The sequence below is a fragment of the Clinocottus analis genome, unplaced genomic scaffold (genome assembly GCF_023055335.1).
Source record: "Clinocottus analis isolate CAN_PGR_092001 unplaced genomic scaffold, fCliAna1.0.p SCAF_18, whole genome shotgun sequence".
Classification (NCBI taxonomy): domain Eukaryota; kingdom Metazoa; phylum Chordata; class Actinopteri; order Perciformes; family Cottidae; genus Clinocottus; species Clinocottus analis.
In genome coordinates, this window is record NW_027175909.1 from 9,601,347 (window position 1) to 9,742,500 (window position 141,154).

Genomic DNA, 141,154 nt, shown 5'->3' on the forward strand with positions numbered 1-141,154 from the left:
CATGATTGTTTTTTCCAGTTTGACCTGTGTGAATCCACACGGATAATCACAGGCACCAGGATGAAGGATTTAGACCTCAGAGGGTTCCAGCAGTCCTAAAGCTCACAGTCGTCTCAAGACATTGCGGTTGAGCTCACCTCAGCTTAGCTCGTCGCAGCTGGGGCTTCGTAGAGATAGAAAACAAAGACGACAGAGAGCAAGTGATATAAAAGATGCTACACTTGTTAGTCTCCTGGAGGAAGGGAACACCATCTATCTATCTGTTCTCATGTCCAATGCAGCTCTGACCGCTCAGCCTCTCACGTACAAATAATTGCTCTTGTTCTTGTTCTTCAACATTTGGCCCACAAGAGAGATGTTCCAAAGAGTTACGTTCAGAAAAAAACAGTCTAAACCATAAATCAGAGCAGCAACCCAGAGGACTAGTCCAAACACCACTTCTCAGACACTCTCCATTTGTCAGAGTAGGACCGTGCTTAGGAGGCAAGAATCAAAGTTTGAGGGCAAACGATTAAACTTTTTAGCAAACAGCTTGTCATGTGGAAAAATAATGTAATTCAGGGAATATATTTTTCAAAATAAAGACAACACATGCATACAAAATAGAAAAGGAAACAATAAAGAAGGAAATACATGATTGGGGTAAGACAAACATTAAAAAATCCATCAAAATAATATTTACTTTACGACATATTTTTGTTTTATTTAACGATCTTTAACATAAGGTTGACAATATATGTGTTTCCTCTTCTTTTGTATTTACCTTGTCACCCCCCAGGCCTCCATACACGTGTGTCAATGTGTTAAGGGGACTTATAAACATTTCATGACTTTGTGCAAAGCAAAAATAGTAACAAGCCTCGAAAAAATGCTGATTTACATTAAATGCAACATTTGTTAAATCTGCACAGAGGAAATTACAACACTGACTCAGCCCTCAAATTCTCTTGTTATCTATGTGTTGACCTACAGTGAACACAATTAAGCAGATTCCCAACATGAATTTTGACGTCTCAAGGTGTGATAAACTACTGCACCACATTAAAATCACAAACATTCAATACTCAGTATTATGGGGAATAGTCGGCAGGATAATAATTTCACCCCTGTTCTATTGTTATTAATGTTAATATTCAGAATGTTTAGTTTTCCTGAGGAGAAATATAAGCATATACATAATTTCCTTTCAAGGAAGGAAATGTGTCTCTCTGGCATAAATCCCAATCTCATTGAAGCCTGAAAACCATGCCTTTGAGCTCTTAATTATATGCTTAGAAAGAATCTAATCCCCAGTATGACTAAAGAGATTTACTATGCAAACATATTTATGCAGAAATTTGCTTCGTCGGTTCAGAATGATTACAATGTGTGATAAGCTCGTCACTGTCAGGCAGGAAAAAAAAGACTGAAACGAGCATAAGCTTCATAAAAAGTGTTGTCACATCGTGCTCATGGCCGGGGAAGCAATCCAAACGGACCGAACATGTGAACAGTCAAACATGCTGACCATCTTTTCAGCAGGGGACAAATAGAGTGCCAAAAGCAGCTATGGGCCCTCTGCACGGTCCCCAAGGACACGGCCACTCTTAAGAGGTAACCTCATGTATAAGTAATGGAGCACCAACGCACTGCCACATGTTGCCAGGACCACACACGCCCACACCAACACCACTTAGGGCCTTATGAACTTCTGATTGACAGCTCTACGGGTAGAGCACTCTGCGCATTGCTGTTCTCAGCCACTTTTATATGCAGTCACACGTTAAACTGTCCGTTTCACACTTTGAAAACTAATAAGAGGCTTTTTTTATTCATTTAAATAACTCTCACGGGTGATGGGCATTACACATGTTTCTCTCTTTTGCCTGAGGAGGTTCCGTTGTCTATACATCTAGTGTCTATTAGTAGTTGTATCAAATGCATGGGTGAGATTGTGGGGAAGCATGTGCAAACTTCCATATTTTATGCAGTATGTTCTCTGCAAAATGTCATAAATGTATAATTTTTTCTCAGCACTAGCGACTCGTCAGCAGTTGCGGTTCGACAGGTGCAGTGGAACATTCGGACACGGGCGCCACACGGGCGCCACTGCAAAATACACAAGTTCTCCGTCTCCACGCCAGAATGTAGTCAAATCATATTATCATTACATAGCCACTACATACATTAACAGGAAGAAGTCAGTCCCTGAAACAAATTAAGTCAAAACACACACATGCTCATCACTTAATCTTGTTCACCCTCTCTTTCAGCTCCTCACATTTACAAAATAAACACGGCCATATATTTCTGGTTCCATACTGTTTATTTATCTGACACAACCGGATCCGTGCAATTCATCAAGCTCAGATTATACTCGCTTTGTGACACGCGCTCCGCTCCTACCATGTATAGCAGATATTGCTGAGTCAATAAAACATCTCAAAGATAACCTGTGAGAACAATAACCAGGCAAATATTGGGTCTGAGCTTCGCCAATTTACGTGGTGACATTTATTGTGATGGACAAGCAAAGATCTTCATTAAAATAAAAAACATTAAATGTTTGCGTATATGATTAGTTAATTAAGTATACTGCAGCTGCTTTGAACCAGACCTGCTTCAGAAGTAGCAGATTTTTTGTTTGTAGCAAACAAACAAAAATCGTGTTTTTTTTTAACCTTAAAAAAACAAGATATAAAACGCAGTTACATGGCAGCTAGAATATGAATTTGTGTAGTTAAAGACCAGTCAACAATCTCAGATGATACGTATTCCCTTGATGATAATGCTGGTCGAAATACAAGTCTAATCCTTAGTTAATGATATACCTTATCTGGTAATCCTACTTGATAAAGATTCCCTAAGGAATATTCTTCAATCACCACCATCAACAAGAAGGTCCTAATGGTCGTCTTTATTCTATCTTGCCACTTGTTTTAAGTGAAAAAGCAGCAGAACGGCTCTCCTCACGGGCGACGAACACAACAGTTTGATAAATAGTTTGATACATGGTAGATGTTCTGTGCAGCTGGGTGGTCAAGTCTCTGCTATTTGTTTAAAATGTCCCAGAGCCTTTCTAATACAAACATGAAGTTCGGCCCCGTAAACCTGAAATGTGGCAGAGGCGGACTTGGACACGACCACTTGCTCTGGTTGCTTGAGTGGAAAGAAAAAGTCAAGAAAAGACCCTTTTCCCTCATGATTGCAAATCAAATAGCCTTTTCCGGATACTTATTGTCCTCTCATATTACCCAACATGAGCTTGCCTTCTTCTCCCTGAAAACATCAGGAGAGTCATTTGCTCACAAGGGGCAGCGTCAGAGAGCTCGCTCACCACACTATTTAAAGCTTCATTGCCGTGGTGAGGAGAACATCCTGATTGTCCAGCTCATCACACAAATACAGTAAGTACATCATGTCTTCCACATTGTCTTTACTGTTTGGACTTCACTGCTCATTTTTCAGAAACTATGAGTGGGAATGCAAATATTGGGGATATATTGGATGCTGAAACACATTTCTATTGTTGGATTTTTTTTAAATTATTTTGAAGTTTGAAGCGTTAGCAGGTGTTTCACTTACGATGCCAATCGTACTGTGTATTTCATGTATTTGGAGTAGAATCAGTTATTATACAGTGTGAGTTATTTTGCTGCAAAAATCTATTCTAATTAAGAATTCCTCTTTCATTAATATGATGTGAGTTTATGCTAATTAATATTATTTTATTAATTATAAGATAATTAAATCTTTTTATTTACTTATTTAATTTTTTCTTGTTTTATTTAATGAGCAAACATTTACCCAACATGTGTAAAAATAGTATTATATAATGTTAAATGTTTACATTATGAGATTAAACAGTGGAACCAAATATCTCGCATGCAGGGATGTCGTCGTTATAAGTATTTCTATTACTTGCTTTTCAGCGGTTAGGGAAATGTCCTCGGTGGTGGCCATTAGTGCACTTCCTGTATACTCGGCGTCTGCAAACAAATGATTGGCAAGCTCGGTTATACAAAAAAAAAAGAATGTATTGCTGTTTCTCGAAAACAATAACAATGATGCCATAGACAGCTGGTCGTAACCCAATCAGAAGAAATGTAGCCTGCGTTGGGGAGCTTTACTACATTATGAAGTTCTATCTGGACTACAGAGGAGCTGAAGTGAGCTCCAGACTAATGGTGCAGAGGCTTTTATTGTGAGTCAGCTTTTACTTTTCATTATGGTTAAGCCTACAGAAAGATGATCAGAGCAGCACTAAAATATTAATGGATCATAATGGTATCTCGTTACATATGTGGGTGAACTACATTGTATTTCATGGGTCTTCGGCTGAAATGCAACATCTGTCACATGTGTAACATCTGTATCACTAGTCTACGCAGTATGGGAACCTATGCAGTGGGAGTTCCCTAAGCAAAGGCCACATGTTCGAGAAAGAGCTTCACTTCTATTTTGTATATTTTTTCCTTATTTGCTGGTCAGAGGAATCTATAATCTGCAGAGCTGCCTGATGAGAAGTGAATTAAATTGATCGCCATGCTGACCGCAGCTCATTGAGTTGAGAGTTAGTTATTGATCCCTCATCTGGAGAGTCATTCTGCTCACCTGAAAAGAACCTTTCCTGTAGAGCCTCGGTCCAGGTGAACTGACCCGTGCAACATCATTTCAATGTTTGTTGTCAATAACAGAGATTTTAATACAAGTACTTTGAATCAAGAGGGCAATGAAAACAAAATATCATTTCCACAAAATGACTTCCATCCATGTGGGGTAAAGCTGCTGTTTTGACCTGAGAAACAACTACGATCAGTCACACCGCACACCAAATGAATGCTGCTGCATAAGGTCGAGGTGATTTCCAATGAGAATTCTCCATAGTAATTTCCCCACCAAAAATGTCATTTGTTGTTTGGCCTTTATGTTGACTGAGGGCCTCGTACGGTACAATTACGAGGTCTCTCTCAATCCCGCTTGCCCATGATCACCCAAGGACACCTGGGACTGACTCAAACAAGCTGCCCCCCAGCTGTGAAGAACATAATTGCTTTTTTCAACAGAAGGGCTTTAACCCCCAAACACTCGATGGATCTGAATGTCCTTCCGGGTAACGTCAAAGTCATCTGTGTCCCTATCCCTCATGGCGAGAAGAGCCAATGACTTAAGGCGTTATCTGCCCCCTCGGTCACATAACACTCTGTGTGGCTTGTATGGCAGGTTTTATGTACTCAGTTCTCTGAACTGTGGTGTCTTTTATTTCTTATGTTGGTGCTTTGCCTTTACATGCCAACATATATTTGCATCCTTGTGTGTGTGTGTGTGTGTGTGTGTGTGTGTGTGTGTGTGTGTGTGTCGTTATGTCTAGATACGTGTCATCGCTGTCACCCTTCATGTCTCCACTGAGTGTCATATGAGTGATGAACTTCGGCAGGGACGTGATCCGGCAGACCAGTTGTTATACATATGTGATCGAGGATGAGGATCCAACACTGCCAAGACTAAATGTATTCGAGGTGAGGCTGTCACCAAATTGTGTACATTTCTTCATTTTGCCACAAGAAAGTAATCTTAGATGTAGGTTATCTCCTCTTCAAGCATTTTATAATAGGAGGAGTGTTTATGTAAGACTGCATTAGTAATCCCAACCCTGTGTAACCTGAAAGAAAGGCATTGTGAAGAGCTGAATAGAGGCTGAATGGCAACTCAAATGTCGTGTAACAATGTACACACAACAGTACACAAACTGCCCTTAAGATTGAACAAATGGACATGTCATATTTGAATTACTGCGGCGGAAACAAGACACCGATAGCTGTTAATGCCTATTAGCATTAATGACATGAGTTATCTCTATCACGTAATCTCTGATGAAATCAGACACAGACTAATGGGAAAGTTCACATGGATTACAGGCTCTTTTCATATCTTCACACTCCCTTTATATTGCATCCTACATTACTGTGTAGCTGGCAGAGAAGGGTGACCTGGCTCTCCTGGCGAACATGGTCAGGAAGAGCCCGGAGGTCTTGAGCGAGAAAGATGAATGTGGGGCCACTCCCCTTCATCACGCCGCCGCAGGAGACCACGTCAACCTCATCCAATTCATCACCAATGTCATAGACTCACAGGGTAAGCATGCCTCCATCATCTATCATAAGTTGCTCTCCAGCAAAGGTGAAGTATGTTTATTGTGAATCACAATTTACTGAAATGTACATTCCAGAGTATTGTTTTTAAGTTGACTGTATTTACATGCAGCCTTATGTCTTTACATGTGTGTGTGTATGTGGGGGTGTGGTTGGGGTATATTTACATGTGCTCTCGCAGACCTGAACAGCTGTGATGAGCAAGGCAATGTGCCGCTACACTGGGCAGTGGAGAAAAACATGGCAGGGAGCTGCCAGGCTCTTCTGGACCTGGGGGTCAACCCCAACATCCTCAACAAGGCCCTCATGTCCCCTCTGCACCTGGCCGTCTGCCTCGGACACAACAACCTGGTGGAGGTGAGAAGGCCGAACGTGCTGAAGATATTTGACTTGGTGACTTGGTGTGTAACAATAAACCCAGTGCAAAAGTATGAAGACATTCTGTAAGATCAAAAAACACAACATAATAGAAAAGAAAATACATATTAGAATATGTAAAAAAAAAAAAAAAAAGTTTGGAAAGTGTACAGGCATATGCAGCCGTATGTCAAATGTAAAAGGTCGCTAATAGGTTGTGTGGAGGAAATCTTTTTCATTTTTCTCTCAATGGAATGATGAAAAAGTTATAAATAAATACTTTTTTTATTAAATAAGATAAGATGCACCACCCCTTCACGCCCAAATAATTGACCTACATTCCCTAAAGGAGAGGACAGAATTACTCTTTTAAACTAAGCTTTGGTTGCTTGGATAAACCCAGTATGCCAACAGGAAGTACATTTGTTTCATCATGGAGAACACCAACAGCACGTTCACCTGGCCGCCGTCTGGCAAGCGATACAGGAATTTTCTCTGCTGTACTGAGCAGCTTCTTTCCTTCAGGCTGCAAATCTCCTCAACTCCACCAAATCCTCTCCAACTAAAAAATGTCCATGTTTTTGTTTTGTCCTTCTGAAGGGACTACAACTGCATTTCGTTCATCCCGACGTGATACATCCCAATTTCATACAAGGACATGAAGACATTTTGATAATATAAATATGCTCGGCTTAAAAAAGGGATAGTAGACAATCATATCATCCCACTATGTCTTTCAAATCTCAAGGATGTTTTAGTTAAAGCAGAGCTGCAATCTGAAGTCAACTGTTTATATATCCGACAAAACCTGACAAAACCGTCAACCTCGGTCATCCCCAACTGGCTGCAGTACACAAGCTGACACAGTATGGTGGAGGATAAACAACTCAGGAGTACTCAAGGATATACCTGAAGACATAAACAGGATGGTGCTCACGGGTATGTTTTTACCTCTGCCCCCCCTGCAGCTGCTGCTGTCCAACAATGCTACAGATGCTAATCTTCAGGGAGACCTTGGGAACACCCCGTTGATACTTGCCTGCTCCCTCAATAACTTTGAGGCTCTCAAAATATTGGTATGTACGAGAGCGATGCATTCAGACTAATGTCTTCCAGTAAAGAATAACTTTCCATCTGCACAGAAGAGATAAAAAGCTTTTCTTTATGCTGACTGCCAGCCCTCTGCAGCTTTGTCTCTGACAAAGAATTGTCCCTTGTTTGTCTTCTTCTCCGTCCATTCTCCTATCCGTCAAAGATAAAGCAAGGCAAAGCGCGGCTCTGCCAACAGAACAAGCTCGGCCATTTCCCCGTGCACGCAGCTGCCTTCGCAGGTGCAAAGAAAGCCATAGAAGTGATCCTGAAGTCCGGTATGACAAAAAGATTGATCTCTCATCAAAAATTGAAACTGCTGACAGTAAGGAAAAGGGTTTTTACAAGGCCAAACCGCACATTAAACTGAGAGATAAGAAGAGAGTTTACCTCAGCCCCTGGAGACATTTAGCAGAATGAGCTGCTTTGTACACAAGCCAGATGCCACGGTGTGTTTATTCACAGTGGGAGGTCTGCTTGGCATATATTGTGTTGTTGAAGAAAGATTTAGTCAGAGCAAAAAAATGCCCAGCATGGAAATTAATGGGTTTTGTCATTCTTGTGCTGTTTAGGAATGTACACTCAGAGCACAACATGAATAAAAACTACTTACAACTTCCTCCCACTAAAAAACGTTGATTCTGGCAGGAGTGAAGTCTGGCCACCAAGTTGAAAGCCACATCAACTATTTAGACAAGTCCAACAGCAGTCCCCTCCATCTGGCTGTGCGTGGCGGGAATATTGATACCATTCGTTTCTGCATCGCTTCTGGAGCCAAAATTGACCAGCAACAGGTAAAACAAACAAAAAAACATGTAAATCTCTCTACGTTGCATAAATCTGCGGTTGTTCAGAGCCCTTTCTGTTCCATTAATTGCTTGCCGCCACTGTCTTTTCACACAACTCTGCATCACATGGTCATATAGATGCAAAAACTTGCAGATTACAAATATTGCGTTCCATCTGTCAACTGCAAGCGTTGTCCGATTTCCATTGTGTTGTAATCCAGATCTCATTTGGCTACACCTGTGAAGCATTTCTGGCAGAGCCTCGCTGCACTGTCAGAGCATGTCAGTCGCAACGTGCCCATCTGGGAGTGATCGGTCTGTCTCGCTCCGGGGTAGTAGCCAGAGCACCACCGGAATAGGGAGTACAGTAATAGCTCCGGGTGGATAAATTGATATAAATTACCTCCAGTCTGAGTGGAGTGATCACTGGCCTCCTCTTGCCAGTCCTGGTTATCTCATTAAAGGCTTGTGTTACAGCCGCTAGTGTCCAGCCAGTGAGTCTGAGAGATTCTTTCCAAATGTAACACTGAGGATGTGTACAATGTGTATGTGTGCAAGTGTCCAGATCATTTCTGTGTGTGTGTTTTCATGTTCTGCTTTGTCTAACTCAGTATGCCATGGTGTCTCTCTGTGGAGCAGACATCATTCCCTTGGCTGAGCGTATGAATATATTAATTATATTTATTCATATTTCATCGCTCATAATAAAATTATGTTTAACACTCTGCAGAATGACAAGTCCACGCCGCTTCATTTGGCCTGCACGCAGGGAGCGACTGAGGTAGTCAAACTGATGTTGTCCTCCTTCGACCAAGTGGAAGATGTCATCAACCTAACTGATGGGGCGTTTCAGACCCCTCTGCACAGGTGGGCCTACATTTGGACGTGTTTGCACCATTTTACTTTATAATAATCTTGTTTGTGGATTTCTTCCGCTGGTCTTTATTGTTGAGATTTGAGCTTTTCATTAGGACTCAAAGGAATAGTTTGACAGGTAACTCTGCTTATGTGTTCTGGTGGCGATACAAGAAGGTGGTATGTGTGGGACAATTTTTTGTACAGAGACTTGTCATTATTGTAGTATTGCTGGGCACTCAATATAAATGACATTGGGTTAATTTTGCACATAATTCCCCGTAAAAAACACAAATTGACACTTATGCTTTTTATTTAGGTAAAGATTAAACATGCAATATATAACGGGTTAATTAGTGAGCTTTAAGGCGATGGTAGCTGGGGTTTGTTACTTTTGGACAGAGCCAGGCTCATCTTTTCCCCTTATTTCCACTTTTTCAGCTAAACTAAACTAATCTGATGCTAGCTGTGCTATGTTCATAAATACTGTACTTAAATACTATACTTGTTCATTTATAAATATACATTGTTTCAATTAAACTATTCATAGTTTGTGCACTTCTGTGTTTATGCAGATGTTTAATATCTCTGGTTACTAGCCCAACGGCTTGGTCGCGCTGTCTACCGATTATTAACTGGGCTGCATATTGTCAACACGATAACACAGATGAAAAAGAGAAACAGCGATAGGAAACTATTGGGTGTGGCTGAGAGACTAATGAGCTTTAATTCGGAGCATTAACAATGATTTGTGTACATAATAAAGATATGCTTCCTACATTGATTTGATTTAAAAAGCTATGTGTGTTGACAGACTGCAGCGTAGCTGATTAAGACCCGATAAAAAGACAAAGGGGGCATATTGAGTATACTGTAAAATATCACTCGAAATCCAGGAATTATTTATTAAAGTTCTTCATCTAAGTGAGCCATTAATATCCAAATATGGTTGTTATATTATGCTTGATCTAGATTGTCCTTAATTCACTTCTGACAGGATTGTTGAAACCTTGACTCACAAAGCCACGTGATGTGATTCACAACAACTGTGTTTACTTTTCCAGGGCTACAATATTTGACCACGCAGAGCTGGCAGAGTACCTAATTTCTTTGGTAAATAAGGCACGCACAAACACACACGAGAACACACCCGACAGCTGTTACCCACAGGACACTCCCGAAATCAATATCAGGGACTGTGTTATCAATCTTTTAGCATAAAGACAGAAACATTGCACTTTGTTTCCAGCTGCTGAGAGCTGTCTTCGCTGCTTCTTTGATTCCACTTAGCGATTAGGACATTCTGCCGTGATACTAAATTTGCAATGTTAAACACACCTCTTGACTTCATGAACGTTACAGGTGCTACCCGTTGCTTTCAGACCATCTGTCACCATCTGCTGCTCTTCAGAGACAGTTTTAATAGAAACGTGTCGCTAGGAAAAAGGGGTCAAAGTTTATTTCCTGTCAACTTGTTGTGTAAGCAAACACTGGCTGCAACAGGTGATAACATCCACACGCAGCAGGTGCACTTATTAAATCTTGAAATGGTCTGCAGAGATTGGCATCACTTGGCACCGAACACCAGCTAATTGCTTCGATTCTTGGCTTGTTTAGTTTTAATTTGTTGGAAAGTGTAACAAATCAGGTCCTGACAGCGATGACTCTTCTTTCTTTTCTTTTTGTGTATTTAAAAAGTCATCTCATATTTAAATTTATTTTGAAAATACAATGTTGTTTCTTTTCTCTTGTGTATGAGCTGAGATTAAAATTGTATAATTTATTTGCCTCAACAGGATGTATTTATATCCGTAATTTAGAGCTCGTGCCCTGGAGGCTGTTTCTATGACGACCAAGCTTTAATTAGCACTAGATAGCGGACTAATAAAGCTAATATTAGCTGCTTGAGTCGCCTGAATACACTTTTTAGTTTCCAACAAACTTTAACTCATTCTGACATGAGAATTCTGGGATTTCTCAATGAAGTCAACTTCAGCGATAAGAATAGCTGGTGGTGCACTCCTCTGCTTCGGTGGTGGCACTATGGGGGCAACATGGCAAGTCTTACTTATGAGCAGACAAACACAATGTTTAATCAATTCTTAACCATGCCTATTTTGTATTTTCCTTATGCCTGGCTATGGCTGCTGAGTTTAAAACTCTTCTAAATCAATATCGAAAATGTATCTAATGTCCATTCCATGTAATTATCCATAAACCTGTGCATGTGTCATACTACACCTTTCATGTTACATTTGATGTGACATTATGAGAAAATTAGGGAGATTTAAAAAAAAAAAAGAAAGCACCTTCCTCCTGGTTTGCGCAGTAAAACAACGCACAAGCATACAAACTCTCCTCTGGTTGAACAAACATGCAATGTATACTTTAATATAGAAGCTACTTTTTTCCTGTTGTCTCATTTGTTACCAGAGTTAGATCTCATTTGTAATTGTGGCAACATGTGTTAAATGTAATATTCTAATTAATGTGGTAATTATAAGGTTTTAGTACATTTTCTTCTTAGGGTGCAGACCTTGACAGGATTGATTGTAAAGAAAAATCTCCCTTGCTGCTGGCTACGAGCTGTGGATCATGGAGAACTGTGGCTTTGCTCCTGTCAAAAGGTGAGCTACTGCACTGCACTTTAACCCCCAGCAGTAATCATATCATTTGTGAAATGCCTGATGATGCAGGTGCACTCACATGCACATGTTTATGTCTTTTAGGGGCAAATGTAAACGTGAAAGACAGATGTGGTTGCAATTTCCTTCACCTGGCTATTCTCCAGCCCAAGGGTCTGAAAAACCTCCCAGAAGAAGTACTGCAGGTCAGATAATGAAGCCTGTTTGTGACTCATCAAATGCACGGCATGCTGCTCGGACAACGATATCATTAAGACTGGAATTTGATTATTATAATGCCCTTAATCAATTTGCCTTGAGCATGCATTCAAGGCCGCTGATGAAGTTCATTATGCTCTAACTAAGCCAGATGATCCTTTAAAACATTGTAAGCTTTACTTAAGGCTATAATGATGCTCTCAAAATGAGCCACAGAGGAAGGCTTATTCACACTTTATAGTAGTTCACAGAAGATGTATGAATGGGGTCCCTCTGCATCTGTGTTTAAATATTATCACACTGGACTATTTTTATACTCACACTCATATGATTTCAGTACATGTGTGATCCGTCATGACGGCCGCAGCTTACTAAGTATTCTGCGTTATTGCTTTGCTTAATACACGTATTGTTACACCTTATAATGCGTGACAGTATCAATGTGTTTATAATGTGTCTAACTTTAGCTCGGCAGTGTCAAGGCGCTGCTGAGCAGTGAGGATCACGAAGGCTGCACCCCGCTCCACTACGCTTGCAGACTGGGTAGCCACGACTCAGTGAAGAACATGGTGGGCCTCTCGGGGCAGGTCGGCCTCGCTTGCAAGTCGAAGGACAAGAAGTCTGTCCTGCACTTTGCTGCTCAGTGAGTTCGATTGAGCCCCGAGGGCATGACTTCCCATTCCATTGAACTAAACAAAACGCATTTGACATGATTTTCACTCAAAGTCGCTCCAAGTTTGCAAATTTGATCAAAGAAGTGCCAGAAATTTCATTGCAGCTGACCTTGGCAAGTGTGAGATGCGGTGCACAATATTATTATTTTTATATTGTGTGTATCAAGTTAATGTAAAGTTACAGCATTCAATTCCTGGAAAACTGTGCACTCTGGAGCAATTATTTTCTACACAACAGAGAGCGTTATTATTAGGAAGGAAAGGTCGCTACACATCTTTGTTGTCTGACAGTCATTCCAGTAGTTCCTCTGTACCAAGTGGTATGTATTGATCAATGATACCACAACAGTGTAAAAAATTCATCAAACATGGATCTTAAGAGGACTGTGACTTAGGATCTTCCTCAGGCCAAGACTTTTATCTCTGTAATTGAACAACAGTAGTCAGATGAAAAATGAACACGGTGTCTCCCCACTGCTTAGTTGTTTTAATCGTGTTAGCAGTTTATGCGCTCAAAAGCCTTCCAATTATTAATTACATACTTAATACTCAGTGACCATAAAGTGACTGTCACAAGAATAGATTTCAATTAGAGAAGCATGCCGGAAAAAAATGTCACCAATAGTGGGAAATGAGTGGACATTCAACATTATTGTTATAGATTTTTCTATCATGTACATCTATTTCATTAGAGCCGGAGGACAAATAAAGGCCATGCTATGATATCATACTTTACCTCTTATAGACACCTCATTCGCTTTCCCCAGCGGTCCTCCTGCACCGACACTGCTGACCTTCTTAAAAGGATCGGATACAAGGAAAGATCATTGCAATATGTCACTTCTGTTTATGTCCCGTTGGCTATTTGCAGCACCCTTAGTCATGAACACTCCCCGACTCTCTCTCACTTATATTTTATCTACAGGTTCATGTCCTGTAACAGCCATCTTAAGTGTCTTTGAGCAAGATAGTCACACTTGCCAACATGAACTATGCTGTAACTGCCCTGGACCCTTTGGCTCTACTGTGCTTCGGGCCTTGCACCAAAAGCATTTCAATTTAAGAGATCAATGGAAAAAGAGATGCTTCTGCTCATCCCTCTCTTCTTCTCAGGTATGGGCGCATCAATACATGTCAGCGATTATTGGAGACGATCACAGACTCTCGTCTGCTAAATGAAGGTGACGAGCGAGGCCTGACACCGCTGCATTTGGCTTCGAAGGAGGGGCACGCCAAGGTGGTGCAGCTCCTGCTGCGCAAAGGAGCTCTCTTTCACTGGTAAACATACACAAACTTACATAAACTGCACATGCAAAAGTCCAGCAACACTTGGAGTATAAAGAGTAAGTCTGTTGTCATTAATTGTGTTGAATCTACTCCAGAGATGTATCTACCCCACAGTCCGCAGAAATAGGTGAAGCAGTGTCAGAAATCCCTCCTCTGCTTCTTGCTTACAGTGATTACAAGGGCTGGAGTTGTCTGCACCACGCTGCGTCTGAAGGATACACACACACTATGGAGATTCTCCTGTCGACCAATCCCAAGTTACTGGATAAAATAGATGAGGATGGGGTATGAATCACTATAAATCCAAAAGGTTTATCATTATCCAAATCTGTAATATGTTTGCCTTTTTATTTGTGATGACATTTTTGAGGCTGGAAGGCTTTTTTTTTCAATTTGTAAATAGTTTGATATTTGATAGTACTATATACGTCCAAGATCAGAGATCAATGATAAATGCAGAGTCCTGTCTCCTGTTATGTCCTGATGTACCAGAACTCTGCACTCCACATCGCAGCAAGACAGGGACATGTGGCCGCTGTCTCGCTCCTGCTGTCTCGCGGAGCAGCGCTCACCTTGAACAAGAATGACACTTCCTTCCTCCACGAAGCGCTACAAAATGGGAAAAAAGATGTGGTTAATGCTGTAATTGACAATGAGAGGTATGTTATGAATACAAATAGCTGTTAAATTACATTAGGCTCAAACAACAATACTGCAGGTGCTTTGTCATTCAATTCTGGGTGTATATAGTGTGGGTGTACTACCACTTGGTGAAGCCAAAGAGCACAATTATTCTAAACAGGTTGTAGTGACCTTGAAGCTGCAGTTAGTAAGTTTTCTAAAAAATAACTTCTTGTTATAATATTTGCTCTGTGACGTGTCAATCACTGCTCGTGAATTAGGTCACTCAATAGCCTTTTTGTCGCCTCAAATGCTTTCAGAAACATATTTTAGTGTAGGCAACTGTTTAGCTGAAAAATGTAAAAGTTTGCTCCGGTCGGTGGGCAGTACCTGGTTTTCAGCAAAGACAAAGAGGCCGAGTCACAAACGTTCTCCTTTTACAGCTAAACAGTTTACACAAAAGAAACGTTGAGATTAATTTGTGTTTCTCTTCCTCCAGATTTCCTCAGGCTTTGAGACTGTTCAAACCTGGCTCTTCCCATAAAAGTCCCATCCTTGAAATGATAGAAATTTTGCCCGAGACCTTCAAGGTTTGCTGTTGAGAAAGACAAGAAAATTCTCATAACTTGTTTCTTTCTGCAGTTTCTATCGGTTCAAGTTTTTTGTAAGAACGTGTAAAACCCTGAGCTACTCACTGTGTTTTTCTACTTTCTTCAATAGCACCTATTGGACCGCTGTGTGATAGAATCTGATGATGATCACAACAGTCCAGACTATCATGTAATACACCTACGAAACACAGAATATAAACACCACTGCAGTCTATATTGTATGAAGCATAAACTAGGCACAACAAATTAATCAATTAATTCTATGTTTTAGATTGAATACAATTTCTTATGGCTCCAAGCTCCCCTGGCAGAAAGGATGATGCTTAAGAACTTTGTGAACGTTAAGCCACTAGCTGCACTCAACGTAAGCAACTTTTATTTTTTACTCATGAATAATTTTGGTGCAGCAGAATGCAAATACTCTACTCCCCCATGATTAATAAGAAATAAAGCTCACTTGTAACATATCAATGAGGCTCTGTATTCACAGCTTCACATTTTGCACATTAGGCTCCTAACAGGGTCAGCTAGCTCTTCCATATGACTCTATGGTCTTCATCAAACTTTTGTAAGGTTTCCTCAGATTTTCATTGCTTTTGCTAAAGAGCATACCGCTGCCGTCATGGTCACCGGGGGGAGAGGCATAAGGGTGGCAGGCAAGCAGGACAACAACAAATCTGGTTTGGATGCTAAAAGTCAACTTAAAGAAAGGCGAGGTCAGTCATTCTGCTCGACGCCACCGAGGGTTCAGGTGGGAAAAAACTGTAAGGTCAGGTTGCCGTTCTCCTGTTGACAACCGTGAGTTAGATATACGCGTGTTGAGACATCTTATCACGCATTGTTGTCATGGACTGTATTTGCAATTGACAGTTAGCAGTGGAAGTATCAGGTCACAGCTTATGGATGAGGCCAAGTCCACTCATCATTTACTAATTGCCATGTGCAGCTGGTGATTTTGAGTTCTGATAAGACAAAGTTGTGAGCAATGGACCTACCACAGACTTCATAGTGCTCATCGGGATGTTACTTCATACTTGGATATTGTGATGGCTTTCGCAGATGAACCTAAATGCAGACTCAGGAGTAGAAGAATGTTGAAGAACTTTATTGAAGCAAAAGCTGAGGGAAGCAAACATTGACTCGGGAGGCTGGAGCGAGGCGGATAAGTGGAATGGAGGGAAAGGTGTGAATTGCTGGAGATGGCTGTTGGAAGCTGGGTGAAAGCAGGCGGGTTAGCAGGCAGGTTGAAGAAGATGGTCCTGGATCACAAGAGAACAAAGTTAGACCGGGATTTAATCCGAGGAACACAAAATTATCAAGAGGCGTTTACCACCACTGTACCTGACTGAATGACCACGATCTGAGAGGCGGAAGAACCAGGTTAGTTAAACTGCAGTGATTAACTTGATTGGAGGCAGCTGTTTGCAATCAGCAGGTAACTGAGGGAGCAGGTGAAGGAGGGCACACAGACACAGAGCGCAGCTGCCCTCACAAACTACTTTCTGTCGCATGCAGCATTCAATTTGACATTTTGTTCATGTACCGCTGTAAAGAGGAGTGTGGGTCAGAATAGCCGGAAAAGCATGTTGGCTTGTTGACTGCAAAATACAACCACTTATCGTACATAATGCAATTTTTGTTCGGTCGTGATCACACAACAACCACCACTTGTCATTTTAGAACACACTTGCATTGTTTGTATTATTGTAGGATTTATTACTTCACCACTTATGGTCTCATATACCACCGAATGTTGGAAACACTTTATATCAGCTGACACCATCCTCCATGATGCCTGTGATTCCATAAGATGCACATACTTTAAAATGGTTTATGCTGTAGCCATCAGGCTGTTCTTGTAGAAAATGTGCCATTAACAGCAAGCTGTTACTCTTTCTGCAGGCGATGGTGCAGTACAACCGCATTGAACTCCTCAACCACCCTGTCTGCAAGAAGTACCTTGCAATGAAGTGGTGCGTATACGTATGAGAGACATTTCTCGGTCCATGTTGCAACTTTACAGACCACATAAAAAAGAATCCTTCTGAATGCAACGAATACAAATGCGTGCTTTACTTTGAATGTTCTTCTTTTAGCGTTAAAACCGTCTTTGTTTTAATTCTACAGGTCAGCGTATGGGATCATGGCTCATGTGCTGAACATGTTCATGTACCTGTTGGGCCTGCTGCCCCTCACATACCTGATTGTCAATCTGAGGCCCTCTCTGAACACCAGCAACATCACGAGCGAGCACATTATCACCATGGTGCCAGTATCTTTCTTTAAGGTACTATTGACACTTATAATCAGTATTACAGAAGATGAAGCTCTCTTTTAGCATATGTGTAGTAATGTTCCAACCCCGCCAAGCTTTGTTATGATGATGCAATCTTTCTCAGGAAAATATATATCAATTTCCTTCATTTTTACAGCAAAATGCCACCTTGTCCTCCTGCATGGTAATCATCTTGGTTATGAACATCTACTATGTAGCAAAGGAACTGGTGCAGATATCACAACAGGTAATGCTAAGCAAGTGTCATTACCTCACATGAAGCGTGCGCTCATAAATCTGCTCAGCGCCAGGTCTGTGCTGACACATTAGCAATCAGGTGTGATGGATGAGCAGGGTCACTGAATCACCACTGTCAGGGTGTCACCTCCACACTTTACTACCGTCATTCTGATCATAACTAGCAGAAACACTTCCACATCACATCAGGTGTTTAGGAATGTAAAATGTTGTTTGCAGGATTGTTTGAAGAGACCAACACATTGTTGTCCTTTTTAGGGGACAGGAAAGGTGGACTTTAGGGGGAGATAGAACATCAACAATACATGTCACATAGAAGTGGCATGCACCATCTGAAAGCTGGGAAGCAGAAGATTCATTGTGTTTTTCTTTTCTCATCACTAAAAGCGCTGGAAATACTTCCAGGACTATTCCAACCAGAGTGACTGGACGTGCGCAATCCTCTCTCTTCTATTCATCATTCCCACCATCCTCAATGTAGATAGTTCTTTACAGTGGCAAGCAGGGGCTCTGGCAGTTTTAAACTCCTGGATTGGATTTCTTTTCTATCTCCAGAGGTACTGTTCGCTCTAACGTCATAGCGCCGCTTCAACATAATGTCTTTTTTAACGAGATATGGAGGCCACTAACTGTTTTGATCTCCTGTTTCACCAGGTTTGAGGGAATTGGCATCTATGTTGTGATGTTTTGGGAGATCATGAGGACCCTGGTCCGCATTGTGATACTGTTCGTGTACCTGTTGTTAGCATTCGGTTTGGCGTTTCATGCTCTGATGCTAAACCAGGTAGGAGGAGAAATCTATAACCAAAATGTTTTTAACATTTATTTTTCTGTTACTTTACCTCAGCTCTGCTTCATGCTTTAAACCTGAGTGCAAGCCATTGGTTGACGCTCAAACAAGGAACACCAAAGGCGTCATCCTTTTGAAGTGAACTATGCAAAGCTAAGCTAACTATTCACCGTACAGACAAGAGAATGGTATCAATTTAGCAAATACACATATTTTCCAAAATGTTACGATTCCTGTAAACCAATGTTGACGTTAGAATACATGGCAACACAATCATCCTTTGTTGATAATAAACATCCAAAGTAAATACAAACGGTAATTAGGATGACAAAGAATCTTGGTCTGGACCAATGAGTTTGAGAGACTGACCAAAGGACTAAATAAATAACTGATAACACCATCTGCAGGCCTCGCTGTAACGGGTTAAACACATTTGTTGGACATGTTTGGTCGACAGCACATCACTTTGTAATTTACTGCGTGTTTGTGACATACTCTTGAAGTAATGTGCTGCATTTGAGTCTGCTCTGAGTATGATTGCTTGCAATCCTTCCCACTGACATTGAACAGAAGGAAGACCTTTTATAAAAAAAATAAATGCGGCTTTGGAGCATTTGGACATCTGCCCCAGCTAATGCATGTTTTATAATAGATTATTCAACACCTCTTTTGAAAAGATGCTACAGTATTAAACTGTATTTAACTAAAAAGCTGGTATTATTTGCTTACCTTTAGAAAGAGTTCGACAGCATGCCGCTCTCTGTGATGCAAACCTTTGTGATGATGGTTGGGGAGCTGAACTACCAAACTAACTTCCTGGACGCATATCTGAAACATGAACTTCCTTTTGGCCTCCTAACTTACTTTGTTTTTGTGGCATTTGTTATGCTCATGCCCATACTGCTGGTCAACCTGATGGTAAGTAGGCTCTGGTGGCCTGTTTGGTCCATTTTCATTTACTCCTTACAGACATCTATCTCTCACAAAAAAATGAAATTGAATTGCAGAACAAATGATCTGCTTCTTATTAGTCTTTGGTTGTGTTGTAGATTGGTCTAGCTGTTGGAGACATTGCTGAAGTACAAAGGAATGCAGCCCTAAAAAGAATTGGCATGCAGGTAAGAATTGAGCACATTTGTTCCTCAAAGTTTTTTTTGTTTTTTTTTATGTATGTTGCCTTTATAAAACATCAGAGTTCATTTGAATCCTGTGTGTCTATTCAATTCAGTTCATTAACTATACCCCCAAATCACAAATTACAAATTGTGTTTGTGCTTGCTCAGTCTGCCATGACTTGATGGACAATTAACTACACACAAGCACAGTATATGATGCTGGATTGAGTTCAGATATCTACTTATATTTCAAAACCATCTAGTGAAACTTTATTTTTAAAAGTTACCAATGTGGCAGAATGTACGTAAGAATATAAGTAATGATATTTGTTTAGCCTAAGTGTGTAAACTTTAGGTCGAACAGAGCTAGTCAATGAGAGGTTCTTTTCTTAAAATTGCACATCCGACTGAGAATCTGAATTTCTGACCCCAGATTGAGCTGCACACCTCTCTGGAAGACAAGCTGCCCTATTGGTTCATGAAACGAGTCGACAAGCTCTCTCTTGTCGTGTACCCTAATCGCTGCGGCTCCAGGGTATGTGCAATCTGTCTGAATCTGATACTGTCCAACACAGTGATTGGTCATTGTAACCAACGTCAAATCTCTTTCTTAAACTTTTCCACTTGTTAGCAGAACTTTTTTAGGCAGTTCTTATTAGGTGAGGATGAACAAAATGATGCCTGGAATCGACTGCAGGTCCAACCAAAGAGCTGCACTGCGGTAGAGAATGAGCTCAAAAAGCAGAAGGCCAGGTAAAGCGCTAAAGGTTACCAAAGGGTAACCTTGATGCCACCAAAAGGAATGCAACAATTATGATATATCAACAATATTTGATGCATGAGCAGCCCCTAGTGGTTACATAAAAAATAAAGCCTGTCACCAGATCATATGTAATTCACTGTCTAAATTTGTATAATACTCACCAGGAGCCGCTCGGCAGTATTGCCTGATTATTAATCCATTCAAGTTTAAATGAAAACTATCTCTGAGCCACACTGATGCTTTTGTCCTTAGGATGAAAGAGATGTCATGCTCTCTGGAGAAGCAGCACAACCTCCTGAAGCTGATCATCCAGAAGATGGAGATCACCTCAGAGGCCGACGAGTATGATGGCCCGGTTAACGTCAGAGGCAATGCGTGGCCTAACTTAATCCAGGCGAGGCCCAGAGGACATGGCACGTCTCGGTGGGTCCCACTGATGAAGGCCCTCGAGTCCAAAAGCAAGTAAAGAGGATGGGACCATCAAAATGTCTTATTATAATCAACAACTATAAGATTTTACGTAGTTACTTATCACGACATTATAAAAGTATAGGATAAAATGATATATTGTGTGACTATTGTAACAGTTAATTTAATTAAGGGCTTTAAAGTTGAGTTGCCTTAACTATTATGGGATTTGATACTTAATAGTTTTTCTAAGGAATTGTTGTAGATGTTTTTATTGAAGTCTGAAAGTTTTACTCGTGACCCACTGATGAACAAATGTATGAAGTAATTCTGTGGTATGTATTCAGTGTTGTCATATTTCTATTATGCACAAAGTGTAGCTGCTTTTGAAATGTTGTATTGTGTCTTCATGTGCAAGGAATGCTAAACGTAGTTCAGTAAAAGTTCTCACTTTAAAAGTTAAATTGAGGTCACTTCTCATGTGTGGATAAATTTCTGTTGTACGTTAATCTCAATAAAGATGTCTACTTGTTTCCTTATTGCAGGAAAGTATCCCTACTGGTATGTTTGATTAATGCACAACACATTTATGGGAGAAAAAAAACATAACAGTGGTTAATGGATTATTGCCTCTGATTTGTGCACTGCCTTCTGCACTAGTGCCAGACACACACACACACACACACACGCACACACACACAAACACACAGCCCAGCTTTAGGCCTCAGTGGCGATTACGGGGATCATAGCAGGTTGGGAGAGAAACAGAGAGAGACCTCTGACATCATGAGCTTGCACCTGTCCCTCTGCTTCTCCAGCTCAGGGGCCTGATAGAGGTCACGACCCCTGAGAGTCTTTGCTGATGGACAAATGTTAGTTCCCCCTTCAAGTCAAGTTTGAAGTAATATTTATTGCTGTTAGCCCTGAATACAATTATTCCCAGGGCAAATACAATAACCACGGAACCATCAATTACACTGATGTTTTCTGCTTTTACTTGAGCAACGACATCTACAGAATGACTAATGAGCCCAATTGTTTTATCTCAACCTGCTCCGCGCTGATAGTGAATGACGCAGCGGCTTGAGACAAATGTCACATTGGCCAATACCTTATTGTGTTATGTATACACAAAAAAAAGATGACAGCTTATGAGTGAGCAGTAAATCCAACAGCAGATTCCCTTAGTTTGCACTTTCAAGTTTGTCATTCGGGCCGTTCACCTCGCTGACGGACAAAGTGACAGGATGAGATGGCAGCTCGCCTGAAGCTCTGACGGACTCAGCAGCACATAAGGAAGTTAATATCTCAGCCTCTTGACACAAACAAGGATAGGCCCAGCTGATGTCAGGTCTTCTTGTGAAAACTTCTTTTAGAAATTCGGGATTGTGTTAAGCATGGGAATGTGTCCTTGGATTAGGGGGCATTCCTGATCTGTGAAATAGGGAAATTGGATCAGTGGAACACCGCAGAACACTTTAAAATCACATTGACTTTTCATTTTGACACTTAAAAAATGAATTAGAACATCATTACGAACAAGTATGAAACGTTTTAAAAAGACTTAATGTATTAGTGGTTTAATGAAGTGAGATTGGAGCCAGCATGTTGGAAATATTTCTCCACATCACTTAGGGAACAGTACAGCATTCTGCCCAGAGCAGAGTGCAGTAGTTTCTTTCCCCTCCTGATCCTGGCATGGCTAAATGTCAAAATCAAGCATGCATCTCAGCTGCAGTTAGGTTATTCTTGGCAGAGTCTTGCTATTGTCAGAAAAAAAAAAATCTAAATTTCACACATATAATGTTGAGTAAGAGTTTACAGAGATCTGGGATTTTCTGGGAATATTAGTGAGAGTAAAGGGGGCTTCCTGTAAGTACGGTATGGATACAGCACTTTCAATTTAATCAAAGAAATCCTGCTCCCACTTTTCCAAACACCTTCCACTTTACTCCAAAGCATGACTTGCATTTTTTGAACATAGTGAATAATGTTCTTGCTGCTTTAGAAGTTTGCAAATCCAAAGACTGCAACAGATAAAGTGCCTGAAGGGTTGAGTTGAGTACAAAATAAACACTTCTTACTCAGAATCCTTTTTGCAGTCTTGTCGCTTCAGAGGCCCAAAGCCATCTCAGTCTTTTCCTTTTCAACAGTGTTAGCGCTGATCTTAAAAGATGGATGCGCTCGCTCTCAGAAAGGTTTGGAGGACATAAAACAAAGGCAGAAAAGGCCAAGAATAACACGTTTGGGATACTCTGGGAATGAAGATGGTGGCTCCTCGCCTCTGCCACACCCTCGTCATGCCAACGCTCCAGATGTCATGGGAACCGATAACAGCTGGTGCTGGTGCACGCAGGCTGCGTGTGAAAGGTTGCCCCAGCTGCAGAAACCTAATCCCTCTGTGAAACCAGCAAAGGATTAGACACTTTTGATAAGGTCCTCAAGACATTTCTATTACCGAAACACATCTGTGGAACCGACCGAGTTGGGGAACGTTTACTTTATATGTGCATTTCCAAATGTTGCAAAGAGTTGTGTGTATTATTATCAGGAATGTTGTGTTTTTCCTGTATTAAAAACATATTAGATGTATGTCTGTGTGGTGAAATCAATCCTTAGACACCCCCAGAGTCCCTTTGCCATGTCATTCCATCTCTCAGTAGATTTACCAATAATTAGCAATTAATTGAGAGGGTTTGATGTTATTGTCAGGCTGCAGATGAGCTACTTGTGTTTTTGACAATATTCATGTGGATACACAGTTGTGGTCTAACTGAGGTCATATTGTCTTGGAGGAAAAGGGGAGGAGAAATATTCAAAAAAAACTGTAGAGATGCCAAGTCCAAGACACTTAAATTAGAGGGCTACCAAAGCAAGGAGGCATGTTTCAGTTTGAGAGAGATCTGAAAGTTTCAGACTTGACCTCCAGCATGTTGCATTGTGACCGAATGGGAATTTAAGTGGTGATTCATTTTTTTCTTCTATTTTTTTTTTGACTTCCAACCTCGTGTCGTTTACAAAAAATCTGAGAATTTACATTTTCAGTAACTGCTGTCCCTGAAGTGCACTCGTGTGACAGGTGGAGCGGCCATGTCCACTGGCTCTGCTGCAAGTGATGCTGAGGACTATGAGACATGCCACAGAAGGACAGAGAGGAGCGCACGGAAGCTTTCCTGCTACAACCCCGACCGGTACTCGGATGAGGAGTTGGAGGATGACGGCATGGTGGAGGGAAGGACCAAGCACGAGCCCAAACTCTCCAGGGCGCAGCAGAAGGAAGCGCGGCAGTCGCAGAGAAACGCGGCCAACGCCAGGGAGAGGTCGCGGATGAGAGTGCTGAGCAAAGCGTTCTCAAGACTGAAAACCAGCCTGCCCTGGGTCCCAGCGGACACCAAACTATCCAAATTGGACACGCTTCGACTCGCCTCGAACTACATCTCCCACCTGAGACAGATCCTGCAGGACGACCGATTCGAGAACAGCTTTGTGCACCCAGTGAACCTGGTACGAAGCTGTTGGGATGTTTTCATTGAAGTGAACTGTCTCAGTGTGTGTGACCTACTTTAAAAAAAAAAAAAAGATTAAAACTTCTGTATTAGCGTTAACATTTTGATAGAGAACACCAATATGATGGATGTGTGTCTTTGGTGCTAAACCTGTTGTCTTTTGCTTTAACAGACCTGGCCATTTATGATGACGGGCCGATCTGAGGACAGCCAAGACATCTCACCCACTGTGAGGCTGTGTGGAGCAACAGCATAGGACTCCATCCTTCAAACACCAGCTCTGCTTCTTCTGACCATGTAAAACCATCCGGTCCATCTTTGGGAGGCTGTCAGTGGCCCAGTCTCCCCCTGGATGTCCTAAGCAATGACTTTGAACTCAAATCCAACTCAAGCTTTAATACACTGTTAAGTAGTTTCTTGTTTGCATGCTAGTTGATGTTTTTGAGTGAAAGTCACCTCTTAACTCAAAATGCTGTCCTTTACTTTGACCTGACCACATTGCAATCAGGGAGCTAACTTGTACAGCAGGATTGGTTTACATTATGTCTACGGTATTTATTGCATTTGTGATATGATTGGCCTTTTTATATATTTTCATTTCAGATTTAGAAAAACGTATAATTGCTGTCTTCTGTCCTTGTGTTACATTAAATCAAACACCAGTCTTAGTCCCTCATAAATTTCATTTTTTTTCTCTCTATTGAAACAGAGCTCAATATGTCATGTGACTAAAAAATGCACAGTAAGCAAATCCAAGAATCTTGTTTAAATAAAAAGTCTGTAGCAGATGAATCTAGTGGTGGCTGCAGAACACTCATAAATTGTAAGTATAGATAAAACATTATGTTTTTTATGATGATGTTTGTCATTTATGCATTTTGGAAGGAAGACCATTTTTATATTCAATCAGGAAACTGTGTGGTTTGGTTTTAACCCATAAAACACTTACATCAACTAGAATTATCCCAAAACAGTCAATATAGGTGATACTGAATCTCATTTTTACAAATCTTATATGCATTTTTCTTTCTTAAAAAATGCGTAGAATTATGAGTGTTGAATATGCAAATCTCTGATATAAAAAGTATGACTCCAACAAAATTGTGTTTTTGTTTATTTAGATCAGATTTAACAAATCTACATTTGGATCACATCTCTTATCTGAGAGATCTTGTCATCAGACGCAACGCCATCATTCATATTTCAGTCTAAACAAAAAACTTCACAAGGCATTGGTCAAAAGTTCAGGAAGAAGCATAAGTTTAACAGTGATCTCTTGAGTCCCTTTATTCAGTTAAACCCCAAAATGAGGTGAGTACAGATGGATAGAGATCCAGGCCCCGGGTGGATGGGTGAAGGGGAGGGGGTGATGGCACAGACTGAGAAAGTGCTTGAGATGAAGAAAGAGACGCAGAGAGTAGAAAGAGGAAGAGTTTTCATCAGGTCTGGGTAAAGACGCAGCTGTTGTCGTGTTGGTGAGTTTCCCAGAACTCTGAACTGCTCTCCTGGGAGAAAGCGGCACTCTGCTGGACCCGAGCAGCTAATGAGCTGCCTTCTCACACTCAGCCGGCCTCAAGTCTTGCCACGTCATCTTCAAACGAGGCACAGAGGGAAAGCAACTTGTGCATTTTGACTGCACTGAAAATGAGGTGCCATTCATCAAAACATGTCAACAAAATGATGTTTGGGCTGTCTTGTGCCTCATCCACGGCTCTCACTTCTCTAAGAGTGAAGCTCCTGTATTTCACAAATAAAACAAACAGAAAGTGTGTGCTAGAATACTCCAACGCTGGCTGGCTGGAGCAGCAAAGACGCTACTGTTAAGATGAAAATGGGTTGCTGTGATAGGTCTCGTTGAAGCTCATCCAGGTTGTAATGTTACATGAGTTATATGAGCTAAGATGAAAATGGGTTGCTGCAGTAGGTCTCGTTGAAGCTCATCCAGGTTGTAATGTTACATGAGTGACATCTAGTGGGGAGGATTGTGAACAGCAAACCCTTAGTACTAACGTACAGCTAAGCACAAAAGGCAACAACACTGTGGTCAGTTAACTTCTACTAATGTTGAAATCAGTTTCCTGATTGGACATCAAATACAGCCCTTAAAAGGAGAGTTTAAGTGAACTATCTATCTATATATATCTATATATATATATATATATATATAGATCTATATAGATATATATATATATCTATATATATATATATATCTCTATATATATAGAGATATATATATCTCTATATAGATATATTTATATATCTATATAGATATATATATATATTTATATATCTATATATATATCTATATATATATCTATATATATATAGATAGATATATTTATATATCTATATAGATATATATCTATATATATATTTATATATCTATATATATATATATATATATAGATATATTTATATCTATATATATATATATCTATATAGATATATATCTATATATATAGATATATATAGATATATATCTATATATATAGATATATATAGATATAGATATATGACAGTTGCTTTGTGATTTATAGGCTTAACAGATTGTAATACTTTCATTGTCCTTTTTTGCCATACAAAGTTTGCAAATTAATTCAATTGACTCTGTTTCCGATTTCTCTTTGAGTTTTCTTGATGCTATGCAGCAATCTGATCGTTCCGAATTATGTAAAGATACTAACACTTATTACGAGAAGCTTTCCAAATCAAGGAGAGCTACATTATCAACGTATGGAATAACCTCACATCATTAGCAGAATTTGTAATTATTACAAGAAAAAAAAAAGTTTTCTGGGTCAACTAGAAAACAAGGTGGTACGTAGTATGAGATGCTAATCAAGGGTCATTTTTGACAGGTCGCAGTTGGAAACCCACAGGTGTAAGTGATAACGTTAACGACAGCTGAATGGAGCAGCTCCAGCATGCTGGCTCTGCAGTGCATCGTTAGTGTGATACGTAACACCTGTGCTTTTGCTACTCTGACAAGTCAAAGTGTCTCCTGTGGAATAAGTCCATGGATTTTGACAGATTTAGTTTTAAAATTACGTTTGAGTACAAAACTGTTCATGTTTACAGGACACGGACAATAGTATGATTTTGTTTGTAGATATAGCAGATTATAGACACATAAAATTAAGTGCATGAATTGATGATTTCGAACTGTTGAAGTGTTGAACTAATACACTGAAGCTCATCTCTTTGGTTTAAAAGGTCTCCCGGAGGTCAGGATTAGATTGGGGCGTCAAACATACACGGCTATATTTTTTCTTGTCCAGCAGAGGTCAGCATCTCTTCACAATGGTCGACATGTTCTGGCATTGCATGTTGGGGTTTGGGAGGCCTCAGCAGTAGATCTTTTTCCAGTTTTTTCCCTCCATACATGATCACCAAACATCAATAGTTTAGTTACTTTTTGTATGCATGTAAATGAAAAGACAACAGCACATTTATATTTTTGCTCCTTCGGTACTCTGTTGTTTTGTTTAATTGATCAGCATTATTATTTTCTCATCTCTTTTTTTTAAGACATTAAATTAATTCAGGTGAAAAGCTTTGAAAAGAAAAAAAAATGCATTGTCAGCCATCAAGCTCAGCATAATCCAACTTTTTTTCTTCTTTTTTTTATATAACTGAAACATGTTTCGTTTGTAGAAGAATTTCCATGAACAGGAAGGAACTGTAGGTCCAAAGCCAACATCAGGGGGTTCACTGAGGCTGTCTGCAAGCACTAACTTTAGGCCTTGCAGCCTCCCGCCTGGACGCTTTGAGCTTTCTAATTCCACTTTCAGCGTGTTTGTTATTCAATATCCAGTCACTCAATACCACTAATGAGAAAAGGGATATGTAAATCCTAAACTATTTAAATCACGCTTGCCTAATGTATACACTTTCTTATGGTCAGTTTAGTTCTTCTGCTACTTCCAGGCTTTGTTTAGAAAATACATTCTTTCCAGGTATGAACATTTTGTCCCCTAAACCGGAACTGTCATCCTGAATCACAAATTTAAGGAAACAGCTGGACGGTTGATTTTCTACAACTTAGATTTATTACAGGAGGATTATCGTGCACATGGGTGCTTTGTTCTGATAACCAGCTCTATCCACACTCACTTAGTGTTGCAGAACATCTCCAGGAATCTGCCCATGAATTGAGGAACCACATATTTAAGACAACTTGGTCTGTAGGACGTGCTGGGAGAGTGTTTGTCTCGCTGAAGGTCACTTACATATGTCTGTGCAGTTGCATCTGTGTTAGCATTATGTTATCGTTTCATTTTTTCAAACACATTCTTCAAATGTTATGACTACTGAAACAAGAAAGAGGAAGACAGCAAGCAACTGTTTTCCCAAATTAATACAATTAATATTCTCACTGATAAAACATACAAAATTGCGTGATTTAAAGCCAACACATCGCATGAAAAGACCAAAATCAATCGGGTCATAATCCATCAACACTTTCTGTTCCCTCAAGTACTAAAGATTTAAATCTTATTTCAACACTATAATTTGACTATTTTTTCTCAAACAGCTGTGCATTGTGATTGTTTGGCAAAGGAAACAGAGTTCATTTGTAAACTATCTTCAGCCACAGATTTGTTGCACGAGTGCATTTTGGGGTGCAGCACTAAAAAAAACTACAGTGCTCATGTTCATCTAATGCAGGAATATATCACTGTGTGCAACAATGCAGCTAACAACAATGGAGGTCCATGTCACGGATGACACAGACACTTCCTGTTAGTTTTGGTCTTTTTATTGGATTTCATGACAATAAGAACAATATAGAATATCAGCCTTATCTTTAGAGAACACAATTATGTTGATGTGAACCCCAAGTCAAGTATAAAGATACCTCAAAATCAAATGTCATGCTGTTTTGTCCAGGATATTGGTAATTTGCTGTTCATAGAGGCATTGTGTATGCCCTCTGGTGAGCTAGTGTGACTGAGAGAGAGAGAGAGAGAGAGAGAGAGAGAGAGAGAGAGAGAGAGAGAGAGAGAGAGAGAGAGAGGTAGGGAGACGGACGGAGATCTGACTTCCTGTTACTCTGTGGAGATGACACACTCTTCTGTTAGATAGGTGATTGGGTTACAGTGCGGGACTGGCAGCCTCCTCTCAGGAGAGAATGGAGGCTCTTTGTGGCTGGATGCGCTGGACACTCTGAAAGGGAAGGTCAAGCCAAACGTTAGGAGGAGCGGGGGGGGGGGGGAGAGAAAATAGACGTGAGGGACGATGCATAAATTGGTGAGAAATGGTAAGGCGGGCGTTAGGAGGGGAAGGTTGGCACAACAACATGCACATTGGAGCCCTGCGGCCCTCTCTCGGCCTCGTCCTCCACTGTCTCCATGCTGACTGTGAGAGGTGGCCTGGTTCCAGAGCTGCTGCCGATGATGGCCCAGAAGACACAGATATTTGTGTTGGTTCTCAGGGCTTGTGAAGCTATTGCAGTTTTGTTTACAAGGGCCTGGGCGTTGTCCCCCTGACCTATTATCTTGTCCTCGCCTTTTCTTTCTCTCTCTCACAAAGAGATTAACACCACCAGGTTCTTCCAATGGGCTTGTTTTACAACCTGCATTGTGGCGCTGTACAAAGAAACGTAAAATCATTTGTGAAAGATTTTTTTATTGATGTTCAAATGTGATTTTACCGAGGGGGAAATTATCAAAAAATATCAAAAAATGTCAAATAAAGACGTGAAAATATTGAGAAATACACATTTTTTACATACAAGTCCTTTGGAACTCTTATATTGTTCAATGTGACAATAAAGAGGTCAACATCATTTGTTTTGAGACAGGGTTTTCCTCCAAAAAACCTTCTGAGCTGGCAAAATATTGTTCACACACTCAGAGTTGGCGCTACCGTGCGGCTCTATAGTCCCCCTCCGGTGGTATATTCTCCCCGAGTTCATCTTCTGACATTACAAAGACGGCCACAACCTGACAATGGAGATAATATTTTCCCCTCACAATGGCTCCCAGTCTCTGCTCTGGGCGAAGGCTCAGTGGCTGTAAGTAGTCTGGGTTTTCCCATCCCTGTCAGAGAGCGGCCCAGCCCGGTGGAGAAATGAGTCCCCAGGTTGCTTAAAGGCCCAACCTGTCAGCGGCCCAGAGGGATTAGCCATTCACAGCCTCCATATTGTTCTCCAGGCCACAATAGGCTGCATGGGGCCCGGCCCTTTGTCATCAACTCTGTTGTGAATTTCTGGTGGGGCAACAAAAGTGTAACACACCTGCAACTATGGATTAGAACTTCTTTCAACCCTCTTTTTCCCCCCTCTCTTGTCCTTTTCTTTTTCTTTTCTGACACATTGCCCATGGCACTCTTGGCCACATCAAACGTGATCTTTCAGACAAAAAAAAAAAAAACGGTCTTTCCTGGTCAACACCCAGAGGACAAGAAATGCAAAGCATAAATTTACTTAAACATTTTTTCCTCCCAGATAATATTGTTGACATGTTGTGTTGAGACAAATATCAGTGTTTAAAAAGAAAAATGTTTTAAGTTTGCGAGTTCTGTATTTTTATATTGAAAAAATTGTTTTACAGGAGTTTTCACTCCATCAAGCTGTCCCAAATGTTTTTACAAGTCCAAATAAATGTCAGGAAGGACATCAATGCAGGCATCAGTCTTAATTAGACATCCCTGCATCACCTTTAACCTTGTGGAGAAAATGTTCTGTCGAGGTTCTCTGATGGCCACAATCTGCAACTAAATCCTAAATCCAACCTTTTTTTTAAGAGGCTTGAACTTTTCGTGACCACATCGGGAAATCAAAGTGATTTCACGGTCATCGTGTAGAACGTGATGTCCTAAAGAATCTTGGTGAAAGAGAGAAATTTATTGAGTTATGGTCTTTTCTTGTTTCTCTGAGGAATGTGCAGCCTGCACAGGTGCAACAAAATACTGTGGTACTTTTACATTTTCAGTGTTCAAATCGTTTTGTGTTGTGCAATGTTTGCAGTGATATTTGTCTGCTGCTTTATAAAGACTTCCCCGTCATTACAACATTTCCCATTTTCACACATCAATCTTCTTGAATAGAAATGATCAACAATTGTTATGTTTTTTAATGACTGTGTCTAATTTACACTGCAGCAGTACTAACTTAACTCTGCCAGTCAAATGTTGCAAATTAGGGAGAACACACACACACACACACGCACACACACACACACACACACACTTCAAACAACTCAAATCAATTGGAATTCATTACATTTGTCAAATTAATGTATTTTTGCTCACAAAGCGGATTGAATCATGTAAAAAATTGTTCATTAAATTGACAAAATGTAAGCTTTTATTGTTCCCATTTTCAATAATAATATAATGATACTACTACTACGACTACTACTTATACTACTACTAAGAATAATCAGAACAACAACAATAAACTCAGCAAAAAAAAAAAGAAGTTGTTTCTCTAACGTTAAGCCATGCAGTGGCTTCTTGATCCCAAACACATTTCGCTGAGTTAGGCCAGGCATAACACACCTTCAAAACGACATAAAACAATATTTCCATCCACCAGTCAGTAGATTTCCCCAACACCAGACTATCCCTTCAGGGCAACAGTTAGAGACCTTCAATCAAGAATCATATCTTCAGGATTAGCTTCATGGTGCATCCAATTGCAAATTGCTGAAGAGGGGATTGTCATTACGGCGCATGATGGTCTCTTTGGGCTAACCTCAGGGTCACCATCATACAACGAGACACAGCTGACAGCGACACTCTGGCCAGTTAACACCGTTTGATGGATCACCTGTGCGTGTAAGCGTGCAAGTGTGCATGCAGATTTCTGTGTGTGTGTGTGTGTGAGATGTGTGTGTCCCCCTGGAGAGCCTCAATGGCCGGATGGTGTATCAGATGGCACGTTAATTACTCAGCCTTCAAAAGGGGGCTGTCCTGGGCAGAAGTGAGTGGTGGGCTGATGGCTGTGTGGTGGTCAGGGAGGCTGCCCGTGGGGAAAAGGCGTGGAGATGAGTGGCACATGTGGAGCTCGACATGCATTCAGTGATCACACAGACATGCAAGCACTCACACAGGTGAGCAATTAGATTAGACTCATACAGAGATACAGGGCTGTATCTTTTCCTGTATGTTGTATCTCTTAAATGTGATGCATCAGTGGCACTGTCAGAAAAAGTTTACTTATGGGACTTATGAAACAAATTAGAATAAACCAAGCAGATGTGTATTTACCCACTCACAGACTTAGCAATGTTCGCTTTCATTCACTTTTTTTTCAGCCATGTTTCTGATCTTAACTCAGTACAGAGGGAAATATGCTTAAGGCTCCACTATGATCATTGGCCAGTCGCTAACTTTGTATGTCTGTTGTTTGGTGCTGGGCAGGTAGAACAAAGTTTAAAGCTTTTACAACTGAAAACTGCTGCTGTGCTGCCTGAAAGCAATACTTTGAGGGCAATAAATGAATCAAAACAAGGAAGTTGTGGGCATGTAAACCAAAATAATAAGCTGGAAGATGCTATTAAGTGTAATAACAATTCACAAGGTTTGGCACCATTTCAATTGCATATAGTCATTTGATCCTTTGGTATTGTAAAAATCTTGATAAAAAGCAGCTTTAAAACTCCATATGTTTTTATATATCTGTTTGCGTGTGTGTTTGCCTTTTTCAAATATGTGGTAGCCGTTCTTCTGTAACAGGCCAGTCTAGATGGGCACCGGCCTTTGACCCCATCTGACCCTGACCATCCCCCTGTTTTTACCCCCCCCCCCAAAACACACACACACACACACACACACACACACACACACACAGCGCTGAGAGTTCCCAAAGCCCTCTCAGACCCCCTTCTTCTGTCCGTCAGATCAAAGCTCGCCGGGGGTTGAGAGGGACCTGACCCGTGGGAGAGGCGGAGGACCCTGCTGTTTGGCTAGTCGGCGGTGTGGAAAGAGACAAACAGGCAGCTCCAAGGACAGCCAGGGAGCCCTCCCCCAGGCTGATGAAGTCCCAAATCCACAGAGGTTTCTCAAGGCCATGCATGACTGAGGAGGCTGTTTGTTCTGTCATCACAGAAAGTCATACTCACACACACTTGAAAAGACACACGCACTGTGTTTCTCCTACTGTCTCTTCCATCCCCTTCGCATCAGTGGGACGCGCACACACTCTCTCCTCTGTCACTACATCGCAGACACGCTCAGTCTCTTTCACTGCCTTTCTCTCTTCCTTTTTATGCCTCATATGGTTACAATGCAGACACTTTTCATCCATCTTTCTCCTGCTGTCTGACACTAATTCATTTGAGCCTCACAATGGAGACACAACTAAAGTGTTCTGCAGTCCTTCATACATTGTGATGCAGCTGAAAAACATAATGCACAATGAATACGTGAAATTCATCAAACTTAAAAAAAAAAACATTGATGCAGTTCAATATACATTCATTTATTAAACATTGGCCCGTCTAATCTTCCTATATTGACTTTTTCATAATAATCAGGCATTGGGAACCATACCAGATGTAATAAAATACAGTCCATTGGCTCCTTGGAGCATTATAGATGTGAGCTGTGTGTGTGTGTCTCTCCCAGATTGAGTGACCTGCCGTATTTCATTTCATCACACTGAATAAAAGCTCATCAGCCAAACACTCGTAATTACTTCACCTGCTTCCAGAGAGACCATCCAAGCAGATTTTGTGGCAAACGATATTAATACAATATTAAAAAATGTAAACATTTATAAGATTACACAATGTTTTAGTTCACCTCATCCTGCATCTTTCTTCCACTGTGAACATTCTCCCGGCCGGCTTGCTGAGCCTGTGGCGTTGATGAATCTGTGTGATAATGAAGACACGCCACAAACCCTGGTGGGTGTGTAATCACCATAATCATTTAATAATTATGTTGTATTCATAAGGAGCGGCTGTTTCATGATCTGTTTACTCGCTTTACCTCCACTTGATTAGATCTAATCACTTCTCGGTAGTAGATTTTTTTAATAATAATTACTAGTAGCTCTTGTTAATTTTCTATTTGCCCTTTCCTTCATCGCGTATCTTTATGACGATGACTCATTTGTGCCTTTATTGCTTAAAAAGAAAACTAAATAATATCTAATGTCAACAATCATTGACTTGTATTTCACCATATCTCTTAGCTGAGAACCATAAAATGCAGTTTTACGGCATGAAATTTCCTTTGAAATCCCAGAGACACCTGATGCTTGTTTGAGCTACTTCATGCGTCTCATACTAGCCTCCTCCATGGTTTTATTAAGCACCGTGCAATTTCAGACCCCATGTTCCCCTCTCGGCTCCCTCCGCCTCTGGTGTGCCACAAAAAGACACACTGTAGTACCGCTCATTGACTTCCCCGCACTTCCTTGTCTCTCCTCTTTCGTTTACAAGGTGACAAAGCTCGCCGTGGTGTCTCAGTGCAGCTGGCATCCCCAGTAAACGGAGGGCTCCCATGTGATCCATCTGCATGGCGCTCATGTTATCTCCAGTGAGGGCATTTAAAGCTCTATGTCTTTTCCACATGGCCCAGACTAGTTTAATTACCCCTGCCTCAGCTGTGAACGCCCACCACTCTGGTTTCCTATGTGGGAACCAGGATGGAGGAGGACAGGGGCCCCGCTGCATGTGCACTAATACTAATATGAACTTAATACACATTAATACAATATGTTGAAAGAACAAAAACATTTGGAGAGAATATCAAACTGTATTGTGTTATTTGAATACACATATGTGTATCTTCATTTGGTTCAAAGACACATATATCTCTTTGTATGCTCTTTCATGTATTTTCAATTTTTCTATTAAATTAATTTCACTACAAACATACAGTATCTAATCCTCTAGAAAAAAAAAAGCAAAATGCAAATTGATGTATACATCTTTTTGCATACATTTCATTTATCTGCAATGGCACTGGCTCACAACCATTTGGGCTTGTGACTCTTTAATTCAACAGAAAGAAAAGTCATAATTTTTTTTCAAGAGTTGAATATGTCAAGTAAGCAAAGACAAATTTGTTTGAGTTCATTTTATATAGCTTTTGGAGGCCAGAGGTCAAACTATCCAATATTTTACGAGACAAAAAAAGACAAACACCCTTAGAAATAACTTAACTATATGAGCAAATTAAACTTGTGTTCTTCCAACTTGGTAGACATCTCACGACTCACATGTATCTTTATATAGTTTAAACTTTAGAGAACTGTTTTATTTATTTACGATAGGTCAGAATTCTTGCCTGGAACACAAAAACAGCCATGTGTACACTTTATGTACGAAAGCGAGAGAATACATTTCAGAAAAAAAGAACGTTGTTTGCCCGAACAAGAACCATCCAGTGTTGTGTTCATACGATACTGCAGGCTTGGCCTGTGTCAGGTCTTCTCTGGCTCTCAGCAGTATGAGAAGGTGAGACACTCTAATAGGATCAGCCAGGATGACCTTTTCACTCCTCGCCTCTCTCTCCTCCACTGCCCTCCCCTCACCCCTGTCGCCCTCCCCCTCCATTCCCTCCTGGCACCGTTGGCGCTGGGTGGCACCCAAGAGCCACTCGGCCGGCGGGTTGGGTTACATCAGCCGAGGCCTCGGCTCACATGTTTTAACAATTTCCTCCGTCCTCTGTGAAATTATGCAAATATTTTAGTCCAGTTTCCTTGAGTCTGGAACACCAATTAAGATTGTCTGTTTGGTTTTCATGACAGCTGTGAAGGAGGCTTGCAGACGGCCAGGCCTTGCGCTTGAGGTGAAGGGCTCCCACCAAGCAGGCGGTAGCGATGAGGTGAGATTTGCGCATTAAAAAGGAGGGAAATGTTGGGATGAAGAGGTTTAAAAATGAAGTCTGTGAGATTGAAAGGTGATGCTGACAATTTAAGGAGAAAATGAGACACACTGATGACAACAAGGACTGAAAGAGTATATCTTTTTCAAAGCTAACTTCGGTTGGAGAGGAATAGTAGACCCTTGACTGTTTTTTTTTTTCAAGGGAACCTCCTGTGGGTGGCTTTCAACTCAACGACAGAATGGAGGCTTATCAATCTGCCTTGATGATGTTCCAACACCGCTCCTCAAGCAGCAGGTAAGGCCATATCTGCTGTTACAGCCGTGTAAAAGCACAGAGGTCAAAAACCTTTACCAGGCCTGCTGCTGGGAGAACGGGCTTCTTCTGCGTTTCTAATCATTCCCCCACCAATGCTCTGTCTGACTTATTTTTATTCCATCACTGTAAAGCCTAACCACTGGTCATGTCCTTCACAGGAGAGCGTGATCTAAGGTCTAAAAGGCTATCAAGTCGACTTCCTCGCTGGAAGTCCATCTTTGCTTTTAAAGACTTGCTGGCTCCAGAGATTCTCCTCCATGCTGAAGAATTTGATCCAGGGGATTGAGCTGTCTGGATAAATGTTCACTGAGCTCTACAAGGGGAATGGTTCGAGGTCACGGCACTAAAGCATCTCCCTCAGTTCAAAGGTGGGCATGAGCGCGAGTCCTGAAGACAGATTCATCTTGGTCAGTGGAAAACCTCTTGAAAGCAGGGCATGTAATCGCAATGTGGAGCGTGACAGACCCTATCGTTATTAAACGGTATTGTTAAGGAAATCGGAGAGAGGTCAAATTTGATGGAAGCCGCCTTATTGTGACATTTGAGACAAGCCCTTCACTGATGGTGGTGATAGAAGAAGGGTCAGCTTTGATGACTGATCCATCACAATAAATAAAATGTCATTTGGAGATAAAAGGGAATTTTATAGTTTTCTTGCCGACATGACTTTTTAAAATGTCCTCTCCGAAATGTTAAAACTTAAACTTTTCCAAGATTTGTTGAAACTTTGGCGTTGCAACCAACATTTTTCAAAGCAAAATGCAAGGCAAGGTACCAAACCTGCAATATTTTATGTAATGCAAAGCTGAACAGATGTTTTGTGTTTTGATCCATGTCACAACCAAAGTGTAAAAATGACAGACTCCAAAAGGACACTGCCCAAGAAATAGTCTAGTCCAGAAGCACAAATCCTTGTTTTTACACTCAAAGGACATTCAGAGCTGCTAGTGGACATATTTAGATCCTTTTGGACAGAGCAAATCTAGCTTTTTGTGCTAAATTAAGCTAACTGGATGCTGGCTGTAACTTCATATTTACCACACAAGCGCAAGAGTGATATTGATCTTCTCCTAGAAACTCTAATTAAGCAAGTGAATGCATTGACCCATATGTGTCGCTATTTCTTTACAGTTTTAACATTTTTTTTATGTGTTAACTGAGAATAGTATAGAATAGATTACTTTCTTAAAGTTCTTCTAAGATGACGCATAACTTCCTGCAACCCTTTCTTTTCGTTTCCTGTCCTTCAGTACCTTAATTCCTACCCTTTGTTTTTATTTTTCTTCATCCAACTCTTTACTCCGTCCATCCCTTCACCGCCTTCATAACGTCCTCCCTCTCTTCCCCCATTTACAAACTCTCCTCTCTTTGGTGTCTCCCAGAGATCTTAGTGTGGCCCCGTTTTTCTGCTCCAGGTGGTCTGCAGCCAGCCACCTGTGTTGTCTTTGTGACGCTGTCATCTGTCTCCGGGCAGGCTTTGTGGGGTTGCCAGTGTGAGGACAGGCCTGGTGAGCACCGATGATGGAGATAGTGCTCTCTGCTGCTGCTTCTCCCAGACTCTCACAGGACTCCGGTGTTGCCGGACACAAGGAGCAATGTTTACACCCCCATCCAGTCACAGATACATTCTGGGAAAAAATGTTTGTTGAATCTTGTCTGCAGTGTATGGTGGAACATGTTAACAGAGGTAGCTAGCAGAGAAGATACTTTGACCAATGAATGTGCACCCATGCGCAAAGCATGTGAAGATAGAGACAATTTGAGGATCACAAATATGATCCCGTTAATGTATATTCATGTATACTACATATGTTTTTACCCCCAACACAAAATAACAACAAAATCCATAAAAGTCTTATTCTTATTCAGAAGTATGATATACAATCGATTGCAAATATAGTTAGGGACCAATGTGTCGCATAGGGAACTGTTGTCAGCTCCAAACTAATGCATTTTTCTTAATCTCCACTTGAGGGAAACATTATACAGCCTTTAACTCACAGTTTGGAGCAAAGGCACATCTGATGAGAATAAGCTATTGCAGGGTTAATAAAGATGTCAAGATACATTTTTAATGCATTATTGATTCATCTGCTGATCAATTTCTTAAACCCATAGCTTTTATTGAGAAGATTTAACTAAATATTTGATATTCTTGCTGCACAAAATTATTTAAATGTTCATTATCTTAATAGTTACAAATTCATCTTCTACCAACTGCTTATAATTAACAGGTAATTAATGATTATTTTAGCTCTGCACATGTTTATACAGAAGGAGTTCCTATTGATATTGAGAAGAAAGGTTATATATATACTATAACGTATATATACTATATACTATACTATATATATATATATATATATATATATATATATATATATATATATATATATATATATATATATACTATACTATAACGTATATAAACTATAACGTCTAAATAAAACTAGCGTGTGCAAAGTATTATCACATCAAACGAGGGTGAGATATTCTAAAGGCAGGATTTCAAGAAAACATTCAATAAATAAACAAATTAAATGAATGACTACTCAGAGGTCACAGTTTCAGCACTTCTTTATTTACCATTACACCAGTGGATATGCTCAACATCCCAGGACACCGTTCCATATTCAGAGTTGTATTTACTCCTCATCCGGACGGGAGAGTGTTGATAAATGACGGCGCTGCGCCCTGGGACTCTCCTGTTTAAGGAGCGCAGGGGCGATTTATGAGCGCGCGCTCACAGGCTTCACTGTGATTAATCGACGCCGTCCTCCACGGCCACAGGCGGGGCGGGGGCAGCCGGCCCTCCACTGTTTGGATAGGCAGATAACATCAAAGCAGCCTGCTGCTTGTGTTAAGAAAATACTGCATTCTGGGTCAGCGCAAATGAATCCAGGAGGAGCTGGAAACTGTTTTTAATGGCCTTCCCATCGATATATTATCACTCTGCTGGGCTCGAGCGTGGAGGTCACGAATGACATTTGCAAATGTCTTTGTTCTATAACCCCAGAGCTTCCTCGAGGCCGAGGTTGACGTTGATGATTTGTTTATGTTGGGCTCCACTTATGAATGGGGGGGATCACAGGGTGAGTGCGTTGTCAGTGAGAGTTAACATTCATAACGGATATTAATTACTTTTAATTACCGAGACATGAATGAGTGTTTTCCAGACTTCCTAGCTGAAAGTTTAGTCTTAACCTAGAAAAACCTCCACACAAGTTCGTACCAATTTGTTCCCAGTGGTAGTTGAATGCGTTAGCCTCTGAGATATTTACCTTCTCCACACCTGCACCATTGATCACAGGTCACCCTGATGAGCGGGTTGCTTCAGGGCTGACACTGCTGCTCTTTTGATCTCTCTTCATGAGTGACCTGCTCAGCACCAGGCCCCAAGATCCCTCTCGTCTCATGTCAGACTGAAAAACAAAGGTTGTCCTCAGGGATATGACACTCATGTTGAGATGTGTGTGTGTGTGTGTGTGTGTGTGCGCGCGTGTGTGTGTGTGTCCACTAAATTTGTGTCCATACTGCAGTTCACCCGATGCAAATTCACACATCATTTTATCTTACCGAAGGCACGATAGGTCTCTTCTATTAAAGCGTGCAACAAAGTAAAGCAGTCATGGCCAAAGCGCCTTTTTTCTTATCTCATTTACACATCAAAATAGTTGCTCTGCTTTCCCATTGTGAGAGCACCATACTCCCTAAGCCAACTGGGAATCACCGAGCAAATTTCCGCTCTTTATTTCCTAGCTCCGACTGCTTCCCGTGGCTCCTAAAAGGATACCAATTTAGCTGAATTCAGGCTGAGTTGAAAGGCACACTGTTACCTGTCCGCTGGGGTAGAACCTCTGCGGTGGTTGCCCTTTCCCATGCTTCCACTACGGGACCTGGACCACAGGCAGACAGAGGGGACACCTGTTCCCTTAGAGAGGTTGGCCAGCATCTGAAATCTTAGCGTCGGCCCTGCCTATTGAGAGCGGGCAGCACTGTGAGGCCCCCGCGCCGTGATGGAGCGCAGGAAACCTGAGGAGAGAGCAGGAAAGAGGATGCCAATAGCCTGATGAATCTGGTGCAATTTGCCAAAACACAGTGCCTCCCTCCACGAGACGATTACCCACACTTGCAATAGAAAAGCCATTGTCTGGTATGAGTCTCCACTTATCTGTGTATTCTTTATCGTAATGCAGAGAGACAATGGTCTGCCTGTGCTGCTCCAAGGGACAAAGTCTCGTGCTTAAGGAAAAAGGTGAAATCAAATGTTTTTGCAGCCATTGGTGTAAATCAGCACAATTATAGTCGAGTAGGAAAAACTTTGGCTTCTTCTGAAATACCGTAGACTCCAAATCATAAATTATTGGTGCAAAAACCCTGACAACTTTCACACTATTTGGGTGTTTTTGGCTCCGCTCTGCCACCATTCATCTCCTAAAGAAACAAAAAGAGCAGAGAAGTTGATTTGAGACTCAAGAAGGGGTTCACGCCCCATTGAACATGTGGACTGAAAGACTAATGTGATCCTTGGCCGACGTTTTCTACCCCTCATGCGTCAACCCAAGGCCAATCCCGCTACCTTTTTACAGAGAATGGCTTTTGAGCATCTTCTCTGAAGAAAAAGCTAAACCAAATGCAGTAAGGATCGCGGGTCACCGGGGGCAAACACAGTGCAGGGAGATTTGTCCAAGAGGTTTCCGAATGAGTCCCTCAATGAGCCTCATATCTCACACCAGACATCAGCCTTCCCCGCTGAGGGTGAGTCACCTTCCCCATACCACCTTTGATGTCCTGAAAAACCTGAAGCACAATTTGTGACCACTGTGGCGCGGCCTCATTGAGGCCTGTAGTTGACCGTGATTTATAAGATTGTTTTAATTCTCCCAACTTTTTATGGTTTTCTCCTCACGTCCGTTATTGTAACATCTCACAAAGTGGACCCTTGCTGTTATGCTGGAGCTGCATAAGTTATGGCGTAAAGATGTCAAGCGCCTCAGTCCTCAACTATGCAGAAGATGGACATTGTGAGACAGGATGGCCACCGAGGGGCCGTTTACTGACGCCCGGGTCAACGTCTTTCTGCTGCCTTCAGAAGCAGGGGGAAATAACCGGCAGCTCTGGTGGAGGGAGGGAGCCGTCGGAGAGGAGCCCAGATGCAATCTTCAAAGTTCCCTCCTTTCGACTTTCACTATCAAACATATGTGCAATAAGAATGCTTTATATGATGGTGAAAGAAGTGAAGGAGGAAAACCTGGAGGCCGAGTGATTTACACAACAGCAGGGTTATATTTTAAACTACTGGATGCCATTTCTTGAATGTGCATCTCTTGGATAATACTGTTGGCCTACCAGTGGTTGTTTCCTGTGGTGCAGGCTTTCCAGTCAGAAATGTTCGAATGCTGTTGTTGTCATTTTGTCTGAAAGTAAGACATGAACCCCACCTCCTGAAAAACACTCGTAAAGATCGAGTGCTTCCATTATTTTTTTTGGTCTCGACAGCTTTTTATTTATGTATACGGCGTCAAGTTGGACGAGTTACTCAGTGTGGTCTCTGAAAAGCCCAATCACATGTGGAAAGCGGGTCTGTGTTGTTCAAAGTCCTGGGTGACAGCTTAATGTGGCTTCCTAATTTATTCCCCCACTCATCCATTGACTCAGAGCCAAGGGGAAAAAAATCTCTTTAGAAGCAATAGAGGAGGGCATGTTATTGGGGACAGTCCGTTAAGCTGTCCTCACCTTTCCACCTGACCTGCGCTTGCTTGAGATGTTTTCTAGCTGAGGCATCCTTCCTGCCGGGGAAGCAGAGCGGTGATTAATGACCCAACATGTCAAGAGGGAAATTATTGATCCTGGGAATCAGCAGTGAGGGAGAAGTATAGTGGAGAGGCAGTGGAGGAGTGCAGAGAGAAGGTAAGGGAGAGGCAGAGACAGAGAGCGCCAGTCAGACAGAAGACTGATGCAGAAAGGGAGGAGATGGCTGTAATCAGGACCGGGAATCTAACGTCAGCCTTTTCCAGCTGACGGAAAACTGTACACGGTTCTTTGTTTTCAATATCATTTCCATGCAGACGCATCTCCTGCCATCATGATTAAGTGTTGATGCCCTTCATCAGAGTTTTAAAGCAAAAAAGCAACTATGCCATGGTGGAGGCAGTATTTAGATCTTGTAATATTTTGCTATTGTAGATTATATACTGTTTTATTACTGTTTTACTGTTTATTTATATTACTCGTTTTTTTGTTTGTTATTTACTTTGTGTCTCTTGATGCTGTAGTCCAGCAATTTCCTCACTGCGGGACTAAAGGATTATTTTATCTTATATGAAAAACACCCCATTACAAGGAAAGAAAGTATTATCAGAAAATGTATATAAATATATATATATATATATATATATATATATATATATATATATATATATATATATATATATATATATATATATGTTTCTATGTACTGTTATGTATTTGCATTTCATGTCAAATCTTTTTGGTGTAGCTGAAAGGAGTACTAGTGGAGTGTAGAATTAAATGCAGTAAATTCAAATTACCTCAAGTTTCTAGTTAAGTACAGTAGCCGAGAATAAATGTATTAACATTCCACCTCTGAAACTCAGGAAGGGAAGTAGTGATACGACTTTCCTCCTTTTACCGAGGGGCCAATCAGCTGGTCTGGGATTCTCCCAGCGCTCCCAATGGACGTTGTGCTGTGTGCGGCCGAGGCCATTTAGTCTCTGCCTTTTGTATACAGACCAGGCAATGAGGGTTGCTCTCTAGCAGAAAGAGGGGGAGTAAAACAGAGGAGGGGCCCTAATAGGATAACTCCCCCATTAACCCAGGGGAGCTGCCTCTCAGAGATGCTATCAGTCCGAGCACACGTCTCCATCATGCCCACCACAATGTCGGCAGGCAACTGTAATGCACAGACTCCAGGAGAGGCAGAACTTATCTATATTGTTCTATCGGACAACATGTATGTAAAAATCTGCTGTTTGTAGAGGACTGAGTATAATGGAATAGAATTAGCTTTATTGTTAATCTTGATCATTATAAATAAAGAGGCAAAGTAGTATCGGTGGTAATAGACTGCAGGCCTTCTGAGTTTACATCGTTCTAATATTCACTGTTTACACTACAAACATCTGCACGGAGCTGCCGAGCACTTAAGGAATTGTGCCTCTAACAGGCATAACGTACACTTGTTTTCCTAAAGTCAACATCATCTCCTTGTTGAGTGTATTTTTTAAAAGGTAACTGACAGTGCCCATAAAACGTCATGTGATGCCATTCCAGCCCCCCCATACAAATATGATGTAATCAGTCTCTAATTTGGTGTGTTTACTCTTCGCTCGCATACAGTGCAGCTCCTTTTCGCCAGACGTTTAACTGCAAAAAAAAGAGGGGATATTTTGATTGCAGGGAGAGAGAGAAAAGATCCAATTTACCACAAACATACTTTCAAATGCCAGATTATCCGCAAACTCATACTCTAAGACGCATATTTTTATTTTAATGAAACAGATTTCTTCAATGTTGTCCCAACTTTGATTGAATAAGCCCGGTTACTCTTTTGTTTACTGGAAATGTATAAGAACGAGTGTCTCCGGACACCTAGAGTGGATAACCATATGCTGTCACAGTAGACCAGACGCGCCTCATATTGAGAGCTCTGTTGACCTGGGAATTGTGTGGGAGGTGGAGAGCGGGGGTGGACGGGGCACGGGGGACCTGTGAGAGTTTCAAGAGGTACAAATCAAGGATTTAACTACTGCAGCCCTCTCTCCTACTCAAATGTATGGGCCAGTGTTCAACTGTGTTTGTTATTGTGTGCGCTTTTGGCAGCTCACAAATAACATCTACAGTGCAGAGAAGAAGAAAGTAATCAGAAAGGGCTGGGCGACGTGTGGTGGAGAAGATGTTGTCGGAATCGTGAGTGAGAAAAAGAGTGAGAGTCAGCATGAGAGACAGACAAATAACAATAGATAGAGAGACAGATATGGCACCAGTGGCATTGGTCTTTATTGGGCCACACGTTAAATCCAAGGCAGATGTTTATTCCTTTTGACCAAACCACATCAGCTGTCGCTTCCCTTGTTTCCTCCAGCCTCCAATTATTTCTCAAAACTAAACCAACTATCAGTAAACATGCAGACTCCTCAACTGGGAAACCCCTTTCTGCTTCTGACACAGAGCCACTGCTAGCACGCTAGTTTGGGGGAAGTGTTATTATGGTTTATCTTGCCAGCAGTTCTCCCTCATCATGAAACAAACCCACCATCCTGTCAAACAACTGTTGCCTTCTTGGGGAAGCACATTGTCATTTGCTCCGTGGAAGTCTTACTTGTGGTTGAATGTTGATACCGCAGAAAGGAGTCAGTTTGTGAATTAGCAATGCAACCGAACAAAATGTTGTGGTTTCAAGTGGACCTAGAATACGCAGCAGTGAGGGTATGTGAAGACTTAATGCGGGACGTGCTTTCGCAGTGATCGAAGACGCGTAACTTGGAGATGTGTCATCCTGGACTAAGGCGTGTGTGCGTCGATAGCGCTCGCATGTATTTGGCAGCAGGCTGAAGCCGTTAGATTAGAGGTGAACCTAAAATTCATGCGGAAAAACCTTCACAAATCCATTTCGAGTTAATTTTTCATGGGAGATATAACGTGTTGCCTTCCATTACTGTGATTGCATCTCTTACTGTATGAAAATGTAACATTTTTGAGTATGCTGCATATTTAGCTCTTGCTTGCCCTAATGGTGCCCAATCAGTTCCACCAGGTCCGTTCCAATGGGGTAGGCGGCCTCTACCCCTGATTACGCTAGAATTGTGGGTATTTCCTGCCTCTAAGCCTAGCATATGGATTGAGTAAGGGAGCGACTGAGCGACTACCGTTTCTCTCCACTACATCTTCATTTCTTTCTCCCTCGTCTTTTTTTTTCAAACGGAAAAGCAAAACACTTTTGTTTCTTCTGGCTCTGCTGTCAAAATACTGAGCTGGGTTTTGGCTCAGTGTCTGCTTGCATGTAGCCAAGGGAAATCCCATGAGACAAGTGTGGCTAAATGCAGTTTAATCCACATGATCACAATCCGTCTGCGGACTCAACCACACCTCTTGCTGACCTGTTACTGTGAGGCAAACACATTTCCATTCAGTGTGTCTTTCCCACTTTAGGATATAGATGTTTTCTATACATTGAAGTCCTGGTGAAGGTATATGTGTTATGATTAAGTCAGTTCCACCAGATGGGCTGTGGCCTGTTTCTTATGGCTGTGGCCACTTTGTCTTCATTAAAAAACAGCAGGGTGGATGCTTTACAAATGCAATGAGTCATGTTCCCTTTTCAAAAGAATATTATTTCATCATCCTGAAATACAACCTTCGACTACAGAATGCCGTGATAGCACCTGTAAGTGACAATGCACCCATAAGTGCTTTCTTTTAAAGGAACCTACTAGGCTGCGAGCACTGTTTTTATATGTATAATGTTTTTATGAGTGAGTACTCTTGGCCTGAATGTCTACTAGTAATTGTATTATTATATAAAACCACAGATATGTAAGGCAACCCTGGCAGAAAATGGTGTCAGTGAGTGATATTAAAGACGTTGGTTACGTATGGCACTTCAGTGGAATCATATTATATCCAAGAGGAGCCAATACTTTAACTCGTCTCCAGCACGAGACATTTTTAACCTTAACACACATTATTTTCTCCAAAAGCAATTTATATTATGAGCCAAAACCATGCTGGTATGATAGTAATTTAAAAAAAAGGTATCTCTGTACGATAAAAGAAAGTTCACTGCCAACTTTGGCAAAGTTTAGTAGATGCCTAATGCGTTCAAAGACATATGTCCCATAAACCATCCTGACTGAGTAAAAGGTGAAGAAGAGGTCTCCCATTCGTTGCCAGTTTTCTTCATGACATATTAAAAAGAATCCACACGTACTGAGTAATTGTACTGAGCAGTTCTGGAGGACTACAAATTTCCCATACTTTATCCAATCCCACAGGACCGGGACTTCATAAGCTCTTTTGTGGGGGATTTTGGCATTTGATGCCGGTGGTTGTATGTTTGTATTAAACATTTTTTGGAATAGGCCGCTCATTATTTTGCGCTCCACTCTCAAACACTGGCCGCACTTCCTCTCCTACATAACCGCTGATAAAGGACAGATTGAGCCGCATTTTTCAGGGTTTCGCATACCTGCAGGGGTATTTGATTTGGCAACTGGTCAGCCTTCACCTCGAGGCCATATACCACCAGAGCAATGAATCAAAGTATTTCGGTTGTTATTGTATTTGCATACTCGGGCAGATGTCTCGCCAGTCAAACATATAAATGCCCACAGACAGTAATTAATTACAAAAGACCGCACTGGGTTGTACCAATTCATATTTTTTGTAATAATAAGCACTTATATCTGGACCTTATATCATTTCTTATCCAGGATATCAGGGCTTGTGAGGAATGGCTTCGCGGGGCTGTCTAATGGTTTAACAAGGAACAATCTGTGATCTAAATGTAAACAAAAGGGTACTCCCCACACCAAAATTCAAAACACAAATTTTAAACCTCCCTTAAACTCCCAAAACTGTGAGTAAAATATGCTTGCACCCTGCTGATGTGTCACTGTGCAAGAAACTTAATACTTACCAACTTTGCTTCTTGAGTCTGGGGCGTAAACTTCACTGGTGCTCCTCTACAGGGGCCAATACACCGTAATCATATAAAATATGTACGCTTTTGTTAAATTGTGTGTGATTGTCATTCAGTGATTCATGTAAACCACATAAAAGGCTGTATAATGTAAAATTGGGAGGGAACTCATATCGCTTTTTATGTGTCCTCAGCTGTTTAAAAAGCCTTTTTTTGCTCTCGCTTCCCTGTCTGACTCCCACTGCTCTTCTGTGGCTAACAAAAGAGATAGTGTGACACCTCCTAAATTACTAGTGTACACTGATTGATTGACTTGTTGTTGGCCTGCCATGACCACTGGAATGCACCTCGTGTGAAAGGTGCCTCCAACAAACACAATGGTGCATACCTCCTCAGGTTACCTGGGTGGCACACCAGGTATTATAAATCTCAGTGTGTGATAGAAAAAAGAAAAAAAACAGGGTAAAGAAGAAAACAAAATAATATTTGAATACATATTTCACCTCCTTCCTTTTATATATCAAATAAAACATGCTTTTCTCCAGGTGTGGGTTATTTTTCTATGTGTGTAAAGTGATATGAGACTAATACAAAAAACCTGAACCCCAAAATGAAATGCAGCATATAATGTAATAACGTGCATTGTCTGATTGGTTATGGTAATTCTTCATTTAGCCACAATAACCTTAAGCTCTGCTGCCTCAAACCCAGTCAAAGATCTTAAAACAGATGTGGGTCAGAGGGTCCAGATAGTAGAGGTACCACCAAAAACCTGGTCCACAAAAGGAGTATCTTCATGCAGTAAAAGCATCGGTGCATTGTTATGTTCTACCGTATGGCATGAATAAAAAATTATAGAGGTGCTGAGAATAAAAAGCATCTGACATTTTTAGCGTGACAGTTCCGCCGTTCCCGTGTTTAAGTGGCGGTGGGAGCTTTGTGGCGCTCGGCAGAGATCTCCTCCTGTTAAGCACACATCCTGTAGGCTTTGTCCCCTGGCAGTGACCTGATCCAGCTGGAGGAAGCAACCAATCAGGAAAATATTAGATCACGCTCTCTGGGAAAAATTAATAAAATTCTCTCTCAAGTCTACCTCACCTACACCGTACTGAACCCTGAGGTTCACACACAAGAGTAAAGGCGTGCACTTTATGTGCGTTCATCAGAGCGACTCCATTAAACTCCCCCCTCTCCAGGTTCAAATGATCTATGGGCATCATGATACGCTTGTGGAAGGTGTTGTGTTCCTTACTACCGATGTCCAGACAAGGGTGGGCTGTGCAACCGGATCCTTTGACATCACGGAGAACATGAAAACATGAAACATAGTTATTGATCACAACTCCGCACTAATCAAATAGCACCCTGGTTTGTTTGAAGTTAAAAATGGTTACAGTGGGTGTTTACCTTTGCACTTCAAGAGCCTTCAGCCGCACCCTTCTTAAACATACACAGACAGAAGTGTTATTTGTATTGTTAAATTTACATTAAGTCCATTTTAATTGCATCAAGCCACTAAGCAGATCTTACAATAATGGGCCTGACAGAGAAAATTGCAATCATCCATGAAGAGCCTGTGGCGGTGTAATGGACAAACCTGATTAATTTAATCTTGTTGCACTCCATTATGGCTGCACTTTATCATTTCAACAGATGGAGCACCAAGAAATTAAAAAATGCTCTCAAGGATATGTGGCACTTTCCATCCACTCGAACCCCTTTATCGTAAGGTGTGTGGGCTGCTGTGTTGAAATGAAGGCCTGGACTGGAACCTTTGGATGAGTGCATTTTCCAACACAAATGAGATTACGTGAACAGTCAATTGATGCAACAAATCATCAGAATTGTCTTGTGATGTATTGCTGAAGGCTGTTAAGGACTGTCCATCCAATCATGTTGTCCATAGAGTTGATATTATCAAAGGAGTAGAATGACAATTGCTTTACGATATGGAGGCTATTTGTGCAAGCATGGATGAAACATTTATTCAACTGTTGTAGAGGAAGTTGTACCAGAAATCCCATATCTAATCCCAAACGTTTTTCTTCCTTTCCCTCCCATTTATTCCTGTTTGCGTGTCTATCAGTTGTGAGCAGTTCAACAAACACATTTTCCACTTGCAGTTTGTTTAATTTAAAAAAAATAAATAATTAAAAGCCTGAAAGCATAGGAATAAGAAGCTCTCTTTCACACTAAAAATCAACCATGTTGATGGTTGTATAGGAACCGGATATTTGGGCATCCTCAAAGCCTTGTATATGGTAATGACTAACTAATGTACACAATTAGGGCTTTACCTTAAATAGTTCCAATTAGTGGAGTTAAAACAATATGATCAAAACATATATTGTTGGCAGGTACAATCAACCTGCGAAAAAGTGACCTGTGATAAGCAGCTGGGTGTGTAAAGTTTCCCTCGTGCCGGCTGCATTTGACACCAGTGAACAGCGCGCGCACAGACACTTGCGGATCTATCTTATCAATTGACTGTAACCTTCCGACTCCCCTGCCATTGTAAACACGGTTTAGCTTTTATGTCGAACATTGATAAGATATTAATGCGGCCCCCCCCCCCCCCCCCCCCACCCACACACACACACACACTCTCATGAACTCCTCTTCAAGCAGGGGCAGAAACAGTCGCTGACGGGTGAACGTCGTGGTTATGGACCGAGAGACTTGTTGCATGCGGTGACAGCGGTGACACAGTGGGGGTAGGAAACCTCCGCAATCATGTGTGTCTACTTTGCTACTTTTCTGTTACTTTCCTGTTTGTCGTTCCCGCTCCGTTGGCCAGCCATTGTGGCCAATTGCTTTGCCTTGTGCGGTGCATTGACAGCGTGGTATTTCCAATATGGGCGGGGACAGCAGCTGAAGTCAGTAAGCTAGTGGTACGAATCATAGTGATAGTGTCCCTCCGCCGTGATACGTTAAAGCTTGGTAAATTAATGCTTTCATAAGACAAACAACGTAACTGTAACCCTGTTTATTTATTTGAGTTAGTTATATATTTATATATATTTTCAAACTGTAGTTAGGTTTGTAAAATCTTGTAAAAAGTGTTTACTCTTCCAGAGGGTAATTTTACCTCAGTGTATTCTGTGCATTAGTAATTACCTACGTAACCAGTTTCATGCTGCAAACTCAGTTGCATCTAAACAGGCCTTTTGCTTATCATACAGGAGACCAGAGTGCACTCGCTCTGTGCAGTAGTTTGTAACATGGGTTGTCTGACATGGTCCTTCAATGGCATAAGACTAACATGCTTTCACTGCAAGAAATAGGCCGATGTAGGTAGTTCAAGTTGCATGCAGTACATTCATCAAAATATCATTTGTCTTAAGTTAACAGCAGTTGCACCTAGGCTTTACTCTCATTTATTCTGCCCCAGGCCGCCGTCATTTTTCTGTCTAATTATTTCCTTTTTACTGTGCACCACACTTGACAGTGATGGATAGCAGGTTAAAAATGGACATTTTCTCCTCAGTTAGTGTATGTTGGATTGACTCAAGTATGCATGGTGTTCTTCCCTCTGACCAAAGAACCTTGGAAAGATTGTGTTCCCCTCTGCTTTTCCCATTCCAAAACGATACAGTTTGTCTTCATTTTCCTCAGACTTGGACTCATTTTCATGATGTATAGCCGAAGCACATCATCAAGACAGAAGTGTAGGTTATAATAAAGTTATGCCGTCATGATTACAGTCCAGGTTGCAGACGCAGAACTTCTACCAGTGCAAATGTACTGAGTAAGCATCAATGTGCAAAGATGGTGGTTCCCTGATTGGATGTTTTCCTTTGTCTCAAAGAACCGAGTTGTCAAATACCAGTAGTCCTTCAGTGCCTAAATGTCAATTCAAGAAGCTGCCGTATTTATGCACCTGGTTAAATGTTATGATGAGGTCGCTGCTGATTATTGGCTCCCTTCCGACTAGAGGTCATGTATGGGTCCATGGGAGCACAAACCATGTGGTGCTTTAATCAAAATGCTAGAAAAGTGGAACACAGGTGACGTTAGCTGTGTCTGTCTGACTTGTGATTTTGATAGTCAGACTGCTGTTCATGACACATGAGCCAAATTGTGTATTATTGCGCTTTAGCAACGCAGATTTTCAGTGTAAAATCACATCAGACAAAGAAAAGCAGCGGCTCCTCACATTTGAAAGTCTGGACTTATGGTTATTACACTTGAAATATTTTGTATTTTCTCAGGGTGATCGCACATCCTCTGAAAGGATATTTTTTATGAACATCTTTATTGACACGGTGGACTATCTTGATTTCTTTTTACTGCATGTTGTATTATCAGTCACTGGTCTGAGATGGAGCAGCTGTGACCCGAGGATTTAAGTTCAGAAATTCATTCTGGTTTAAAAAGTGTGGTAGCACAGCAGGAGTACTGCAATGTATCATGTCTGCAGCAATGAGCAGAACAAGTTTTATTCACACGTGCACCAGATTCCCTATACACTGTACATGTGCTTCACGTTTTCTTTAAGACTTGACTTCAGAGGAGAGTTCTTCAGTCTGTTCTCCTTACTTTTGAAGTTACATGCTCCTCCAATTACTGGGGCCATGCAGTCTCCCCTATGGTGTCCTTGGACAGCTCTTTGAGTGCCTGAAAATGTTGCGGACCATTAATTCTGGATTGTCTTCATCTGTTTGCATAATTTTCCCTCCGTAACCATTTTCCTCCCCCATTTTCACAGTCTGTGCTCACAGGTTTTTTTTTTCTTCCTCTTTTATGAATGTTTGAGTCTTCAAGAGATTTCAGTTTTATATATTTTTTCAATACCACTGACAGTTGTTAAACTTTTACATCAGCCTGTTTTATAGCACACCGCCTGTCAGCTGTGTATTGTACACAGCATGTGTATTTTACGGCTTGTGTGCGGATGTTGCCTTTTGAAACTCTTCACCTGCCAGCAGATAGCTTTACAGATGTATTCGACAATATTTTCTAAGCTTTTATTACACTTTTTAAAGACGTATAAAGACTTAAACACAGCAGAGCAGTCAGTAAACATAATCTTCTTATTCTTGTCGTAAAAAAAACAAAACAAAAAAAGCGTGTTTTCTTTAACCTTATGCATTTTCTTCGTTTTTCAGTTGGACTAATTTGCTGTCAGGCAGGAGGTTGTTTTTGCAACTCAGGCAGACTCCAGAAATTAATTTATCCAAATAACCAAGTCCTCCTGGGCCATGGAGGTTGGGACACTGAAATGGCCCTGGTAGGCAAAGCTGCCTTTTGATGTCTGGAATGTTTTGGCTGACTTAGAGCAGGCGACTGGAGTGGAGGGATCATTTTCACTGACCCATGGGATTTTTAACCATTTTCATATACTGAGAACAAAACAAAGTGAGGAAAAATGCCTGAGCTGATTTGCATTGACTTTGCTATCAAGAACCGAAGGGGAAAAAAATGAAGTGAGACTGATTTAGGAGTTCTTTAATTTTGGACATAAAGTGTGAGCTATGATGTTGTCACGACATCATGTAAGAGTTTCCAAATTGTTGCTATTGAGCTTGGCTCTTTGGCCTGTATTTAAAAAAAAAAACTGCAATATAATAAAAATGTTCTTCATTAAAGCCCTCTGAGTGCTAATTAGGTGGTCATTTGTACTGCGGGCAAAGTAAATACAAGGCCCATCCTAATAATACAAACACTCTGATTGTTCACTTGCATTGTATAAAGTCCTCATTAGTTGCATGCAATGTTGGTATATCATTTGTTATATCCAATATAAAAGAATTACCACAGTAGTTGCATTAATAAAATGAATTCCTATCAGACTAAATGCAGTGGCTTTATTAAATACGCCTGAGGAAAGGGAAGTGCAGAAAACCAGGCGGTCTTGAGTAACGGGGCACTTGAGTTTCCAGCGTAATAAATAATTCACAGGTCCTGTGTGATGAGCTGCTGAGGACAGAAATCCCTAATGACAGCTTTTTATAACCTATGACTCAGCTGGCCATTATGCTTCTGACATCCTTACACAGACCACATTCCCTCTGCATGCTCAGTGCTCACTCTTCTCTCACTTTGCACTGCTTCGCCTGCTGCTTTGACAAAAAGGAGTTGTATTACAAAGTACTATATACAGTCTCTTAATGAAGGAAATTGAATAGAAAACATATACAAATTGAATTATTGCATGTTCAATGTTTTTGTTCTTTGAAACTAATCAGGGCTACAACTAATGATTATTTTTATTATCAATTAATCTCTCATTAATTTTTATGATTAATCGTTTCATCTATAAAATACAAAATATAAGAAAATGCTGAAAACGTCCATCCCAGTTTCTCAAAGTTCCACGTAATGTCTTAAATGACTTATTTTGTTGGTCAAAAAATGCACTTTAACAGCATAAAAATACAAAAGAGCAGGTAATCTCGACATTTGAGAGGCTGCAAAACAGCATTTTCTGACATTTTTGCATGAAAAAATAATTTTATGATTATCAGTTGACTATTTTTTCATTGATTGACTAATTGATTAGTCGACTAATCTAGCTCTACAGCTCATCCATGCTGTAAACGTATAAAGTGTGTTCCTTAAAGTCTATCTAACTTGTAAAAGTTAGCTGTTATATATATATATATATATATATATATATATATATATATATATATATATATATATATATATATATTTATATATATATATATATATATATATGTATATATTCTTGCCTTTTGTCTTGTCTTTTCTTTCTTCCTACACAAATATTTCTTCACAGAAATTATTTATCATCAATCAATCTCCACGTCTTTTTTGAGATTGTAGAGGTAGTGTAAAAAAAATGCAGTGGGTTTGTTAGAGAAAGCATGAGAAAAGTTTGCTCTTAAAATATGTGGTTACTAATTTCTCTCTATTGTCATTTCCTGCATTAGGTGCAAGGCAGGAGGGATCGTGCTAACCTTAACGCCCGCTGCTACTGCAGCTTATGTGTGAGGTAAGAGACTGAATAATTGAGTTTCTCCAGTCTGCTTAAGGCCTGCGACTGATCAAGTGTTGCAGTGTTTGATTGGCATAATGGCACCATACCCCCCCAGGTAAGGTCAGTCCGAGCAACATCTGGGTCTATTACGCATTATGCAACTCCCAGTATGAAAGGCAAGGCCTCATATGGTATTGGTTGATATCATTATTGTTATCATTTCCAAACCCCTGCTCACTAAGAATAGGTGGTTAATTTTAGATGTGAAAAAGATCCAATTACTCAGGCCTCTGCTGGTGGTTGTCCCCAGAGTTAGTGCGGGGAAATAAATCTGGTGGCCTTGATTAAGCACCTGACAATAGAGTTAGCACAGCACTAGTGGTTTATAGTAATACAGCGGACATGGGCAATTAGGCCCACCAAGTAATTTACAGTACTGCTTGCAGGTGGTGACCTGGTATGAGCTTGGGACCACCTCAGTAACAAATGAGGTGGCATAGGCAAGCAGAGAAGGAGCTCTGTATGCATGGCTCCGGCTTTCTCATCCGTAATTTTCTGGAGAATGAATGATCACTTTTATACGTTGTTGATCTTTTTACGTCAGCGTGCACTGCTCCCCTCTCAATGCTACCTATTAATTATGAAATACTGTACAGGTCTTGCCCATTTCATTTTTATTACTTCTTCCTGCTGAACTTGGTGTGAAAGGCTGCTGTTTTTTAAAAAGGTGTATTAAAGTAAGAGTGGGGAACGTTCCCCCAGCACCCGCTCTTTCCGGCATTATGTCATCAGAGTCAAAAAGGCACGGCTGAAGAAAAATAGCTTGTTTCACACATGATAGACACCTTAACACATGGAGCAAATGGAGCAAAGCAAATGGCTTCTTCTCTACACACAGCTCCAGCCTTCACACACACACAAATTCATACATTCATACAGTATGTGTATTCTGATCATTGAATGGACCTCATGTGGTATTGAACAGTTTAGAGAGATTTATCTATAATTATAAAATGAAATGTGTCTATATTCCTTGTACTTAGAGTATAATGACCAACATTGTTAAATAAGTCCACATGCTAGATTATCCCCTTTTTATTATTATTTCTCATCATTATTATTATTTATCACACAGAAAGTTCCTTTATAATACTAAGAAGTATTTCAATGCCATTTATTTAAAAATACTTTTACCTTTTGTGTGTAACAGTGAAGAAAAACAGTGCCCTCTTCTGCCGGCCGGCCTGTCTCTGCTGTGTTGCTCACAGATTGAAACATGACTTCAGGTTTTGCTGTAGTTTACACAGTGTGGACACTGGCACTCTGTGTCTGTGGCTTATCTGCCTCTTGTACAGGCCATCTACTGGACTGAGTGGCAGGACCCCTGGAATAACTCTGACCACCTTTATCCCCACTGTCAGCACATAGGCCTTAGTGGGAGCTGATTTCATCAAGGCCACCACAGTCCGCTGGTTGCTCTGCTCCCCATGAGGGACCACTGCTGGGCCGGTTTCCTCAGGAAGCCTCTTTAGTTTAACGTGAGCGCGTCCTGTGCAGCCAATGCAGTTTATTCCTGTGCCGCTCCAGATAGGTGTTTGCAAAGCCTCTTAATTGTGTTTGTGGTCACACACACCAACTTTAAAGTAGTGTTATTCTGAAAAAAATGGAAATCCTTTTCATGACATTTCATGAAATTTATAGTCTATTATTATTTATATTTTGGGCCAGGGTGTAGCATTTCATGGGATCTCAAAGCAAAATGGAGAATACTATTGCTCACTATGATTTAATTTATTTATAATCGACTAAACCTAAGAAGTATTGTGTTTTTGTTAGTTTAGGAGCGGGTCCACCGTGTTGCACAGCCATGCCTTTCACATTTTTTACTTGACCTGAGGGCCACCGTAGTTCTCAGACGCACCAGTGAAATTGCAGGAACATGACCCGTGTAGAGCACACAACCGTGGTAACACCAGCCGACTTCCGATGCTCCTAAAGTAGTGTTATTATGGTAAGGACGGCCTCTGAGCAAGGCGAACAACGTTTCCATGATTTCGCACTTGATGGATTAGGTTACCAAAGTCTTGGAAAGGGAGAATTGAGTGGAGGGGTTTTCAATTGGTCGCAATCTGCAACCACACTGCTGGACGCCGAGAAAAATCCTGTCAGTGTCCCTTTAAACATTTATTGCTATTTTTACTCTTTTATTGTCAGTCAGAGTAAGCAAACTGCTACGTGGCGATGGAGGCAGTTCCATCTATTTTTATGTGCGTCATTCATTCATGACAAACACCCTGCAAATAGGAGAAAGGATAATTGGCATAAACTCCAATGATGTAAGCTGCACCACACCACAGCTGTGTGAGGTCCACCGATGCTTGCACAGCTATTTTAGAGCTCCGGTCCAAAATAAATACTGTATACTGTATACTTGTGCTACACCTGCAATGCAACTTAGTCTTGAAGACAGACAGCGTGAGCAGCAGAACATTTTGTTTTTTTCCCTTAACAGAGAAAGGATTAGTTTTGTTGAGCTCAGCAATTATATCCGTGACCCCGCTTGTCAAAATTAATACATGAGCAATTACTAATATATGAAACTTGACTTTCCCGAGATGATTACATTTTCTATTTTGAATAAACGTTTCATTCCTGTTTTTTTATTTTGTATTTTTACAGCTGCTTTGTAAAAGACGAGAAAGAAATCCTTGAATGAGCTTCTAATGATGAGCGCTATTTCCATTCAGCCAATAAGGAAACGGTCTCCAGGTTATTTCTACAGATGTAAGCGTGAACTCCTTGCTGGACTACTGAAACAATATTCAGCATTTCTGCTACTGATGTTTAATCTCTCATTAGCCTTTAGGTGACATGAAACAGCATCAGCCTCAATCGTGTGTTTGCCAATCAGAGGCAGGTTGAGTGACAGGCACAGAACAGCACATCCCTTATGTAAACCCTTCCTCTACCACCACGAAATTAGAGTGGCTGTTGCTACACGCCGCCGCCTCCTGCTTCTACACAAATGAGAAAGTAAGCGCTCCGGTTCAGAAGTTCACATTTTGGATGCGTGCCGGAACTACTTAAGGCCAGTGACGTTTTTTTCAGAGGAACAGGTGGTCAGAGTGACATAATTCTGGCTCACTGTTAAGATCCTTAGAAATTAGGCCCTTTTGCCCTGCCAGAAGTGTTATTACTCTGTCAATATGTATAAGCACGAGTTCATCTGACTTCTTCCTAAGCCAAAATGAAGACACTGACATGAATACCTCGTTACACCTGCTCCTGTAATTTATATATTAAATAAACTGTTCTACAAAGAAACAAATCACATACATGTGCACCCATCTTTGACATGTCTCAAGGCTTGGCTGAGAAAGCTATTTATTCTTATACACTGTCAACTACTGGCACGTATGCGTTCGAGTGGAATGCCGTTCAGAATGCAGAAAATATATTTAGTTCTCGCCAACAGACAGCAAAAGGCACCAGTGGGTCTAGCCCCTGTGTGAGAACAGTTATTTCTGTCGCAGTATGGACTTTCAATTACAATAATCCGCTGCTTGACCCTTTAAGAACATCAGGGGCGATTTACTATGTAGATACATTAAATGAGAAACCTATAGTACACATCATAAATGGGCATTGCTTAGTTTGGGATATTACAAATAAATAATTTACTGTTTTCTGTCTTTGCCTATAGCTGAGTTGTTGACTCTTACACGGTATCTAGCGAGGAAACAGGAAATACAATGTAGAATGTATGCTTGCACTTAGTTTGATGTGAAATAAATTGCATGTATGAGTTACTAAATGTGTAGCAACAGTTTGTCACATTTGAGTTATTATGAGTTTCTTTAAGCCCATTAATAGGAAGGTGCTTATGGACAGTGGAAATACCCCACAGCTGCAGTCTGGCTGTTGCTCCGTGTGTGATCCTCCTGTCAGACCCTCAGAAAACACTCAGACTTCACTACCATGCAGACACGGTCTCAATTGCAGCCATACAGACATGTGTCCTGCAAACATTCTGGCTGCATAATGAATCCAATATCCTGTTTTTCCTCTCAATTGTATACTGATATAATATTGTTGTCAGTCCATTAGATTAGATAAGTTTATCATGCAGTTATATAGTGATGTATGGTGTGGACACACTATTTCTACTATTATTGACATTTAAGGGTCACTAAACATTCTGCATGGTTTTGTCTTTGGGAAACCCTGTGAGGTCTGTGCTTTTATTTGGGAGAGGTTTTACTTAAAGCTGGGCAAATCTCATGGCAAAGCCATGTGATTCAAAAGGGATGAACAGAGAACAATGGCCTGATAAGTGAATTACCTACCTGGTAGGAACACACAAGGGCTGTGTCCTGAAGCTAGGCAACTGGCCGGCCCTCTGTTTGTATTAGGAAACAGTTGAGCAGCTCCTGCAAACACTACTTATCCTGTTTAATTGGTGTGTAATTCCTGCAAAGTTGTCATAGTTGTCTGTTTTTCTTGACCTATACAAACATTAGAGGGTAGTGTGAATCGTCCTTGAGTTGTTAAGTGGAGGCTTCGCTAGAGGGGCAAATAATTGGTGGTAAGAATCGTGTCAACACTTGTGGACCTTAAGTTGACAAAGTTGTATTGTTTTTCTGAATGACGGAGTTAGACTTGACATATGAAGGAAATGTTTGTCTGCATCTACCAAATTGTAATGTTTAACACCGATATTCTGGATTTAGAATGTATGAATTGTAAAATTTTACCTGCACAACTTAGTTGCTGCAAGTCAGACAATTCATTTAACTGATTATGTATTAAGTTTATTATGATTAAGAAAATAATTGTACAAGTTAAATGCTAATAGGTTTGCTAATAACACACTTGATGGATAACGTGACCTGATGTATAATGGGTCATTATATTTCAGATGTTCATTCATTTAATTAACTTTATTGGATACCTGTCACTTAGACACTATATATGTGTCTGTGCTTCTGCCTTTATGAACTGATCCATGAAAGATAGTGTATGTGCGAATGCTTTTTTTCAGAAACTGTTTATTGACTCGGCTGAAATTAAACACAAACATATAGATGACAAAGACAATATTTTTTCGCACTGTATTTGTGTCTCATAGCGTCTATGCCCTCAGCTTTGGAACAAAATCCATCTGACTTGAAATTAATAATAAAAAAGAGATTTCTAAGTCATATCGCTGATCTGCTGCCATGAATGAACAATACCTTTACCGTCTCTCAGTACTCAAACTTTTTAAATGTCCTGGAGGAGTTTCTGTTCGAGTCCCAAACCCACTGAGATCTCTAATGAAGGCTTTACCTTCCAGGCAAGCATATTTCTCCGAATGACAGTAATTTACATATGATGTATTTAGAGAAGAAGAGGGCAGGCTAATTCTATTTAGAGATTTTCCTTTGTTTTAGGAGTCATTAGCAGCTAGCTCAAATCTAATTTTTACAATTTCATCAGGCCATCTTGGAAAGCCTCTGTGAGCTCATCAGAGAGGAGCATTTATTGCTAAGTGTTCTCTATTGCATTAGCACACAATAAAGCGGCCAGGGACTGCTACAGACGTTTATGTGGAATCCAGTTAACACTCCGCCAATTCGTTTTTTATTGGGACACAATCAATTTTTATTCATTTTAAAGCCAGAATGCTTTCTTACATTGTGTGCCTACCCCCAGCTTATTATGCCCTAAACTAATTACTCAGTTGTTTTCACAAAATGCTAATGTTTATGTTAAAGATTTCCTCTTTGAAATGAAGGCTTGACGCGTATATGCATAATCACAGATTTTGTACATTCTAATGCAAGTCTGTCACATATGTTCCCCATTATCACACGCTTCCCACAATGGTTTTAAAGCATAATAATAGCATTCATTTAATTTGTAGAAGTCTGGCAATAACAGCAGTCTGAGTAATAACACATAATGTGGCATATTGTCGAGAGATCTAAACATAATGCAGCTCTTGAGAGTTTGTTAAGTTAATAGTAAAATACCTATTATGGACATGTACATTTTAGATATTATTGCATTGAACATTGTGAGCCTCTATTTATTTCGGTGCTTGCGTGAATAGCCACGAACTTTATCCCTGTGCAGTGGGAAAGCAGCTGAAGACGTCTCGATGTTAGCTCGATGTGTGCATCTTCACTGCTGTGAGATAATTAGAGTGCTTAAGTGCTCCTGGAGACAAGACAGACCCAGATCCCCTCTTCCTCTTCGGCCCTTCCTCTCATTCACCAAGAAGTATTTAATGGCTCCCATTTGACTCCGATATCATTTATTGTTTGGTATCAGATGTACACCTTGTACCCTTCACCGTTTGCAGAAGCATGTTGGACCTGAACTGGAATAAAGGGAACGGACGAAAAGTCATACATCTTCCCTTCACCCTTCGACCTCCAGCACACCTCTGCTTTCCCATCAGTAAAATGCACTGGCATCCTCTCTTTGGTATTGCGTTTCAATACGCACAAACAAGGAATATTCATAGCTGCAGCCTCAAATGACAGTCAGTGACATTGCTCGGCGTATACTGTAAACGTGCATGCGCTTTCTTTGTGTGCAGGCTTTCCGTATGCACGTGCACACATTTTTCTTTTCCAGTTTTGGGATTTGTCCTGCAGTGGGCTCTGGAATGCTTTCAACATATTGATGAGATGACAAGTTATCATTGATCTGTCCTTACTTAGCGGGATCCATTAAATAATGTATGGGCTCCTGTGCATTACCAGTGCACTCTCCTGTCCTCGACCCATTAGAGGAGTATGACATGGGGCCCTAGTGGCTCCAGGCCCTCTGAGGTCCTTGGGCTTTCATTTAATTAAATTATCCTATAATGAAAACTCCCATAATGAGATTAATTTTAATTATTTATTAGCTGCCGATTTGAGGGAGAGGCTGCATTAATAATGCACGAAAGGGCTAAACATTTTTTCAATTCATCACCTTTTCCTTTTGTCAAAGGTGCAATTTATTAAGTGCTCTGCAGCTGCTAGAGGTGATGTGGTGGAGATATGGACGACCAGGCCCAGAGGTCAGTCTAAAGGGCTGCTGGAGTGCTTCTGTGTCATTTGATAATGTGCATTATTTTTGTAAAATTAGCGTCACCACAAACCATTTGGGTATTGTGCATTCCCTGGTGTGCTTACATATACTTATTCATGCTTCAAGACTTGTCCACTTTGTTAAAAGAGACCATGTCACAGTTTGGCCATACCTACAATAATGTTCTCTCCAGTTTCTTGAAACTTGATGAATTTTATATTAATACCTAACGGCGGAGAAGTAATCAAAATTCTGCCTGTAATTCTGTGCTGATATTTGTATACCTCTGTCAGGTTGGCATCGTGATTCCCCTTGTGAGAGCACATTAGAAGACTTTGGTGGCTGGCCAACAGAATAGAGGAAGATTGTCGAATGTCACACAGTGTGAAACTGTAATTAGCTGGCATGGAAACGTGCTTATTTGAGTTCCCGGGCAAGAGAGATAGCAGTACAGTTGAGGTATGTAAGCTGATACATGGTTGAAAAACAATTACCTTTTGTGATTTAAATGAGCACATTTCACATCTTCCAAACGTTTGTATCAGCTGACAGAAATATATAGGCTGGCAGAGAAGTGGCTGAGGGCAGGAGTCAAGAATGTCATTGGGATGGTGAGCCGAGTGCATTTATCAGGCCTTCATCAATAGTTGATTAATAATTCAGGCAGAGTCTGGGGCTTCTTTAGGGCAGGGTTTCAGCTGGCTTGTAATTTTGTAAATTGCATCGTCATCATGCAATGGATGAGCCAAGCTGCTCCGAGAGTCACAGCTGTGAATGTAGGCCTCTATGGGGTTTTAGTAACAGGTACAGTAAGAGTTTCACCCAGATGTGCCGGAGTTGTAGCCTGGCACCGACAACAAATGCAGAAACAAAGGACCTCCAAAGACGCTGAACGAAGACAACATAAAGACCGTGAGAAGCACCTTCGTTGACAAAAAAACAAAATATTAAAGCACAAATAATACAAAGCTGCCACAGAGCAAGAGATATACATACATTGCTGTTATATAACATACAGAAAAACAACATGTTTCACGCTCAGAGTTCTGGACACAATTGTAGTCAAATGGATCGTTTGCTTTGCACTCGGCTACAGACTTAACAATATTATCAACGTCAAAATGGAAATCAATGTTCAGATAGTGGCTTTCTGTTAAACCACCAGTCCCGTGCTTTGGCAGATTTCCACCAGATACTTCCCACTGAGGAACAGAAAACAAACAGGCATTTCTTTCCATTGTGAGCTGTTCAAGGTGCTTTGGCCCAGGTGCAGCATTAGAAGAACAGTCCGTGGCCAGTGAATGAGCAAACCCCTCAATTACCCCAACCCGGCTCCAAGATAACTCCTATTCAACAAAATGGGCCCTCTAATTGCCCTGACCTGTATTACCTGTTCTGTGTCCAAAAGTGCGCTATTCTTCCAAATTGTTTCCAAGGCAACTGGAAGTTTTTGTGACCTATAAAAAGTTGCTACTCCTGTAACTGATCCGCGGCTCGGCGGTTGTTTGTTTCCATGGCAGGCTGCTGAGCTATTTATAGGTCTATCTAGCTGGTAGAGTAGGCACAGAAAGTATTACCAACAATTGTATTCATTCAGAAGAGACATAACATCTTGGGTTTTTGATGGACTTAAAGTCTACTTGAGAGGTGTCTGGATGTTTTGAGAACAACAAAACACACGGGGCTTCAGCAATTAAGTCACAAAGTCAAGTGGAAGAAGGCTTCACACTCTTCTCTCCTGTTTTCCCACTGTCTGCTTTTCCCCCCTCAATGCAGAAGCGGATCCTCAAAACAAAACGTAATGTTTATTTTGGAGGCAGAGGCAATGCCCCGGATGACCGGAATTTCTTTGTTGTGGTTTCATTTGTGTTTTCAGCAAAGCCGTACGGAGCTGCTGGTATCGATGAGTCATGTGTTCATCATCAGAGGTCCTTGACAGTTCATCACGTCTTCCCCCACTGTGTGCATCTCTAGCAAAAGGTTAATCAGGAAACCCTCCATACTAAAGAGATAATGTATCGCTGATTCACAGGGTTGAAAAGCCGTATTCATTATCAAAGGTGTCTCGAACAGAGTTCAAGAAAAGATCTCCTTGAGGGCATTTGGCAGCTGCATCAAACGCACCTCCAATTTTAAACTATGTCTCTGACTTTTAGTTGACATACAGTATATTATAATATCAGTACCTCTATTTTCTCTGCTCTACTGTTACCTTTACATACTGTACATGTGGCTACAATTGTTTCATACCGACCCGAAACACATTATCAAGGTTCAGTTCAAGACCTGCAGTTGTTGCCGTATTAAAACTAGATGTAAAAATGTAGATACAGTAAGAAACCTCTGTGTCCACAGATATGTTTTTAAGTGGCTAGACAAGAGATGAATGAGATGGACTTTTAAAAGTGGTGAGATATCAATAGGAATCTATTTAGTTTATGGAGTAGATACATTAACTTAACTAACAATCAATCTCTCCTGTCTTTAAAGCTTTTAAACGCACGTAAATCTGACCTGTCAATACATTTCCAGCACCATGCTCACTTTCAACAGCACTGTTGTGGTCATTCACCTACTTTCAACGTCCGTTTGTTACTTCCTTCTTGACTCGCACCTTCAGTAATGTTTCTTTGCAACCAATACTACGATAAAAGAAGATGAAACATTTACAGGAAACACTTCTAGCAGTGGACTAATTTATGGAAAGGACACAACAGAGATATAAACTGACTCGTCAGTGTCCTGGAGGAGATCACATTTCGTTTTTGTTGCTAGTATTCTCATTTTTTTACTGTTGCAAAAAGCACATTTAGTTAAATTGCTCGGTAGCACCAACTGTTGTGTTTTCTATAGCTCTAGGTCTCACATTGAAACAAAGCAATATTGTTCCACTATGTGGGTTCCTGCGATGTAAACTATTAGACTGTTCTCCCTCAAATAGCTTAAGCACTTCGAGCTTAATGAGATACAACATATTTCACACAAGTACAAAGGGAGAGTGTGCTGTCAGGAGTACATTGCAAATTCCATTTCCTCGTAGAGGAAGTCACCTTTTAGCAGGGCCACTGCCGTTCCAAACACATCAAGAGGAAACAAACATGGAAAGTTGGAATATCATTTGGTCCAGTCGGTTCTATTGATGTCTTTCACAATGATATGTTTGTCCAAATGAACTGCATCGGGAAGCTGTAAAGTCTTTGGTCTCAGGAAAGTAGACTAGCATTACAATTAGACTGGATTGGATAGAGTGAATGGATGTTTACTTTCAATGAATTACTGCTGTATTTGTTATTTCCTACTGGTTTATAACCCACTTTTAGTGGCTTCCTCACTTGGACGACGCAGTCTTTGTTTTCTAATTTGTAAAGTAACTCGGACAGTGCTTCCTGCTCATTGGATATTGATAGTGTAGCAGTAGTGCTCTAGTAAAAACAATAAATGAAAGGCTGTCTCCGTTACTCATGATGACTGCAGCGACAAGTTCCAGACACATGCACAGAAGTCACCAAGAGGTACTTTCGGGTTAGGTATTAGCATATACGTCAGCACTCTCCTCGCATAGTCTTAAACTGTGATTAGCCCATTGGTTATTTTGGAACTTCTTGTCATGCTTCAAGTCCCTCTGATATGATTGGAGGCAGTAACTGGTTTGGCAAGCTGCGAATAGTTCACACTGTCCTCAAGGCTGTGAAAATTTTTGCTGCTCAGCATGTTTCCTGCCGTTCTATAAAATGAGTGACATTTGGTGCCTAGTTAATCTGAGCTTCGGTGCACATGCAGAAGGAGGCCGGGGAGACAGATAAGCCCAGCTGTTAAGTCTGTCCAGGAGTTTAAAATTACTGAAAACTGGTGTCCAATGGGAATGCCCATTCATCGCTGTAAATAACCCCGCTGTGTTAGCTTGCACTTGCCTCTTAGTGAACAAATGCGGATGTAGGTTAAATATAAGTTATTTTTCCGGTCTGTAGTATTTGTTTTGTTTTATCTATGTAGGAATAGATAGCTGATTGGTAATACCCCAGGCTTAAATAGCCTTGTCCAAACTCTTTCATTGTCCTTTGGCACAGATGCTATCAGAACTTGAATGTGGAAGCATATTCTGCCTGTGAGACAAACCACTGGCTCGCATAGCACTGCCTCTTTTTGTAACTGTATTTAGTCTCTAAGCAGAATGGCCCAGACCCAATCTAAGTGGCTTTCATCTGGCCAATTCAAACAGACGTTTGACCCCAGACATTTGCCTAATGTGTTTTTGTTATGTGGACTCCTGGCTTCACAAATGTCACAGTGGCTGGACTAGTGGGGGTTTGGTGAGTTGGGAGTTAGGGGGGTACAGGAACAGCAAGTCAGCCTGAGGGGGTTGTGTTGCAAGGCTGAAGTTAAGTCTATAACCTCTGCATTTATACTCTAACCCGTTGGGAGTTGGTGGTGTGGAAATCACAAGTTCCCAGTGACGACCATCCCCTCCTTCCTCGTGGGCCGGACCCACTACGAGCCTGCTGATAAGCGCCATGGCCCCCTGGCACTTTGCTGAGCTGGGCCCAACTGGGCCGGCAGCTGTGGAGGAGACGGGGAGTGCCACATTTCTGGTCGCCTGGGTTGCACAAGTACGAAGCAGTCCCAGACAGTTGGGGCTGTCCTGACAAATGCTGCCATTAGAGGGGTGCTGAAAATTTATTACCAAACATATTGGTATTTTAGGGTGCAGCTGACTCATATTTAGTGCCATTGCTGACGAGGCTCTGTCTTTAAACCAGAATACCAGATTACTACCAGGAAGTCACACCCTCCATCCCTCATACCACCTAAAACGATCAATGATATCTGCTCTACTTAATACCTCAGCAGTTGTATTTGCAATCAAAGTAGGCCTCAGTTTTTCAGCTATAAAATTAGAGAATGAGGCAGAAGATTGCCGGTTTCCATTTACAGCAATCGACTGCCACAGAATTTTGAAACAACATTATTTTTGTTTGTTTGCGAATGGTCACGTTGCAGCTTTGTAGAAAAAGAGCAGGAAAATATATACTGTTTAATGATCTATCCAGTGAACCTGTTTGTCCAAACATCTTCTGGCATCAATTGAAAATGCACCAGTGAAGTGAAGCTTCATCCAGCACTGATTCAGTGCACTTGGGGGTGAAAGGCATGTGAGAGCATGTCCCTGTGTGTGTCATGCACTGAAAGATTTGTTGTTTTGTTCTAATTAGTGGTTACACACTAATGAGGCGGACAAGTAGTTTAACACCAAACCAAAAACAACCCTAATTTTCAAATGAAGCAAATCTCAAAATGTGTATTCAATAGTATGATATGACAGATATTTAGTTTATTATAATTTAGATTATTACTCTAGAGATTTTTTTTTCTAAGTCAAATGAGTTTGTAGAAAGTCCATATTTTAAAAAAATATGTATAATGATCTCTATTGCAAATCGAGTGAATCAGTAAATGGTAATATTGTATAGCTCAAATCTGGTCTATTTAGTGAATACATTTTTGTTGAGTATTTCCTCACAAATGTGTTGTATAAAAGTGAGGATATTCTGCAACTATCTGCTCTTCTTTTTGCCTCAAAGATTTTGATGAGAGAGTTTCGGAGAAATATCCAGGTTGCGATACAACTCCAATGCCAGTGGCAGCTCAGCGTGTGATGTGGTTCTTCACTTAAACAGGAAGTGTACTTCTACATGTATCGGTGTGTTAAGACTTCTGAATTTGGAGAGACCTCTCTTTTATAAAAAAAAAAAAGGATCTGCCACCACGAAAGTGTGTATTTTCTTAAATCTATTATTGATAACAAAAATCTGATCATGTGGAAAATATGCATCTCAGAACATATTGACCAAACCTTGTTCATGTGACTTATTGAGCTGAATTTGCTCTTATTATTCTCTTCATCTTTTAACAGGCTATATATTTTAAGTGTAATGCCCACGGTGATACTTCCAGCCATACTGATGTCTCATTCTGAGTAATAGGTCTCTAAAGTGTGCTTGTTTGGCTTGTTTGGGGCCATTGGAGAGCAATAAAGTGTCTGTCTGAGGATTTTCGGGGTCCTCATAGGCTTTCTCCAGGTGTGCCTCACCAGTCATGAAGTAAAACGTGTTTCTTATGGCATATGCCTGGATAAATGTGTCCGCTGAGTGTTCCTTAATCAAATACTGCTCAGCATGCGCTGGGTTTCTTAACACAACAATACAAGAAATTACTTGTGTATGTTTTTGAAGTTCTGTGCTTAAATGTGCTTCCTAAATGTTTTACAAACAGAAATCTTGCTGAGTTCAAAGAACAGTCTCTTTTTTTTCGTCCATAGAGCCAATAGCGACAACAGTAAGGTCACTCTTTAATTTGAGTTCCTGACGTCCTCCGAGGTTAACCATTTCATTTGTTCCCCGCTTCTTGTGGAGGAAAGCTCCACTGTATCTTCATGTTGAGGTATGCTGTGTTTACTTTTATCGCTGCTCCTCGGTGAGGCGGGCCAACCTGATGTTTGTTTATAAGGAATTCTGGCTTCACTCGAAACTTTCATTCACCACTTGAAAGCACTTGACTTGCTACTAATTTACCTTGAGGGACTTCAAAATTATCTGTCTGCACTGTCAAAACCTTTTTTGTGGTGGCAACTTGTCATCATCAAAGCTTTTCTTTCGAGTTTAATGAAAGCCTGGTAGATAGATGGGTTAATGTTATATTGTGTATACTCGAATACTGCATGTAGAAAGACATCTTGAACTCAAGGTAACATGTTTTTTGGGGCTCAAAATTATAATGTTGGTTGCTTTTTGTTTTTGCTTTCATTGCTATGGCTGTTATGTTGCGATGCAAGTTGCTTTTCGTTTCGTGCTCACAGGAAAACACAAGCAGTGGGAACAGAGGAGGAATGGAATAGTATTGAAAATGATCTTGAATTTCCCTTGGTCATCAGTGCTGCTTTGCTTTACCAAGGATATGTCACTCTGGACCGCTCGGTTATTTTCAACAGGAAACTATGCTCATTGAATCACCCAGGAAAATCCAGTACCTAGCACTTACAGAGCTCTTTGACAAATTGCCATCCAGCAAACTTAATGTCCCACTTGTGTCAGGGGCAAGACTGTGGGACGGGAGGTTTGTGTAGTTAAGGGTTTTTTGTATTTTCTCCTTAGTCAATAGGTGAACACTTCACCTAGTAATGCCTGTGTAAATATATAAAAACTGTTATTTTATCCAAAGTTATCCCAAGTTCAGGTTTCTCTTCTTGGGGGAAGGTTTGGAGTGTAATGCTCTGCTGAGGCTTGTGTCAAAAAAGCAACTTGATCCACCCTCTATGTGTGACATTGTATAAACACTGTAGTAGTTCTACCCAAACAAATTTGCAGCATATGCATATGAAAATATTGCAACTGTGTCACCAGGGCGTGAGCATTTTGTTTCATCTGTACTATTTGATCCCGTGTCCCACCGTTCCTGTACCTTTCAATCTGTTCATGTATTCTTTGTCAAGATAAGCAAACTGGCTTTACTGAGATGTTCCCCTTTGTGGACCAATAGAGGAAAAACTCACAGCAGTTTAGGATCTAAAACTTTCCAAGCACTCGGATTCCAGTTAGAGGTACATCAACCAACCATTCCTTATCTTAAAAACAGAATCAGCCATTTGGACGTGAGTCTATTTTCATGTGTGTGAGAAGCTGAGTGGCTAACCTGTTGGCAGCGGAGGACAGTGCCGATCTCTCTTCACTCTAAATTGCAGGCAGGCATCCCTGCAACCCCACATGAGGACCAGTGAGTCCCATCAAGATAATCCCCAATAAAGAACGGCTTCACATTTAATCTTAGCCCACTTCTCAAATTTCTCACTTGATATAGTTTTTGGCAAGTGACGTTTTAGAGCTGATGTCAGTCGAACAGTATCAGTGCATCTTTTGTTAAGCTTCCATTTAGCAGATGTAGAACGGCTGTATATGCGTTTTTATAGTTGCAAAACATATTATTATGATCTAATGTATGCATCTAATGAGGTTTTTACATGTTGAATGTGTCTTAGTGCCTTTTATAATGTCATTTTGTATTATATATGATGTTTGCAAAGGCATCATTCTTGACCCCAACAACTCATCAGCTTGACAACTCAAAAGTTTAAAGTTTACATGGGCTTGTTTGCATTGAACAGCCTTTCTTTGCATGCTGTGGAACATGGGAATATAATCACCAAACATCTCCAGTGAAATGCCGAGGTTGATTGGAGCACTGCATTCAGGAGAGGACGAGGAAAATCTGAGTTCAGTCGTTGAGACATAAACAACCATGGATAATTATACTGTGCAATTGGAAAATAACTCACTTGCAAAATTACATCTCAAACTAATTTTGTACAGCTGCTTATTGAAATAGAGAGTGACAGAGTAAACGCAGTAACTCAATTGGCATGTGTACCCCTCCGCTATTAGAAATAGTTACTTGAGAGTCCCCGAGCATCTATTAGTCAATCGAGTTATCAGAAACCTGTTCGATGTGCAATATATTTCATGCTTCGATATTGAAACGAGAGCCTGTGTATTTACCTGTGGGCAGTTGGTTTTGGAGAAGGAAGTAGCGCTTGCGTTTCCAGCCCGTCCACATCATCACTGCAGTGTATTTAAATCAGGAGCCGTGCAGCTTGAGTCTATTTCTGTCAGCTCCTTGTTGACGACTGCTACAGAGGTTGCTGTTGACCTGCTTTCAGTCTGGGTTGTGAACTCCAGAGATCTTCATGAAGAAATTGACTCATTTGTCAGTTCTTTTTAGTTGAAACAAAACGCCATCTGACATGAAAAAATAAATACATTTGGTCTTTCAGCTTCTTTTCATTTCTTATCATCACCCACTGACTAGTTAACGTACAAGCAGTGCATACATAAGGCCAACCGCTAACACAGTGTGCTATTCTTCTGGCCGTGGGTGTTCTTCTTCTGTCGCCACCTCTTTACCATCGTAAATGTAGGATTTCCTCTTTCTTGTGAATCATTTTTCAGTATTACAGTCGGTATTTCATCCAATGTGGAAATTTAACAACGTTTAAATGGTCTATTGACCTCTCCACCGTTCATTACACAGAAGTGATATTCTTGGGCGGGGAAAGTAGTCCCGATATATTGAAGCAAAAGCTGTACGAGCCTCATCACCAGCTTGAAGAAATCACCCGTTCAAGCTCATCAGTAGCAGCATGGCCTTGTGTATTATAGCCGCTTCGCACAGTTGAAATAATAACCTGGAGCAGACAGAAGGCAGTCATTACCTTGCACACAGACGTGGTGTGTATGTGTTGACGGAGGACTTCCACTAGACTGCCGTGGAGACGGACAGAGCCGAGCCGCTCGGCCGCTGTTAAACCTCCGGCTTCCCATCACCTAAGCCAATGACCTAAGCCCTTGTTTACCCTCAGAAGTCTCTCTATGACAAAGAGAAATCCTGCAGCGACCTAAGACTCACAAGAGAGAGCGAAAAATGTGGTTTGTGATGGAAGAAAAAGAGCATAACAAAAACAAGAGAGAAAAGAGGGGGTGGAGGGGGGGGGGGGGGAAAGTGTGGGCCCTTGGGGTGTGTGAGCGGAGCCTGGTGTTCCTGTGGACAGGCAGGGCGGTGGAGAGAGCTGCCATTTCATTGTCTTAGTCTCAACTGATACAATCTGGAGAGGGCTGTATTGCTTAAAGCTGTGAGTGAATGACATATGGGGAGCTGGTGTGAGGCACGGCTCCCCCGTGCCTCCTCCTGACCCAAAGTCTTCCTGTGAGAGAGCACCGAGCAACTTTTCTGCTTTTTCAAACGGCAGCAGCCTCCCTCTCCCTCCCTCATTCACTGCTTTTCTCCCTCCCTCCCTCCCTCTGCCTCGCTCTCTCACTCTCTCTCTTTTTTTTCCCTCTTCCTCAAACACTCACTAGTCACTGCCTGAAGCAGTAATCGGACAACTCTCTTTCTCACTAGGACCGGGTCTCCTGAGATACGGCACGGGGCTCCATGGGTTCCAGCACCTAAAATGAAAAAGAAAAAAGTAGTCTTGTAGTTTACATTTATTGTGCTACAGATTCTACCAACACCCTTTCAGAAAGTTTGACGTCTGTTCTCCTGGACTGAACGATCTCTCTGTAGAAGTTTTTTTTTAAGAAGCTGTAAGAAGGGATAAACACACAGGGATTCAACCATAATTGTTGTGAGTATGGCTTTAATTTGTATGTGATGTTCTATATGTCAGTTTACTGACTGTCTTGTCTGTTCTTCTCAAATTTGGGGGGTATTTCAGTGTGTGTGTATATGTGTGTGTGTGTGTGTGAGTGTGTGTGTGTGTGTGTGTGTGTGTGTGTATGTGTTTGTCGAATGATCTCCTTTTTTTGGCACATTTACATCAACATTTAATTTAAGACATAAACGTCAATTAAAGTATTCATATCAACAAAGCAGCAGGAGTCACCATTTAATCTCTGCACTTGTCATTAATTGTTGTAGCTTAAAACAGCACCTACTACCCCTCTATTATTCTAAGAATTATAATGCTGTTGAGTTATTAAAAAATGCTCAACCGTAGTAATATCAAGCAGAGAGGAAGGCTTTCATCTTCACAGGTAACTGTAATTTACTGACAATGATAGATAAATATTAAAAAAATAGATTGCTCTTGATGAATTCTTTATTTTAATTTCAGTAAAAGTAAATGCAACTCACATCCTGATGAAGATTTAATAATAATAATAATGCAATAAGATGTAATTTAAATAACAATTCATATTAAATTACAGTGTGTTATAAAAATCCTTTAAAAGCTCACTGTATGTTCAGTTTTTATAATACATACAGTTTTAGTCCAATAGGTTTAGAAACGTGACAGTCCAATTTGTCTGTCATTATAAATAACAAATGTACAAAAACTCCCCTAAATTTGCAATCCTAAACATAACTCACTTCAACTTTTTCTCCATGTATTTTAAAATGTACCTTTTTAAATAGCAAATACAGACTATTGTGTTAGCATGAGAGAGTAATATACTAGTTGCAAAAGAATCCAAACTCCTCTTTTGAAATATGGGATCTTCTTCTGCTTGGCCCAGTTCACATTTTTGATCAGGCTAGGAAAACATGCTGCTCCCTGCAGGAGTCCCTTTTTGACTGGCAGAACAAACAAAACCAACACAGTTAAAGCAGTTGACATCTAATGCCATCTGCTGAGGCCAGGAATGCTGCGAGGAGACCTGAGAGGCTCTCTGCGTCTGACCGAGACAACAGGCCTCGACTCCCGGCCGTGCTGCTTCTCCGCACGCCAGTGTTTCGCATGTAGCAAAGATGACTCCCCCGCTGTAATCACTAGCCTCTCTAATTGAAGGATGTTCTGGTTTAATGTTCTGCGTATGATCACAGGCTTACATCACAAGTCAGGGAATTATTGTGTGTGTAGGGCATTTCATCCCCTCTCAAATTGTGCTTCCCCCCTCCCTCTCCCTCTTCCCTTTTTCATCCTCTTAATTCCTGTCATTTTCAAACGCCGGCTTTAAAAAAGGTGTGTGTCTGCAGATGAAAGAGAGGAAATAGGGAGGTTAGCCGAGTGAGCCACAGACTGCTTGCAGAGTGGCCTCCGCTCCGTGCAGACAAACATGACAGTGTGTGTGATTGCCTGCTGCAACCATTCACTCGCACAATAACCTTATTTATCCAATTAACAGATAATGAGCGGGCTGATTTGGGGCTGTTTACACTGTGTATTTGCCCTGTACGCAGGGAGCGATCAGGGTCTCTCTTCCTGGCTGTGGAGCCCCGTGCCTGTGTAGCAGCAGTGTGTACAAGCAGGAGTGGTCGGCGGTGACGGTGGCATTGTTTGCCCAAGGCCTGATGCCTGCCGTATAGATGTGTCTAGCCGAGCCGAGCCCTTGTCCTCTTCTCTCAGGGAGGAGATTGAAAACGGTGAAAGACACAGAGGGCTAATTGCTCGTGCCTCACTGATGGAGCTATTAGTAAGAAAGAGGGAGAGAGAGAGCGCGAGAGAAAGAAGAAGGAAATAGGCGACCTCCTATTAAGTGACCCATTCTTGGTGATTAGTGGGCAGGGGTTGTTTACTAAATACTATGGAGTGTTATTTTGTTAACACGCCACTGTTTGGATCTGGAATATATGGCTGAAAGAACAGGAAATTAGCTTCAGAGATTGCTGCTGATTGCTATTGAAGGTTCTCGTTCACTGATACCCATTTGTGTGTTTATTTGTAAATTGCAATATGTTTACGTTGCGCGAGATAAGAAAGAAGCCTGCACATAAATTGTATTTCAAGGGATTGTACTCTGACCACAAATCATTTAATTTCTCGTTCAAATATTAATGTTGTATGAACTAAGCATTTAAAAAAAATGTCCTCTGCCTCCTTACCTGCAGAGATGATAATTAACATTACCGTCACAGATCACAGCGTCAGATTTGAGAGAATAAGAATAACAAGCCACGAGCATTCAAGTGATATAATCGTTAAGATTTGTCACTGGACTCTCTTTTATCTTTGTGTTGTAAAGCCTCTCGCGTTCTGCGGTGGTCACGGTGGTAGGCAGGTTGTGATAAAATGTGCACCTTAAATCTTGTTTGATGGCCCCTCAAAGGCAAACTGGCCTTCTGGAAATAATTTTGGAGGTTGAAGAGCACAGTATTAACAGATTTAACGTAGCTATTGTGTGAATTGCTGGAGCAGCATGTCAGATTGAACCAAATGAGAGAGACAAATTGCATATCAACACACGGCACATCTGTTAATAATAATGATTTTAATTACAGAAGTAAAACATTATAAATGATGTGTGAAACACTATGTGCTTTTAAAATTAATTTGCCGCAAGTCTAATCCTTGTACCAAGTGCAGGCCAAGTTGCATAAACAAATGCTCATGTAAAAGAAAAAATGTAATATTTCATTTTATTTTATCAAAAAACAAATACTTGTTTTATTACATTTTCTCTTGCATTAAAACAAACTAATTGTCTTTTGCATCTCAGAAAACATGTTTAGAAAATTGCCCATATTGTTCAAAATCAGACCACCGTGTTATATCAAATTTCTATCTATTTTATTTAAATGTGCAAAGGCTGTCTTATCTTAAATACTTTACTTTCTAGGATGAAAAAACACCAACCTATTTAAATGTTGCATTTGCTGGCAGCCGTCATTTTTTCGGCCACGTATAGACACAAGTGAAGTGTAGCATTTTGTAAACTGTGCCTAATTCCACTCACATCTGTGTTCAATTGTTGTCTGCATCTACATTCTTTGAGAGTGGATTTATTTTTCCTGGGCCACCATGTGGATTCAGCTGACCAGCTTAAGTGGGGATTAGTTGTTTTAAAGTTAGATTTTGATTAAAGCATTGTTTTTCAAAAGTTGTAACTCACAACACATGGCTTACATAGACTTTAAAAAGGACTATAGACTATGCCCTATACAATTAATATCAAGTAAGGATGACACAGGGAGGAAATAAACGTAGCACATTCACTCATATTTCTTTTTTAATGTCATGTTTGATTATTTTAATTTGAAGTACGTGAAAATACTTTTAAACAAATCTCTTAAAAGTTTGCGAGGAATACAACTATTTGCTGAATAGTAGCAAAATATGTAGCAAAGGTGAATATACGATTGGTGCCGGGTCGGACAGCCTGCATGCTGAGATGAGCTACGCTAAAAGCTTGGCAGTGGCTCTGTTTACCTTTGGAGACGCAGGTCTTGAAATAAGTAAAGCGAAACAAAAGGCCAGCAAACAAACCGTGAGTGAAGCGTGTTGTGGCACTTCTTCTTTTTTCCCCTCTTGATGACACTTCCAGCGCTTCATCTAGTCCGGCTTTGTTCTTGTGGGCTTCAAAGACCTGGCAGTTCAGGTTGAACTAAGAAGCACATCAAAGATGCTGAATGCAGACCTTTTTTTTTTTTTTTTGAAACAATAAATATTTAGCGGCACAGAAGAAAGGCTAGTGCTTTTAAATCCCTGGCCTCCTCTCCCATCTCCTCCTTCTGTCTCTTCACCTGGCCGGTTTCACCTGCTGGCAATGGCTGACACACCAGCATGGTAATGGCTTCATTGGCCTGAACTACTGAACCAGGCACCAAAGACACACACACACACACACACACACACACACACACACTATACCACATCGCTCCACCACAACGCACTCTCTCCACAACTGTGTGATCGCTGGTAATGTGCTGTGGCAAAGTGTGTTTCTCTTTCGTATTTATGGCTTTTTACCTCCGTGGACTTTCTTTTTTAATTTATACTTCTGTGGTTTTTTTTTACTCAACCTCTGCATATTTTAGTATCGGGAAATGTCAGGAGGCCCTGCTGTTGTCCGTAGCGTCCAAAGTGAGAATTAAACTCAAAGGTTATTTTCACAAAGAAGGCTGTACCATTAGCAGTGGGAGAGCAGGCATATTGTAAAGCTGGAATGGTATTCATGAAGGCTTTGCTTTGGTGTGAAGAGCAAAGCCTGTTGAAAAAGAAGAAGAAGAAAAAACTCATGCAGCTCAGGTTACCCTGGCTCATGTAAACAGGCAACCATTAAAAAATCATGCTCGGATTTTTTGCAAAAAGACCATTTTTCCCTTTTCCTGACCAGTTGAATACCGATGACCTTTTTTTGGACCCTGTATTCCCATGGTGGGCTGGAGTCACGTCTAATATAGTGTTATAGTCACGCAAGTATATGGCTCCGCTTGATGTTTGGAGAGAGACGCGCAGAGCGGGAGTGGACAGAGCAAAATGTAACTGTCAGCTAAAGGAGAGTAATAGAGGCATTCGTAGCGTCATAGGAAACATATGTGGCTCCATATGCTCTCCGTGTTCTTGTTTCCAGTCTCCTTCATTGTCTGAGATGCACCACTGATCTGGGGGCCTCTAAAGTGCCCTGTGTGTGTGAGAGTGTGTGCATCTGTGTTTTTGTGTGTGTGTGTGTTTTGTGTGTGTGCACGCATGTGTGTGCGTGCATTTGCACCACTGATCTGGGGGCCTGCGTGTGTGTGTGTGTGTGTGTGTGTGTGTGTGTGTGTGTGTGCATGCATGCAGACATACAGACATGAGTTATGCGTCGCTGTGTTCTCAAGAAAAATACATAAAAAAAGACTTAAGAATGAGTTTTTGTGTTGCTACAGAGAAAGAAAAGATTTATATAATGCCCGAGTGAGGGTATATATATATATATATATATATATATATATATATATATATATATATATATATATATATATATATATATATATGTGTGTGTGTTTTTTGTGCTGCCCTTCTGTCCTTTCTGAACAAGCTGTGAAGTTAGGAAGTTGTGTACGTCTGTGCTGTTGCATGGCCCCAGGCTGGGGCAAGCCCGGGGGAAGCAGCCCTGACGGTCATTAGGACCTGTCAGTATGCCGGGAGGGGGAGTGCTGATAAATTTCAGATAGTGTCAATTGCAGATGAAAGATCTGCTGAAGATGCTAGGGGTGTCACGCTTGACTTGTCTCTGCTCAACAAGTCCCATCTTCCTTCCAGCAGCAGGCTACCTCAAGGAGGAAAGCGGGCAGGCTCTCCCACCCTCTGGTGCCCCTTCGCTCCTGCTCCTGCTCTCCCTCACCCCTCACCCCTCTGCCTACCTTTGCCCCCACAACCCCCCCCCCTGCCGACCCCACCAAACACACACGCACACACACACCCCTTCCTGCTTACCTTGGCTAAGCCGCTTTGCATGTTGATTGGGGGAGGGCTAATCCAGTTTGCAGCTGTCGTAGACCAATGATGAATCACCTTTCCGTCATTTGGCTGTGTTCCCCTTGCTCCGGGAGGAGGGAGGACCTGGAGGAGGAAACAACAGCAGAGTAGGGCTGCGGCTCGGAGAGAGACAATGTGTGCCTCTGTTCCCCCCGCGAGCCCTCTCTTCCCATTCTGCTCCAGAATAACAATAATGTTTTCTCAGACAAGCCTTTTTGTGTCATGGATGGCTCTGGACTGTGACATTGAGCTGCAATAACAAGGAGTGACATTGTTTCTGCTGCGGCAGGTGGAAGCAGAATAAAGACAGGGAGTGTGGTTTGTGAGGACTCAAGCCATCTAGGTCCAGGTAAGAGCACAGTTGAGCCGGTGCCAGCAGCACCAGAGACACTCTGCTCAACAACTGTCAGCTTCTCTCTACTGTGTTGTCAGATTGGAGATAGTAAAGACTTTCTAGACATCAGCTAATGAGAAGAAAAGTTTGGGCAAAGGAGGAGAAAACAGGATTAAGTAGTGAGTTTGAGATGCAGAAATATTGTTGATCCTGAGAGTGCTGAACTGTAATTGTATCTGAATGGCGTTGTAGGCTTGGAGGGTGTGATATTTTTAGGGTAGATGTAAACTAATATACTTCTGGGAAAAGGATAATGCAGCTTCCATTCTGGTAGTACGTGTGAAAAAGACTGATTTAACCTTTTGTGTCATTGTTTATTTTTATTATTACAGTTTTTTTGTCGCTTCAATCTTAGTCTATTTGATTGTTATAGAACGCTTGAATAAATTATATATATATATATATATATATATATATATATATATATATATATATACATATATATATATATATATATATATATATATATATATAATGTATATTAAATTGGAATTTAACCACAATAAATTACTACATTTGCCAAGCTGTACGGAAATGTATCATAATATCATAACATTATAATATAATCTTAAATAGAGTTGATGCACATAATCAAATATCTGAATTGTATCTTTTTATCAGACAAATCAGTTTTTTCATGCCATCTGATAGCACTTAGAATACTCTGAGTTTCTCGAACATTTATCTTTGTGGCCTCGTGTTAGAGGCCAATGTTTATCGACAGCAGAGATACCCAGAACTTCGGAATATAATTTGAAATGTCCAAAACCTTTTGTCCTAATTTCATTAACTCACTGTTGCAATGGAAACAGTGACAGAGACAGTTTGTGGCCGTAGTTTTCAAATCACTCGTGCCTTCCATCTTCTCCATTGTCTACACTTGATCAAATCCTTTGAGTGCACAAATGAGAAGATAGAATAATGTTTTCAGTGGCGTGGTGTTTTATATAAACACAGAAACAATTAAGGAGCTTGCCAGAGCAAACACATGCTTCATGAGCTTCTCATCTGCCTATCACTGAGGCATGGGCTCTTACAATCAGGCGGAGTGCTGCACTTTTAACAGGCACATTAACCATAGCCTCAAACCAGCAAACATCTGTTAACAGTCTTCCATACCACACAAAACGATAAACACTTTAGGCAATTTTTGCTTAAAGATACATCAGAGTAAATTGACAGTAAACACTTTGCGTTCACTTCATGTAAAACGGTAACTTGCAGTGAGATTGTTGTAATGTGAGAAAACAGAAACTGCCATGTCAAGATGTTTACTATCCATTTCATAGCTCACAATTCCAATCTGTGTTTTGCTTGTGCAAATGTGACAGTGTGTGTCATATTTTGGCTTGTATTTATCTTTAATTTTCATATGTTAATTTGACATTGCCATTTGGCGTAGCACCAAAACATCAGTATTTCAAATTCAGGCAAGGTTGTCATTAGTATGCCGTTAATAATGATTTTTAAACGTACCTTTCATGGATTTTTTTTGACTCACTATCTCATTAGTATTACTTTGAAAAACAATTTTTTACTTTGTATAATCACCACTATTGTATTCATCTGAATCTGGACTTAAATTACCGTACGCATATTGTGCACATTGCATTGTGTACCAGAGCTGCGTGTCTTCCCTGAAACCAGAGTGATATGTGTAATTTGATTTGGTGTGTGCACGTGTGCGTGTGTGTCTCGTCAGGTCTATGGAAATGCAGGATCTAGCCAGTCCTCACAGCCGAGTAAGTGGAAGCAGTGAATCTCCTAATGGTCCCAACCTCGACAACTCCCACATCAATAACAATTCCATGACACCCAATGGCACTGAAGGTATGTTTGCGGTGCTGTTGCTCTTTAGGTGCTCTCCCTGTCTTATCTGCTAGTGTACATTTTCAAAAGGGCTGAAAATGGTGGCAAAAAAGCTAATTTGTAAGATCCAATGTGAGGCTGACTTTTGGATATGAAAGTAGTGCAGTGTAGCTTTCATGCATTTGAAGCAAGAAAAAGAATAGCAAAAATGTTAAGTCATTTTTGGTGGGGTTGAATTACCAATATCTTTTTGCAGCAGTATCGTATAAAATAGCTAGTAAAAAAAAAAATGGTGCATGAGCATGCACTTCATATTTGCTGATTTGCAATGTAGATTCTTCTAGCTTCAACAATCCAGTGCGACCCGTAGTTGTTTCCAGTGACTATTAGCTGCTCATTCAAGTAACCATGTAATTATTCAAAGCCCACAGGATGGAAATGATGCAGTTTTGCATGAGGTCTGCATTGTACATAGTTATTTACTCAGGTGATTTACCTGGGCTTAAAATCTGAGCCTTTGTTTAGTGAAGCAGTCATGCCCATGTCACAAACCAACACATCCTTCCCGTAACGTATAAGTCAGCCTGCGCTGCAAGCTCAGGGTTTTCTTCTTTGTGTATTCGTGACACAGGACCCGTCGACCTGGTGCAGACTGTCATGTGTCCCTTTGCCATTCTTTCTTTCCCATAGGTGATAACATCACAATGCTTACCACTGCAGACTGGTTGTTAGGTTCTAACTCACAGTCCGCTGCAGGTTCGTCTACTCTTGGTGACACAATGAAAGGACAATACTTGGTGTTTTCAACTGAGAGCAAGAATGAACCTATTCAAACCACCTACTTCACTTATGAAGACATTCAATTTGGGTTTGTTTTTAAGTCACAAAATTACACTATCAGTTTGCAAAAATGTTAAAGTTGACTCAACTATTGTGCCTTTCATTCAGAAACTCTTTGGTTTTTTGCTGTAATTGTTGTGGTATTCTGTTGAAGCATGATTTCACACCGACTGGATTGGATTCCGTTGTTAATGAATGCTCAGATTGCATACTGTGCATTTTGTTTTCATTTGGTCGTTCCACGCCGTTTCCTGAACACAGTGGTTATTGTGTGCTCTGTGACCTGAGTGTGTCCTAGTTTATGCATGCACCTTACCACCATTTTCTCATCTATATTTTTTTTTCAAAAGAATTTTGCCCCTCGTCAACATGTGTTTCTCCACGGAGCGAGCATAGCGGAAACATGTAAAACATGACAGCAAATAGCTTCTTCAACCATGAGGGATTCCACTGAGCATGACTCCCTTGCCCACATTGTCAATTTGTTTTGCCAAAAAAGAGGAGGAAAAAAGAAAAGAAAAAGTCCTCCAGCCCGCCTAAAGTGAAATGGATTAATTTCAAAGATTCCTGTGCTGTCAGTAAGCTGTGAAATTGTCTTTGCAGATCTATCGCTGAGCTGTATAATGGAGTCAAGGTCAAACAGCGTTTGCTACACTCTTAAAAAGATTTTATACGCCATACATTTCCTTGACATTTCAATTGTAGTCGTTCATCCCTGCAGAGTTCTGTTTGAGACTTTGTACATTTTTATTTGATGCCACATTTAAGTACTGATAAGCCAGTAATTTATCATTAAATGTAAATGATAACTTTGCTTTTTGCAAAGTAGAATGTTTTGTCAAATTAAAGTTTGATTTATATTGTGCTTGGAAAATAGTGCATATCTAAAATACATTCATAAGCTTTACATTAGAAAATGGTTAATTAGAAATTCTAAATTAAACATACACCTCTTTCACAATAGTGATAAAGATTAACCTAATTATACTGCACCATCAGATAAATCCCATAAAAAATAATTACAAATAATGATGAAATAGAAAAATATATCCGTAAGCCATTTATATCGATACAAGCGCAAGTTAATTTTGCATATAGATTATCTGCAATTATTTTAGATACTGATGGAATGTTGTTTGACTACACCCTCCTCCCTTTGCAGCTCTGTTTTTATTTTACTTTAAGTAACTTTTTGTTATATTTTTAAAAAACAAGATCGTTAATCCGATCTTTTAAAATTTGAATAAGATAAATTGATTTGGTGCATATGGTGACACTGTGGCTTCTTTGTTCGCAGTTAAAACCGAGCCAATGAGCAGCAGCGAACTCATCACCTCAGTAGCAGACACCTCTCTAGACAGCTTCTCAGGATCAGGTGAGGCTGGAGGACTGTTGAGTTTGTGTGTGTGTCTGTGCGTGTGTGTGTGCCCTTATGTGTCTGGCTGCATCTCTCACACACACACACAAACACACACACACACACACAGCTGCAGAACTGATTAGTGAGAGATGAGCCTAGAGAACCCTATTCGTGACCTATGAGCTGCGCCCCAAGAAGTGTCCCTTCAGCTAAAACACTAGCGTGTGTGTGTGTGTGTGTGTGTGTGTGTGTGTGTGTGTGTGTGTGTGAGAGAGTGAGAGAAAGAGATTGTACAAGCAACTACATTACTTTTGTCAGCATATTTATATGCCGTGCTTGCTTGCATCTGCGTGTTTTGTATGCGTGAGTGTGTGTGTGTGTGTGTGTGTGTGTGTTTGTGTTGGTGGTTCCCATGCCAGTGAGGACTGAATTATGACCTGTAATGCACTGAACCTGTCTGTCCAGTGGAGTGACACGGCGTCCCAGTGGCCTTTACTCTCTACGGGCTGTTACTCTATCGGCCTGTCAGACACAAGGCTTTCACACCCTCCTCCCAGCACAGGAACATCACACACACACACACACACACACACACACACACACACCCACACACACACACACACACACACACACAAGGACATCTATTCATAAATACTATAGAGTATGATGAGCATTTTAGGAATTGAAATGAATAATCACTAATGTGATAACGTTTTAGCTTAATTATTTTTCCACCCTCAGCAGTATCTATGTCAACCTGCGGCACTCTCTTCTATTTTTTATGAACATTTATTATTTGTACCGCATCCAACTGTGCATCGTATTATCTTGCTGCTAATTTTCCTGTATTTCCTCAACTGTTTAACTAAGTATTCGATACTTAACTCTAGAAGCGCATAAATCACTGCCATGACTTTTGTCTCTGACAATATTAATGAAATTTAGTAATCTTATACCCTAATATCCTCCACGGGGAAATTCAAAGCTCCGTTGAGAAGAGCAGGTTTTGTCCAGTGGCAGGTGCTGCTGATGTGGGAAAAGTGTTCAATATTAATAACGCGTGTGAAGGGTTACAGCATTCAGTTACATACAGTTAGCGCTCCCCCGCAACCAAATCCCTTATTTTACATGTCACGACCAATTAGACAGATGTTTCCTTAAGAACTGCATCGCTCAGCTGTAGTTAAATAGGAGTAATGCAGCAGAACTGTGATTGTTGCATGAATATGATTAAATGTGTGCATTATGCAATTTTAATTCATTAATGTATTGGAATATAATTTGAAGTTCACCTGTTGTGTTCTATTACTAATGTAAATATAAATACTATTTATATTAGTCATTCAGTTAAAACCAATAAAACCTTTTTAACTACAACTCAATTTTGTAAGGGAAGTCTTGCAGGTCGGATGTTTTGTGTCAGGAATTTAATATTTGGTTTAGATTTATTTCATCATCTTTTTGCCAAACATTTTGGAACTGAAGCCTGCGGCCAAAATGAAGAACACTAATACAAATGTTCCTATTTAGAAGAATTTATCTGAGTTGTTACTTAAAGTACCAGTGCTGACCACTGTGTGTCGTGTATAATTCTTAAGGCAGATACTTCTGTGAGTCATTTGTGGCTGAACTTTCTCAAGTTAGCAGCACCGTGGAATCACATAGTCGTATGCTTAATGAAGGAATGATCATGCAGTAGCACTCATTACCTGCAATCAGTGATGTCACTTCCAATGTGGTTGTGGCTCAAAAGGCCCAAGGCAACTGGATCCACAGGCCGAGACTGATTCAGACCATCCTGTGTGTGTTTACACCAGCGGTCACCATAGCAGCTCAGAAGTATCTCAGAGATACGCGGGTCAGCAGAAAAACCTGATGATCTTACCTGATTATTTTTGCTTCATTATTGGTCTCCGGTTGTCAACCTTAAATGAGGTTACCGAAATAAATACAGTAATGCAATGTAATTACTGTTTCCTTGGACTCCAGAAGTTCTGTTGGCAAAAGATAATATTTACCTTATTTCTAATGTTTAAATATGTGCGTGCCTCTTTTCTTTTTCACTTTCCTCAGCTATTGGAAGCAGTGGCTTCAGCCCAAGACAAACTCACCAGTTCTCTCCACAGATATACCCTTCCAAGTAAGGCTCCTTTTATTTTTCTTTAAAAAATAAGCAGCAACCAACTTCATTTGGCTCTTTAATTAGATCCTTGTGCGAGATCGGGGGATTTTTCGACTGGCTTTGTTTGCCTGGATGTCTGCAGCTTGCGCCCTCTGAAATCTGTTGTAATTATTATCTTGCAAAAATGTCCTTCGCCATTTATTGTTCTTCCACTATGTCTATGAGCTGTGCGATGCTATCGGTCCTACAGCTTGGTTCAGTGTTTAAAATGAAGTAGCACAATCAAAAGGAATTTGTAAGTTAGCAAAGTTTGTGTTTTGGTTTTAGGGGTAAAACATGGTCCCTTTTCTTCCCGCCTTCCTGTCTCACGTTTGTCTTTTGTTTCTTTTCTCAAATAGCAGAACATATCCGCATATTCTTCCTACCCCTTCATCCCAAAATATGGCTGCGTATGGACAGACGCAGTACACCACAGGAATGCAGCAGGCCGCAGCTTATGCTAGCTACCCCCAGCCTGGCCAGCCCTACGGCATCCCAGCCTATGGTAAGATTTCTCAACACACATCAAAACCTTTTCTTGTATTATGTTGACGACAACTAAATATTTTTCCTTTCTGAAGGTCAGGTCCAAGGCCTTGCTCATAACAAACCTTGTTCCCACAATTGCTCCAGTAAAGCACAAGCAGAAGAGATGCTGAGTTGTTGTTTAGTGCCGGCATACTCTCCTTCATTGCAAAAAAACAGAGTTTGCTCGTTGAGCTGTTCCGATAGATCTGAAAGATTAATGATACAAATCTGTAAAACAAAAACTAGTTTCCTCTGGCAATGCGATGGAAAGCTGTAGGCTTTATTTGTCCAAAGTCTTGAGAGTGTTTCGAACCAAAAGACTCTCCAATATGTGGAGGAATCTACACTGTTTATTTGAATGGAGTCCTGGAACGTGACTGATTGAATGTAAGCAGTGGCCAGTTTAATTCACAAACACAAGCAGATTGTTATATTACTTGTATTATCACTTTATTATATGATGATAATAATATTAATAATAATATTAATAATAATATTAATAATAATAATAATAATAATAACACTAATGATAACATAAAATAAAACAACCATTCTCCGAACATGCTTTTTGGTTTTACAGCCAAGTAGACAACTCCTTTGCTGTGAGACTGAAATCCAGTGTGAGATAATATTTAGAAAGAACTTGTGACGGTCGAATGAATCGCCCTTTGTGATAAGTGTTATTTAAATGTGTGTGTTGACTGTTGTTTGTGCATCAAACCGACCTGGTGTCACTAACCGATTTAGGTCCATTGTGGGCAGGCATAAAGACGGAGGGGGGTCTGACCCAGTCCCAATCCCCGGGCCAGACCGGCTTCCTCAGCTACAGCTCTGGCTTCACAACACCGCAGACAGGACAGGCCCCCTACAGTTACCAGATGCAGGGTGAGGACATCTTTCTGAATGCTTCGTCTTTTTCTCAGTGCATCTTCACATGTCAGTCAGGCTGTTTGTTTTTGGTCAAAGTGTGTGAGAAGCCATCACTCACTCTTAAAGGGTTAGGTTTACGGCAGCGTTGCCAATTTCACGCTTGTACCATTACCATATTTGCAGCAAAATAGCTAAAAAAACATTGACATTACGAGTGGTTCACAAAAAGACAGAGCAGACTTTGATTCACCGACTACCTAGTTGCTGGTATGCGTCTTTCCTGCTTTGTTCGATCTGTGTCATTTTCTGTCCTATCTCTTTTTTCTTATTTGTTTCTGCCATGTGTTTCCTCTGCTTAGACAATCCAAATAAGGTCAGGTACTGTTTTTTTGTTTTAAAGATTAGAGAAAAAAGGTTTCTGTCCCTGATTTAATAGCATGCGGAGCCAGACGGATTCACAGCACGGTCCTCACACTCCCCAAAAGATGGTTGCTTCCCGACGGTCATTATTTGCCGCCATGACGGCTGCCTCCCTCTCCATTCCTCTCCTCTTAAAAGAATCAACACAGATGGAAAAATGGCAGGCACTTAGGAGGCACCAGCCATGTCGTCCCCACTCCCCACTCCCCACCATTTGTTTTTTCTCTCCCTGTGATCATATTTGTATTTGTTTTAGAGCTGAGACCCTAGAGATTTATGGCCTTGAAACCTTAGAAAGAGGAGTCGTTGCGCCGTGCACTCCTCCTTTTTTGCTCTCTCTGTCCAATCATACTTTCTGTTTAAATGTAGATCAAGCCTTCTGCCATAACGTGTTTCTATTCTTCTCTGTTTGTCTTGCTTCAAAAAGCCTCTGTTCCACCTGCACTGGGCAAGGACAGTTAGCCAACCGCTAGCATTGCCTTTGTCTTCCTCTCCTGTAATATCTACTGTGTGACAGTAAAAACATCTCCACATGTTGTTGAGAAGCAACAATCTCACAATAAATAACGCCAGCTCAGCAGCAGATGTGGCACGGGGAAGCCTCTTTTCCACGCCTCTTAACCAAATACAGTCGGTCACAGCCAGAGTTGTGCAGCGTGCAGCCAAACTCCTGAAAGAAAGAGAGAGAGCGAGAGGCAGAGAGAGAAGGAAAGGGAACAAGAGACGGACCATGTACAGCATAATGTTCAATCCGCTGTCCTGCCCTTAGTGGTTTAACTCACGATGACAGTATTATGTGCCCATTCATCTTCAGAGTATTATGCTCTTACTGATGTCTTTCTCTGTCTCTCCGTCTAACTCAGTCTCTCCCTCCCTGTCTTCTGCTATCTCTGGCCATCGGATGCCCCACGTAGCGTTAAGTGCGTTAGTATTTGACAGCCACGTTAGATGACAGATTGACCACTATTCTGGCCTTGAGTTCTCTAACTGTGACTCTGGCCCTTTGCCACACCATCATCATTACTCTTTCTGGCCTATTGATCTGCCTGGGCGAGGTGCCTCGGGCCTGGGTGTCCCAACCAAAGACTCTTTTTCCACATCTGATACCTACACCCCCCTTTTTCTGTCAGTGTCCCCGCCACCAGCCTGTGGCCAGCTGTCAAGGCAGAGGACGATTAGATTATTGGTTTTACTCCTTACTTTCATGTCCGATGCCATGGAGCTTTGTGCGGGTGCTGAAGTCGTGGCACCGGAGCTTAAAAGAGACCAGTGTTTTGTGCACCACAGCAACGCCTTGTCGGAGTGTATGTAATGCATCTCATGGATTGTCAGAAAAAGGTGTGTGGTGAGACAGGGAGATTGTGCTGATGGGGGGGGACTGAGCAGATGCTAATTTGGTGAATAATTGGATTCCAGCATTCTGTCCCAGTGGCGGTGCGAGCTCAAGAAGCTGAAGGCCCGTCTGCCTTTTTTTAAAAGGAGAGCCCCATCTGGACTTGATAGCCTATTCCCAAGTGGGGCATACAAACTTCTGCTACAAATATTGTGCACTGATGATAGACATAGCCCATGGCAAAGGGACTGATCAAGCAAAGCAAATGGACTTCCAATTGTGGAGCCAGAAGGCAGGAGGGAAGGAGGAGAGGAGGGAGGGATGATGTCTGGTCTTGAGTGAGTGAACTAACTGGAGCAGGACAGGGGGAGGGAGAGAAAACATGCCCCCCGGGGGAACCACAAGACCCCCCCTTTCTCCCCTCTTTCTCCCCCTACTATAACCAGCACCACCACCAACAGCATGGGCTCATTCTCACTGCTAGCGGGGGTCCCCTCGGCTTTTATGTGGCTCCTTGTTCTCCACAGAGCGACCCTCAAACCCTGCCCACGAGAGCTTTTATGACCGCTTGAACCGTGCATTAGACTAAGTTGTTGTCCTTTGCAGCCTTACTCCTCCTTATCTCTGACATATTGTTCTGTTAGACTTTCACTTGATGTTGAACTTTCTGCGGAGAACACAAAAGTTTTGAATTTCCCCCCTGCATGCATTGAAATATCAAACCAAACAACAAAGCGAAAGATCCGTTTTGACAAAAATAACTGGTAGAGGCCAGGATGAAGAACAAGGTCAAAATCTGCTCTATGTGTAATTGCTGGAGGCATAGCGTGAGAAACTGCACAAATAACTAATGGATCCTGGTAATCTTGAGAGCTTTGGGAGGTATTTGTTTTCTGTTTTTGGGCCACAGCGGTTGGTACTTAGCTAACTGACCAGGCTAAACATTGCACGACGTTTTTTCTATTTCGTGGTTTCCATACGGTACCCTTCATGCCCCCCGCACTTCCCTGATCCTTCCCCCCTGAACTAAAAGCTGCTTCACGTTGGTCACGGTGTGGGAGGGCCCTCCTGATGGGGCCAATGACCAGAGGATGAAAGGAACTCCCTCTGTTTGTCTCTGGGAACAAAGGTGTAATTACGCCCCCATTTAGGAACAGTAAATTTATCTCGCCTTTCGTTTTCACTCCACGGGATATTTTTATGGCTTCGGGAGGATCACTGTGGTGATATGTGGAGGCAATTTTTAAAATAATGTAATGGTAGTAGCCTTAATTCATGTCCTCTGTGGATGTATGGAGAAGTGATTTGTCTTTCAATGACCAGAAGCATCTCATAATGCCCTGGGGTTGTATTTGCAAAGGTTTGGATAACTGCAATGATTCTTGGGTGATTTTTAAACTTTCTTTACTCAATTATTTGTATGAAATTCTACTACTCCAACAAAATAAAACGCTGAAACTTCTCTGACCAATCCCACCGAAGTGTGTGCTTTGAGCACTTAATCAACAGGCAAAATAATATCTACTCAAAAGGCAACCTGCTTGATTGTCTTTCAATTTAAATCTGCTTTGTTTTTTTCTTCTGTTTTTACACATAAGAAGCAACTTTTATAAAGCACTGTATACAAATATACAAAAAGGTTTTTTTGTGAAATTAAAATATACCACAGTCTGGATCATATGAGTTTAATACGCACCGCTCTCTCATGCTCTCCATGTCACCCTGATGCCTCCCTCACAGTCTGATCCCCTTCAAGCTGCATCTCCCGACATGACAGTGCAGGTGGATGGCCGCTGAGGACAGAAGTCGAGCCCCCGGGGGCCGCCGCTCTATAACTCATGTCATGTATATTATTAAGCTATTAGATGCTATCAACCCTTTTGAATGATTTAATTACCCAGGAGGACCATCCTTTGAGCAAGTGAAAAGAGGAACATACATATTCATTGGGGCTGGATGTCAGCAGCAAACCCCCCTCTGTGCTACTCACTGCGACCTCCACCCTCCTTCCCTATACATCTCTGTCTCACTACACTGCCCATGCACACCCCCCTGGCATCCTCATGCTCCATCCATCGTTTCCAACCCCGACCCCCCTTTAGCCTACGCCACCCTTCGGTAGCTCACACACAAAAGTCTCTTGTCTTCCTCACATTGTGCGGGCTTGGACGGCTGTGGGAGCAGGTTCTGTCCACCCCTCTGTCATTCATCAGGCCTGATCCAATCACTGATAAGGAAGGAAGAAGAGAAAGATAAGGCCGCTGCTGGGAGTGCTCCCTCAGGCCTCCCTCTGTTCGCCACCTGAAATAGTTGTTTCACAAAAGAAAATCTTTTTACCCCGGAACAATATGCCATTTCATTTCTTGACGGCATTGCTTGAATTACTGCTGATTTTATAGTGTTATTTGATCAAATATGATTTTCTACATCACTCAAAATTCTTATTTTTCCCTAAAGGTGGTACTTTCACAACAACGTCAGGATTGTATCCAGGAAACAACTCCCTGACAAACTCCTCTGGCTTCAACAGCACACAACAGGTAGCTGTGCACTTCCTTCAGCTCATTCCATTTCTGTGATCTGATATCTGGCAGCAGCTATGAGTTTATATAAGCTGGAATTGCAGACTTCTTCCCAACCTGGAAATCTTTATGAAACATGCATACTCAATATGTTACATTTCATCCATGACACATTCAAACATGAATCTCTTGGATGTCAAAAGATTTGTACGCAGGATTATCTACTGCACTTCCTCCAACAGAAATGTATTATGCCACAGAAGAGCGGGAGAGGTAGAAAAAAGACAGATCGTTGTCCAGATGTCGGACAGAACAGACATGTGTTTGCATTTATGTTTTGGAATCTGCACTGTAAAGTAGCAAATGTGGTGCAGGGCAAATCTCACATTACTCTGCCAAACCTCCTACTTCTCTTCCTCAACTATGCTACCTTTGGTCTCTCTCCACCTTTTTGATCTAACTCTTCCCTTTTACACCACATTGAACTAATCTGTTTTATCTTTATCTGTTTATCTTTACTTGCCTTATCTGTATATGTCTGTCTTTCTCAACAGGACTATGCCAGTTATCCAGCCTTTGGCCAGGGGCAGTATGCTCAGTATTACAACAGCTCACCCTACACTTCACCGTACATGACAAGTAACAACACCAGCCCCAGCACGCCTTCCACCACCACCACGACCTACACCCTCCAAGAGCCACCCACCGGCATCACCAGCCAGGCCGTCACAGAGAACCCTGCAGGTAAGAATCAAGCCTCAGGGCTGCCTTGCGTAACCTGATTATCAGGCCCTGATCCTGCTAAGAGCCATGTTTCTTTTTTCGAGGAATCGAGCCACTGAATCCCTTCCTTCTCACTGACTGGAAGTTGCTCCTGATAGGAGAACATGAGCTAAAGGCCAAAGCACTGTATTTGTCCAACCCCAAATACACAAAGGGAGGAGTAGGAAATGGTCTCAACCATCACTTAGTGTGGCAAGCAAGGAAAAACAGTTCAAACTGAAATCTGATGTGGAGTTTTCCATAATTGAACGTGACATTAATGCATCATCTGGCAATAAAGCACTGATTGTATCTTTATAAGTCAGTTAAAACTTTATGATTGAATTTGAAATTGTCATCAATCAACACCAAAGACATCAGGCTTTAACTAAACGTAATTTCATATACAGTCATCCAATTTATTTAAATTACATCTCTGATATATCTCGTTGACATGTAATCCATTGCCTCTTGTTTATTCAATCAGTATGGAGCACTATAGCGTTTAGTAACTGTGTTCTGCAACTGATTGATGATATGTTTGTTACCTGTAGGCCTGCATAACACATAAAAAATTCCCAGGAAGCTGTCTGTCTCACATCAAGACAAATGGTCACTCACACTTCTTTGCTAAAAGCAAATCATAGCTCATCTTCGATACGCTCTTTTTATACTCTCCTTCTTCCTTCTTTCCTTTCTTTCAGCAGAGTACAGTACCATCCACAGTCCATCAACCCCCATTAAAGATTCAGATTCGGATCGATTGCGCCGGGCATCGGATGGAAAGTCACGTGGCCGGGGAAGAAGGAACAACAACCCATCACCGCCGCCTGACTCCGACCTTGAGGTAGGGTGAGCCCGCTACCTTGGCGACAGTCAGCCTCGCCCTGTCTGAGGCACGCGGACACTAATCCACTTATATGGCTGCTACAGCAGCTTTAACACTTGGTGGGCATTCATGCTTAAATATTTGATTCCTGAACAATAAATGCATAATTGATGCATCGTGGAATATCTGACATCACTAAACACATATATAAAGTTCTCATGTATACCTTGTAAATAAACAATAAGGCATGTGATTAAGTGAGTCATCGTTGAAGTGAATAATGTATATATTCTAGTCATCAAAGACTGGAGCCCTGACTAACAATGGTAGCATTGCACCATGAGCCATACAACACTTTGATAGTGACCATATGTCAAAATAAACTCTGAGGGCTCTTCATTAATATGATGTGAATTTAAGCGAAGTTAATAGCGCCCATTATAGCACTGACATCATGGCGTGTTAACATATCTAGTTAATTAGTTTGTCACTATTGATTACGCTAATGTATGGGCAGAGGATGGAAAGCGTGTGGTGGGTTGATGGGAGGAGTGTTGCGGTGACCAACCCAAGCAAATGGATCCTGGTCCCTGTGGCGCACAAATACACGCTTCTGGCCTATTGACCAGGAGGATCACCTTGCAGCCCTACAGAGTGCACCATTGATTTTTCCTCTTTTCTCTTTGTTTTTTTCTTTGTTTCCTTCGCCCGCCATCTCTCCAGCGAGTTTTCATCTGGGACCTGGATGAAACAATCATCGTTTTCCATTCCTTGCTTACGGGTTCTTATGCCAACAGATATGGACGGGTGAGTGACATCAGACTGCGACAGTAGCGGTGCACTTTATCGGCAAAACACATACATATTAAAAGGGGAGAGCGGGTGGAAATGGCCAATGAGGGCCTATCAATTTCACAGAGTCCATAGTGAGAAGATAGAGCAGAACTCAATGTACAGATAATTGTTTCTTTTTTTTAATAGGCCCAATGAGGCTTGACAAGTATTTGACTGCTCTTTGCAGCTGTTGGAGCCATGCATGGCTGGTCGGGCCTCAGCTGTAGGGGCTCACAACAGTTGCACTCTGGATGTCTATTGACACATCTTAAGTGTTCCTTTCTCCTTCAGAAATGCCACATTGTTAGTTTAATTAAGTGCTTCTCAATCCATCCTTTTCAGAGAGGGATCTCCCTTGAGACCCGTGCAGGAAACTGAGTCAACCGAGTGTAATTCAGTTAAAACTCAAGAAGCACACAGATTTTCTCAAACCTGCCTTAATTAGGATTCAGATAAAAATACATTACATATGTATACATCAATTATTTATTTTTATTTTTCTGAAAGGGTATTTTCCATCCCAATGAAGAGTTTACTTTTCCAGGCTTTGCTATTTGTTGTCCCATGTAAATTGCCTCTCTAAGTTTAAACTTTCTAAACAAACAATTTGGGAAATAAAGCAAAATCCTATTCTCATGGTTTTGTTGAGGTCACAAGTTCCCTATAGCCTTCATAGTGCTTCCAATCACCAGGTCTTATATATATATATATACATGGATAACTATTGAATCAGTTTTTGAAAAAAAATAATTAATCTGTGTTTGTGTGTGAGCAACATTTCTTTTCACCAGTTGTTTTGGCTATGGAGGTGTCTGGTTTTGAAGTCAAAAATGACATATTGCTCCTCATATGTCAGAGAGCTTAGCGTCTGCAGCTCGAGCTCTGCGCCTTTGTTCTGGTATGAGGGGTGTTTGATGGGGGCAGTGTTTTGCTTTTGGGGTGAAAGAGGGCTGCCCCACGACCCTCCACTGTTTATTTACTTTGTTCTCAGCCCTGCATGGGTAAAGAGAGAGCTATGGCTTAGGGAGCTGTGGCTCAGTGACGAGGGACTCTCCAACCACACACACACACACACACACACACACACACACACACACACACACACACACACACACACGCAGATGCATACACAGGGTCTCCAGTGTGCTCCTCTGAAACAGGAAACACTCCTGACTCCATAAGGGCCCGTTTCATCAGAACTCATATAGGATGTGACAGCCGCTACAGTCCCTCTCACTCTCTGTTTTCTCTTTTGTTCCCTCTTTTTCGCCCCCTCTGCACATTTCAGTCCCTATTTGTTTAAAAAAAAAAAGAATTGACAAAACTTTCCCTCATGCTCCAACCTGCTGACACTATCACATTAAAGCAGCATTATAAGACAGAGACATGCCTATTCACAGCAACCACAAAGCACGCTACCTCAACGCCTATCTGACACGCGGATCTGTAAACTAGCTCAGAAAAGAAAGTGAGGCAGACCAACATCCACCACAACAACCAGATCTTCTCTTCCCTCCTGTCATTCATGTCATCCCCGTCTTCGTGGCATAAACAAAAAAATTACTGAACCGTTTCCCCCCCTTGCTACTCTGAGCCTACTATAAATAGATGTGTGCACACATCCACACTTTCTCTCACTCACTGTGACCTCCCACCCACTCTCTCTGACTCTTTTTTTCTCCTTCTCATACACACATAAACACACTGCTGCTCTTATCAGCTCTTTTAATTGGCATCAAGGCAGCTCCCCCCCATAAAGCTGATGGCTGAGGCCAGCTGTGCTGCTATTGGGCTCGCCAGAGCTAGAGCTTAAAGTGGGTGGGGATGGATGGGGGGTTGTTATTGGTAAGGGGCTCAGAGAAAGGGGGGGACTTGGCGCCCCTGTGGATGGCACTGACATCTCGGGACAGGTGGCACTGGAGCAATGACAGCAGCAGCACTTTGGCCTTCTGGCCCGCTTGTATTCTTAACTCCCTCACTGACTGATTGTTTAGATTTAATTGGAAAAGGTTTCACTCGCGAAGACTGCCTTTTCCCACCAAACCAGCCCTTTATGCTAAATCAACCAACAGCGGCGGAGGTCGGGGAGAGGGAGCTGGGAGCCGGTTGATGTGGGAGGCTAATTATTTGTGATGAATTCCGACTGAAAGATTGATTCGAACTGGGAGGTTAAGAGGAAGGAGAAAGCCTCGAGAAGTGGGGATTGAGGTCTCCTTGTGTGGTTTGTCCTTGGTCATTTTAGTGAAAACATAAGCGTTGTGGGGTGTGACAGTTAATCAGCAGAAAGCTCAGGTGTGTCTTCAGGTGGTTTAACTCTGTAATCCCTGCTTCTGGTCCTGTCTTCAATGCAGTCTCACCCAGCTGCAGACAATCCTCCTCCACAGCCTGTTATTGTCTCCCTTCATCCTTTGCTTGCTGAAGACAATCTGTTGATTAAAGGTTTAAGATTTTAAAAAAAGGTATTCAATTTGTGCAACAAGAAAAAAAAGAATGATCTTCTTTCCAGTCAGTTAATTAATTATAACATGTGTTGTATGTTGTTTATAGTTTTCCTTACAAATGTGTTTGAGCAATTGTGTTCGCATGAGACAAATGATCACATCTTTGTCCATGCTGGAAAAAACACAAAAGACTTTTTGTCAATTCATTATCTTTTTAAAAGGAAAATCGCACACATTGTCACAGGCTCATTAACTATTTATAATATAGTTCCCTCTTGCCTCGGTGTTATCTTACAGACAGTGCAACCCTATCACCATTACAGCTCGTGTCACATTACTCACAGAGATCAGGATTTAAGGAAAAATTGCAGCTGCAGTGTCTGACGCATTATCTTTTTTTATTATTATTTTAAATACCAATAAACCTCTCAAAGTAGTTTGATTCATGGAGAATGTATTTTAATCAGCTCGAGAGCAATCAGATGATGCATCAGCACAGGTATGTGCATGGCGAACAGGCTATTTACGATGAGCCTGTGACCCCCGACTCTTCTAAATCGACCACCCTTCCTTAGAAGAGACATGCTTTTACTGCATTCGTTCAAGTCTGTGGCATTTCTGATGACTATTCTGGTCGCTTTCGGAGAGTCGTAAACAGAGGCTGAAACTTTCAAGTCCACCTAATGTCTTCGTTTTATGGGAATAGCTTGCTGAGGAATGTAAAGGGATTCTGTGTTAATTGAGTGATTTAGAGGGAACAGCTGTATTTATTGTTTCACATTAACCACTTCAAATGGAACAAAATTACCTCAATATTCAGCAGAAAGAGTTTTATTTGATTTAATGGTCTTTGTCTATTTTCCAGGATCCTCCGACATCTGTATCATTAGGCCTGAGGATGGAAGAAATGATCTTCAACTTGGCCGACACACACCTATTCTTTAACGACTTGGAGGTAAGTCTATTTTCATGTCTTCAGCTCCGCCATGTTCTTCATCTTCACAAATGCCTTCTGTTCACCTTGTGATGCTCTGAGTGGTCAGAGGAATGTATAACAGGAGTGTATGAACCGTCCATCAAGATTTTAGTGAGAGCAGCAACAACTGCTTCATAGCGTGGAGCCTGTTTCTCAGTTATCAGTCTCATAGTGGTGAAGTATTACCTCGGAGCTCAAGGGAGACCATGAATTTTACATGTGCTGTCAGTCTCCGTCATTCCTGGGTCACCAGGCCTGCCCCCACCACTCGCCTCCTTCCCACTCCCATAGCGGCCAGCTCAATTTGTCAAGCTCTAGTGTTTCTGCGGCCGCTCTGTCTGTCCGTGTCCTGCTGTGTGCTTGGTGTCGCAGTCCACCTAGACCCCAGCGTCACAGTATGAAACCCCCGCCATCTCCCCTCCCACTCCTCTTTGCCCCCCTGATTCATGTACGGCGAGTGTCAGATCTGCCTCTGGGGCACAGGAATAGAGGGATCAAGGGTAGGGAGGTGTGTGTGTGGTGGGTTGTTAGAGTGTCTGCTTCACTCTGGGGAGAGGTAAAAGACCAGAGGGTCAGGGATGCTTATAGGCTCAGGCTGGATGTACAGAAAAGTGTGTGCCACAGTTGTCCTTCCTTCAGATCAAGATGTCATACCCAGCTATCTATTAGTGCTCATCACAATTTAACAATGAACAAAGCAATTCATCTCAATGTTGTATGCCTCAACACTCTAACTCCAATCCAATTATCTGTTTATGATTTTCATTTTTGCCATTTGTGTCCCTGCCTTCCCCTCTTCTGAGTCTCTTTCTCCCAGTGAATCTGATCTCACTGACCTGGCACTTTTCCTCAGTGTCCTGCTTTCTGCTGACCTCACAGTAGAGGAAATGTTTTGTTTGATACTTAAGTGTGAAGAGATCTGCGGCCAGTCTGCCAAGTCTCATTACTCACCACCATGTTTCGGGAGTGTTGCACGAAGCAAACCCAAGAAGGAGGGAAAAAAAAACAGGGAAAGGAAAGGTTCAAACTCTCCCAGACAGACGAGTGACTGAGATTCCAAACGCAGTCATCGTGATCAAAGTTAATTGGTTGCAATTGACTGGTTAAATAGTTCCTTATGCCCTGGCCATGTAGAATCCATTGTAGCTGCACTTTATTTAATAGAATTGCCCCAATCATTTGAAAAGAAATGGCAGTTTGTGACAACGCTTAAATGTGGTTTTGCTCAACATCTGTCCTGTGTTTTGATTTCTTTTCATCTGTGATGAAACCGTTCACAGACGAATTGGCAGCTCAGGCTGCTTATAAAATGATTGAAAAATGCAACGATTATATTTCTTCTGCTCTATCTCAGTAACGAAATTATTAGATTTTGTTTTGACACTTTAAGGCTTTAGACATTTTCCAGCTAAAACTAGAGTAGTATTATGACTGAAAGAGCACCGTGTGGTCCGCTCCAAAAATGCTTTTTAGAACATCAAATTTAAAGACTTCTCCGCAGATGCTGCAGTGATTGTCATTAACAATCATACAAGAGGAGGAGTGACATTCTCTTGAAGGCATATTGATCTCTCCTCTTAAACGGAGCCGGGCCAGTCTGAGTGTTAAGTGCCAGTTCTCAGCAATGCCTAACCAGTTGTGTTTCCTCTCTGCTGATTTACAGCCCTCCATCTCAGATAAAGCTAAATAGAGTCCAACTATAAATACCACAGCCAGCAGCAGTTATGTATTTAAGCATGTGCAGAAATGCATATGGTCCATCTAATTTAGTCTAAGCCATAAAGGGAGACCCCAGAGGCTGTGCAGAAACACAGGTGCAGAGTTAGTGGCCTGTGTGTGTGTGTGTGTGTGTGTGTGTGTGTGTGTGTGTGCGTGTGTGTGTGTGTGTGTGTGTGTGTGTGTGTGTGTGTGTGTGTGTGTGTGTGTGTGAGAGTGGTCAATCTAAGACTTAACACTGTTGTCCTGCCCGCCCCTGCACAAGAACATAAAATGTGGACTCAGTGTACCCTCTTCTTCACTTTATGCGCAGTCCCAAACAATTTTTGCTTATTTTAGAATGTTAGTTTTTAAGATAAATTAATCTGAATTTTAAATTCACAAGAGGGTTGTTTACAAGCCTCTAAACATCACAATGAATCACAATATTGTACTCAGCCTTCTAAAGCCACAGCCAACTCTCGGTCTTATGTATTATGTGTGTGTGTGTGCGTGTGTGTGTGTGCGTGTGTGTGTGTGTGTGTGTGTGTGTGTGTGTGTAAATGGAGGCTGCGAAGCGTTGATTGAGCTGGTGAGTGACAATTCTGAGGAAAGTCATAAAAAGAAAGAGGGCATGCCGAAGGGGTCAGCAGGGCTCAGTTTCACCCTTACGTCTCTCTCTCCCTTTTTACTTCTGACCTTTTTCTGGATCAGCGCTCTCTTTTTTAATTCACCATGAGATAGAATTGTGCGTCCAAGAAATTCCGCACCTCCCCAAAAGACTTCCCCTCCCAACCCACACACTCAAATCTCTCTATCGATCGTTCCACACAAAGCATTTGCTGCTCGGGTGTAGTGTTGTATGAACGGCACAGTTTTTATTTTAAAAAATGCTCTCACTGAGGGAAGTATTAGGAAAGTAATTCAAGGCAATATGATCCATATTGACGTGACCTCCACTGTGTTCATTATCCCTGTAGAATAAGTTGTATTTTAATAACTACAACGATAAACATATAATGCATAATCTAAAATAAAATTTTGTACAAAATCTAAATTTCTTGTAATTTCTTAATTAACAACAACATCCTCATGGAAAGGTAATAGCAATATTTTCAGTAATTATTTATTTTAATGATTATAGTAACAATGTTTTTTTTTAATTATATACTTTTCAGTAGATTTATTCATATATTTCATTTTGGAAATATAATAATTTCCCTCACTATTTTCACGCCGGTGCTGGGTGTGCGGCTGTACGTGGAGTTAATTGATGGTGTAAAGTGATGTGTATAATGAAGCCCGCTGAGGCTGAGCTCCCCGGGAAGACTGACAGCTCTGCTGTGACTCAGGGTGTGAGTTTACTGTAGGTGTGCTAACTCCAAGCAGTATGTGGTTAACCGGGGGCCTCTCTCTCTCGCCGGCCGAGCCCCCTGTGTTCCCCCTCTCAGTGGGGTACGGGGGGGGGGGGGGCGGCCGTCTCCCCCCTTCACTGGGTGAGAAAACAACCCTTCCCGTCTGGAGGATAAAGGGCATGGGGGCAAACCACTCACAGAGCGAGAGGGAGGGGTGGAAAGGTCTCTAAAGGTGGGAACATTTTAAATTAGTCCACTGATGCCTCCATGCTGTGTGCATCCCTCTCTCACACTTATGCACATGCAAGCTAAAAATGTTGTGCCGCGAATTCTTAAGACACACATACATAATGTACAAACACTCATGGAAGTACCCACTGACTCTTGAACTCACCAACACACTCCTATGGAGCAACCCTGTGACACTGTGAGCTGACTACCTTTTATAGGTCCCTGCCTCAGTCCCAGGGTTGAAACCTCCTCTGTCACTCTCACCCAGGGTCCGCCTGTTAATGAGAGATGCTGTGAAACGCATGGTTACCTTTTCCTCGTGGCTGAAATGGCCCTCCAGAGCCTCTTAGTGTGGAGCCATTCTGTTTGTTTTATGTCCCGCTGTAGAGAATCAGATCCTGTACCCGCCATCCATATGACTGGTAGCTTTATGGTCTTTTCCTTGATAGTATTTTCTTAGAATTTTACTCACAGTAAGGAGGAACATAATGCTCGCCGTGCTTTTCGTTGAATCATGACATCAAGTCCTTCAGGCGATCAGTCACCAACTGTACACTGTACACATTGTGGCACAGATTTTCATTCATATTTCTATAACACTACCATAACACCTAAAATCCATTGAGATCTGCACCCTTGAAAAACTGAGAAACCAGGAAGTGGGTCATTTTTCTTTTTCCATTTGTTCAGCTGCTGAAACAAAATTGCAACAGTGAACAAAAAAAAAAGCCAATTTTCATGTAAATGAAGCCCATTTTGTCAGATGGGCTACTTTGGTTCCGTTCACACTGATGTGGGTATTTCATCATGCGCCTGGCCACTAATGCAGCAGTTCTGTCACCCTCATCGACATGACTCCATCACGTCCCGAGGCGAGGCCACTGATGTGTTTTGGAAAGACTACAGAGAGAAAGCGGAGGTTTCAAAGCCACCCTGTCAATCTTCACTCCACAGAGTTCCACCTCACCTCCACCCACTACCCACCATCCTGACACAGCCGAATCACCAAGCAATAGGGGTTGAGTCTGCATGGAAAATATAATATTACTGTCAGTTGACAAATGATGATATTTAAGAATTGATTTATTCAAATATAGAGCACCTGCCCAGCATGGCCTGTGGAGAAAGATTTTTCCAAACGACAGTCCTTTTGGCAAGATGAAACTGTTTTATATGGATACGTTTGTTGCAAAGGGAAAATGCTGAAACGACTGAGATTAATATTACATATAATGCTCTCCTTGAGGTGTGGTTTGGACTTTAAACGCCAAAAATGTAAAATAATGAGAAACAGCTCATCCATCACACATAACTTATTTATACTTTTCACTCCCTACCTGTGGGGCGATTCTGCTTTTATTCAACTTTTCCTGTCATTAGACTTGCAGACCACTTTTTTAAAAAAATCCTGTGCCTGAGCGGAGCGTACTCCGTCTTTTCCTGATCGTGTGAATTTCTGTAAAACCAGCATATACTTTTCTGTACCTGTGCTTTGTTTGGCGCCGCTGTTTGAATTCCATGGCTGTTCAAGCACAGATTGTGGATTGGAATGAAGTGGGTTCGAAGAACTCTCCCTTTGTTACCCACATCCTGTGTTTGACCCCCAGGTAATCACAGACCCCCCCTTCCCTCCTTTCCTCCTCCAGACAGGGGTGCCTGTGGTGGGAACAGAGGAGGAAGTTGCTGGGGGTCACAGACCGCGGGGGGGATGACAGCCACTGCCGGTGGAGTGGTGGTATTGAGAACCTGCGAACCATGGATGAGCCTTTTTCACATGGCATTAGCCTGTAGGGCCACAAGGAATGCTGTGATGACGGCTGTTATCGCTCACACTGCGATTTTGACCACCCACCCCCACCCCAACTGCTCACCTGAGAGAGGATGAGACAGAGGGAGCGAGTGGGGCAGCTTGAATCCACTAAGTGGACACTGACCTGGACCTTCATGGGAAGAAAACAGGTCAAAGAGTTTTGATAGCGTGGTCCTTTCTGTGTTTTGGGAACATGCATTGCTGCCCCGTCTTTCTTCTCCCTGACTGACTGTTGCAGTCACCACTCTGCGCTCTCTCCCGGGCCGCAGGAAGACTCAGGCCGTCATCGCTGATTGCTTAATGACAGATGCCAGGGGGAACAAAGAGGGCTCTGATAGCTTCCTGCGCGGTGAAGAGTTTTCAGCAGACTGGTGGACAGACAGAGAGACAGGGGAAGGAAGAGAGAGTGAATGATGTAGCGATGGAAGCATCCCGAGGCCGAAACATCCTGTCTTCAACTGTGCATCTTTTTGGCATCTTTCCTGTATAGCTGCCGACTGTTTGGTCGCTCAGATAAAAGAGGAGAATGCCGCTGATAAATTTAACAAAAAAATGTAGTGTTTGCTTTGGGAGTAATTGTGATGGCTTCTGGTGGAAGGTCTTCACTTCTGAGTACAGTAGGAACATCTGGTGTGAGTTAGTGGTGATGTAGGTTTTAGAGGGACCGCTGTTTGCTTGGTGAGGGAAGGACGGAAAAGACATGTTCAAAAGGTTCTAAGAAGTTCTCTGACTGCCCCTCAAAGTGCCACCATCTTGAAGCCCTGTCATTTCATTGTTCATTTTATACAAACAAAATAATCGCAGCATGTTACTTTTCTTTCAAGCTTTCTAATGAGCCGGTGACTTGATGATGAGATGCATGTCCTGCCTGCATATTTATGAGCTACTTTATCTCATTACGAATAAAACATAAAGAACATATAGGTGTGACCTTTTTTTATGTGTCACATTGTTTTTTGCTATCTGTATTCTCAGTGTGCATTTCACACAAATGTTTTATTTATTTAGCATTTCATAATCCCCCCCCCCCCCCCCGTAGTGTTTCTTTCCATCCGAGCCACTTGGGCTATACGACTGTACTTAACTGACTTGAACCTGCACCATCCATGGCTCTGTGGTGTTTACGAGGCCTTCAAGTGCCTCCTAATGAGTATGTGTAAGGGTTACTGTACAACATTACCCACAGTCACCTCCTCTATTAGCTTCCCCTGTCCTCCCAGGAAGCCAGTGCAGAGGTTTATGCCAGCCCCAGCTGGGAACAGTAATTGTTGGAGTCCGCGCATTCCTCCAACAACCCCCTCCCCATTTATTCACAGCGCGCGCGCACACACACACACACACACACACACACACACACACACAGAAAAACCTCTTTCTGGAGGTCTCAAGCTCAGTTCAGCTGTTAATTAGGCTTTATAATATCTACAGAATGAAAAACGTTGTAAACACACAGAAACAAAGAAATGTAAGGGCTACAGTATATTTGTCTAGGCCATTTGAATTTTTGTTTTAACACTTGTTGAGGTTTGATGTGTTTATTAGCTTTGAGGATTTGGGAAAAGTCCATGACAAATCATTCATAATCAGGCTGCAATTATAATGACCACATTTAGGCCTAATTACTGAGGCATATTTACGTGTTTCGGGTCATGTTGGAGTTCTGGCTCTGGCACCTAAAGTAGGCCTTTAATTAACATGCTGAGTAATACGGTTCTCACATAGCTGTTTTGATCCACGCTGGCTGTCAGACTGTGAAAGAAACACATTATAGGGGAAGAACAAACATGAGGAACTATTGTCATCAAACAAGGTACCAGGAGACAGCATACAATTAGGTAATGATGTACCAAACGAGGGATTTGCTGTCGGCTGATTGGCAAGTAATTACTGGATAACAGAAGCATTCCACTCACTTTGAAAGACGGCTTTATGAGGCGCTTAACCGAGGGTGCAGTTTTTGTTTTCCTAAACAAACAGACATGCCTCTACAACTTAAGAAATTAAGCACACCAATACTTCTGGCTTGTGTTTCGCTCTGAGAAAAAAAATTGGGGGATAATTTGTGAACATAAATTAGCCACAAGTTTGTTGGCAGCAGATCTCCAAGCTGGGACAAATTACTGCTTTCTTCAACTATTGAAGATCTGCCGGTGATTGTCAAGAAACAGATTAGGCCAAACAGAGCAAGGAGCCCCCGCCAGCACCACATCTCCAATTGGCAGTCCATCTTCTGGAACGTGGGGCTCAGCGCTCGCTCCATGTGAGGTCACTTTGGACTCTCTCCCCCAGCCTTTTACCCGCCGCTCTCCACCATCCCCACCTCTCTACCCTTCCACCCCCTTATCGGGGTGCCGGAGCCCCGGAGAGGAGGGGAGAGGGGCCACGGGGTCAAAGTCTTTTCCTCTTTGGATCTCAGGGCTTGCTGGGAGAGGCTTGGCGAGAGAATGGCTGCATTAGAGCAGGGGTTGGGGGTCAAGATTTTAATTCTGTTAAAGAACAGCTGGTTTGAGTTTCTCCTCACGTCGCCCTTCCCTCCCTTTTCCCCACAAATCCAGGGAGATGAAAAATTTGTTCAGAGGGGAACCAGTAAAATAAAAAAGGTTTACAGTCCAAAGCCCTTACCCTTACCCTGCTCTAGCATTAGAGAGGAATGCAATAACGTCAGCATTTGGCCTCAGTTAGATTGACTTAAAACAAGGAAGTCCTTTCTGTGTTTTGGTGTCTTAACAGCCGGATGAAACTTAATTAAAAAGCTTCAAAAATCGGGAGGGATTTTTCATACTTGAGACCGGAGGAATTCTCTCCCTCAAGTTTCAATTTCCATGAGAAATTATTATTTCTGAAGTAACTTTAAACAGGTGAGGCTTACAATTGTTGGCAGATACACATTTAAAACTTGTAGCTTTCCAGAGAAATTCTACTTTGTAAAATATTCATACGCTGTCTGTTACTCATTCAAGATTAGGGCTGACTGAAACAAATTGAGAATTTGACGTCACAATCAATTTCAAAGCCTTTTTGCAATAGCCTTGTTACTCTTAACAAGGCTATTGCTTAAACTACTGTTGGCTAAATGGCTAGCCATCACACATTTTAGCAAAACGAAGCTCTGCCCCGAGTGAAATGTGTTGATCTGAATGCCAAAGCAGGGCTCCCTCACATTTTTAGCTGGCTGAGGGGGACGTAGAGAGGCGGTGAAGAGGGGAGGCACTACAGCCCTCCTATAAATGGAAAACTAATAACAGATTTTTTTTGCTTTCTCCTGCGCTCCTTTGCCGGCTGACTGGCCCCGGGGCTGTGTTGGTGTGTGGCGCAGCAGCAATCAGAGGTCATAATTTCATTGGCGGTTAGCATCAGGTTCAATTTTTCTCGTAGGTTACATTTGCCAGAAAGTCTGGATTGTGTTACTGTGTACCGGCGGAATCAGTGCAGAGCTGCAGAATCCCTCTACCTTTCCAAGAGGAGCCAGGCACCCCCAAAGGGGAAGAGGAGTGCGCACACATGTTTAGAGATGCACACACAGACGCATGCACATGCACAGACCATTAGTGCTTTAGGGCTCTTTATACATTTAGCCAGCCTACATACATCCTTCTACTGTATGTATTTATATCAGTACGCGCAGACATAGCTGTTCAGATGCCAACCTGGGGAGAATTTGGAGTTGCTAGATTGAGACTTGATTGGTTATGTCTGTGCGTGTGCATATCTTTAGACCCCTCTAGTGGTCGCAGTCCATTCTGACTAATGATGAGGTTGGTTTTTGTTCGGACAGAGCTGAACATGTTGAGAATTTATTCAAAAAGATATAAAGAGAAAGTCAAGGCAAATGGGATTAAGAGGGAGGTGTCCAGTCAAAGCACAAAATTCCTGAATGAATATGTTGTTTCAAGTGAGAAATTACGAAGAACATGTGTGGAGAGTCCTTTCACAAGAGAAGTCTCTAAAAGTGGAACTAGTGTGTGAACTTTATTCAAGGTATTTGTTTTGTGTCTTCCAGGAATGTGACCAGGTACATATCGACGATGTGTCCTCCGATGACAACGGCCAGGATCTGAGGTACAACACTGGAACGCTTTCATTCTTGATTGAATAGTCAGAATGAACCGTGCATTTGCTTGCATCAACGTCGGCGCAGCCCGTGCTGACAGTTTTGTTTTTTTTGTCTTCATCTCAGCACGTATAACTTCGGCGCTGACGGTTTCCACGCAGCGGCGACCAGTGCAAATCTGTGTCTGGCCACAGGCGTGCGGGGAGGCGTGGACTGGATGAGAAAACTGGCTTTCCGCTACAGACGAGTAAAAGAAATCTACACCACCTACAAAAATAACGTCGGAGGTAATCCCCAACAAGCAGCGCTGCTCTGTACATATCTGTCGAGTAGAAATGAGTTTGCAGATGAATGTGCCCTCATTCGTGTGGGCGTTTGTGTGAGTGTCTGCGCGTGTGTTCTAAAAGCACACATACCACACCACTTGGTTAGGGTACATTTTGAAAATTTCAGTGGTATTCTGAGGGCTGGTCCAACCCAAACAATGTTACCCTGCGTTTCAGGTCTGCTGGGTCCAGCCAAAAGGGAAGCCTGGTTGCAATTGCGAGCAGAAATTGAAGCCTTGACGGACTCCTGGTTAACACTGGCACTGAAAGCACTAACATTAATCCACTCAAGGTAGGACTCCAGTGAGGAAAATTGTACCCAGTCCCATACCACACATATATAAACTCTCATGTGGCGTAAATAAGTCAACTCCATATTCCTAAACTATTAAAGAAAACGTCAGTGCTCTTCTGGATCGACTTTGTCTTCTGATATAGTGTGCTGGGAGATCTGACTTTAAATGGAAGCTGTGATTCAACCCTTCATTGCACGACATGTTGGAAGCAATTCATACATTGCACACTGTGTTTTCATATGTCCTCCCTCCGAGTCATGTTGAATGATGTCATCCCTTTGCACTCCTCCTTTGTCTCTCCTCTCACTGCAGGTCAAACTGTGTGAATATCCTGGTGACCACCACGCAGCTCATCCCTGCCCTGGCTAAGGTCCTGCTCTACGGCTTGGGGATAGTCTTTCCTATCGAGAATATTTATAGTGCAACCAAAATAGGTAACCATAATATGTGATTTCAATCCTCTTTTGTTTTGTCTGCTGCGATCAATCTCTCACTTTGGGACATTAATGCATGTTGTCTTAGCGTGGTGAGTGTAAAGAATGAAGACACACGTGCTACCTAAGTGATGGGGCAGAGGCGTGGATGGGGTGGGAGATTCAGACACCGGAGAGCGTTGATGTTCTTCTATGAAGGAATAGGCCTAATCAGCCTGGGATTATTTTCCTGGAGCTGGGCCTGCGCTGGGCCTCCCCAGGCCTCTCCTGTTCAGTCTCTGCATATGAAACCACTTCGGCACATTTATGTCATTCCACAGCAATAAGGCCCCCGCTCTTCCTCCTCCTTCTCCAATCTCCCCCCTTTCCCTCCAGTCCTTCCCCTTCTTCACTGTTTCAAACGCAAAATAAACATCAAGCTTCACTCCCGCAACGTTTTCCGGCCCATCGGCGTGGAGTTGGAGCGGAGTGTAGCTCAGGGCTCCTCAGAGCGTTAAGCGCACTGGTCCTTCTAACCAGACCCTGTGGCATGCAAGAGGGATTTTGGCTGATTTAAGGCCATTTGTCCCATGGTGGAGGAGCAGAATAGCAGATTTAATGCTTTTCAGATTGCCTTTATCTGAGGCCTGATCTTATCACATTTCCTCGCTGAGCTCAAAGTGTTTACACTCTGCCCTATTTTGTGTGTGTGTGTGGTGTTTTTAAAGGGGCTCTTGTCACCCTGCGCCTTTGAATCAACTTGACGGTGTTTAGTGTGGGTCCGTGCAAGTGCTTTTGTATCTGTTTGCATCCACTCAACGCTCCACTAACATCCTGCTGTCGACTCCCCCACAGGCAAGGAGAGCTGCTTTGAGAGAGTAATTCAAAGGTTCGGGAGGAAAGTTGTTTACATTGTTGTTGGAGATGGTGTGGAAGAGGAGCAAGGCTCAAAAAAGGTAAGAAGTCTTGGAATAATAGATATCACACCCTGTATACACACTGAGTCTTCTGGTGAAATCATCAGAAATACACAGATAGGAGAAAAGAAAACGTTTGTACTTTCCGCCAGGTCAGGAGTTCATTATCAATGCTCACAGAACACAAAACATACCTGCCATGCTGTTCTAAAGAAAAGAGCCAGCGCTATAGCGCTCTCCTCCTCAACAGTCTTACTTTACTTTCATCCGTTTATCCTCTTATAGGGCGTCCAGGTACAAGAGAGAAAGTCTGTAGTGTGTAATCAGTGCTCTTCCTCCGCCATCTCAGGTTTACAGAGCAGGGGAGGGTAGATGGCATAATTATATATTCCTGCTCGGTACCCTGAGCAGCGTGAATGCTGTGTGTGTAATGCTAGCCCTTTCAGGCTTGTTGAAGGCACATTGTATAAAGAGCGTGCATAAAGGAGACTCAAATCATTGTTGATGAAATTAGAATATTTACTGCGATGCCAAGCCTGTTAGCACGAGACGGTTCAAGCAAGCCAGCGGTGTCTGCTCAGATAAGGCTTACGTTGCCCTTACCTGTCGGCTCTTGCGCCTCAATTTGTGTATTCAGTGATTCTGCCGAGTTTGGATGTACACCAAATGCAACATGTAAGCCGCCCACATCAGATATTCATTAGCAAATTAATCAGCAGCCCGAGAGCATATTTCACTGACAGCCGGTGATTCACAGTGTCAGTGTGTAGACATGGAGTTTCCCTTTGAAAAGACTCCAGCTTTCAGTAAACAACGGGGAGAACAGATGAAGAGCGATTAGGCGGCGATTAGTAAGAAGTAGCGACCTTCATCCTGGAGAAGTGTGTAAAGCAATAGCTCTGTATTATGGAAAGCAAACACACCCTGGGAATATGGTCTTAAGGGATTGTGGAAAAAGATGCAAATATTTTCACTCAGTCTTGAGTCGTTGGATTGTGACATTGATGGAAGGATAAGGCGTTTTTTCCTCCCGTCTGAGTGGTGGGAGTCCCACGACACGGCATGCGGTAAAAGGTTTCTGTGTCAACATCAGAGATGACTTGAAATAACACAACAATTTCACCCGTCAGGAGGCACACATCAGACGTGACATTGTGCGAAACTACAAAAGCAAAATGTCTCCAAGTTCTCTTGCACCTTCGTTCCTCCACCTATAAAGAAAAATCCACAATCCCCGAAACAATTCGGCCTTCAGTTATTACCATCGCCTGAGAGAGAAGGCAGAGATAGCATCTGCAGCTTTTAAACTTAAAAGCAAAGACAATTTACAAAACAAAAAGCAAAGAGCTTTTTAAGGGTCAGTGCAGGCTCTCCTAAGCGGAACATATGCCTGGGAGAGGCCATACCTTTGATAAGGGGAGTGTAATGGGCTCTGCACACTGAGGAGCTGAGGACTCTACCTGACAAGCTCCTTTCATTCTCTGCGACTCGGGTTTCTCCCCCCGTCCTCTGCTTGGGAACAACAGCTCATTTGCACTGTCCCAAACACACACTGGCAGGCAGGAGGTTCATTCAAAAGACCCTGTGGGGAGTTCACTTCAGTTGAGGTTGGAGACAGCCCCTGGATTAGTTTGATGGTATAAACCTCTACATGTTAATGCCGGGGAGAAATTAGGTAGCGGTACAGATGTACTCTTGGGCCGCAGAGACGTAGGCACAAGGGAGCAGGACGTGCAGTCAGCGTGTGTTATTGATATGATTGCTTTACCTGGTGAGAGGACCAGGCTTTCTCCATTCTTTGAATGTCTTAGCTGTGGTGAAAAGAGTCAAATCTTCTTAGCACTTCTTGCAAGTGCTTTGATGGGCTGCGAGTAATGTTTTTTTTTCATTTTTCTATATCGATTGATATGGCCATTAATCTTTTTTTAAATAGTTCAGCTTGAAAGTGCCTATTCCAGTTTTGCAAAGGTCGCATCTTTTAATTAGCTTTCTGTCTGACCCGAGGAAAAACTATATATATATGTGTGTGTGTGTGTGTGTGTTACATGACTGAAAGTCAATAAATTGTCTAAATGATTCAGTCCTTAAATATGTTTTTAAAAACATTTGTATTCTTCCCTCAGCACAACATGCCCTTCTGGAGGATCTCCAGCCATTCAGACCTCATGGCTCTCCACCACGCTCTAGACCTGGAGTACTTGTAGCACTACACCACCATCGCACACCCTGCTCCGCCTCAGCACACCCTGCAACCTTTCACCTTCGCCCTCCGTCCCCGTCCCACGCTTTGCCACAGACCCTACAGCTCAGAAAAGACCCCCCTGTGCGGCCTGGCGTCTGTCTTCCTCTACACAGGAAGAAAAAAAGAGGAGAATGGAGGAAAAAAAAAAAGGCTGAGCACACGGTTAATGTGCTGACATATGGTCACACTTCGTCTTAACCCTAAACTTTTTTTTTTCTCTCTGGAAGCGAAGGAGAGAGGTGAATTTACGGCGCTGCAGCTGCTTGCCCTGGTTACTGTGAATTGGCCGTTTTCTGAAGCTGTCAAAGTGTTTTACGGCCCCCTGTTTGTGCCGGGACTCTGTCAGGGTTCACACCTGTGAGGGGAGCAGGGCTACTGATGGCCCCGCCCGCCTCGCCTCACCTCGCCACAAGACTCAGCTACAGTACACCACAGGCCCACGACTACTGGTGGTGACATTTCTCCCTCGTCCCTTTAGCTGTTCGCCTCTTTCTGTTCCTTATCTGTCTACCTACTTTCTAGTCTCTTCCGTCACGGCACAGACAGACAAAGCGACTGCTCCTCTGTTCGCCGTCGGCTTGGGAGTCCTGTACTTGTTATTTATGAACGGAGACTTTGTGAGTGGCACCGCGCCGCCGAGAAGGTACCTCGGCGACAAAAGACTCGTGCCTTTTACGAAGTACTATCTACACCACAGCGAGAGGAAGACGATCATGAAAGAAACAACAACAAAAAAGGGAGTTTTCTAAATATTTAAGGAAAATTACAAAAAACTTTATTTACAATGCTGAGACAATCGTGTATAGAGGAAATCTTTTTTGTGTGTGTAAGTTTGTAATCACTGGACTATTCCTTCCTATATTCATTTAGGTACGTGCTCTTGAAAGGTGGCAATGCTTTTTCATTGAAGTAAAAAAAAAAAAAATTAAAGGCATCCCATCGCACACGCGCTTGTGCGACGCCTGACAGTGTTGATGTGTTCAAGTTTTGTTCAGTAAACAAATCTGTAGATAATGGGATTTTGTGATAAATTGTTTTGTCAAGACCAAAAGCATGGATGTCAAGTGTCAATGACCTTTCATTTGATTCTGTGATGTTTCTCGTCCTGACAGGAAACGTCAGTCACATCTTTATACAGCATAACAGGTCTCCTCTACTGCATACTCAAGTCCTTTTGGACTCGTATTTGAAAGGGAAAGAGGTATTTGGTTTTTTGGGGGGGGGGTGTTTGTTATTCAGAATGGTAGCTCACAACTTTTATCCTTAAGGCATTTCACCAGCCTGCAGCTCTAACCCCATAGATCTGGAAGCAAACTTAATTCTGATGTTTTTCAGATACGGCGTGGAAGCGAGAAAACTCCCAACTTCCTGCCTCCTGAGAGCCATTTTAACACAAACATTTTAAAAATCGGAGATTTGACAAGCAGGCTTGAATAGGTTTTATTATCTTTTATACAAGCGCTATAACAACTTGTACAGCGAGCGTAATTTTGTATGATGTAGTGTTTTTATTTCGACTTTGAAAATACATTCTGTGTCCCACTTTGAAATAGTTGAAAGACGTAAAAGCCCTTTTCCGTAACGCCTCTTCATCTGTGGATGGGGAAACCAGGATTACCATTGAGAGAAAAGCCACTAACTTCGAGGGGTTTGTGAACATACAGGACATGTGCTATCGACTGTGAATTTCTTAAGCAGAAACCCATTCGTTGTGTTTCTAATTTTCCCTCATTTGCACATGATCACTGTTGGCCTTTACATTTCAATTTGGATCTCTCTTCCCCAACGACCTCCACCCCACCTTCTCAAAACAACTTCTTCGCCCGCTCTATCTCTATCTACATATTGCTGCTAGATCAAGGTAATGGTAGGTAACTAGAGGAAATGTTTTATAGATTCATACAGCACGCTTTTTTTATTATGTTGCAAACATAAATGCAAACTGGAAATACTTTACACTACATGGGCCTCATTGTGAAACGCAAAAGATTGTTGTGTCTGCAAAATATGTGTACAGATGTTTTTGACATTATTATTTGATTGTGTTTAAATTAATAAAACTGATTTGTGAACTGTTACATGTTGCACTCTGATTTATTTTAAAATATAAATCTAGAATTGTAAAAAAAAAAAACAGTACAGGTGCGAAACACAGTCAACACAACTATCAACACACTTTTGTCTGTGGACAAAATAGTTTTCTTTGAACTGCTTTCCATTGTGTGTTAATAGTACTGGAATGATGTTATATCTGTCCAGAGACTGGGACTGATGTTACTAATCCCACCAGGAAGCAAACAGAAACTGGAGCTGGTCAAGTCTAGACCAAACATCGCACCCCCACATGCTAATGACTACCTTTATATCTGCACAATGGCTAGTAAAAATAAAATACTCACCAAGGCTACAACTGAATGACAGGCATGCTTTTATTTTGGAATAACCTACATGACTTAAAGATGACTCTTAACATATTTGTAATTTCATTTATATTAATTATATATTTCTCCTGATTCCTGTGAGAACATGCTTGATATTCTTGACAAAGTAAAACATGCGTCACACAGCGGCTCCAGAGCCAATACTCAGCCCAGTATTTGTAATCGTTCCTTCCTCATAGCGTACTGTAGCAGCCTCTGTGTGTAATTAACGTAAGTCAAACAACTCAAAGTCATGAAGAGCCGAGTTAGTTTAAATAACACATGACAAATATTCATGAGGCGTATTTTATGAGGTGGTCACAGCTAAGACAGTCCAGCATGTAACACTAGCCCGGACAGGGAAGAAAGTGTCCGGCCTCCAAAACCACGTTGGAGAATCAAGCATGCGTGGAATCTTTTTTAGAGCCGCACGGACCGTTTAATATCCAGATCAATTATGTTTTCAGATGGAGTGGGAGTGATGGCCGGGGTGAGGCGTGTGCGTCTGCCAGGCTGGACAAAGCAAGTCGGGCCGCTACCGCCGGAATGTGCCGGCACAATGCCCCCTAATGTGCTTTTTCCATATCCGAACAGCTGAAAGACTAAGTAGTGTCTGTGGTCCTGACTGGCTGTCTTTCTCGGAGAGGAGAGCTGCTCTCTCTCTGCAGCACAGAATAGAGGTCTGTTCTCTTTGATAAGTTTTCCCGATGCTCGGAGAGACCTGGCAGAAAAACTCAGACACGACCAGACCAGACATTTTGTGAAAGAAAAAGTGGGTGTTGCGGCACGTCGGCCAGCCGCTCTGGCTGCTCGCGCAAAACAGAAGGGAACAAGAAGAAGAGCGAGATCGTGTCTGGCCGGCTTGAACCTGACTTACAGTCCTCCACCGGAACTTTGATCGTCCGCGAGATTTATCATCCTTTGATGTTGTTGAGGATCCAGTGAACGTGTCATGTGCTTGCTTTCGTTAGACATTGGTGTGCGTTTAATCGGGCTCATAGTAACCATGTAATTCTCAAGAGGCCCGATCTTCACTGAACTCCCATCAACCTCCTCTTGGAAATGAAGGGGCCATTACCTAGAAGGTCCTCTGTTGGGCATTCCTCTCCGGGACGTCCCAGCAAAGCACCCGCCCCCCATAAAACTGTAGTGCAATAATAAACAACGCCATTGGTGATTTACGACCTTGCCCAGACAGAGATTTCATGCAGATTTCCATAGAGGGGGCCTCTGACGGTGCATCACAATTGAACTAATATTGTATTACATGCATATCAAACTCCCCCCAAAAAACCTGATCTGCCACATCTCTTTCATGAGCAGGAAGCCTATTAATAGGCCTGTGTTCTCCTCTTGGTGGCTAGTGTGTCAAAAGTTAGGGGAAGTTGTCTCTCTTGCAAGCAGATGTCCACAGATTGAGACAATAAGAGAAAGAAGGGAGGGGGAGATGTAAAGTCTCCATCCTCAGCAGAGCTGCAAGGGGTTTCTCCTCAATCTGAGAACCAAAAGGACACGTTATTGACTTGTTTCAATCTGCATTTTGTTATTTCTGGTTTGGCTAATGAGGCAGGACAGACAAAAAGTCAAAAGTCGCTGTTACTGACTGCGGCTCCTCCTTCGGTGGTTTTTAGACGGAGAAAGGCTCCTCGCTCCCGTCCAGAGTGCTCATTTAGCCCTCGCAGGCAGCGAGAGTGACAAACCTGTTGTCACGCTGTGGCGGGCGCTGGTGCTAAACTGGGCCCTTTGTTTACTGTTTGTTTATTTCTCAGTTACTGTGATTTGACAGGCAGAGTTGGGCAGGGACAGCTGGTAATCAGGAAGCTGTGGATGCCAGGGATCCCAGCCAGGAGTGTCAACTCCAAAGGGGACAGGCGTCCACAGCTATGCCTGTCCCACACAGACGAGGCATTCCCAAGTGAGTCTAGACTGCGACAAAGTTATGCATATTGGTTGGTGGGGAGTTTGAGGCTGATTGGTGTAAAAAAAGATTTGGTTTTAATGAATGTGCAGAGTGGTTTATGACTCAAAAAAGGCACCCACTAATGAGAAAATTATATGTGCAATGTATTAGGAATCCAGCGCAATGTATCTGGAATCCAGCATTACAAATGATGTGTTACTCTAGTATAAGTAGTTGTTTTGACAAATCCCATGCTGTTTCAATAAAACATTGCGATACAGCGGCAACCTTTGCCGCTCATCATGCATGCGCACTGCGCTAGAACAGCAGTCGTCGCTTGAAATATTGTAAATCAGAAATATATTGACATGTTTGTCTGTCTGCCAGTCATCAATATGCTGTATAAGCCTTCTCCTGGACTTCATGCAGTAACTCCCGCTGTGTGCCTCCTGTGAAAAAAATAATTACTTGTTCAACAACTGCTGTAGCTTAGCAGCTACTTAAGTTCATTCACTGAGCAAATTCAGCAACAAAGGCACACTTTACATCACCTCTCACCACGGCTCATAACCACCATGAGGTCGTAGTGGTGCGTTGCCAGGGCCCGGGCCTGGAGCGATGCTCACGGTCTGCCCGACCGCACCGCAGCTCCACCTGCGTCTGCGGTCAAGCACACACACACACACACACACACACACACTCCTTCATATTTACTGGGCCCACCGCGCCACTCCATTTGAAGGTGAGTGGCAGAGATTTATATGGCAAGCTAAGGCCACCCTACAACTGTGAGGGCGGGTGTGTAACTGTGCACGTGGAGGACTTCTGAGCTAACTCTGAGCTATGAGCTACCGGGTCCCTGAGGGTTTATTTGGCTGCTGCTGCCCCTCCAGACCTCCCTGTATGCTCTGTGTGTGAGCATGTGCAGCGTGTTTATATGTGTTTGTGCACGCTCAGAACGCGTATGTGTGTGTTTGCAAGGACCTCCCCCTCGGGTGTTAATTGGGCTGGCTCTCCCAAGTCGGGTCTCGGACCCGGGCCAAGCTCCCTCTCGTCTAGCAGCAGAAGGAGCCTCTCAGCCAGTTTAATAAACTCAATGTCATCCGGTTATTAAAACATGCTTGCGTCCCACCTTGGCTTGTTTTTGCTCAATAAGTCACGGGTGATGTTATTTTTTCTATAAGTAGAAATTAAGGAAAGGTGAACCCTGTTTCATATGGCATAGGTATTCCTTTTCCTCTTGGTCCTGCTGCTGCTTTATGTCCAGAAATAATACATTTAATTATTTTACACTTGCCAGAAGCTGGATATATTATGGAACAAAATGCAATTTGAGAATAAAAAGAGATTTTAATATTGTGCCGGTGCTTTATGTCAAGTCGCTCTTTATGTGTGGGGTGGCCCAGTCTAAAAGGTAAAGTACTGATTTCTACTGATTACTTCTGGAGTGAGCTAATGTTAGGCTACTTGATGATGGTCAGTAAATCCCTGCAAACCCATTGGCTGGCTGCTTGCTAAACCCAAATGTCTGTTTTCTATTTCTACACATACTAAATGCCTGAGATGCAAAGAGTTGCTGTTGGATTTGTTTCAATGGAGATGCCGACTTGTCGTGTTGAAAGTAATGTAAGCATTGTAGCTTATTAGTTTTAATATTACTACCACCCTCAATACAACGCAGGTCACAGGGTTCGCACCATCTCTGGATAATCCTCAGAACACGCTATCAACAGACAATTTGTTTGGTAGTAGTAGGTGGTGCCAATGAAATCTGTCTACAACATGTTATTGTTGTTGTTGTTGTTGTTGTTGTTGACTTAAAACTTATTTTTTAAATCTTTAGGCAGCACAAATTAATTTTCTTTTACCTGTATTGTATATACATTGGATATGTTTATTGTATGTACAAAAGAAAAAAAAAACTGCACACAGCTAGCTACAGATATTTACATATCTAGATATCTGGGATAAGTAAATAAATCCATTTTTTTGTCATTTGGGTAAAAAAAGACTCAGAGAGACACCTATCTTGGAAATAGAAAAGAGCGACACAGGGAGTTGTTTTATGCCACGTTTCCCTCTCTGGGTCTCTTTTCTGTCTCTTTTTCTTGGGTCTATTCTGCCCCAGTAGGAATGTTAATGTTCCAGTTGGCTGAAATGGTTTCTTTGCTCCGAGCCGGGGACCCAGAGGGGATGGAGGGGCGGCGAGGAGCCGCCGGGACAAGAGAAAATATTTTATATCCTGGGTGACTCTGCTCTTCTGGGGGATTACTAAGGGTTTAACTGGTGGATGAAGGAGAGCAAAGTGGTAAGTGACATTTCTGGTCAGGGAATATGGCAATCAGCAGCATGGAGCACCGCCAAGTCTCCCGGCCTGGCCAGAAAATGCTAAAAAGGCTCGGGAGAGTGTAAACAAACGGGGGTGCTGGCTAGCGGTGCAGGGGGGGGGGGGGGGAGGGGGGGCGATGTCCAGGGGGACAGATCTGTTAACCATCAGTGGCTGTGTTTCATCCTGCCGCCCCTCTCCAAACCCTTCAAGGGAGGCTTTGTGTACCTGCTCCTCAGACAGGAGCTGGGAATTTGGGGAACAGGAAACCAAGGCTTTTCCCCCCTTCCCTTCTTCCCCACACCTCACCTATTCCACTTCCCCTGTGCCCCCAGCTGCCCCCCCAACACACACACACACACACACACACACACACACACACACACACACACACACACACACCCCACATTCAACCCCCTGCTATGCCCTCTCTTGTACGCCACCTCTGCCCTCTGATCGCTCATGCCTACCTCCTGAATAGCCATGTTGTCCAGTATGTCATTTGAAACACACACTCACTGGCAGGTAAAGTTGATCAGAGGACAAGGGCTAGTCCCACTGCTCTCCTCCCTCGGCCAACAGCAGTCATCACTCAGCTCAGGTATGAATGTGAAAAAAGAAATGCCATGCATAATCTAAGGGCCTGCATACTATGGGTCAAATAAAACGGGGATGTGGGTATTTAAACCTCAATACATAATTCATGATTCTCCCTCTGAACCGCCGGCCAAGAGAATCAGAGCATTGACAGAGTTCACTATGTTAATTGTTTGAGTTAGTTCATGAGCTGCTCAGGACTGCTCAGCCACACAGCGCACGCCAATTCAAATCAGCCCTTAGCCTACTAGAAGGATATTATTCCTGACAAAAAGCTGCTAGTCTTATTATTGTTACACCATAAAGGTTAGCACAGCAGAGCAAGGGAGAGTTCACTAGAGCAATGCATGTATGGATCGCAAACAGCGATTGTCCAATCAGAGCTTAGCCATTGTTACTCAGCACAGCCGGTCTGTCAAGCTATTGATTTTTCCCACATGCGGTCAGTACGCGTGTAGCTGTAAGAGGTTGGAGGTGTGTGTATATATATATATATATATATATATATATATATATATATATATATATATATATATTCTTCATGTTTTCCTTTACAAACAGTAAAAGTGAAGGAAATGGCTGAACTGTGAGCACATATGTTAACATGGGTAGCTAACAAGCTATCTATCGTTATGAAGCTAAGCTAAGAGGGTTACTGCCGGAGTTAGCATTTTGTGAGTTATTTTTCACACTCAAGACAAACTAAAGTTAAGCCTAAGAGCTTGATAACTTCAAAGTCCTGATCTTTTTCATCAACTTATGACAACTGTAATAACTGTATCCCTGTGATAATGTGATTCACGGAATCTTTTAAAGACCATACATTGACAATAGACATCTCAAAAAGCAATGTATCTTTGCACTGACAGTATACAGTGCACCTGTGATAAACCTATCAATGTTTTATATATAAAATTAGTGAAGCTTAGCTGCATAAAGAAAATTCTAGCTTTTGTGGGCATCGAGCTAGCCTGCAAGCGGAGGTTCTTAACCACACACAGCACATTAACTGAATAGCACTTGCACATGACTCACAGGGCACACACACACACACACACACACACACACGCACACACACACACACACACACACACACACACTTATCACATGTTCATGAATACATTTCCCTGTCATGAGCTGTATTTGTGGTGGATGTTTCATGTCTATTTCATCAGTCAGACAAAGTAAGCTACAGCCCATCTCCTCATTGAACCTCGATTAAACCCCTGGTTCCTACTCAGATACTTTGCACTATCTTTAGAGTCACAGGTTAAGGTTAGAGAGCTTCATGAGTAGCGTGTTCTGCAGCGCTATTGTAATGTCCTGATTAGTCAAAGCTAAAGGAGGACTGCTGTGTGTTCGTTCTAGTTCACAGGGCGATGGAGAGAAATAATCGTCCCTGTTACTGAGTTGACACAGATCATAAAGGCTTCATTGTAAATGCTGACTTGTCTCCCACTATGCTAAATTAAAAAATGGATGTAACCTAATACTGGATGGTAGCGGCGATAAGATCTGGAGTCGGCCCGTGTCCCTGCAGGCCCTTCTCCTCCTTGCGAAACCACAAGGGAAGACAGCACTGTGACAAGAGGTGTTCAGGAAACAGTGAACACCCTACAGATCAACAGATAATATTTTTCTGGCAAATAAAGCCATTCCTGAACCTTAAATTACATTTTCACCTCTCAAAAAAATGTCTGCTCTCCAAGCCTGAGGCAGTGTCTGTCTGACACGGAGGGAAAGAGGGAAAGAGGAAGTGCAAGGTGTTTGCTGATGGCCATATTAATGTGTGTGTGTGTGTGTGTGTGTGTGTGTGTGTGTGTGTGTGTGTGTGTGTGTGTGTGTGTGTGTGTGTGTGTGTGTGTGTGTGTGCATGTATTTGTGTGTGATTAAAAAATGTGCAAGGGGTCGTATGTGTCTGTCAATGTGCATGTTTCATATAGTGTATCAGTGAACTTATGGTCGCACGTGTGTGTGTGTGTAGTGAGAGGGAGAGGGAGAGGGAGAGCACATAAGGAGAGGGAGAGAGAGAGGGAGACAGAGAGAGAGAGGGAGAGAGTCACAGTCACTCTGGAGCACCATGACAACAGTGGGGCCGTCTGATCCTCTCTCTCTAATTGTCTGTGACCTCGTAACTGGAGATGCACTCTCAAGGCAGGAGGAGGGCCTTTCACACGGCAATCACTTTTGGATTTGTCCTTTATGCAACTCCTGAATACCACTGCCAAAAAGTGTGTGTGTGTGTGTGTGTGTGTGTGTGTGTGTGTGTGTGTGTGTGTGTGTGCAGGTGTGACCGTTCTTTAAATCCGGACCCTGTGATGGTTGGCAGTGAGGTACAATAAATGTGAGGTGGACAAGTATGTGTGGATTAGACACCCGGGTCACATGATTGGTTAGCTTTTGAAGCTCTTAAAGAAGGACCATGCACTGTAATCTTAACACCTGGGACTCAAGTGGTAATTACAACACAACATGTTTTTATAACACCGTTATTTAACACACAACATGAGCAACTACAGAAAACGTGACGTCAAAATTATAGTAAATATTGTTGAACGTCTTTGACAGTTTATTTTAAATATTTCTCTGTTTTTTTGTGGACACCTGAGACGGGACGAAAGATATACGATGTAAAAAAATGTGTTTAATTATTCCTTTAAAATAAAGAAGACTAAATCCAGTCTTGAGGGTCTCCATTTATGAGGGATGTGGATCAAGTGAACTCACCTAAAAGCTGCCGTCGTTTCACCTTATGAATCTTGCTCATCACTTCAGTCTTTATAATATTGTATAGTATAATAATATAGTTTTAACCATGTGGTAAAATGCACAATAATATACAAAATGTCCACAAAAATCATTTCATATTTGGATTTGAACCTGTAACTAATCCACTGGCCTGACTGTGACTGAAGCAGCAAATGTCCAGCGTCCTTCCTTAAGTTAAAGTATAAAACAAGTCAAAGTGTAATTGATTCTTACGTTGTACGTTTCATGCTGACCAGAGAATCCACTCACCTCGACACTCGACTCTCCACACTGTCTGTCTGTCTGTCTGTCTGTCTGTCTGTCTGTCTGTCTGCGTTCCTTCCATCTGTCTGCAGAGACCGGGCTCTTCTGATGTCTCTGTTTTGTTCCACCATAAAGGGGCCTCAGTAATGGCCCCTGTCACACACAAAGGTATTAAGGCCTAAAGCCTCTCTCTCCGACGCCACTGGCAGCTGGGTCAGGGGAATAATTTGATTTGCTATTTTATGCTGGAAAAGTGCCTTTCTTCCCAAGCCACATTTGCGCTTGGCTTCTCCTCTACTCTGCAGCCCCCTGAAAGACTTTACATGACATTAACACATTTCAGAGAGCATTACGGCTTGAAAAGAGATTTGTCTAGACAAAGACATGGTTTATTTGTAGTTAAAGCTTCATTTCCTGCCTGTTCCTTCTCCTGCACTCTCTCCCTGCACCTTTACCCCCCTCAAGCCGCCCCTCCTTCCTGCGTGACTCCTGCCGGGCGCACAATGATTGGCGCCCTGACAGGTAAGAGGATTTCAATTAGTTTACCTCGAAATGGGCCCGGCAAAACGTGATTAATGAAAGCAATTAGTCTCTGTCATGTCTTCAGCACACTCCTGCTAAATCACCGGACTGCTCCTCACTGACGCTAAGAGCAAATTACATCACCCGGATCCTCTCTCTCTCGGCCCCTTTATGAGCTCCCCACGTCTCAATGAAGAGAGCAACGAAAAGAAAAAAAAGAGAGGCATGGAACCCTGCAGATACACGTTTTTCTTTTCTTTTTACTCTTTAAGTGTATCCCATAAACAGCCACAGTTTCTTCAAACCTGTAATGAAAAAGAATAATACTCATATATTCTACAAAGAGATTGAAAGAGACTTAAGCCACTGCTGCTTCAAAATCATCAGTCATGTTACAGTGAGAAAAAAAACAGCATATAAATCATCATAGATGTTCAAAGGCTGCCTAATAATAATCAGGCAATAAGCAGTGTGTGTATGTTTGTTACTGAGCGGTAATTTAAAGCCCGCCTGATTATAACACAGACGATCTACAGCATCACATGTGTTTACACTTCGCACATGTACTTCCCCCTCCAAAACATCCCGCAACACATACAATCGTATAAACTAAAGCAGGATTTATGGGGACGTGTTTTAAACTTGTCGGCTTCAAAGTGCGCGCGCGTTAGGGCTCCTGTCACGAAACCGAAGAAACTCGCAATCTGAAGAAATGAAATCAAATAAAAGGGAATTTACTGCACCATAGATAATGTGTTGCTAGCTGCAGGCTGGGTGGACCTCAGCCAACAGTAATCACTGCCCACTAGGAGGGAAACGGCCCCACCTGCTTCAAAACCATCGCATGCAAGCTTCCTCATCTCACAGTTTTTGCTTGTGTTATGAATTCATGTTCCCATCCCACCCACCACCTCCCTCACTCTTTCTCTCCATACTTCTCTTAGCGGTCGGTGGAACTCCAAGCTGTTGATGTTATTCTTTATATAAGAAAAAAAAGTCACAATATATAGTTTCCTTTTCCCCAAAGGCTCAGTGACTTCCTAAAACATCTGGGCACTTTAGGTTTTAGTCAGTATTACTCAAACAGGAGTAGATTTGTATTTGCTTGGAACAAATTTCCAACAACAAAATAAAACATATTTGCTTCACCAGGAAGGTCCGTCAAGTCATTATTAACTTGTACGGTTCAAATTGATTGAAATGGCCGAACATGTCCTCCTTTGTGGCTCATTCATGAGTTTTAAAAAGTTTGATTTAAATAGTTCTTCAAGCCAATGATATAATTCAATGTTTTCACCCACAGACTTTGTAGCCTTGACTTTCAAGTGTAACGTCGTATTCTAGCGACGCAGTGATTAGATTGTTTTTCTTTGGTTTTATTGTTTTAAGTATCGCTTCGTAACCTCTATTTAGGGACATTTTGTCCGACCGCTCCAGACCTCTGCAAGCCACCAGCACTTCTTTTTTTTTTGCGCTCATCGTTGAAACACATTTCTCAATAAACTCCATAGAATTGTTTCATCTGGCAAAAGGTTAATCTTGTAAATCCTACGCTGGCTTGCCTGTGGCCTTTGGAAAGGTGTGCTCGGGATGATAGGGCTTGCATATTTTGATGTGATCCTATTTCTTCATTTCCTGCATTGGCTGGGAAAAGGGGAGCAGCGCAGGCTGCAGCTTGACCAGGCGTTCTCCTTTTCTCACTCTCTTCCTGTGCCTCTCTTTCTCCTCCTCTCTCGCGCAGATAGAGGATGCCAATGTGACAGCCTTGTTGCTATTGTAAATGGGATGATTGGAGGTCTTTGGCATCCACCCTGCTGCTGTTCGATGCTCTGAGACGCAGTCCCCCTTCTAACGCTGTTGTTCAGACTGACGCACATTCCTGAGCATGTCTATATGCGTACTATATGCCTGTGTGTGCGTGTGTGTGTGTGTGTGTCTATATTGCATGTTTGCATTTCCATCTGTGGCGGTTCACTCATGTGCCAGGGCTTGTGAGTGGCCTGCTCCTTCCTGCTTCAAATGGAGGCTGCCTTGTCAAGCTGTCATGCTTCAGGACAGTAATATCTGAGCCACCCCCCTCCTTTTTTTTCTCCTCGCCCCATCAGTCAGAAATTGGGAACGCCAAAATTTCAGCCCACACACTCCAGTCATTCTCTCTCTATCTGTCAGTTTCTTTCTCTCTCACTCCATCCCTCTCTCCTGTTGTCTAAGGTTTTCCTGTCACCTCGCCAACATGTAATTGTTCAAAGCTCTGTCAGCCTCCAACACTTTGATATTTTTCCCAGGCTTCAAAAGAGCAAGACAACAATAGGCTTGTGACTGCGGGGCACGCCGAGGTAGCCAAGGCGATATTAGTTATCACGTCTTTATGTTCGCTGGCATGTCTTGCAGACTTTTACTGAGGGGAGAGGAGGGTGTTTCGGAAGGAAGCAGACTTGTTAGTGGTTTCTCGAGTGGCTTGTTCGATGCCCCGGGATATTTTTTAGTTTGCGGATGACTTTCCAACATCAGCTCAGGTAAATATCAGGGCGTGTTTGGTGTCAAGATTCAAAATGGTGGCGTGTCTGTTCTATGGTAATAGCAATGTTGAGGTTTCTGTAATTGACACTGTCTTAATACGTGTCATTTTCACTCATTGTTACTCACCAAACCACAATGCATGAGATGATTAGGCTTGTAGAGAACAGACGGGATCAGATAATTTGTTACAGATTTAATCTTGGCAACACTCAAGTAAACTGTAAGATAGTATCAGAGAGACATTTGCCTCTTAATGTTATTTTAACAAACCTCCGGTCAAAACCTAATCTTTAAAGCGATACTACGTAACTTGGCCTAACAAATAAAATTCTTCCTCTTCAAATTAAAAAAGTTAAACACGCTTTTGCTCAATTCAATAGAGAGGTTTTACTGTTGCTACATTGCCCGCTATGACCAGTAGCTTATGGTGTCTAACGTTAGCTAAAATGATCATGCGTCATATGTTGTGTTTTTATGCTTTTACACATAACTGGATTTGAGCTTCAATGCATGTCTTGGTAATATTCCAATGAAAACAGGAAATATCCTTTCGGTTCAGTTGATGATTTCTTTGATTATATATTTATTTGGAGTGGCATTTAAAATGTAATTTTAACATGAATTCAGGTTGGGAATTTTACCAAATCACACTATCCAATCTAAAGACATCCTTGTTGTTATTCAATTACTTGTAATGTAATTCTGTCCAGGGAACCAGCACTTCACAACAATAAGCTATAGATTGCGTTACACTTTCTTGTGTTTTACTCCACATAACATTAGTTCACTTTTCACACAACAGTGATCCAATTTCTGTGTTTCTCTGGAACAAGTATTGTTTAGTGTCGAGGTTGCCAGCAGCAGGTTAGCACCTACTCAGCCCTGCTAACATGATATGCATTCACCTCCATGGGGGATATGCTGCGCACGTTCTATTTATGGATGCTGAGTAAAATGACACTTCACCCTCAACTCCTCTGTCTGAAAGAGATCATTCACATATGTTACATGCAGGACAGATTAGGACAAGAGATGGACAAGACATACAGAAGTCATGTCTGATGTAACAACACTGGTGTTCTTGCCTCCACAAGGAAAGATAACCCTTCTTTGATTTTGATTTCATATCAGGCCAATAAGGAGAAACTATCAGCTAAGTTCAGTTTGGGAAAGTCATTTGTTTCCTTGCTTGTGAAGAGTTAGGTGATGAAGATGGTTACCGCTTTCAGATGTGTCTGTTGATTATGAAGCTATGGCCGGGAGATTATCTTAGTTTAGCTTAAAGACTGGAGGAAACAGCTAGCCTGCCTTGAGTCTCTGCTCTTCAGTGTGGTGAAAATACTCCAGAAAGTTCATGAATCCGGTCAAAAGTTTGTCCCGGCACAATATGTAATTTGCTAGTTAGTTTGAGGGATGCTGGTGGGTGGATTTTTTTAAAATCTTGGCTAGAGCTTAGCTAGCATGATCTCAATGCTCCCTAGTCTTTTAAATATGCTAAGCTAACTGTATCCTGGCTGTAGTCCCATACTCAAAGTACACTCTAATGTCTGTTCGCTAAGAACCCAATTTTAATGAACTGGGATTTTCCATTAGATGTAAAATACATCTTGTAAAATAACTTACTCTCCATCCATGCACGTAATAAGTGAAGTGACTGCAAACACCTTTACAAGGTCGAACAATGTGTGAAAACGGTTGTGGGCTCTGGCCCTGACAGGAGCCTTTGTTTTGACTGAGTCTCTATTCAACTCTCTGGGATTTCCTCCAATACCCAGTGCTCCCGTTGAACGAGGAGCGGGCACAGGCCGAGCAGCCTAACAAGCTGCCTTCTCCGTCAGAAACCAGACTTTCACTCGCTCTTGCAGAAAATGGCACTTTCCTCTGGGACGAGGGGAGGTTTGGCCCAGGCTTCAGACGCAGCTCGCGGTCAGCTCGCTGGCAGTAGCAGCCAGTCGGTCCCCAGCTCCTCTTCCCCTCCTCGGCAGCTGGGAACAGTGGGAGTTGCGGGCTGCGATTACTGGCTCGAACAGAACAGAGCCGAGGTGAGCTCAGACTTGCTGCTTTTCACTCACTCAACAGGAGCTTTATTTCCAAACGTGACCGGAAATCAGTAGAAAATTGAGTATGATGATGTCCTTCATCAAATCACATTGCATTTACATTCTGTTTTCCCCAGGTACAAACTGCATATCCATACATTTAAAGCAGACATTTGATAGATTCTCACATAAGATAGCTGGCCTATATTTGTAGGGATCAAATATCAAATCTGCATTTATGTTTAGCAGTCGAGACAGTATTTACACAATAGCTGGCCTTCACATACATTACCATAAAACCGTCTCTACAGGCTATACAGGCTACAGGAAACAATATACATATTTTTGATTTACCCGCTACCTCCTTCTTTTAGGGACACGACTCTTTTGCTTTCTTTATTTTGCCTTCTGTCTACAAATGAGGAAAGAAAAGGGTGTGGGTGTTTTATGCTTGCATGATTTTGAAACACTAACCCAGCTTATTTCTGCACTTTGCCACCATTGTCTCTCTGCCTGCTAGCCCATGCAGCATCTCATGCTTCTCATCATGCGCTCATATTACAAGCAAGCTAAAGCAACAGAGAAAAACTAAAAATATCCTTTGATAAGCATTCAGTGTCTGGAACATGTATTATGGAATCAGACATTGATTCAGTGCAGATTCTCTCCTAAATGCTAAATGATCTTTTCATCATGTCCGTGAAAACACAAAAGAAAACCGAGAGAGAGCAATGAGAGACGGCCTAGTTCTCTCATGCATGTTTCTCACAACAATGAAGTTCATCCCAGTTCCCCTTTTGAGAAAAGTATGTGGTGTCTATTTTCACACAGACATGCCACTCATTGTTAAACAAAGTCTAGATTAGGTTGGGAATAAATTAGTTTCTCCTTGTATATTTTTGCAGCAGCTGCAGTAGATATTACCTCTTTTGTAAAAAAAAAAGAAGAAAAGTTCCCTGTAAAAAAAGTCAAAATCATCTCCATCACCTGGCAATTCATGTGCTTTCACATGCCTCAATAAAACTACATAGACTGTGCAGTAAATTGTGTCTGTCATGAAAAAAAAACATGTGCAAAATTTGATGATTTTCATGCTTTTGTTTACGATGTTCTTTTATACACCCACAAGGTTTATGGCCCTTCAACACGTGAAACTATCACCAAAGGCCTTTATAGCTCAAAGAAATCTGATTGTCTATGTAGGAAAGGCTCTTTAAAAATGTTTTTTTTAAGCTTTGACGAAGTCCTTTTGCCACGCTCTCGCTGTGCCATTTCCTCTCATCCGGTGACAGCAAGTGGATTTATGTGTATGTGGTTGCCCAGAAGACCCTCTACTGTACCCTCCCTGCAGAGCCTGTCACACAGGCTGATGTATTCCCCTCCACCCCCTCTCCCTCCAAGCTTTATGATGGAAACTGATACAAACACTGTGATAGGGTTTCGGGATAAATTATTCACGCTTCCAATGCTCTCTGCTGCCGTTTCGGTTCTTAGAGGACGTCCATTCTACAAATGGAGCCCTTTTTTTAGACCTCATCCTTTTAATTGATCTGCAGCAAAGACAATACCTGCGTGATTGAGAGAGCGGAGGATTTGCGCGGTGAAAGTTCAGCCTGACGCGTAACACTTTGGCCGGGCTGGAGTGTGTTGTTGGGTGCTGGCGGCCTGTGCTGCGGGGCATTAGGTGCCTGAAGATTTACTGTCTGGTAAATGAAATGGCTGTCCATCGGGTTGCAGGGGCGGCACATCAACAGAGCACTAGTCTAATGTCTCTACCATCTGGTAGGATAGGCCTTTAATTGAAAAGAATTTCTGGACTGAAGGGGAAGAGCTGGACCAAGTCTCCCAGTCCCCCAAGAGAGAGAAGTAATGAAAAGAAAATAACTTCTCTCCTCTTTAGTGCCTATGGAAGCCATAAAGAATAACAGGACATGGTGATATAACAGACACACTGCCGTAGTGAGTGGGTGAATAACTTTCATATTACAGCCTGCCATCTGTTAAGACGGTTAGGAAGCCAATTGGATTAAACGTTATGGCCACTTTGCTCACCGCGACTTTTAGGGCTACCTTCAGGTGGCAGTTCATAAAGCATTTCTTTGTCAGATTTATTTAGACATGAAAGATGTGTTTTTACTTTTGTGTCAGACTCACCCACTCTGAACTCCCTCTTTGAGATTTTTCTAAAAACAAACAGGGGGGAAGGAGGGGATGGCAGACATCCTGGAGGCCATAGAGGATAACTGATGAGTCTAGCAGGACTGACGGCAGAATAACAACACTCACCTTTAATGTGGCTTCTACCGTTGGGATTCCCTGAGCCCAGACACAGCCGCCGTGCGAGTCTGTGTGTGTGCATAGGAATCATACAGAACCATCTCAACAAATAATCTGATTGTCTAATGTGTTTGGATCGGTGTCCGTTGTAGAGATTATGGGTCAAGTGTATACATATCACAGCTTTGGTATGCTCATGTGGCACAAAGACACCTTCCACTTGACCGTTTTACCGTCTGTGATGAGCACACGGCCAGTGTGCATGTCTGCTGGCTACCTCTGTGACAACCCTCCCGACTCCCAGACTATTTAACTATGTGAGCAAATATATCATTTACATTCACTTTCGAAAAGAAAGAAACACCAAATTGTGCTGTATGAACCAATTCCCAGTTGACAATTGTGTATACTGCATGAGGTCATCTGCCAAATTATTTTAAGCACCCGAAGGAATCCCCCACACCCAAAGTAAACAGATATAGATACTAAAGGTACACAATAAAGAGAGTCAAAAGTAGGCAACATCAATGGCAGACACTGTGCTGCAGTAGAGGAAATAAAAACAAGTGGTAATAATGATGATTTTCAACATCTATTTTTCCACGTCTTTGTGAATGTCTGCTATGTTGAAGTAAGGCAGACAGGCCCTCTTTGAGCTCACATCTAATGTCTCTTGTGTGTTTTGGCATTTGTTGCTTTTTACAGGCATCACACATGTGCACACAGAAATGAAAATTCACACAGGCGTGTACACACACACACACACACACACACACACACACACACACACACACACACACACACACTAACACAGATTTTGATTTTACGTCAGTGTTCCCAAATTGGTTTTGGATTACACGTTGCACTAAAAGACAGGCGGAGGATAGACTGGCAGAGGCTGCAATGCATTTCACTCTCTGGCTCCGATTTTGAGTTGACAAAATAAGAACGCTGTCACTGAATCTGCAAATACGAAGGAAAACGCTCCTGTCAACAGAGCTAGAGCGCCCAAGTAAGCCGCAGTCTAATGGCAAGGAAAAGTGTAATCAGATACATCTCCAGTCACAAATACAGCATTGAACAAATTGCACATGGGTAAACCATTTTGTTAAAACAATAGCCAGTTGCTGTGTGTGTGTGTGTGTGTGTGTGTGTGTGCGTGCGTGCGTGCGTGCATGTGCAGACATGGGTCACAGCTTGTCCACCGACATGGACCCCATTAGATCAGATGACAGCACTTCATAATATTGACACATTCACAGCATGAGGTGTGCTATTCAAGAGGTCACTGTGCTGATGATATACTGTATGCACCTGACATGTCACAGTCTAATTTTGAAGTCACCACAGCCACCAGACAACATGAGAGAAAGCTGAGCCTTATGGAAATATAATATTCCAATGTAACTCTGAGAGATAACACACACATGCACACACATCCATACTGGTGTATACTGTAATACCTATATATAGTTTTATACAGTTTTACAAGCACAAGTTAATCTGTATGATCACTTGATCATATAGATTATATTTAAATCCAACAAAAATTGAAATATACTGAACGGAATATTTAAACATGCATTTGCAACATTATGTGCTTCAACTTTTAAGTACTCAATACAAAATTCAGAGCATATCCTCCGCCTCCACACGACTCTCAACATGACAACAGCTGGGCTCGCAGCTACGAGCTACCAGCTACTAGCTACCAGCTACTAGCTACTGGTTACTATCTAGCAGCTACCAGCTACCAGCTCGAGCTATCAGCGACTAGCTACTAGTTACTAACTGGCTGCTAGCAGCTTGAGCTACCAGCTACTAGCTACTAGTTACCAGCTACCAGCGCAATCAACAGCAGCAGTGCTTGATGGGGAACCGCAGCTGTAACTGCTGTAGTGCAATGCAGAGCCATGAGACACACTCACATGCACTAAGAAGCTTGCCGGCCTGACCCTGCGGTCAACAAAGCAAAGAGAAGCTCGAATTACAACACAAACAGATGGCAATTTCATTCTCTGCTCAGGTAGACAGTACTTTGCTATCTTTACACAAAAAATAATTATATGCACATATATATTTTTTTAATTAACTCAAAATAGTGTTAACCTTAAATCGTACCACTTGGGTAGCATCTATCTTTTATATCTCACAGGTGCTTTATTCTATCGTTGCAAGTTTTCATGACTTTGTCAATGAGTGTGGTCATAATTATTAGATTTTTGTTTTCTGTTTAAATTATTGTTTTTTTTTTAAAACAATGGATAACAGAGAGAGAGAGAGCTATTTGCAATGTCCTAATTTAAGGTATGACACACAATTGGGGGTAAAGGGCACCTTGTGAGTAATTTTGAAGAACACACACAGATTACCTCACATGCTCTGTCTGTTTTGGTTTGACACAATATGGAAATCAACTTTCTCAAAATTATCATTTCTGTTGTTTTTTTTCTGATAACTATTTATGTGTTGAGAATAATTAACAGAAGGCTTACAGTAGTTTATTATTGAGATTGGAAATGTTTGTTGTTGGTCAAAAGTTTAAAAAAAGGTTGTTATTTTGTGTGCTTATTTTTTCAGCCTTTGATTTTTAGTAAATAATAAAATAATGTCGTAGTTACTAAGTATTTAAAGGATTCCAGCTAATTTTCTAATCTATTTTACATAGTGTTATTTCTCTGTCAGTATTTGAATCAACTGTATTCGCCCCTCTCAGAAAAAGGCCGATTAGCTCAGAATAATTTGTCAGTGTTTGCAGGGCAAATGGGATAATTGTGATGTTGACGGCTCAGAGAAGTTTCAAACTCATGCTGAAGCCTCCCCAATTATGTGTGTGAGGTAAAGTGGCCTCAGCCACAGCCAATGAGAGCGGCTTTGGCTCTTCTCGCCTCCTCGCTCTTAGACAAACACGCCAGTCAGACATCAATAGGAAGCGTCTCTGTTTTAGCACGGCTGACCTTTAGCCGCTGTCCCAGTCTGTGCCCACCCAGACCAGACCTGCACGTCCCAGATATTTAGCAGTAATCACTAACACCCATGCAGCTCGCCCACGCAATTTACATCGTAAACCTGGTGTGACCCTCCTGCGCCACCGGTGGCTGTACCCAGCTGATCTGCAAAGCGTGATAGACAGATGCACCGCTTGAGAGAGCAGCGGAAGACTAAAATAAATAAAACAGTGCTGCCGGATGACAGCGTGGGGCCTTTAGATGGTGGGCGATGGAGGAAGGGAGAGGCGGAGGAGAGGAAAAAGAGCGAGAGGGCATGATTGAGAGTGTTTGTATATGGGTGTGAGAGAAAGCATAGGCGGGAGGCCCTCGCGGGGCTAACATAGTCTGTGTTGTGCCATGCCACGGGGCCAGCTGGCAGGGTCCAAAGCTGGCATTACAGAATGTGACAGAGGATCTGGAGAGCAGGGACTCGGGGAATCCCGACACAATAATGCTGATGGCAAGGCCTAAAGCCCAGATTTAATCACAGCCATCACCCACCTGCCAATAGAAAATTACACAGCGGATATCAATGGCAGCCTCCCCGTAGTGTTGAGCTCCCAACAGAGTTTCTAGGCCGGGCCCAGCTGTCAATCACTGGGCTTTAATGGTGGAGCTCACGGCTCCCAGACAATACAATGCTAACGCTATGTAGTGAGCGGCATATAGTCTGAAAACTCTCCAAGAAATATGGGAATGGGTTTGATAAAGTTAGCAATCAGTTAGTCAAATTTGAAATTTAAAAAACTCAATTGTTCTTTAGTTTTGGTGCACTGTTTATTGTTAATAACCAGCTTTTCAAATTGTTGTGTATGATTCCTTGTTTTACAGAAATAAAAAAAAATATTTTTTCAATGTAATTTTTATAAGTTTGCAGTGACAAAATGTCAAAGATATAGACAAATGTCTACCATACTACAGTACAGTTACAGTATGGCTTCAATTACATAAAGAAGAAAAAAGCAAGATGTCTTCACATCAAAAAAATGATATATCTAATATTGTTTGAGGAAATTAGACAAAAAATGTATCAATTGATATATTTTTGTTCCACTGAATAATCCCCTATATATTTAATTGTTTCACTGGCTACTGCAGTTTGAAATGTATTGTGACAGATTACACATCTAACATGCATGCGGATATTTTTATACCAAAATTATTTATATGTTGAAATTTGTATATATACCGTTCAAATACCAACTGCCATCCCGTGGCCGTCATAAAATCTAAAAAAACAACAACAATTGTCTGGCTCATCAAGGCTCACTTTCTCTGCTGATGAACTTTTTTTTTCTGCTGTGTTGTCGGAAATCAAATCTCTGAGAATTTAGATTATATGATGTCGTTGTCAGTCTGGAGCGGAGCAGCACTTTCTGATTTTAACCAGAGCTTTTTTTAGTGTCTCGAGCAGCCTGGGTTTCAATCATATATAATCATGTACATAAATGTACACACACACACACACACACACACACACACACACACACACACACACACACACACACACACATCTCATCATGTTAGTAAGCAGTGCTCTGACTTGACAGGTAACGGTCCTGCGGTTGGGATACCAATCAGTCTCCGAAAATGTTTACATTTCAACTGTGCTGCATGCTTTGACTCTCAGGTGCCCCTGCTGTATAGATGCTCGACCACAATTAAGATCTATTAAAATGAAAGCAATTTTACATACATGCACATTCAGTATCCCATTTTCGTTGGCTAGGTTAATGTTTTTTTGTTTTTTTTTGTTGGTGGGGATAAGATACACATCAACAAATTTTCAATGTTAGATGTTTGAATTTCTGTGATAATGCATAGTTTGTTTGAAGTATTCCTTCTGATAATTTTACTGAAAAAAATGTAGTCATCACACTGTTTGCAGAATTGTTCTTAAGACTGACCAAAAAGTGACTCAGCCTTAACCATTCACATACGCCTGATTTCAGTCTTTCCTTTATGTCGGGCTGGTTGGACTGTGTGTGTTTACGTGTGTGTGCGTGTTTATGCTTCTGTGTGTTGGATCCTGACAGCTATCACTTGTGACACAAAGCGGTTGTTTTCTGAAGGCTTTGCTCCGTTTCATGTTGTAATCGCTTCCCTGTGATGGCGGATAGGACCTCTGCTCTACGCCGCTCTCAGCCATGACTCCTGCAATATTTACATGTTTACGCTCACAATTTCCATCTGTTGTTTCTGGAACAATCAGCAGCAGGGGCCTGGAGAGAAGCACGGGGAACTGCTGTAAGTCGCGCTCAACTTGGGTTTCATGATTGGGAGGCTGGGCCTGATTATGCTCGACTAGGCGAGGGAGGGGAGGGGTGGGTTGGTTTTCTTTCCTTCAAGGCCCTCTCAAGGTTTCTGACGGAGAGCTGGAAGAAAGCGAGGGCTCTAGGGATCTGTGCGAGCTCGCCCTCCGAGAGAAGCTTCACCAGGGTGAGCTCAGGGCCCGTAACCCCGCTCACCCCTGCTCCAACCGGCCGCGGCCAGAATCACTAATGGATTTCAGATATGTTACAAAATCAATCGCAAGGTTCAAATGTGGCAACAAAAAAAAAAAAAAAAAGTTAATGTGGCAGATTATGACAAAGATCTGTGTGTTTATCTGCCATGGAGTTATAATAACCATATTGAAAAAGAGGGGGTAATAATAGGTTTGCACGATTTATTAATTGTGTGTCCTTTGCCTTTCACAAAGCAAGAGATTTAGGAAGATGACTAAATCATATACTTTTTAAAATGTTGTTACAGTTGAGGAGTAATTAGATCTTATCAAAGTATCAGTGACACTCTTATGTGCTGCAAAATGGAATGCTAAATAATCATTTAGAAGTCAAAAGAAAACTATTACTACTGAGAAGTAAAGCTACACCCCCCGAGGACAAATGGGAGCTCTAAAAGAAAGGGCGATACTGATGACTGTGTGGATAGAGGGAGAAAGAAAGCAAAGAAACACAGGCAGGATGAAAGGGTGTGTTGATCCCTTGTGATGTGGCTGCAGACGTAGCGGGTCCCAGCGTCAGCCGGACCCAGCGTCGGGTTTCCCAATGCCGGAAGTGGCGCGTTTCCCCTGGCGACAAGCTCTTCCTGCAAAATAAAGAAATCATTAGAAAGATGACAGCTGGGCCAGCCAACAGAAAGCCCAGGGGGCCCGGCCTCAGAGAGCTGCCACCCAGCATTAGCTAGGCGCGCTTGGCTTCACCATCACCTCCTTCAGAAGGTAAACAACGCCGCTGCAGCACAGCTCGCTGTTCTCTATGTCACACTCTATCTCATTCCTAATTTTTCTTTTTCTATCTCTGATCTGAATGGGCCTATCCGACACTCGGGCTCTCGCTCGCAGACATCCTCCGACTTCTTTCAATCCCCCGAGGATGATGGGTGGAGGACCAACGAGCGGGAAAACGTTCTGACATGTGAACTCCAAACCATGCGTAGAAAGTCTGGAGCTGAAGGGTCCGGGCTCGGGCGGTGACCCCTGGCAATCACGGCGTGTGGCAGCCCCAATGGGGCCTCTGCAGCACGGCCTTCTGGGAGCGCACCGCGCCGCATTCCAGCCCAAAGTCCTCCCCGAGCATTTCCTCGACAAGCCATCGCTTACTTCTGTCTGCCAGACGAACGTAGCCAGAGAGCCAGAGGACTTAAGGGTGCATTAAGAGAGCTCTTCCAAAAACCATCAGTACTTGACCTCAGCCGAAATGATTACGCTGTAAGGAAGATATTTTGAAGTTGATCCCAAAAGATAGCCTCATCTTGTGCTCAAGAGCCTACAGGGGATGAAGTGATGCTGCCCGTGGAGGAAATGATGCTGTTCTTGCATTTAGTCGCTTATTATTTGAATAGACGACTGAATCATTTAGAGAGATGTTTTACTTCTCTGCATTTTTTTCGTTCTTTTACTTAATTTCTACTATTGAAACACAACCTGGCTCATTGTTTCCAGTCTTTATGTTTAGCTAGCTGGCTGCTGGCTTTAGCCTGACGCTGGAGAAGCACAAGATTGGTGTTGATCTTGTCATTGAAACCTTCAGCAATATAGCAAATCAGCGTATGTATCCCAAAATGTCCGCCTATTCTTTTAATCAGCATGTACGCAGTCGCATATAGTCATTTGTATCTTTATGCTGCACGATGTGGGTCGATGACCAAAACATGACACGGCCTCACAGACACCTCCAGGTGCCACGGCTCCGTTGCCATGGCGATTAGGAGTGACATAGGTTAACACCTGCTAGCGCTCACTCATGGAGATTAATGTGGCGGCTCAAGCAAGACACACACACACACACACACACACAGATGCAAGCACAGGCGCACACTCACACCAGGGCCTTGTCCCCTCTAATGGGGACTGATAAAAGACAGGCTCCATCTCTCGCAAACAGGACTGACTGAGCAGCTTGAGGTCAGCTCCACTGCAAACATTTCCATGTGCTGCTGCATTTAGACATGCAGGCCCATGACTAGGAAGCAGGACCCAGTTTCTCTGGACTCACTTGGCCTCGCCACACTCCCTGCAACACTGTGACAGAAGGCCGGTGGCGGCACAAGGTCACTACGTTTTCTTTGTGATATTAGGTTACACAAGGTCCTGTCAGCAGGTCGCCGCGGTTGTCTTTTTTACTGTCTCTCTCCAAGTGATGTCTTAAGCAAGGTGAAGGCAAGGCACACCAAAATAAAGCCATCAGTCATTCTGAGAGATAGAGGGGCTGACAAGACCGCCATGTCACCCAGTCAGCATCGTCAGCATGGCATCTTAAATCAAACAGGATGAGCCAAACAAGTTGATCCAAACTGCTTTTTGGATGTTTACACACAGTGACTCATTTCCATTGCCTTGCGTGGTTGAGCTCAGGCTTATTTACACACACACAAATGAGGCAGACCTTGCCCTAATGGAAAGATTGCCAGGATCTGCATCGGACAGGACAGTCGTTCTGTTGAATTCCCGGTTCATTCTGAACTTAAAAAGTATGCTAACGCACATTTTTAAATACATATCCGCTCACTTACCCTGAGAGGTATGTAGCCATGCAGATAGTTGTGTTTGTTAGTGTTTTTGTTTATGAAGTGCCCGTGGCATAGATGTCTTCAACTGTGTGAAGGGAACTTTGGATGTGGTGAAAATTTACGTTGGAAAACTGTCTTTTTCCAGAAACCACTCAGAAAGATAGAAACCTCTTCCCAGAAAAGGCATCCCTGTAACTCTGATAATCCACAAACTTCATAGTCAACAGATTTCCACAGACTATTTCTTCACGTGCAGTTACGAAAAACCCCTGTAAGGTTTGTGGTTTTTCCAAAGCAACCCAGACACTGTTTTCAGAAAGATATTGTTGAGGTAAATCTTTTATCCACGGTATCGGCTTGGCTCTATGACAGCCCTGTTCTGTCCTTGGCCCAGAGTGTAATATCTCAACAACTTATTGGATCTGCAACCTTGATATTTTTTGCAGGTATTCATGTTTACCAGATGACGATTCCTCTTGACTTAATAACCCCCTGACCATTTCCTCAAGCCCCACCATGTGGTTGAGATTTTTGGATTTAAATGCCCTCCAAACTATTGGATGATCCATGAAATTAGATTTTTTTTTTTGTCATTTGTATAAACTGACTATTTAAACTTGGATAGCCAAACTTTTCAAATAACAATGATGTACTCTGCGATCACCCCTGACTCCACAAGTGGTTTTCATTGGACGGTGTAGCCTGGAGCGGCTCCGAGCTTCCATGCCGGCGCGTGTTCCAGAGCAGTGACTGTAAAATCCATTTGGGACACTAAGCCCTTAATGATGAGGGGATGCGGAGGTAAGGCAGGTACCCTGACTTTCCTCCTAACCTCTGATGGTTTTTGGACAACTCTAACTCCCCTGGACTCGGGTGTCCATCTGTGCCAAATCACTCACATGGTACTATTTATTTGGCCTGTTAGAGACTCAGGGATAATCGGACCCCCCTGTTTTTTCTCCCTCTTTTTCCCCTCGTTCTAATAGCAATTGATATGCGCTATTAGAGGGTATTCACTGTGTAGTTTGTGCTCACATGAAAGCAGTGGTCTGTATACAGAATTCTAAATGATTGGGATTTGGAAAGCATTGTCATCACGGTTAAGACCAGGGAAAGGATACAAGGCACTTAATAACAATGAAGTAAAAGATCCGCGGGTACGCTTCACTGACAGGGCAAAATGTTTCAGAGAATGACGGCCAAATGTAAGCACTGACACATACCAGCCATTTACAACCAGTAAACTGCGGACTGGCATCTTTTGCTGGAGCATTTATTGTATTCTCTGGAGAATCTAGTACATTATGTTCTAATGACTTGATGTTCAAAGTCAAACATAATCCCTTAGCCAGAGAATTTTTGGCTTATTGTGACACAGTTGTATGTTTGTTTTAAGAAACTGATTTGAACTCCAAAACCACTCCTTCCATAGTCATTAAACAAACTCATTCTGGTTAAACTGGACAGTAATACTAATTTTTTAGAAGGGTGCCTCCTATTGGCTGAATCAATGATATAACATAATAACAGTGTTATTTCCATATAACTTTTCAAGCCGTAGAACTCACTTAATACAAGCAACATGGACGATCTCAATCTGATCTAGTGGTCCTCCACCATAATGCCACACATCAACAATAAGGCCTTCAGTGTTTTGTGTAACACCAATGTGGCCACGGGCACTTATTCCAAAATTCCCAAAATATTTTTTGCAACTGATCGGCCCTGCTATTTTGTATATTTCAGAAAAAGAGGGAGGGGGGAGAATAACAAAGCTGGTAGGTGTAAAAACAGCCTTGAGGCTTCGGGATGCATTGTTTAGTAACTCAATACAAAAGGGAGGAGTGAGAGGAGCTGAGGCCTGGGAATTACCCCAGGGTGGTGAGGATGGGGAGGTGGAGACACGCTAAGGAACAAAGTCCAGGTGACATCCTAGTGTCAGTGTCACCATTTAGGGGACAGTGCAGCCGGATCAGTGACAAAAAACACTGCAGGCCATGAGCTCTGTCAATGCTGATGTGATCCTGTCGGGGAGGAAAACACCTAAAGAAGACAATGTGTCTTATACAAGGCCCCACTTATTGTACAAGCGAAATGTTGCCCTCTTTCACTTGGATGTGTTTTTTTTTCTTCGGGCGCAGCATTCTGATAGATTGTTGTATCTGTGATCTCATTCTTTTGGAATTTTTGGAGAGTTAATGGCAATAGGTGTGGATGGGACGTACAACGGTAGGTAAATCAAGAGCTTTCCCTTAAGGCTAAGCTACCTCTTAACCATGACAGTGCGATATAACAACCACTTTACTGGATGACGCTCACAAACCATCTTAGTGCACGATAGAGGTTAAGACTGAATTAAGCGAACAGAACTACATCATCCGCAAAAAAGCAGATATGCTACCCTTCACCATGAAACTGAACACTCAGTATCCACTTTCTCTAGAAAGAAGCCCATTGAGGTGGTTCAATCATCTGATCACGATATATCCGTCAACTTGGACAAAATGGAATAGGGTTTGTATATAAGCTGACAGTAATATCTCAAGATCCCCATTGGAGGACGTGGCTAGGAAGACGTCACAGCTTGCATGGTCGCCACCTCGACCTGGACATATAAAAGCATCTGAAAATGGATTGAGATTACAATATGGAACTCCAGTGTTGCCTCTGTCTCTCTCAGGTGTGAGTCTTTTCTGTTTTGAGATCCAGGCTGGGCCTCCTTCCAATCTCTATGGTGGTCGGTCATTTAGAGAGTAATGGATCTAGTTAGCAGTAATATTCCTTAATGGAAACAGCCTAATTACAGCCGCAAATAAGCGCAAGCCTTCAAAAAGGATTACATAAACAATAGTAGAAAGAAAAGCAGGTATACATTTTCCAAATGATGAAAAAGTGAAACATCTGCTGTTTCTAGCAAGTCTGGACGACGGCTTGGAGGGGAGAGAAAAATGCTTTGTCACTTTAGATTTCACAGCACCAATTTGAGCTACGAGGCGGCTGGTTTGGATTTCAAAGCTCACTACTTTCAGGGAGAAAGGAAAAACAAATATTTGTTTTGTGGGTTATTGTGTTTTAATATGGCACCAAGACAAGACACAAATTGAATGCAGAAAAAAAGAACGATGCAGCTGCTGAAATCAACGAAAAGCATCTGTTTCTTCCTTTGAGGAAGATTTGCGATTTTGATTACAGCCCAGTTTGATTATTTGAGTTTTAATCTTATGTTATGGTGCAGATTTTTTAGGAAATAGAAGCTTTTTTTTTACAATCTCAAAGGCTTTGCTTGACTTAGCTTGCCTTGTCCTCTCAGTCATGGTCTAATTTCCATTGTTACCAGTGAGATGATCTCAGATATGAAAGCACAGACAGCACAAACATCTTTAGGACCTCTCAGACTGAAGGGGTATAAAACAGAAACTTCAAATAAATTTCTCCACTGTGGATGCTTTCAAATACGGCCAGGATAGAGAACCGAATCCAAATATCCAGTTATTCATAGTGTCCACGCTTGATGACACGCCGCAAGTGGCAGGTATAGTGAAATGAGGCCACCAGGGACCGCTGATTTTAAGTGAGGGCCTGAGATCATCTCTCGTCACCAGTCGTTACACCCGTGTCGCTGCTCTCGGTAAGCCCCACTTGCTGCTAAAATTGAATCTCAAGTTGTGTCCTATTTTGGTTTGAGGAACAGGTGATGTGCTTGGCCCGACACGTTCCCTCGCCTCCACACCACCCCCTTGGGGCTGTTGGTGAATGCAATGACAACATAGTTTTTCCAAGAAAAGGAACGGAGGAAAAGAGGGGCCCTCTGTTCTTCAGCAGAGATCAATACCTGCTTAGCGTGTGCTGAGTGCTACAGAAACGTGGCAGGCATGGCTGTGTTAAACGTGGGAAAAGATAGAAGACATGTCTCCCATGAGCATCTCAATACAAGACATTTGTCTCTGCTTTTGTTTGGTAAAATAAATCCACGTTGGACAGCAACATGCCCAGCACTGTTTGATTCGCTGTCAGCGTGCGTAGCGCTGAGCTGTCCGCCTCGCTTTGTTGGCCTTTGTTGACAAATGCTTGACTGACTTAAAAACATGCAGTCAAATTAGGCAAATCCTTTGTTCCTCATGCGCACTGACGGAACGGCAGTGGCTAAAAAGTTGAAAATGTCGCTATCGTAAGCAAGGTAAGTGATATTTGATGTAACCAAACTATTATCGAGAAGGGTGAATTACATATTCCTCTGGTTCGTAGCTGCAAGGCAACAAACACAGAGTGCATCTGTGTCGGCGGCAGCACACCTGGACTTCCCTGTGCTCTGCACCTGCCTGCCTTTTCTCAGTGTAAACTTCTCCCAACCCACCATTTACATGCTGGTCAAATCCTATTCAAATGGCTCCCTCTAAACAGAGGAGCATTTCAAAACAGACACCATCAACTGACTTGTGATTGTGCATCAGTTTGTTTAAGGTCTCCGCGGGCGCAGAAGTAATCAAATTAATGCTGCAGACACTACACTCTGATTGTTTGTACTGTCATAATAAAGCTTCATATATGTTTTGTTTTTTTATTAGTCTACATGTAAGTTTATTCCTATTTGTCATCTTAAATCCATTTCTGGCAATGCTAAACATACATACCTTTCCTGTTACTCACAGCAGGGGTTGGATTGAAAGAAATAATGCTACCCTGCTGTGACAAATACTTGTTATAAGCCTGGCACACTACCTAAAACTTTCCTACAATCTTACAATTATTTCTACCATGTGGATGATTACGGGGAGAGCAATAGATATGCACAGGCAAATTATAGTCCAATCTGGGATGCTTAGATTTGAATACCAGCATGCTTAACTACAAAGACCATGCTAGAAGAGCATGAATCATATAAGAGGGGGGAAATAAGAGGAAGAGAGCATGCAGCCAAAAGTTCCACATCCCTGGTTTCAGGGGTACAGAGCGGTCCGTGAAAGGAGTATTAGTCTAGAGTTATACAGTATATTATGTGTAATTATGAGGACTAAATTTGAGCATGCCAACGAATGACATCTTGGGGAACTATACCATGAGGCTATAACTTCATTGAAAGAAATGAGCGGTTTATATTAACCACAATGAAGACAAACTGGTACAGTGGCTGCTCTTTCCTGTGAAAGTGATCACATCTTTATGGCTCCCGTCGCTGCTCTTTACAGATCTGTTTCCCAGAGGTATTTGATGGGGAGAGCCAAAGAGGGAGGAAGTGTGGGTCTGCAGCCCCCGTGTTAACAATGGCTCTCCTCAGACCCCCGGCCCAGGCCCAGCCAGTCATGAAACACCATGGAGATGTTATTGACCTCAAGGTTAACTCTCCTCAGGTAAGCCTGGGAGATAATGGACAAAGAGCAGTTCTTTTACAGGTGGAGTGACACGGCATATCCGCGCGGCGCAGCTCCTTTCGCATTGACAGATTTTCTAATTCACTGCAGATTCCCATAAAAGTGGGTGGCCAGGGCCAGCTCTGCCCTACAGAGGGCCCATTCATGCTGGGTGGGATAAGGGGCCCGGCCAAATTAACCTGGATTAATTTAAAAGAGCAAAGAGTCCTTACATCCGAATAAAATGAAGATCAATAAATTAAATGTCCGGGTCAGGATGTCAAGTTGCAGCGATGATCGACTGACACACTGAAAGCTACGTTCTTTGGCTGAAAGCGGGAGAAAAAAATGTGCGAGAGAATCCTTAATTACTTTATTCCAAGGAAGAGAAGTGCTTCCATGCGTCTCTCTTTACATGCTAGAGTTGCGCTCCTATAAACACACTCATGTCAGAAAAGAATGCTCATTATTTCTCTCATTTGGCTCTGGGATTAGTCACTGCAACAGAAAAAGAAACCACTCGGACGTTTTTAAACTTGTTTGTACCCCACAGTAAGAATTATTATTTAATCTGTGATTTATGTCCCAGGATTTTCCACTAACATTTTTTTTTCTTCACTCCATGTAGGGCTAGACTGTTTTCTTCTCCTCCACAGACTGGGATTGGATGAGAGTGGATTTTTTTTTTTTATCTCTTTAATTCCAATAATGTCTTATAGATGTTAATTTGTTCACCGGAGACCATGAAGTTGGTGCCTCAAAGAAAAGGTGTGTCATGAAGAGACAAGATGGCCATGCGTCTGTGGTGGGGCAGCTAGACCTAAACCTGAACCACGACATGTCATTCACTACATGATCAATTATCCAGTAAGGGCAGCCTTGTAAGGAGACCATCTCATCATGCAGCCATTAATATCTTAACAGTGTCTGCCTGGAGATGACATGCAGGACAATGGAAAGAGGGCCAAAGAAATGAACGAGTGGCTCAAGTCCAAGCTGTTAGCAGATTAAAGTGACTTAAAGATGCAGGGACCCGAATCCTCCATGACAGAAGGTTAGGTCGGAGACACAGAGATTTTGGTAAGGTCATTTGAAGGGTTTTTCCTTATTATGTGAGAGTAGTCTAAAGTCACTGACAACAAACATACTACAACACTTATACAACACTATATATTTACTTTAGTTGTAAAGCTACATTCAAAGCACATTTTTTCATACTTGAGATTGTTTGATATAAGATAGCAGATTTCTGTCTCGGCATGAACATTTAGTTTGCCACTTGCCATTAAATATTACATTTTGCTCATATGGAAAATTCTGTTTTTTAATCAAAGAGATGATTCATATATGGGTTACAAATGGACAATTCACACATGTTGGCATTTGTTCAACACGTTTTTTTATTTGCTTTGATTTACCTGTCTTTGTGAAGGAACGAGAACTAAATTATCACATTTGCTGAATTTCCCCTCAATTGTCCAATTGTATGATGTCTTTTTAAATTAAATAGCAAACCTGTCGCTGAGGCAGGCTTCGCAAATATGCCAACAGGATACTTCCTCAGATTAGCAGGGCTGTTTACACAGTCCCCTGGTAATCTGGGCCACAGGGGACATACCTGTACTGTGTCAGAGACCGAGCTAGAGTTACACAGTGGGACCAACCAGCCACAACGGCCCACACCAGAATACGATCCAGAGGGTCCAGCGGGACTGGCCTGGCTCCAGAGGGCTTGGCACTGGGTACAACTGGCCTCGTCTCCCCCTGCCAGACAAGGGGAGGAGTGGTGTGTATGTGTGCAGTTGTGTATGGCGGTAGTGGGAGGGGTATACCGGCTGCCACCTCTATATCCTTCCTTCCTGTTCTTGTTTTTTTTTTGGAGACATACTTTGGTAATTGGCTTGTCTACA

At 42.0% G+C, this 141,154-nt stretch overlaps 3 protein-coding genes across 17 annotated transcripts; all 3 read left to right on the top strand.

The window, feature by feature from the left end:
• The first annotated feature begins 5,402 nt into the window (after positions 1 to 5,402).
• trpa1b (transient receptor potential cation channel, subfamily A, member 1b) lies at positions 5,403 to 21,003 on the top strand. Its single transcript, XM_068582036.1, has 27 exons — positions 5,403 to 5,498; positions 5,952 to 6,114; positions 6,313 to 6,488; positions 7,457 to 7,564; positions 7,744 to 7,855; positions 8,226 to 8,371; positions 9,096 to 9,232; positions 10,285 to 10,333; positions 11,748 to 11,847; positions 11,950 to 12,050; positions 12,531 to 12,706; positions 13,851 to 14,015; positions 14,195 to 14,309; positions 14,517 to 14,683; positions 15,145 to 15,235; positions 15,366 to 15,425; positions 15,528 to 15,620; positions 17,159 to 17,229; positions 17,384 to 17,543; positions 17,689 to 17,778; positions 18,177 to 18,346; positions 18,444 to 18,573; positions 19,315 to 19,497; positions 19,629 to 19,697; positions 20,128 to 20,229; positions 20,329 to 20,447; positions 20,710 to 21,003. Exons 1-27 carry the CDS (start codon positions 5,403 to 5,405, stop codon positions 20,921 to 20,923), a joined length of 3,363 nt encoding a protein of 1,120 aa, XP_068438137.1. The 3' UTR covers positions 20,924 to 21,003.
• Positions 21,004 to 23,955: 2,952 nt separating this feature from the next.
• On the top strand, positions 23,956 to 24,682 carry LOC137788986 (musculin). Its single transcript, XM_068582204.1, has 2 exons — positions 23,956 to 24,369; positions 24,544 to 24,682. Exons 1-2 carry the CDS (start codon positions 23,956 to 23,958, stop codon positions 24,625 to 24,627), a joined length of 498 nt encoding a protein of 165 aa, XP_068438305.1. The 3' UTR covers positions 24,628 to 24,682.
• A 25,138-nt stretch (positions 24,683 to 49,820) lies between these two features.
• On the top strand, positions 49,821 to 108,492 carry eya1 (EYA transcriptional coactivator and phosphatase 1). 15 transcript variants are annotated; one of them, XM_068581766.1, is made up of 19 exons: positions 49,862 to 49,868; positions 54,030 to 54,091; positions 78,962 to 79,089; positions 79,759 to 79,824; positions 81,206 to 81,283; positions 83,342 to 83,408; positions 83,789 to 83,934; positions 84,705 to 84,842; positions 89,038 to 89,120; positions 89,657 to 89,846; positions 90,569 to 90,711; positions 91,417 to 91,500; positions 94,834 to 94,923; positions 104,036 to 104,094; positions 104,213 to 104,373; positions 104,590 to 104,704; positions 105,021 to 105,142; positions 105,977 to 106,077; positions 108,162 to 108,492. In XM_068581766.1, the coding sequence occupies exons 3-19, from the start codon at positions 78,966 to 78,968 to the stop codon at positions 108,240 to 108,242; spliced, it is 1,848 nt and encodes a 615-aa protein (XP_068437867.1). In that variant the 5' UTR covers positions 49,862 to 49,868; positions 54,030 to 54,091; positions 78,962 to 78,965; the 3' UTR covers positions 108,243 to 108,492. The 15 variants fall into 15 exon arrangements, with proteins under 15 accessions (XP_068437869.1, XP_068437867.1, XP_068437866.1 ...); XM_068581768.1 differs by lacking the exons at positions 49,862 to 49,868; positions 54,030 to 54,091 and adding an exon at positions 49,821 to 49,847; XM_068581765.1 differs by lacking the exons at positions 49,862 to 49,868; positions 54,030 to 54,091 and adding an exon at positions 71,096 to 71,312.
• Positions 108,493 to 141,154: the final 32,662 nt, after the last annotated feature.

Coding starts and splice junctions, on each gene's coding strand:
- trpa1b (XM_068582036.1), top strand. CDS start 5,403: ATGAACTTCGGCAGGGACGTGATCCGGCAGACCAGTTGTTATACATAT. Junction 7,856..8,225: donor AGAAGTGATCCTGAAGTCCG/GTATGACAAAAA, acceptor TGATTCTGGCAG/GAGTGAAGTCTGGCCACCAA. Junction 18,347..18,443: donor TTTCTTTTCTATCTCCAGAG/GTACTGTTCGCT, acceptor CTGTTTCACCAG/GTTTGAGGGAATTGGCATCT.
- LOC137788986 (XM_068582204.1), top strand. CDS start 23,956: ATGTCCACTGGCTCTGCTGCAAGTGATGCTGAGGACTATGAGACATGC. Junction 24,370..24,543: donor TTGTGCACCCAGTGAACCTG/GTACGAAGCTGT, acceptor TTGCTTTAACAG/ACCTGGCCATTTATGATGAC.
- eya1 (XM_068581768.1), top strand. CDS start 78,966: ATGGAAATGCAGGATCTAGCCAGTCCTCACAGCCGAGTAAGTGGAAGC. Junction 81,284..83,341: donor AGACAGCTTCTCAGGATCAG/GTGAGGCTGGAG, acceptor CACTTTCCTCAG/CTATTGGAAGCAGTGGCTTC. Junction 104,095..104,212: donor GACAACGGCCAGGATCTGAG/GTACAACACTGG, acceptor TCTTCATCTCAG/CACGTATAACTTCGGCGCTG.